Source organism: Anoplopoma fimbria, chromosome 2 (genome assembly GCF_027596085.1).
Source record: "Anoplopoma fimbria isolate UVic2021 breed Golden Eagle Sablefish chromosome 2, Afim_UVic_2022, whole genome shotgun sequence".
NCBI classification, from domain to species: Eukaryota; Metazoa; Chordata; class Actinopteri; order Perciformes; family Anoplopomatidae; genus Anoplopoma; species Anoplopoma fimbria.
In genome coordinates, this window is record NC_072450.1 from 4,900,797 (window position 1) to 5,040,235 (window position 139,439).

General features: G+C 38.9%; 1 protein-coding gene across 1 annotated transcript; it reads right to left on the reverse strand.

Annotated features, from left to right (window-relative positions):
• Positions 1 to 25,649: 25,649 nt before the first annotated feature.
• On the reverse strand, positions 25,650 to 108,185 carry luzp2 (leucine zipper protein 2). The gene is made up of 12 exons (XM_054616592.1): positions 108,169 to 108,185; positions 107,343 to 107,460; positions 101,148 to 101,218; positions 98,116 to 98,197; positions 92,343 to 92,405; positions 64,517 to 64,579; positions 52,701 to 52,763; positions 46,982 to 47,056; positions 46,077 to 46,244; positions 36,362 to 36,466; positions 32,093 to 32,167; positions 25,650 to 25,818 (listed from the first exon to the last, which is right to left on the reverse strand). The coding sequence occupies exons 1-12, from the start codon at positions 108,183 to 108,185 to the stop codon at positions 25,711 to 25,713; spliced, it is 1,008 nt and encodes a 335-aa protein (XP_054472567.1). The 3' UTR covers positions 25,650 to 25,710.
• Between the last annotated feature and the right edge of the window lie 31,254 nt (positions 108,186 to 139,439).

Here is a 139,439-nt window from a genome sequence, read left to right on the forward strand (position 1 = left end):
CATATCATTTGAAAAGTTGGAACCGTCAAATGTTTGCTGTTTTTGTTTGAAAGAAATACTTTAAAGAATGATTCGGTGAACTTCAGCTTTCCAAATATGTAAAAAAACTGGTATTACATGATTGCATGTTGCATACTCATGAGTTATGCTAGGTAAAGCTTGTCTAAAAAATGTTTTGGTATCCACTCAATGGGCAAGATGGAAAAGTTTTATTCTTTAACACATCATCACACAATTTCAAAGGCAGAGGTATAAGAATGTGTTTTATTAAACATCCTGTTGACCATCACTGTCTCACTTTGATTTCTCTGAATATTCACGTCTTCTCTGAAGGGCGGGTGCAAATCTGAGGTTTTTCTAGTAAGAAGGCATCCGTTTGCTATGACTTTAATCATTTTTGCAAAATGGAGACACGCTGTGCATCACACAGAGATGTGATGATGGAGCCGCCCGCTGAATCTCATCAACTGAAAAAAAACACATTGTCAGAGGATGTCTATTAAGAAGTCAAGAAGGGTTTGAAGACGATCTAGTTCCTCTCAATTGCCTTCTCATTCACACTTCGATATAGTTAAGCTCCCTGGTTGACACGGCATCCAATATCAGCTGGTTGTAGTGTTTGCACAGACGGAGGAAGAGATTGAGTCCCGGCCAAGAATCTCTCTTTCTTGAGATTTAATTATAGTTCAAAGAGTAGTCTGTTGGTCAGTTGATGATCGGTGGACTGTAGAGCTGAAGGTTTTAGCAAAAGGCTGAGGGCAGCAGGTGGGCTTGGGCAGGAGACTGGTGAATATTGGTGGTTGGTACCCTGTAGGGATGCACCAAACCACCTTTTCCTCTCTCTTTTTTTTACCTCAATTTAGGGAATCTGCCCATACTGAGTCCCCACCTGATACTAATGTTCTCTTTTTCCCAAATTTAGACCTTACTGCGTGGAAAAAATTGAATGTCTGTTAACCATAAAAGATTAGTGTACCGTTAAAAACTGAGCCACCATTACTAGGAAGGCCCCCGAACCTGTTCTAAAATACTAGACCTGGAGTATTGATAGGGTCCTGAGATAACGGTTCTGCTATCGGTACTTTAGAAGTTACTGTGTGAGATCTCTGTGGAAAACAGCGTCCCAAACCTCTGCTCTCTGCCTCTGTGTCGTGCTTTACTCTGACACACACATGGACTCCAGCTCAGTACAGCGTGAGACACACAACATGGATGAAAGAACAAAAAGATTGGAAAGTGTGGCTAGATTTTACCCGAGTAGCTGTTAGGAACTGTCGTTGTCACAAATGAAGTTAAACCCTCACAAGTAAGAGAGGTAATAAGCAGCAATTTATCAAACATTTGGCAAACAAGCAGAACAGAAATCTGCAGAAATGTACAGTTTTTCACTGTATGGAGAGCAGCAGTCCATCCTCGTCCAATGCAGGTAACATTAGCGATGCCATACAGAGTTTTCTAATAAGAATAGACCACTAAGTTAAAGCTAATCACTTAGCTAAATGTGTATTTTATACATTTTTGAACTTCTTGTATCTCTGCTCAAGAAAGAGTATTTGCTTACATACAAGAATAATAAAGCATGTTGATTATTTTCCTAATACTTTTTTTTCCTCACAAAAAAAAAGATAAGACGATCAATAAGGAGCCAAAAACAATAAGCAGCAACGATAAAAACCTAATGATGCCCATACCAAACTGTGATGGAATTAATGTAACACATAGCAATGAATTTCATCGTGGTATTGACAAAGCAACTGTTTTCTATTGTGAATCACATCATGGACCATAAAATTACAGTAGCTCACAAAATGGAAAGCAATTCGTGAAGCAATATCTGACCTTTTTGCACCATTTTCAAATCTGCAATCAACTATCTCCTGCCCCGTATGCCCTGCATTTACCAACAGCGCATTACTGATTCACCGATCCGATGTATGATTGTGAACTGTGCTGAAACTGACCTTATAAAGCAGACTCAAGTAATCACAACAACCTGCAGGTAATAATAGAGGAATCTGTTTGAATAGTTAAGAAAGACATAAGTATTTGCAGGGAACTGAATTTATGTTTGCTTTTTTTTTTTCGATTTTAAAAGTGCACTTCAACTCTGCAGTGAAGACATCACCATCAAGGATACAATACAATAAAGCCTAATGGCATAGACACACTTTCAAGAGTTTTTTAAGAGTTTCTTTGTACTGCAGCAGACTGAAGAAATGTATTTTGATTAAACTCAAAGCAACTACTACTTATTGTGGAATATTTGAATGTCTTTAATCACTGAGAAGTAGCTCCCTAAATATATGGGCACGTTTTTGTTGATGTGTTCTTTGATGGAGTTTTAAAATTAGCAATTTGTACTGTGTGTGAAAACATGATGTGACTGAAAACACCATTCTAAATAGACCGGGGCCATTAGAAGCAGTGGGGGACTAATCAGGGCAATTCTGAGCAGCTGGGACCAAACCGGATCAACAAGGTTCAGGTGGTTACATGTAATGAAGAAGAGCCAAAAATGTCAATTTCATAATGGAACATATCCGGTGCATCTTGTAGCTATACTGGTGCAGCTGGAGAGTAAATAGGCTTCAGTTGAGGAAAGAGATCTTGTTTTATTATTGTTGGTGACTGTTTTTTTGTTTGTTAGGGCTCATTAGTTTTTGGTCTTATATACTTGCAAAAGAAATCCAGGTTTATGTTGGTGTTCTGTATTTTACATGGATGAAAATTGGATGAGAGAACCTTATTTTTTCTTGCAGCAGGAAACATAAAAGTTGAAGACCTAGATGACAGAAAATGAGGGTGAAAATCATCTGAGCTTCTTTGTAAAATCCAGGTATTTTAAAGCTACTATGAAGAACCTTCATTGTGTTGCTTTGGATGACCCTGTGGACAAACGCGGTAGTGATTCCCTTTTGAAAATGTATCTTTTTACTGTAGCAGGGTCCCAGACTGACCCTGCTCCATGCAGTCTAAGTTCTGGTTCTCACTTCCACCAACCCTTTGGAGCTTCCAACTGCAATAAACTGTTCTTTTTTAAATGTATTTTTATTTAGTTTGAATATACAGATTGGAAAGTTTTTTTTGGGGGGGGGGGGGGGTATGACCTCCAACCAAGAGCCACAGTTGGACTCTCCCTCATTTAAATACATTTTAAAGCAATCTGCAGATACTTTTCTTTATTAAAGGTTTGGTTTAAAAAAAATGTGAAAAAAATATACATATGTATATATTCAGGGAGCCCTACTGCATGTGATGTCTTCAAATTACTTATTTTGTTAGCCAACCATTGTGAAACACTTAGATTTTCAATTAGCACTTATATTGAAAAGAAAAATATGACTTAAACGATTAAATAGTTGATACATGCATTTATTATCTGTTCAGTGGCTAATCCATCTTGCAGAAATGCATGATCATTTCAGAAGTGAGATGTTTAACTTAAGGTAGTGTGTATTTTCTTTGAACAATATAGAAACAATTTATTTTAACCAGACACCGATCAATCATAACAAATGCTACATTATCAGCAGACACCTTTGCCTAGTAAAGACTGTCTGTGTCCCATTGCTATCCAGTTATTGCCAAATAATTGTCTCACAGTGGGTGGCACAAATGAGGAGTGTGTATATCAGTGTGTGTGTGTGTGTATCAGTGTGTATGTGTGTGTATCAGTGTGTGTGTGTGTGTGTGTGGGAGTTGGTTCAGTCAGTAACAATACAGCTTTGATATTGTGAGACAAGCCAACAAAGGCTGTTCTAAACTTCTGCTGAAGCATAGAGATAACTCATGGATGGTTACTATGCAATATCTACTTTATTTTAAAGTTGGAATCATTTTGCTGTGTTCAAACCACAAGCGACAAAAGCAACAAAACCGACAAAACCTGGTTGGTTACACTTTCGCTGATTTGTCGTTAAAAGTGTTGCTCAAACGCGAGTTTACGTGGTTATATTGTTAAATAGTAATGGCAGGGTCAAACAAAGCATATGATTTGGTTAAAACTTAGTCTCATTATTGGAGGACTGAAAAAAGCTAAGACCAGCTCACCCCTATACTGTTGTCATGAAAAGAAAAATTTGCTACAAGGACCGAAACCATAATTTGCACCTGGCTGTAAACATGCTTAATCCTGCTGTGAAGTTGAGCATTTAACTATAATATCTACAGGGTTTGAGATGCTTTTGTAGCCAACAGTTTTTGGCACTTCAATGTTGACTTTATTTCTTAGCATTGGAGGTTTTCCATTTGGTGCATACAATGGAAAAAAAATCAACTATTATACCTATTTTTCTTTCTGGTAAAGTTGTGACAGTCACCCAGTTTGTGAAACTGCAAATTTATAACTTTCATCAGTGGGCCAAATCTTTTTGCCACTTTTACAGAAATTCAAATTTAGTTTATGCATGAGAATACCATATACCGCACCTGCAAAACATATACCTCATATGGTATTTTTATACTATCCACATGGGTTGTATTGTGTTTAACACAGATACAAAGAGACAGGTGATCTCTTGCCTCTCATTCACTCTGTTTCCTCTAGAAACAACATCATTTACATATTCAGCTCCAAATGGCCACAGTATTGGGAGTTACTGCCTGAGGCAATGCATTGGTTTTGCCACCAAAATCTCTTCCAAAGAGAAGTTCTCACATAACAAGGTTATAGAGACCCAGTTTTTACTGCAAACTGACTTTTTATTAGAAAGTAATGCATCTTTTTGATTTACAGCCTTTGTCATTGTTCTCAGCATCACCTGGAAGCAGGTGGATACAACAAATGTCATTCAGTCTGTTAATTCATGCAAACAAACAATTAATTCAGATGAACAAAGTCATTCTGAATAACAAATTAATGGATATATAATTACCATTCATGTGCAGACAAGTTAATTTAAATGGATTGAATTTGGTTGAAATTTGTAATTTATATGCAGGAACTTCCACAATGTTTACCACTCATAAGTGCTGGGCCTCATGGAGGCTGACTTTGAGTGAACATTTCAATAAAGACTGTAAGGCCTAGCTGGTGAGTTGGGAGCTCTGCTCTGTTACATAACCAGTATCATCAAGCCGCCTACTTACCTCCCGTCTGGCTCAACAAAACACCAGATATCTGTCAATTACTGCCTCAGCAGAAGACAGTAAGGACATTTTTAACTTTAGTTTCAAAAGAGTAAACCGTGATGTCTTAATCTGCTTAAAATGTTGTTTTTGCAGCTATTGATAAAACAAGTCATAGCTAGTGGCTAAATCAAACTGAATCCAATTGATTCTCACATTACCTATAAATAGTAACACTTCTGTAACTTTAGACTTTCATTTTCAGAAGTTGGTTGACATTCAGAAGTTCACCAAATATATACTTTAAATTATGGCTGTGTTTCCACCTAAACTTTATGGGAACACAAGGTGTAACAACAAACATTTACACAAAAATAAAAGGGATTAACACATCAAGAAGCACTTTAAGTATAACAATAAGTGACATATATTCACACAAAGATGATTAACAGAGAAACCAATAAATATTACAGAAAAAAAAAAAAAAATTAAGCGTCAGGGTCTCCTGACAAAAGAACAAAAGAACACACACTGTTAGAAAAAATTAAAACTTAATTATTCTACTGAAACAGACAAAAATATTAATGGAGAAAAAAAAGAGAAGCTGAAACAGACAAAAATATTAATCTCCCTAAGTGGAGAAAAAAGAGAAGCTAAATAAACAACAGAGAACCTACAGACTCCCTTTATAACATCACCTAGGGAACTCAACAACAGCTGAGTCAGCAACAGAAGAGAGGAGCACTGGTATATATAATCTATTTACTTGTTTCTGTTCAAACAGCTTCAGTGACAAAATGAAATGTTTGATGAATAAAGTTGTTTGATAAAGTCTCTGCCTGCATCCCTCTGCTTTCATGTGTTTTTATGTGCCATCTTTAATCCTAAATGTTGTGTACATGTAATATGCTAGTCTTTTTTTTTTTACCTTTTTTTCTTACTTCCACTTGTTACCCTGTGTTAAACGTCACATTGCTATGAATTGTGGGTAATTCCCTCAGGCAAAGTCTGCAGAAATACAAACTTACTGAGCGTGCTATAAGTAGGTGTATAAAATACATTTACAAAAGTCTGCAGAAATACAAACTTACTGAGATATTTAGTGGCCAAACATATATGTATATTTGGCGAAGAAACCTTACGTGCAAAGTTACACCAGCAAGAAATGATGTGCGTTCAAGTAACAAGATGCTGAATTTGTATCCGTCCAGTGGTTATCAACACGTTTATTTTTAGATTGCAGCCATGGACGCTGCCGTTGTTTCACTTTGACGCCCACCAACCGACCTGATAGTTTTGATCTCTGTACACATGAAGGACAGAAATCTTTTGAATATGTAACTGTGTTACTCACTCAGAGTTCAGGAATGAGCTCTATCTGGATTTCCACTGGAAGCATGAGATGATTTATATTCATGTTTGCCTCAAGCTGCTACTAAGAGTCACAATTACTGACTTTACCCAGGAGGTCTAGAAATGATCATGTCCTTGGTGAATAGCTCTCACTGCAGCTTTAAAAGCAGGTGTAAAGTACAGATGTTTTAATAAGGGCGCATAACTCTGTACAATATTTGTGCTGTTAACGCCTTATGTAAATGTCTAGTTGATGCAAAGAATATTAAAAGGATATTGGCTAAATATTGTGATATCGTAATTCTAAGTTTAGTCAGAATGGCTACTTTATGGTGTTCATTTTTTTTATTTCATTTCACAATGATGAAATATAAGATAAGATAAGATAAGATAATCCTTTATTAGTCCCGCAGCGGGGAAATTTGCAGGATTACAGCAGCAGAGAGGATAGTGCAAACGAGAGACATAGTAAAAAACAAGATAAAAAGATATTATAAATAAGTAAAGAAGTAATAACAAGGTAAAGAATATTAAATAAGTAAAGAATCCACAATAACTAAAATATTATATATACAAGAATAGACTAGAATAATTATTGTACTGCACAGTGGGTTGCACAGAATGCAATCCATATTGCACATATAATGGATAATGTAGCCTAACGATATCACCATCAATTTAAATTGGCCCTTGATGCTATTGTATAACTACACAACATGGATATGAACATTTCAAACAGAACAACACTTGAATCATTCGATCCACTCTCATCGTGTCCCCGATCGCTTTGCTGCGGTGAGATGTTTTTCAAATCCAAGCATTTCTTCTTTATTTCAGTGACAGTACGACCCTCAGGTGATAAACCATTAACTGCAATCCTTATTTCCCCCAGTCCTTGTTTTTAGCAGGTCCCTTAAATCCGCTGCAGAGGTTGTTAAAAATCTACTTTTCTTTATGGGTCTCTGAAAGCAGGACTTCAATAAAAGGAGATATGGATTTTTTTTAATTACGTTAACGCTTGTCATTTACACAGTTGTCTGTAAAGGCGTTTACTGGATCTGTCGTGCTACATTCAAATAATAAAAAGTAAAAGAAAGTTGACATAAGAATTAAGAAAATGTTTTGCATTCTGGTCAATCGTGCGTTAGATGGGTCTCCCAAAAAAAATAAATCAGTTTGAATGTATGTGATATTAAGCATATTTTCATGCTTGCCATCAGAAAGCCTTTTTTATTACAGTGAAGTTATCAATGTCTTCTTCAAAGCCACACGACCTTTAGGAGCACAAACAGCAGATTGTGACCTTCTATGCATCTAATTGTCAAATCTCATAAATGTCATCTTCCATTTAAGCTGCTTCAGTCTGTTTCTTTCAACCCCCCCCCCATGCTGCGTCTGCCTTACTGTAATCAATGCCATTTCTGTTGTCATTGATGTCGGCTCTGTGCTGTACCATCGGGGGGGCGGTATTTGCTGCTGCTCACGAAACAGAGCCATACTGTCAAATAGATTACCGCAAATGGAAATAAAGGTTTTCTTTGACTTAAGTGGTCCTGACTGAAATACGTTATGTCGCTGCCCCCCCCGTCCGCAGCAGGACATTGCTTGGCTTCCACGTCCGTATTGACTATGACCAAGTACGTCATACACCTCTACTTCAAGTAATTCAAACTTTCCCAAAGACATGATTATACCATTTAGACACCATGCTGTTGGTAACTAGCAGTGGTCCGGGGCTGGTTTGGATAATACTGATAATAATAATAATAATAATAATAATAATAATAATAATAATAATAATAATAATAACAATAATAATAATACTTTAGGTTGCACCGAAATGTGTCTTTAGCACAAATGTGAAACTCTCAAACAGCTTTTAAATCTTTAAACATTGCACTTATATGAGGTGATTTCCTGCGATAAAAACGACCTGTAAAAACAGCATTTGTTTTGTAAAAACAGCCTCAACAGAGGTACTGTGCATCTGAAGAAAACATGATGCACAATCCATGGGAGTAACTAAAAATCAGATAGAAAAAAAACATAGTTTTAATTCACAAAATCTCCTTATATGTAAATATCATAATAGCTGCTCACACGACTGGTTTTCCTTCATGACTAAATGATCAATGGATTAAAACAGACACTCTTGTATTTAGTATAAACATATTACCACACTGTTTATTTCAGAGAATATATATAAATAGATTCATTTCATGACATGCAACCACTCCAAGACTTGTCCTGTGCTCTCCTCCACTCCGTAATGTCATCCTCTAAAAGCTCAGCCATCAGCCCGCGGGGGTTTGAGGTGGAGCTAACAGACATCTGGATCCTCTCGGTTGTCTGCTTCGATATCAGATATGAAAGATTATGGAGGAGAGAAGTCCTCCACCTGCACTGACCCCTGGGTAGTAAAAGCATCCTGGGAGTCGGTGTCCCTCTCTAACGCAGAGGCTTAGCAGGCCAGAGTGAGCTGTGATGATAATATGAGGTGAACTGAGACAGGCTCTGTGTCTTTGTGGCTTTCCACCCCAATTATTCCAATATTTCAAATTGTCAAGTCAGCAGAGACACAAAGTCTCAAAAATATTTTATGAACTGAATCTCACTTCGGTGCCAAAAAGAGTCAGATGTTTACCCAGCGTGTGTGAAAAGGCGTTCTGACATATTGAGTGTGATACCATAGGAGGGTTGAGCTTCCTGATTTGCGGGCAGTTTTTAAGCGCTTGAGTTATCACAAGCTTATTGATTTCAAATGACAATGGCTTATAACCATGGAGGTTTTATGATCTGCTCCTGACCCAGTCTGGTGCCAGTGACCTTCTCTGTACTAATAAAAATGACCTTTTAAAATGGGGAAACACCCCAGGCAAAAACATAGTTTTTCATGCACTGGTCTATTTTACGATTTTGGGATATTTTGCTTCCATAACATGATTTCTTTTAGATTAATGGAAGAAACATTTAAATGTTTATTTAACTACAATTGGGTCTGTAGATTCATTCTGAATTTACCAAAAGTTACCATTAAATAATGCATCATTTGCATATGCCACTTCCGTAGCTTTTACATACACCAGACTTTCCAGTTTTTATTTCCTATCTGTATTCTGCGGGTTTTTACAGAGGGGCTTGACCATATATTATTCATAGCCTGATTTACACAACATTTTATTACTAAAAACATGGTGGAAATAGATTTTTCATGGTTGTATTATCTGATTTATGGAGTGAAAAAAAGAGAGATATAAAAAAATCCTCTCTGTAAAATCATTTGACTCTGGATCTTTGCAAATGTATGCAAATTAGTACATATTTAATTGGAGAATGCATAATTCCCATCTTTAAACATAAATATTGGTTGTTATGAAGCATTGGAACAAATTTAAGTGAATCTCATTCACATAACTTGTAATGAACCATGATCTTTTTTTTCAGTCAATGATAACACCTTTAATAAAGTCAAATCACATCTGCTGGTAATTACTTGTTTACATATTTAATATATTAAATAAATGTCTCATTAAAAATGGAAGCCTTTACAAATAAGGGCTGGAATGTATGTCAACAACAATATTCCTCCTGCAGACTGAGCGGGGATGCCAGATTTAATGGGCTGCCAGGTTTCTGTTTGTTTTGTAAATTGCCGAGTAACATAGATTAAATGAGGATTAATTTGGCACAATGAACACTAATCAGCACACATTCCGATGGGGCTTTCTTTTAAAATGTTGTGAATGCAGAGTAGTAAGAAATTCTCCACCGGGTGAGATGGTTCTTGTTGGATATATAACGCCATCGTGTTACCTAAATCTACTTATATTGATGTTTTCCTGAGGGTTAGGATCCTCTTGTCGCTGTGTGAATAATGATTTTTGTCTCTGAGAAGCAACAGTGTGACACATGTGATGCTGTTATAGAGCAGCAACACCTCAAAAAGAGGAGGTTTGGATGGAGGTTAGAGGGTCAGGAGTTCACATTGTGTGTTCAACCAACAGTCAACAATGGTTTCTTTAGAGTATGATGACCATGTTGTTCCCTGATCTTAACTGAGCAGTTTCTTTTGACCCCACCAATGTTCCCTAACTTGACTAAGGGTTTTTAGTGGCCTTAACTTACAGTAAGAGCAGAGACTACAGGCGAATACAGTAAAAAGGTAACAATAAATATCGAAATGCAACTTTCCCACCATTTCTAATATTAAGACAATTATTTTTGTAGAACAAGTTTTCTGAAAATGTATGTTTAAATATGCAAATAACACATTATATTATCAAATATATGCTAAATTGCATACATTTTCCAGAGCAGAAATCTTAACATTGGAGAACCCACCTCCAGCCCAGCTCCTCCTCACCAGAACCAGAACCAAGACTGTGGAGCAGACTGTCAGACCCCTACTGCAGTAAAATTAGGTTTTCTATAGGGACTCTAGTGCTTGGAAACACTACCGCTTTTGTCCACAGGGACCGCCAAAATCAACAAGTAATGAAAGTTCCTCATAGTAGCTTTAAGTTAGAGGACCTGTTACTGATTGTCACTGTAATTGAAAAAACAAAAACACTGGCAACCTCATTGTTATAGTTCCCATCAGAGTTTCAAAAGATTTCATCCATCATTGACATTAAATATGATTTTCCTTTACTGCACATTGTATGATTTGACAATAAAGCATAAACAACATTAGTGGTCATTATTTCTTTGCTGAGTTAAGCTGATGTTTCAGTGAAGTCGACTAACTTTTAGGTCAAGTTTACAAAAGCTAAAACTTTCTCTATTTCACCTTGTCATCTTTAGACAGGTGGCAGTTAGCCAGTCAGCATCAACTCATGCGTTGTGTCCCTTAGTGTCCTTCCTTTGACGGTTGTTTACTCCACTCCCTCCTCCTCTCTGCCTGTCACTCAGTGCAAACATTATCTTTACTGTTTGAATATCTAAAGTTATTGTAAAAACAAGTTGTCAGAAGTTGTTTCAAACGTGTTCATGCATATTCGTCATGGTCAGTTAGTCCAAAGTTTCCTGCCACAGCATAAGTGACCTCCACTCCCCTCTCCAAGAACCAGAGGTGGTAAAGGGAGAAAAAGCCTTCTAGGGACAATCGTGTGGACAGGTTAAAAGACATGTACTGAAATAGCTAAGATGACACTTAGAAATGAACTTACTGTACAAGAATGAAAGAACACGTTAAAAGCTATAACAAAGCTATTTGTTCTCAGAGTCAAAGATTAAATGGTCAAGATTGCTTTGCTCCTATCTTGACATCAGATTGAGAATAATTTATTTCAATTTATTGCTTGAGGTCTGTTTCAGCTTTTTAACTCTGAACAGCAAACATTTAGAAATATTGGCCTCGGATCGACACAATGAAACTCTGCTGAATTTAACGATTCTTCCCACAGGAGTCTGCAGAAAACTGTTAAATTAGTTCTGAAAGGGCATGGCTAAACTGATTAAATAGGATCTCTGAGTGTTATCATGTCTCCCACAAGTGTCTAAAACATGCAGTTGGTGCGTTATTTAGGAGGCGTGGCTAACATGTAGGGGGGCGACTCCTCTGGTTGCAAAAAGGAAGTCTGGTTGTATAGAAGTCTATGAGAAAATGACTCTACTTCTCTCTTGATTTATTCCCTCAGTAAACATTGTAAACATGAGTTTATGGTCTCAATCTCTAGTTTCAAGTCTTCTTCAATACAGCATGATGTTCATTTAGTAAATGATGCTCCATTTAGAGTCAAACAGACCATAAAGCAGGGTATGCTTTAGGGCGGGCTTACTGTGATTGACAGGTTGCTGTAGAGCTGTATACAGCGTCTCTACGTCTACTCCTCAGCAGTACAAATATGTCAATTCCGTTCACTGGTTGCAAAAAGCCCTAATCCAAGATGGCTACCCAAGGCTTCAAAATGTCAGTCCACAAACCAATGGGTGACAGCTCAGCGCAATCGTGCCTCCCACAATATTTGGGGCTAATTGGACACTGTACGCTGAAATTACATCAACTTCCTGTGGAGGAAGTCGCATGTTTGCTGCCATGGCAACAAATGCAGCATGAAAACCTCAAACGTTTGATAACTTTTGATAACTCGCTATGGTCTTTAGCTTGTCCTGACTAAATTCGGAGACTCCCTCATTAAATCTGTAGGAGGAGTTTGTTAAAGTACGCCTAACAATAGTTAGTCAAATATTGTCTCTAGAAAATGTGGACCGCCCAGCCCTGAGGATACATCTGTCTTGTGGGATTTCATAGCATTTTCCAAAGAATACCATTTAAACAGAGTGTCATCATATAATGCTGATCATCCATTTTTTAATTGAAACTTAAGACAGTTTCGTTGAGTTGCAAAATATACTGATCCCTACGGCAGCATTAATTCAGCCTTTTTTTAAGAAATAATTATTTTCTGTGCCACACACTCGTGTTTTGTCTACAGGCATTTTTTTTATTATTTTTTTAAACTAACAAATAGCTTTTTTATGATCCAGCAAAAAACATGCAAATGCTTGCTTGCAGCTGCACAGTGAAATCTGTGCAGCACACAGTAATCTTCGCTGGGCCGTACAAATGAAATATTAAAACGATATTTCATTCTTTCTGTGATCATAATGTAGTTATTTACTCATGGTATTGCTTAGAGTAGAAATTAAATCCTTGCTATATAATGTGGTGTTATTCTCTGCCACATATGAGATTACTTCAAAATCAGGGTGTATAATTTCCCGGAGGAGCTTGAACCCACCTTGACTTCATACACAGTAGAATTTGTGTGGAGTATCTTTTGCTTTGTAAAGTCTGATTGGCTTGAAAGAAGCATTTGACCATTACCTTGTTTTTCTGTGCATTAGGCCAGTCAAGGTTACACAGAGCCATGGATGCAGCAGGATGTATTTTTATGGCGTGGGCATTAACGAGAGAGTTGACAGCCGTTATAAGTTTGGGATGGCTGGAGGGCTTAATGAGCATCTTCTCAGCATCTAAGATAGAGGTGCACAATTTCCAGCTAAAGGTCTGTATATGTTATTTTGTAAATTATTAAAAAAGTGGTGTTTTGGCTGCGGCCTATTTTTAAATCCAGCCTTTAGAGAAGGTCTGCTGTCAGTGAAACATGGTGTTCATCCAAACTTTAATGGTGCCCGGTTGTTTACTAAAAATATCCAGACGGCTCTCAGCGAGCGCCTGATTGTAGAACATTTTTACTGAGCCGAGAGCTGAACCCTTTTCTGCAGCTTTTTGTTTGAACCCACTGAGGAGTTGGTTCTTTCCGCATATGAGGAATTGCGTCTGTATCTAATGGCGGACCGTACTCAGAGGATGTCAAAGTGATGTTTGGCTAATAATAGAGAAGAAGCATCACGTGCCGAGGTTCATGTTGTGGTTAAAATACTGTTGCACTGGTTGGTCTGGAGCTGAAAAGGCGATTCATTGATTAATAAATTGACAAAAAAAAGCATTTCTCAAGTTTGCTTGTTTAAGTAATTTAATAAAATTTTCAAATGTGATAATATGATTATTTTTATGCCTTCATCATGGCGACAACCATGGGTGGAGGCATTGCGTTTTCCATCTGTCAGTACGTCTTCAAATTTGGTAGAAACATCCACATGGACTCACAGATGAACACATTTGAATTTGGTGGTCAAAGGACACTGTGACCTAAAAAAAACACATTTTTTTGTCCATAATTCAAGAGTTCACATGCGTATTATGACAATTTGATTCAAATGTCTAATAGGATAAAATGATGATGATGAGGATGAAGTGATGACATTCTGGACCGACATGGATGTAAACTGCAACTTGACCATAAGACGGTTATTCTAGTCTTTATCTGATATGGAAGTAAATTTAATATCTTTGGATAATGGACTTTTGATTGGATTTAAGCACATTATAATCCAAATTTAAATGTCGAAGAGCGACATTTTATTATTTTGGACATTTTATTATTTTGGACATTTTATGGTCAAAACAATTAGTCAAGAAAAATCACTGGCAGATTAATTGATAATAAAAACTCATTAGGTGAAAGTCATCCTATTTGTTATGTTTCACTTGCCTTCAGCAACATCTTTTGTTTTGATGCTGTTGAAATGTGAGTCGATAGTGAATAATGGTGTCAAACTTCATAGGACAGAGAGTTTAGTTTAGGTTCCAACAGTGTAAAGACCGGAAAATGAGTTTTGTAAGCCAGAAATCCAGCTTGTCTTATTGGTATTGATCAACAACACCATCCACCCTGAGCAGATATACTAAGGTCATTTTGTGCTATGAGGCAGTAAAACCTTGAAAAAGCTCATTTGATATGAGCAGGAACATGCTGTCCTCTGAGAAAGTCACTGCATGCTCTGCTTAAATTAATGAATAACTGTGTTTGTATGAACGAATACAAAAACACCATCAAGGCTGAGCACTTGCCGGGCCGGCACATGCTGTGTATTAAATGTTTTTAAAACTGTGTGAAAATGGTAATTAACATTATTTTTATTCCTTTCATAGCTCATTTGAAAAAAGGATACTGCGGCAGCCATCTGCATTAACTGAGGAAAGTGTTCACCAATTGTTGCCTCAGATTTCTCAAAACTGGAGAATTTTGTTTTTGCAATACCAGGCCTTGCTTACTGGTCTGCTTCGAAATAAGAGCTCAAATTATTGGTTGTGTGATTATAAAGCAATTGGAATTAACAGGGCAAAGATGATGTGTGTTTTTCTTTTTTTTAGAATATAAAAGTAGTTTGTTTTTCACGAAAATGATTGTTATCTGTTATTCAGTCTAAGCCTTTTTCGTCTTTGGCTTGATACTCGTCATGAGTTTAGTTTAGCTTAAAGTTACTGTGAGAATCTTTAAACTGGTTATGAAACAGTCTCAATTTAATACTGATACCTCTATTTATGACTTTCATAAGAAAACAAGACTATCAGCATGAAAATTGCTGAGGTTCAGACTCCAGCCTCCGGCAAAGACCAGCCTGCCGCAGACAGACCCAGACCCAGACCCAGACCCAGACCCAGACCCAGCCTCGCTGCAGTCTTTGACCTGCAGTCAAAGCCAGTCTTTGCTGGGAGCCAAGACGGACACCACGCTGCTTGAGGCTTAGGCCGTATTATTGGGCCCGCTAGAGAGAAGGGAGGAACAGGAGAATCAGAACCAGGACTGAGCGGAGCAGACTGTCAGACCCCTGCTGCTGTAAAATCTGAAGTTTTCTAAAGGGACTCTGGTGCCCGGATATACAACCACTTTCGTCCACAGGGACCGCAAAAAAACAACACAAAATTTTAATTCCTTGTAGTAGTTTTACTTTTGTTCTTTTAGAATGTTTTGCAGGAATTTTTGCTCTAATTTCACAGAGGTCAGTGTAGAATAATAATAATAATCAATCCTTTATTAGTCCCACAATGGGGAAATTATTTCTCTGCATTTAACCCATCCCGGAGGAGCAGTGGGCTGCAATGAAGCGCCCGGGGAGCAACTTGGGGTTAGGTGTCTCGCTCAAGGACACCTCGGCATGTTGCCAGTAGAGGGGTTTGAACCACCAACCTTGTGGTTACGGGACAAGCGCTCTACCTCATGTGCCACAGCCGCCCGGAGACGGAGAGGGGGGTATGACATGCAACTAGGGTCCCAAAGCTGGAATCAAACAAGTTTAGTTGTGGTTATATGGCATGCACTGTAACCACTTGGCTTCCAGAGCAGTCCATGGCTTTTATATTTTAGCATTTGTGCTGATCAAAGGCTCTCGGGCGTCTCAGGTAGCCTACTGGTGTCTCATTAGGTTTACATTAGGTTACACATCTTTATTGAACAAAGGACTCACAAAAGGGCAGCGTTTGCAAAAGGACAATCTTCAGTGACTGACCTTGTAAATACCTTTACTGTATTCTGCTCTTGATATTACAGGATAGTGTTAAAAGACTTCTAAGCTCAGAGACGGAGTATAGGGAGTGGAAAACTGCTGATATTTGCAAAAAGAGGGTAGTAGAGAAGAATTGAAGTGACTCCAGACTTATTGGATTGGCTTTGTTAACTTTATTTTTTATTTTTTCAGGGACTATACAAGGAGCTCTGCTTTATTTCCCCTAAGAGTAAAAGTTGTGCTGCCCTTTGACTAAAAGTTTGGTTTCTTCTTCTAATTTACCTTCAGACATATTAAAATTAAAATGCAATCTACTGTGACTTGCATAGGAATGAGCAGAATGTAGCTGTCTTTTTTACGTGCCAAAATTGTAATCTCTCTACAACTGCATAGACGTTTAGCCTAAAAAAACTGTCTCTGTCTTGAGAATAAAACTACATTCCTGGGGAAACTATATGTTTTAGGCTCAGATGGTAGTAAGTGTGGTGCTGCTACCACATATAAAAGGGCAGAAGAGGTGGTTTGATAATGGAAAACTTTAAAAAGGGTGTTAGAGGAACCAGGTTCATAAGCAGCAGTAGCACAAAGGAAAGGTTTTTTGAAAGGGCAGGAAAGAACCAAACCCAGGATGTTCAATAAAACCAAATTTAAAAGAAAAATACCAACAAAAAAACCCCTGCAGCCTCTCTGCAAGCTGCCAGCTCTGTTGTTTCCAGTGAATCACATTTTACCTTCTCAGCTTCAACTGACTGGAACGTACCATCTGTCCAGGTAAGTATGGGGTGATTTAAACACGGCAAATGTCCAAATCTCCCTATATAATTACCATAACATTCATAGAAGGCCTTTATGTTACTCCCGAGGTCTCGATCCATCCACGGGCATCCATCCATATCAATGAGCCGCCAAAATATTATAGAATTTCTGTCACTGCAGAAAGATCTTACCTATCTTCCTACATCTTAACAGCACCCAGCTTCTCCCTGTTAGACGGAGACATTAGACAAACCTGTTTGCACTTTCCTTGATTGAGCTGCAGAACGACATCCCATGAACCCATAAAACAAACTAAATAAACATGCGAGTGTCATTTATACACCTTCATTTTAAAGTATTAAAAAAACTGACACACTGGACTGAAATCAATAAACAAGAAGACATTACAACACTTTTTTTTCATTTTGGGGGAACTGAGTTTGGGGAAAAGGGAGAAAGGCAACCTTATCACATTGAGAAATTATTGCACAATGGTTCAAATAATAATGGTAAAGTTTATATAAGAACAGACAATCTCCTTCTGTCAAAATGAACTGCGTCATCCAGGGAAAAAAATCCCCAACCATCTCAACGTTATATTCTATTTTGTTCTTATCTTGAAAGAAAAATGAAAATCAGACCTACAATCCATGTCCAACACCAGCAATGAGTTTCCCTAATTGGCTTTAGCGCTTGATAAATTGAAGAAAAGTGGGGAACTGAACACATTTTAAACCCTTTGGGCTACAAGGAGGTACAAGAAATTTGTATTTGTACATAGTTTCCCACTGCTGCAGTTTAATTAGGTGCCAAGTGGATGGTGTTTCTGCAAATGGGTGTTCTGGCACTAACGAGTGCTCGACAATCGTGCAGTCGGAGAATATTAAAAGTCAATGCTAATTTGTGACTGACATCTAATGTGCTGCTTATGAACTCCTTGTTCTCAACACAGGTTTCACAGAAGTGCTTAAAAAAAATGCGTATATGCACCAGCGTTTCGACCCGGGTTTTGCTTGCCACCGCCGCTCAGAATTGATGACAGTGCAAAGCAGCTCCTCCATCACAACCCTCCACCTCATTAAAATCATTTACTCTCTCAGCGCATTAGCAAGCTGAGCTTTAAGAGCTGTGGATAAAGGGGCCAATGAAGTGGGCAATCTCCAACACACTTGTGCGCACTCAATAAAGACATTTGTGTGTGTGTGTGTGTGTGTATGTAGCAATTCAGCGTCACCCCCAACAGCACTAGTTTAAATAGTGAAAGCTCTTCACTGACACAATACAGGTGACCTTTGCTGTCTTGTAATCCAATTCCCCATTTATAATTATAGAATAATGTTATATTCTCTCATGCATAACTAAGAAGAATGGGATCATATAAATACACTCATGCTCTTATATGCCCTCAATGGTGATTAAACTGATGCAGTAGAGCATTATAAATACTTAGAGACACTTAGGGCGTCACAATTGATTCAATGCAATTGAGAAAGTTTGTTTTAGAAAAATCATTACACAATCATCTGTATTATCTCCTCTGGATTACAGAGATCTTTACCGCTGTCGGTAAACATCTGTCGCTGTGGTCACGTTGTTGTTAGCGTGGACAAATTGTGAAACTTATCTCTGACAGGTGGTAATGATTTCTTGGAGGAAAAGCAAAGACTGGATCAAATGGTTGTGATATTCAATGAAAACACATGAGAAGTCACTGTCAAGCATTCAGACATTTTTTTCCAGGTGCAGTGTGTTGCATTGTGTCTCAGACATTTATTGCACAAAAGGAGCAGGTGTGAGATGCACAGATGGGATTTAAGTCATAAAGAAGGTTGTGGCAGTAGAACGAAATATAAGTGAACCTTTATTCTACAGGAATCTCAGTGACATTTGATGGAGTGAGAACGCCACTAAAGTATCTAGACAGCAACGTTGGTCGTGTTTCCATTCAATTGTGCCTCCATTCAAAATACTTGCCTTGAATTCTCCAAGAAAACTTGTTTTTTCTCTCACGCCTACACGGCGAATGAAGAATCCAAAATTGAAGTAAAAGATGCCGCTTTTAACAACAGCAAAACGTTACTTATTTTTTACTTGCTCTCACACAACTCGTGCAGATTCAAGTGTCAGTCGTTAGTTCACTTCTTCCAAAACATATTAATCTTCTTTTATATCTTACTATTTGACACATTTCCGAATAAACTGTGTCACGCTTGCGCATGTGTGCTATTAATCATCAGGTAAATGTTCGAAAAACGTATTCGATATCCATGTTCCATTCAGCACACATCAACTCTTTTTCAACAAAGGCAAAAACCACCTCAAGCGAGCGTCAAAACCATCAAAATAAAAAAGAAGTACAACATCATTCTATTCTTGAACGAGCAGGATTGTCAGAGTGGCGGCCATCTTTATGTGTCCAGTTGCAATTGCGGCTGTTGAAGCAGGCTAACTTCTGTATATACTGAACGGAGTTACGGCAAGTTGCGGACTCACTGAGTTGAGTTTATGCAGCCAGTTTAAACAACTTAATGCTTCATTCACACACTCTTGTCACACCGTAGGGAAGCACATTGCTATTGACAAGTGAGCAACAACTTTGTAGCGTAAAAGCATGGTGAAATGAACATGCTAGCTAGCTAACTAGTCAGCTATCCCAATCCACACACTTCATGGCCCCACTGACGTGTGTTGTCACCATAACAACTATTAACAATGAAAGTTTCCTTTTGCATTGGTCATATGACCACAGAAAACAGTTCAATGTCCATTTTACTCCTATTCTATTCTACAGTTTTATTAAATGTAGCTGTTTCTATACGGCTTTTCTAATGCTGAGTTTCTTCAGCTTTTTCAGATGAGTTTCAGGGTCCTGGTTTAGTGCATGCTCGGTACTGTCACGACTTCCTGGAGCAATTAAATGGAACGGAGCTATCGTTAATGTTATTAGTGACACCTGTGCTTTTCTTACTATGACAAGTGGAAATGTCTTCTTAAAAAAGACCCGTTCATTTGACTAGTGGAATACAATTTAATGCAACTTCAAGCTAGAAACATTCCCCCAGGGACTTTAAAGAAAGTTTTCTTTTCAGGTTTTTGTGATTGTATAATAAATGTGTGTATTTGTGTGTATGTGTATGGGATTCCATTTGAATAAATAAGAACTAATACTTCATTCACTGGAATTAATTTGAAGGAAATCCACTAATACTTCATTGAATTATGTTTCAGTAATAACATTCATTTCTTTTGACTCCTAGTTTTGCTGTAATGGTACCCTGAGCCAGTTTCATCAGACTAAGTTGGTAAAAAGGCCTACAACAATTATGTCATTTTTGTGGTAAAATTAAGAATGCCTAAATGTTGATTAAAACTTGAACTCTGACACAATAAAATAACAGCTGTAGTCTTTAAATACAGTTTGTTTTCACAAGCTGCTTGATGCAAATACTGGAAACCCCTGATTCAAAAGTACAAAGTTGTCCAATTTCATTTTTTTTTTTTCTGGACTACAATAACACTGCGACCACTCTCGGTTGTACAGTGGTGTTGATGTAGAAAGAGATTGAGAGTAGGTCGAGCATTGGGCTGTTTGCAGTGTGACTAGTCGGCTCTCTGCACTGTGTATTTAATAAATTACAAAGGCAACGGTACACATAAAAATGGCCGCTGCTCTGACCACCCTGCTATGTTGACTTGGATTGGAAGTCTGTTCTACTCTGGTTCTATTTCTATGTGTTACAGAGGGATGCTGCGTTTACCTGCTAAACATTCTTTGGCAGTGTTCAGACACCGGCTTGCAGAGAGCACAAGAACCCGCCAACAGCCAGGTTTTACTTTGGCACGCCGTCAAATTACTCACAGGGTCACAGTTGGTTAGCGACAGCTGACCTGAAGCCGCTGACGTTTGTCATTATAAGTTGCGGGAGGAAATACGAAGCTGCTTACTGAATGTTTTGTACACTGCTCTTTGCTAAGGAGAAATAGAGAGAAGAGATGTTTTTCGTCACTAAATTATTTTCCTCATCCACGCTGTAGGAGGACAAAATACACTGGAGTTCAGCAAAGAAGGGGTTGGGTTATGATCAGCTTTATTTTTAGCGTTTACTCATCCATTAAAATATGCCTGGATAGGGACCTTCAGCATCGACAAGGGAAATCTCTAGCCTCACACATTACTTCTCAGGTGGTTTGGTATTGTGATTATCTATTCTGCTCTGCTTCCATCCTTCATTTTGTGTTTTGGTTGAGAACAACAATAGGCTTTTGTTTTTTAACTGACAGGGCAAACGGACTTAGATCAGACTGACCCCTGCTGGAGTTTAAGTCATGACCTGTTGTGCACTTTGTGTAAATGTTGAGTTTTGAAAAATCATTTCAGTTCGAATGTTTGATTTTGAATTTTTTTTTGAAAAACAGCTTGAGTTTTCGAACAAATCATGAAAGTCCCAGTGAGTAAACGAAGATTGCTTCTGCGTCAGACTTACAGACATGTCATTTGTTCTCAGGTCTGTATGATGCTTCCTGAAGGAAAAAGAAAGCAGAGGACTTTTGCACACTGTCAGCGGCAATTTTCCCTTTGGCTGGGTGTGCAGCTCAGCTAGAAATTAAGTAATTGTCCTTGAAAAATACATACTTTCCACAAACTGAGAATGGGAGACAGTAAAATGAAGGGGGGCCTACAAAAACCACACTGTCACTTTGATTAAAATCCAAGCCGCTTCACTTCATGGCAACCTTGACCATCTTTCTCCTCCCCTACCGTTCCAGCCACTGGCAGCTCTGAGGTTTTAATGGCAGCATTTGCAAGGCCTGCCGTTGGTCTCCAAATCTTGGCGACAGGTCCTTTTGTTTGCTCTCAGCAAGACGTAGAGCCGACCTGGAGGAGGATCTCAAACTTAGGAAAAAAGATGGATTACGGGCCTTAAAATAGAGCGGTGCACCTGTCGCCTAACATTTTCCAGCACGGACGCTCTTGGACCAGCTGACTGCACCAAATGTCACATGAAGGGGATGCTGTGACCACAAAGCTGATTAAAACAGTTGGTAGCTTTCAAAGCACAAAGAGGAGACACAGAAGTTTGTCACAAACAAATATGGATGCCAAACATATGAGAGTGAAGTCTAGCAAAATGAAGATGACCTTTTGAAATGACAAGACATGCTTTACATACATTACTGCCATAATATCAATGAATGTTATTGATGGCAACCTTTTACAGTGCAGCTGGAGACTGATGGGTGTTGTAGGACGATAAAGAAACTGGAAGATAAGGGAGTTTATTTGGCTTTAAAAACACATTGTTTTATGCTTTAATCACAAACTCGTCTGGGTGTGACCCTGGACGACCAACTGTCGCTCTCAGCAAACATTGCATCGGTCACACGCTCCTGCAGATTCCTCCTCTACAACATCAGGAGGATTCGCCCCTTCCTCACTGAGGAGACGGCGCAGGTGCTCATCCAGGCTCTGGTCAACTACTGCAACTCACTACTTGCCGGAGCCCCGGCGTCGGCCATCAGACCTCTGGAGCTTGTCCAGAAAGCTGCAGCACGTCTGGTGTTCAATCGCCCCAAGTTCTCCCACACAACTTCCCTTCTCCGTTCTCTACACTGGCTCCCTGTAAGAGCTCACATCCAGTTTAAGACTCTGGTGCTAGCCTTCAGGGCAGTGAAAGGAACAGCTCCTTCCTATCTCCAGGCCTTGGTCAAGCCCTACACCCCCGCCCGACCACTTCGCTCTGCTGCCTCGGGGCGATTGGTTGCCCCGTCGCTCAGAGGTCCCTGCGGCCGATCCACCCGGTCACAGCTTTTTTCTGTCCTGGCCCCTCAGTGGTGGAATGAACTCCCCACTGACGTCAGGACAGCAGAGTCGCTGCCCATCTTTAGGCGCAGGCTGAAAACTCACCTCTTCAAGAAGTACTACCCTGAGCCTTCCTCGTAGCATTTATTGCATTCGTATTAGTTGTTGCACTTATCCTATTCGTAGTAGTTTGTAGCACTTGTTATATTCGTATTAGTCTGTTGCAATTATTGTTTTCGTAGTAATTTGCCTCTGCACTATACTTTTGCTCTGGTTTATGCCTTAAGATGCTTGTTTAAGAAAGGAGATGCACTTATGACTTCTGGAGACTAGTAGTTCTCTTGAATACCTATGTTGAATACACTTCCTGTAAGTCGCGATGCTTGTTTAAGAAAGGAGATTTGGATAAAAGCGTCTGCTAAATGACTGTAATGTAATGACGTAGTCCCTTTGACGTCACCCATTCGGCATTTTGGCTGTCATCATCTTGGATTGTGACTTTCGATATCTTTTTTCTTTTCAACCACGAGAAGGTTGAGCGAAGTGCAAATGAATGTTTATGTCACATTTTGAGGAGACCAAAATATTACAATAACCTTTTATGAAATGAAAACACACTCCGAAAGGGTTAAAGTTGTAAGATGACACGGATAACTCCCAGACCAGACAATGTGGTAACAAGTTGACAATCAAAAGGTTTACCCTGCTTTATTGTCCATTGTTTAATTCAATAAATGAACATCATGCTGTATTGAAGAAGACTTGAAACTAGAGATTGAGACCATAAACTCATGTTTACAATGTTTACTGAGGTCATAAATCAAGTGAGAAGTAGAGTCATTTTCTCATAGACTTCTATACAACCAGAGGAGTCGCCCCCTGCTCGCCATTAGAGGCCATGCAGGTTTAAGGCACTTCAACATTGGCTTCACATTTAAGACCAGGAGGTTGCCACTTGATGTTAATGCTGACTTCTTGTTTATTTAGATACTTTCTCTGTGTATATTTGACCCCTGTTTTAATTCCTTGTTCATTCCCCTTTGTTTGTTGTGTAACTGCTGTGTGACTGATAGATATTCATGAAGTGAAGTCATTCAGCCTCAGCACAAGCACAAATGTTTTGATAATCAGAGACCATTTCAACTTACCCTCTCACGTCTTTGCCTCAGCTTGCGCCTCACAGGGATAATTTGCATCCACTTTGCACTGACTTTAGAATGCAATCAGGCCACCTGTAAAACCTGCCGTATGTTCACTCTGAACACAATTTAGAACCGTATTTGTGATCATGATCCCATAATGCTCGAGCATGTCTCAGGTGGTGCGCTGATTCCTTTGTAAAATTGACCTGGAAGTCAATATGTGCTACATAAATGATGTTGAACACAAAGTAATATGACTTATTTGTTCACAAATCCAATCCACAAAGTTGATGAAGAGGAACACTATAGCTGCAATGATTAGTCAGTTAATTTATTAGTCGTTTGAAAATTGAAAAATAGTAAATAAACAATTTAGATCAAAACGTCATTTATGTAAATTTAAAATTTTAAGTCAAAATCCTGATGATTTATTGTTTCAAGCTTCTCAAAAGTGAGAACTTGTTGATTCACCTTGTCTTACAGAATAGTTAATTGGACTTTTCGAATTTTGGGAGGACAAAACATGACATTTGATGACATGACATTTGGCTCTTGGCATTCTTCATGTTTTTGTGATGTTATTTTTCGAATGATAAAATGAAAAGAATGATCAGCTAATAAGTGATAGTAAAAAATGAAAAGCCTGCTCAGTGCTGGATTTGCATTTTGGACTGCTAAGACAACAAAGGTCATGCTGATTATCCTCGTTTGTATCAGATAATTATTCCACAAAATGCATGATGAATAATTTCTATTTTGGAAAATACAAATTTGATTCTGACCTCAGACGTGTCAGTGCCTCCTCTTCTGGTATTGTTTGACAAGTAATTAATATTCACAAGGCATACATGTTGCTGATTGCTCTTTGCACCGTGCAACCATTTCCCTCTGTTGATCACAAACGTACTCACTCATTTCTTTCCCACGAATAACCATTTATTCTTCACACATTTACTGAAAATTACAGTTTATTGAAAGGACACAGAAAGGTCAGATAACACAGATACATGTAGCTAGGAGATACTACTCAGTGCATGGCACATTCTCAGGGAGACGACCCATTGTGAGTCTTTGGCTCTTTGCCTCTGGAGTGTTAAAGGCAGAAAGAGTGCTGAAATATTAAATGTTGAACAGTTGGCCAGCCAACTTGAGCCTCTATATTTCAAAATGTGGAGGAGTAAATTAACCTTGCTACAATGAGTGACAAACAATATTCTAAGTTGGGTAGTAGTAGTAGTAGTAATAATAGTAGTAGTATCTTTTATTTGTCAATCGATATACTTATATCACAGGATACAGTGTCAGACCTCACCAGTGCAAAGGGATTTTTCTAGAAAGATCACACATTTAGAAAGCAGTGTCCTCACTCAGAATAAAACTCGGATAAGTAAACAACAAATGAACGATCATGAAACAAGTTACCAGTGCCATTGCTACCTTTTTAAAAAGAATTTCTAGAATGCATGCCATTTTACTATGGAGGTTTGCAGATGACAGTCGGAAATTTGTTGACGATTCCAGTGTCTCAGCTTTCGCAAACAATGCTGATATGCGTGTGTAGCTGTTTGTGTGTGTGTGTGTCTGTGTGTGTGTGTGAGAGAGATAGTGAAAGTGGGTTTGTGTGTGTGTGTGTGTGGGCGCACATATGTTTTCTTGTGAGAGTGCGCAAGTGTGTGCTCTTAGAAAGATCCTTCAGGCAACGCAGGAGCTCTGCATTTTGGATGATATGCCGTCCGCTCAGTTGTCTTCATGTGGCTTTGTCTTTTTGCTGCTGCCTCCCTCTGCCTCCTCGTTGTCGTCTGAGAGCTTTGTGTCGGATTTTCCAGTCTGCGCTTGGCTCCTTTGCTGTTTAGGTTCAGAGGATAAAGATTCTTAATGAGACTGACACAATAATATTCTACAGTAGAATATGTGGTGGTCTGTAATCTGTGCAGAAAATGCTCCTAAATGTATCTGCGGGATGCAAAAGGAAGTTATTTAAAGATAACATTGATGGTTACTGCCGGGCATTGTAATCGCACAGTTTGAGTCCTCTCTCAGTACTGGCTTTATCCACACAGCGTCTTTTCATGTTAGAGGCTGCTTCTTCTAACATGTCTTCATTCTAACTCGTCACATGCTGACGGTTTGTCAGAGCACTTGGCGTTATTTTCTAATGCACTAAGTATCCCAGCGCACTGATGCAGTAAAAACATAGTTAACTCTGTGAATTAAAACAACAATGCTTGCTTAAGTTTAGGCAACGAAACCACTTTTTAGGAAAAACATTATGGTTGGCCTTGAAATAACTAAGTCAACTAAGTAAAACACAAACAACCTAACATAAGTACATAGCACTTCACAGAATTTCCAACTTGGTCAGACAGTTTCCCTAAAACAATCAATACTAGCAAACCAACCTAAAAGTGCCCTAAGCAGTTTTCGTATAAACAAAAGTTATGTGTACATCCATGGTTTCATACCAAAGCACACTGTGTGTATTTCTGAGGTCTAGCATATGTTCATGTACAGCACATTCTCACTCCAAACTCTCCTAGGTTTGATCAGTGGCCCTGAGCTTCAAACTATGGCACTATACGTACACTCACAGCTTGTACGCAGATGACACCCAACTATATATTGCTGTGTCACTAAATGATCTACGCCCCGTTGATAGGTTAGTGAAATGTTTATATGACATAAATGTATAGATGTCAAACAACTTCCTATAGCAGAATCTAGACAAGACTGAGATTATATTATTTGGGGCAAAAGCCAAGTGCAACTGTGTGTACACCGTAACTAATTAGCCCTTTACACTAGGACCAGGTCAAAATAATTTTGGATATCATGGATTCTGACCTAAACTTTGAAGCCAACATTAGAAATTTCAGCAAAGCTTCATTTTGTCATCTTAGAAACATTGCTAAGGATAGATCATTTCTCATTTCTCAAGCTGACACAGAAAAGCTTATGCATACTTGATGTGATGATTTGGTCTTGTAATTTGATGGTGGGGAGTACAGTGCAAACATTTTTCACAAATACTCAGCAATATTTTATACATCCTTGTCAATTTATTATGATACTAGGTTTTGAAATGCTGATTGGTTGTAGCACCCGTGGATTGGGACACAGCTACAGAGTCCTGCTGGTTTTCATTCCATCTATCAAGAAAATTTGTTATATATATATATACGCACTTGGGAATAAATGCAATTAACTACCTGGTGGGATGGAAAACCAGCAGCTCTCAGGGTTTTGAAGATTAACTCTGACAACAACAGCATCCTATTTACAGTTCAGTGGCACATTGAAACACAAAGCAGTTGAAGAGAGAGTGTGTGTTTGGGTGATGTGTGTTCCTCTTATCCTGCTATTTTCACAAATCCCCGCTAACATTAAAAAAAACACAATTATTGGGCTCCAATGTATCTCATTAATGGAATGCAATTTTCTTTGGTATTTTGAATAATTTAAGTCAGTTTTGGCAATGACATGTTTAAGCACTGCACACAGACTCTAGAAACCAATTCCCCAAGCAAAGCATCTGTTTTGTGTTTACCAATGTCACTTTGGAGAATGCCTTTAGGCTTGCTGGCTGCCTGCAAATTATTGAGTTACACATCACTCTGCATGGCAGTAGGTTATAACTCTACCACCTGGCTTGGAGCAAAACAAACCAAAAGAGGCAACAAACACTATCCAATCACTCTCAGGAGAGCTTGAAAGTAAACTTTAAATTGACCACGCTATATTTTGGCAGTTATGTAATAAGAAATCACTAAGTAGCACATTTTGAACTAATGTGTGTTTTGTGATTCAGCGACTGAGACTGAGTACTCCATGACTCTCACTTCCATCTGCAGGCAAACGATTTCTCACTAAATGCACTCTTGTGCCAACCTCTGTTGCCGCCCACTTTGATGTGGGATTTGGATTTTTTTTGTGTGTATCTTATTTATCACCAGCTAAAACTCACTTAAAGGTTATCTATATAACATTCAGAGCATTAATATACCAGCAAACAGCTTTTTGATATGTAAAGAGTGTGCTGTAATCCGAGCATCTTTTTAGTGCAACTAAGTTCATGTGAGCAATGCCCCTCTGGCTAGTTCATGACTTATACAGTAGTTACAGATGATAACACTGTCGACAGATGGTGCTACCGCGGCTGCTTAGTACCGGACTTCCGATTCCCCCTCAGGTTAACGTTGTTAGCTCTGTCATCACTGTTGCCATTTTTGCACTGTTTCTGCTGTTGGCACCGTTAGCTCCTAGCCGCCGGCTCAGCTGTCCCCATGATGAAGGCCGTGTAGAGGCAATAGATATGCTCTGAATTTTGCACCTTCAAGGACATCCAAAAGTTTTTATTCAGGCATTGATTTTGATTTTTGGAAAACCTTGCCATAGATTTGTTAGTAGCAGCACTACAAAAGTCACAGTCAAGATGATTTAAAAGAAATATCTGACAGAACAACACGTTTTATGTTTAACTACTGCTACATACCTACAATTTTGCCTTCATTTCGACTCAGATTGTCACTGTGCATGGATAGAATAAAAAACTTTAGAAATACTATTTATGTAAGACTATGTTGGCTCTGCGCTGTTACCCCAAGGAACTAAAAAATGGTCAAAGGAAAGATTGTGCCTTCCTTACGCTATTTTATTGTGGTCAGTGAAATGTAGGTGAAATGTAGGTGAAAACAAATCAACTAATAAACTAACTGACAGCAGGCTGATGGTATTCTTTATGTTTGCAACTAAAACAATTCCATCTATATGAAATCATCTTATAAAATCCAAAGAAACAAACATCGCTGGCAGAATTCAACTATTTATAAGAATCTAAAAATACATAAATTCAAGTGTGACATTCATTGCTTTTTAAATTATTTTTGAATAACAATAAATAATTGATGATTTTGAACAAGTGCATAGTTGGCTCAGTTGATCTTTTTTACTCATATTCACCCTTTGTAAGTTTCATTTTCGAGCTTCCACTTGCACCTATATTTTAATGAATTCAGGAATGTCAAAACAAACAATACGGATGCCACTGTGCTTTGGAGATGTGATCTATTGTTTTAAGGCTGCCAGGGTTTGCTGAAAAGTTATGGAGTTATACTTTAGAAACTTTATTACAAAATAATCTTAATGATTGACTCAAGGAAATACACCTTACATTTGTATAAATATTATACAGCTTAGATTGCATACTGTGGCTTTAAAGTCTACACAATATATCTACCAAGCCGGAACAATGTTATTTCCCTCTGTGTTCTTGACTTTATAGTTAATCTGTCTGAAAGTCCTCTGTGGGTATGTGGTGCTGGTCTGTCAGCTTGTCGATGTTCAGGCCACATCGATGAGCGCCTCTTTGTCTGCTCATTCTGCCGCGGGAGACTGCGTGAACATGTGAGGGCTTAATGCACAATATGTCTCGTCTAAAAAAGTGCAGGTGTTGCTCTGTTGCTATCTAATCCCGTCTTTGTGTTGTACGAAAACACAAAAGGTGCAAGAATACAAGAATTGCCTTTTCTTCCAAAAGCATTCGAACATTAGGCGAGATGCCACTCTGGCTCTCAGTCAAAGAAATCGAACATGAGAACACATAATGAAGGTAGACTAGTGGCAGGAATAGGTGGGCACTTTAATGCAGATTTATCCACGGAGACCAGAATGCAAATCATTACTAATCAAAATGTTTACTACACCATGAATGGCAAGTGCTGTGCATGGGGACTACCAACCGACAGCAGTGAAAGAGAGTCAATTGTTGATTCAGTGCTGCAACACAATGTGAAAATTCACCAATTAATGAGATAAAAAAAGATTCCACTTGAAAAAGTTTGATGTCTGAATAGTCAGTAGCCCAAGTGAGACGTTACGAGTCATCTCTCTTTGTTTGTCAACAAAGTTATGGCTTATAAAAAAAATTGTAATACTTAAAAAAAAAAGTGGAATACAAAGTTTTTCCGGGGCTCAAACTAAACATAGCATTATAATTACGGAAAACAGTTCGCTTCAAAATAACTCACAACACTTTGGGAATCAACCACCGGTCTTGAACCCTGGTCTTCTGGTAAGAATGCCTGAGTTTGTTTGACCCACTTCCCCTTGTCAGTCTCTATACAACATCAAAACTCAGAACTGCAACTTATAATGCAACACTGTCTCATGGCAGTTTGTGAAATAGTCACAAAAAGCCATCTATTGCTTTTGTGAACAGGAACCATGAATTGTCTATTATTTTGTGTCGCTCGGCATGACTTCTTCTTGGTGTTTGGGATGACATCACACCTCAACGAAAAACATTGTTTAGGCAACAAAGCCACTTGATCATTTTTTGGAAATCCATCCTGAACATTAGGTTGAGGCAACAAAAACACAACAACACTTTTTAGAAACATGTGGTTGAGAGTCCCGTGTTGGTTCGGCCCATCCAGCTCCGCTCCCTCACATCATAAGTCGTCTTTTACGATATCTAATACTACTAGTAGTCACAAGCTCTGACCATTGCATAGACACATGAGTGTGTTTACTTTGTGTGTCAAAGACCTTGTATTTAGGTTCACGTTCTGCTTGTTCAACTGCTGTTTGATGAATTGCTAATAATCCCATTCAGAGAGCATTTCAATTTCAATTCCTTTTCTCAATTCTTATTATTTTGGTCCTTGCTAAACCTCTTTGGGGGGCGGCCAAAAATCCCTCGAGCAGGAAAAACATCAAATAAGTCATCCTCTAGGTTTAAAACAAAAGACCTATTCTGTTTAAAATGTTCATTTGTTTTAGTCTGGCGTCTTTTGATGATACAGAGCAGCACAAATCCCTCAGCCAATAAACTGCTTTTGACTTCAACAACATGTATCTTAATATGTTCAACTATTTCACTACATTACATTAATCCTTGTACTGCTTCGTTTGTACCGGCAACACAGTCCACTTACATGAAAAAAGTAATCGTGTCAATATTCTCTCGCTGAATATCTCTCTGGCACAAAACAAACAAATCTGCCCATTTGTCGAGATTTCTTCTGAAATATTTCTCGTGTCTAAAAATGGATCGCTGACACTCGGAATGCAAGACAGTTGCTCAGTTACACAGTATTGCACAGCGTGGAAATGAGATGCATTGTTTTGTCGTGCCATCTGCCACTGCCAAACAGGTGTGACTCAATTCAATAATGTGATTCGGGAGGCAGCTATGCATAGGCTTTGGCAGGGCATTGAATATCACATACTATAGGCAACATTGGCACACTGAATATTAGGTTTTAGGAGATTGGTTGCCGTCTTTTAGGAATGTGTCGTGGGCGTTGTGTAACATCTGCTCTGCTTTGTTCCACTTGTCGCTCTTTGTTGCAGACTGAATTTAATCATTTCGTCACTGCAGTCTCACGCTGAGCTCTTACATGTACATCTTCTCAATTTTTCTTTCCATGAAGTCCAATAAAACATCCTTGTAATGCTACCTGAGCTCGTTGTAAAAAAATCCCCATAAAAAGTCGCGATTTAATTTAATAGATGAAAAACCAACAATGACTTGAATCACTAACAAGTATTTCCCTGTACTGTGTGGCCTATTTCTCTGTGCCATAGACCTCCATTGTTGTCAAAACCCATTATAAATAAAGTTGCACTGGCTGACATGTTCCTTCATTATCACAAACACTCACACTGGAGTTTATTTCAAATAAATACTCATTAAACCACGGCTGAAAATAGACACCAACAAATGCAATTATTAAACTTATGCACTGATCAATAGTCATGTTTGCTAAAAAACTACGTTTTGGGAAATTATTGAGCCTTTTTTAAGAATAAATACAATTGTGACCCATTTTTAATAATTTATGTCTTAAGTGGGAACAAATTAGCTTTTGGCTGAGACAGGGAAGGGTTGTCGTAAAGTATTTTTAAACCAAATTCAATGTTGATTTTGGTATTTTTGTTTGATTTCTTAACAATTAGAAAAATATAGAATAACATCATCCTCATACTGTACGACACTTATTCTGATTGATGAATTAATCATTTCCCGTTGGGCCAAAGAAGACCGAGTATTTACAACAACAACAGAAGTGAAATTTGACACGTCTGCATCTTTCATAATATAAATGTGAGTCTAGCTCACCTGCTGTGGCTCTGGTAGCTTTTTACTGTCTGGGGCTGATTCCTCCGTCTGATTCTGGAAGCAGCTGCCGTTGGTCTGTGGGAGTAGAGGGAAAATATCTCAGTACATGCTGTGTGTATTCAGTGAAAACACATGAGATGGATAGACAGTGTCGTTAATATGCCATTTAGATTTTTAACAAACAAAAGCTATTAACGGTTTCCCTGACTTTGTTTATACAATATTCTAATTACATTTCTAATTTGATTAATGACAGCTTTTTAGGTAGGCTGTTCACATGTGTACTGTACAAATATATCTGTAGTCTAGTGATTAAACTGTTAGTTTATCATTATTTTGATCATTATTTATTTTTTGTCAATTAACAGTAAATTAATCAACAACAAAATTGATGAATAAATGATGGATAACTTTAAAGTTATTAACTAAACAACCAATAGGGAACATTTGGTGGTTCAGGTAAAGAACTGCTTTCCCCAGCTTTTTTACAGAATCATGATAAAAGAGTTTGGAACAACATGGTCACATACTGACACTTGGTTAGGACCTTTGGCATCATTTTCTAACGCACTAGGTAGCTCGTCAAACTATGAAGCTCCACTACGGCGGCAGTAATCACGAGTTTGACATTGTGAATTCAAACAAAAACCCTTAGTTAGGTTTAGGAAAAAAAACGTAATGATGTATTCACAAAGACAAACAACACGTTGTCGGTTTCAAACAGGAAACAGTCTGCTGGTTAAAAATCCTGTGTTTGTTTGACCCAATAACCCTGTGTGGGTTGTCCCTGTTTTATAATAAGTCTTCACACTCCTGGAGCATTTTCTTAGAGCGTCTAATAATGAGGAGGATGCGTTTACGTTGTAGTTACTTTAAACCCTGGTGCCTCTCATAAAGACTCTAAATGGTGCCTTGTGTGTTGGTATCAGACACAGACGGGCAAGACAAAGTGTTGATATTCATCATCCCAGGAAGGAGCGACCAATGTGCTGAACCAATTTGAAGATGTCGCCTCCGGCTCTCAGAACTCGAGATGGGCATTTATCAGAATTTCCTGACATTTTATAGACTAAAAACAATCAATCATTAAATAATCAATACAGAAAATAATTATTAGCTGCGGCCCTACAGGATGTGTTTTTGATATTTTTTTAACAGAATTGCACACCTGGCTACAAGCAATGTCAATCGTTTCCTTGCTGTGATGCACTTGGAGCCATTTTGGCGGTACTTTTGCTTTCACGTAATATTGCTGCAAATTGTTATGGCCAAAACATAGCTTTATACCGAATGAACACAAAACAGTTACTAAAAAGTCCATGAATTACTCCACCCTAATCTAAGGGTAAATTGTGAAGTACTTGCTTGAAAAACCCGCTGCACACAAAACAATTTCTCAATGCATCAAACAACATGTAGGAAAAGTGAGGAATGAACGCCTTGCTGTTCCATACAACAATGAGACAATCTCCGGCCTAATGCATTTTGAAATATATATTTCAAACACTTAAGTGTGACGTCTGTCTATGGAAATAATTTGTTCGAGTGCAGCAAACCCATCATTTTCAAACTGAAAGCTATACACGCTCATACAAACTGTCTATCCTCATTTCCTCCCTTCCTACAGGGACTCAATATCTGAGTCTCTGTTTCAAATAAGTCTGCTCTTATCTGTATCAGAATGTTTCTCTCTCTCTCTTGCTGCATCATTTTTTACAACCCTGCCAAAAAAAATATACAATCAAGCGTTGGACACCGGTGAACATCGTTTTTGGCACAATTTCATTAAAGAATTATCACTTTGACACGAATGCCATGTAAGGTAATTTCCTCTCTGTGTGGCATCCCATCCGTACTCCCCTGTGTTCGGTGGTCTATCAACTTATATCTGTAATAGCTCTTGATAGCCACTTGTCAGAAGTCCTTATGGACCCTGTTCGCTTCCCCTGCTTTCTTCAAATCCTGTTAGTTTTGACAGGGTTGGAGAAACTCATTTTGGAGCCTTCCTGATAACTGATAACTGCTCACCATTTCCTAGATCTTATAGAAGCTCTAATAATAAGTTACCAAAGTATAGGAGAGGTCAGTGACTGCTTCTTTCTTTCCTCCACCAACAACTGCTTTCAAAGTGCAAGCAAGGCATTCATCTCCCTCAAATGTTCCATTGAAGATCCTCAGTGTGAGACTCACTGTATGTCTGCAATCGGTTAGTGCAGCCATGACTGAACACTTCTACTAACTACTAACTACAGTACACTCCCATGAAGTTGAAGTTAAAAAGCATTACTCGAATCATTGTCAAGGAGATTCTAGGCTCCAACAAACAATTAACCCTCTGCCCTCCCTCTAACGCAGATCGGCCAATCATAGTGTAGCTTCAGCTCCGTCGAGGGTCCGACAGCTATCCGGCTGGTTTTGGGGATTTGGAGTCATGGTTACATGTTGTGGAATAGTGACATTCATTACCTGGAGTGGTTGGAAGGAGCTATATGTTACCTTTCAACGTACAATCTACATTAGCAGAGTACGTTATCATGAGCTAGTGCTAACATTGAAGTGCTTACACATAATGAACAACACTATTCCTAACTTCATTGTCTTCTGTCTCCATCGCCAGGTGATGTGGTGGTTCACTTTTACACTGTGATCTGTTGCTTTTGCTTCTATCTTTATCTTTTAAACTTTTGACATGATGGATATATCCATCAAAGACATATTGTAGACCCTTCTGTCTGCTTCCCTCTCCAAAAGCTTTTTCCTTTTTCCCAAAATGTATTAATATATATTCAGGCAGTGCAGTTAGTGACAGTGTGGGCTCCATGGCAGGTCTGACTGTTTTTGGAGTAGCAGCGGGGGCTACGGCTCAGCTAGCGGGTCAATTATGTTCACTATTGATTCATCTGTCAAAATGGCATTTTGGAGACAAAATTAATTAATCTAAAAAAAACTAATGAAAACATTCCAAGTCCTCACAGCCCCAGGTGATGCCCAAAACCAAAAGATATTTAATTTACAATGACAAAACAAAGATAACGGCAGCAAACCATGACATTTGAGAAGCAGGAAATTGAGAGTTTGATAATTGAGATATTGGATAGTGCTAATTTCCTGTTGATTGACTGATCAATAATTTCATTTCAGCTCTAGAACACTTTAAAATTGTATAATTATTCCCTGAGGCACACTTCAGACTTCATGTGCTGTAGAGAACCATGCATATTCTTGCAAGTTATCTTTCATTAAGCAAAAATACGATCACATGACCGCAGTAACAATTGATACCTTGCAACCAGGGATGAAATTACACGTAGAATAATTGTTTAGTCCACAAAATATGGAAAAAATTGAAAAACAGCCATCACAATTTCCCAGTTTCCACGTTGAAAGGTTTTATGTTCCAATACAAAAAACATTTTTTTTCTTTTCTTTTGAGAGCAGGAAGGGGGTGATGTTTACCAGTCTTTCTTAAAAAAAATGGCTTAAACAAGCCATTATCAAAATGATTGCTAATATTTTTCTGTAGCATCCCGATGGACAGAAAACAATGTTGGCATTGTAGGTTTCTGAAAACCATGGGAGACATCGAACGTTTCTGAATGACAAATAAAAGGATCATAAATACAGTACATGCAGCCTAATATCATGCTTGCAGACATGGACAACGCCACATTTTTCTACTTGGTTTAGGTCAGAAAAAAGATCATGGTTTGTGCTGAAATAATAACTGAACAACCGTAACAACACTGTAGTTGAAGAACAACTGTTCTCAGCAGACTTTCTTATGTAACATTAAGTAACAATGTAACATAAAAAGCATAAAGTCAGCGTTTACTTGCTGCAAAAACGTCCACATTCCTTATATCCGAGGTTTGCAGAAACATACAATGCCAAAAGTCTTTTCTTGCGACTGAGCTGTCTGCAGATCGACTAATTAATTGATGAACTAATCGTTTCAATCTTCTTGATACCGTAGTCTGTTTATAGTCAGTGTTTCTTATACCACAAATGAGATTGTAATCCTTTGGTAATGTGCAATACAAACTGATTGAACAAAATATTAAGTGTAAAAGTTGAACTATAGAAATTAATGACTGTATCATCAAACTGAATCTAGTTGCAGTTATTCCGTTAAATGTTTCGATTAATACATCTAATGAAGATGGCCAGACTGATTTCTGATGAGGAACTTGAGCATGAACTCAGTGGACAGATTGGATGCAGGCCCTCAGGTCACATAGGCCATTATAGTTTATTACTCTAAAGGCTCACCTTTTCCATTTGGCAGGCTTTAACTCCATCACCCTCTCTCCTCATTACTCCGATGTTCATGGGTGATTTACTGGCTGTGACAATTCTCTGAACTTTAGAGATATCCTGTTGGGAAAGAAGAGAACATTTCAACTTGGGGTTAAAAATAAGAGGTGTAGATGGCTTGTTTCATGATTCAGCAGTGGCTCTGGGGTTCTTAAAAAGTAAACAGTTCTGACTCGAACGTTCATAACTGTTAGGAACTATTTCAGCTTGTTTACTTGGAGTAAATAAATCATGGCTGTTATAACTATTTTATAACAGGCAGCTGGAAGGGCAAAAGATACAGAGTGCTGACAAACTAAAAAGTGAATTATTAAAATAATAAGACTATCCAGTACTGAGATCAACAACATTTTAATTACTTATATTTCTTCACAAATAGCTTTTTTTTAATATCAACAAATTTGATTAGAAGCCAGACTGCACAACCACACCACCGCTGTTCATAAGCTTGGGTTTACAAAGCAGACATAAGATATGGAACACTTTTCATACAGAACAACAGCTTCTGTGATGATGGATTCATGTTTTGTCAGTTAAGCAAAAGTCTACAGCCATGCTAGTGGCTCTCTGAGCGTTCTGACATAGTGGTGCTTTGCGCTAAATACTGATGTCAGCATACTAACAGGCTCATAAAAGCAATGCTAACATGCTGATGTTTAGCAGGTATAATGTTCACAATGTTCACCATCTTATTGAAAAGATCAAATATTTTGCTTCAACACGGAGTACAGCTGAGGCTGATGGTATTGTCATTGTTTTTTGGGATCTTAAGAAATTGATGAGTACGTGAGCGCCTGGGTATTATGTTTCTTTTTTGTGATACTGTGTTGAATCTCAATATCAACATATGGTATAGTTTACATGCAAAGATTTGTGGCAGCAGTGGTTTAGTTGTTATCGTGTTAAATGGTTAATCGGTGGCAACTTCCAGGTCTGAAAAATGAAGCCAATGCAAAAGTCCCTTAAAGTTGCATTGTTTTTAATGGCCATCAGGGTTACTCCTATGGTTGTAAAAAGAAGCCGGATTGTACACAAGTCTATAAGAAAATGACCCTACTTCTCACTTGATTTACTATCGCAGTAAACATTGTGAACTTGAGTTTATTGTGTTTGTAAATTATGGGCCCAAATAGAGTAAAATTGAGGATAAAGCAGGGAATGCTTTGAGGCGGTGCAAGCTTGTGATGATAGGTCGCTACCGTTGACTGTTGTGCAATCCGGGAATTGTTTGTCTTACAAATTTAACCCTTTCACAGTCTGTTTTCAGTCCATAAAAGTTAATTGAAACTTTAGGTTTAGAAATGTCTTATACAGCGTTAAACCAAAATGGTGACGGCCAAAACTCCGAACTCAAAGTTTCAAAACAGAAGTCCATAAACCAATGGTTGGTTAAATCATAGAGTTGTTGACATATTTAACCCTGACTTAAAGTTGTAGACTGACCAACCAACAGACAGACCAGTATTGCTGTCCATAGAGCCTTGCTTCTAGCAGGGCTTAAAATGTGTTACCTTCAAGTAAACTGTTAACTCAATATCTCCAAAGTCAGATAATTAAGTAAAAATGTTTTTTCATCTGCTTTTTTCTATTGTATCAGAAAATAATAGTCTCCCTGTCAAGCTTTAAACTTTACACTATGGTGAAAAGTGGAAATATCAAGTTTCCCTTTTTGTTGACAGTTCTCATATTGTTATCAAATCAAATGTAAATGCACAGTTGACTTGTAGGTCCCAGATGCTCGAGCTTCATAACAGCATGCGATCGATGTCCGTACAAATATAAACAAAAGTTCAGCTCTGAGTGAAAAATAAGCATAATTCCAGGAGGGAGATTTGGGCTTCAACACTTTGAGAGCTACATATGATGGACAGTGATGTTTCAGTGAAGTGACCCACTTCAAAAACAGACAAAGCAATGTCAAGATAGTGGGAGGGAAACAAGATGAGCAGCCAGAGATGAAAAGGTTCTCTCTGGAGTATCTAGAGCAATCTATATCTCTACCACCTGAAATGATGTCTGTATAAAACAGTGTGACTCTCGCGAGGTACATGTGCTTTGAATCGAGGTGTAAGAAAAGCTCGCTGTTGGAGGCCAAACTATAGATTTCAGGAGGATTACATGGGAGGCTTCTTCGAACGTTTGTCTATTTAATACTAGACATCATTATTGATTATTGATACTGATCAGTGATGTTTTGCTACACTCAATCTAACTGTCTCAGGCAAGTGGTAATCTTTCTCATAGAGTATGTGTGTAAAATATAAACAGCGCATATATATATATATTCTTATTTCTCATTTTCTAGCTTTATTCTTAACATATACTCTTGAAATCAAATTCATTGCATGTTTTGCATAATTTTGTCACTCATGTGCACTTGCTGGCAGGAAGATAAAAACACTTATATTTATAAATAATATTTCAAACCGTGACCTCATCATGAATGTACATGGTAAATGCGATCATGGCTGTATATAGGGTGAGAATGACATAATTCCTCCATGGGGGGTCTATTAAGATACAAGGCATTCAGCATTTACTCTAAGGGGCCATGTCCACCAAAGCATTATTTTCTGAAGCCAGTATTTTATTAAAATTGTTTGCAATTGGAGCGAGTCAAATTTACTCTATTCTACAAACGACAGCAGCACGACGAGAGTTGACAAATGTTTCACTTTGGGTAAAACGGTAGGGATGTCACTGTGGAATAATAATAGCCTAAAAATAGTCATGTGTGTCAAATGTGTTTTATTATGAGTATGTTGTGGTCTTATTGTGTATGTTATGTTATTGTTTTTTTTGTGGACTTCATGTTGTCCTCATGTCTGGAGCACTGGACCAAATTAATCGTTTGGGATAATAAAGTTGATGTTTTACTCTACATTGTGTAGACATTTTTCCTTATGCCAATATTCCGTATCATAGCAACCAAATGCCACCAAAGCATCTGAGAGGAAAAATCACTTAAAAAAAATAAACACTATAGTGGATATGGCCCTAAACTTATGCAGCAGCAGAGGAACTCAGTGCAAAATGTTATGGGGTCATCAAACAGTAGCTGGGGCAATTTGAGCTCTTAGTTGTAATGTTAAAAGTGAAAGTGTGAACAGCATTGCTACAATGAATGTATCATAGAAATGTTTCAAAATTTGGTATAAAAAAAGTGAGTGGAAAGTCTTTGCCTGCAGGCATCCTGACAAATTAGTTTTGAGAAGATTGATGTCAATAACTGAGGGCACTTGAAAATGTTCTCTGCTAAAGGCCCTGAGTACAGCAAGTGCCTTCTGACCCTCTTGCATTGGTAACATTGACATTCTTTTATTACTTTACCACAGTGAGGTACAGACTTCTCACTACTCCGGCAAAAAGCCAGTCAAATAGTCCGCTCGGAACAATCCTTACAAACCGACTGCACTGCTGATCTATAGGCCAGTGGCTCACGTCGGCATTGAGACCAACATTCAACACAAGAAAGGCCAAGCTGTCAATTTACTTTGTATTCTGATATATGTCGACATTTACAAGCATTGCAGAAAATATACATCTTTGGCTTTTCCTACAATCTATTCTTTTTTTCTTTTGCCTTTTTTCAGAGTTTCCAAATTCATATTTGCAATAATGGAGCAATATAACACAAACGTATTATCAGAATTAATGCTTGGAAGAGATCGGCCTGCTGTCTACCACAAATTGTTCAGTTAGGATCGAATAGTAGAAGATAAACTGAGTACAGCAGACATCTCTCCAACAGTAACCATCTGTCTTCTGCAGCCAGTCTTCTACACCAGCCTGGAACATAGTACTTTTCTTAACTGGGTCAAAAGTGGCCTCTTGAGAGCCGAAAACAAGATGGTCGAAGGATGAATACTGGCAATCTTAACCTGTCACTGTCAAACTCCATTCTTACTTTGTCAGCTCAAACAACATCTTTTTAGGCTGGTTCAGTGGAATTGGCTCTGCTAGTGGAAGTGCCCTGCATTATTGTCTCACTTTTGACAGCATTCTTCAGAACCATAGATTGTATATAGGATAGATAGATAGATAGATAGATAGATAGATAGATAGATAGATAGATAGATAGATAGATAGATAGATAGATAGATAGATAGATAGATAGATAGATACTGTATTAATCCCAAAATGGGAAAATCCTTGTTTTACAGAAGCAGGATATCCACGACAACAGTAAATACACAGTATTCCACACAGTGAATCTATAGAGTGGACGTAGTCACCGCACTGTCACCAATTTGTTTGTGGACTTCGGCTTTTAACCCTAGAGTTGGGTGTTTTGGCGGCCGCCATCTTGTTTTTTGCAACCACCGATACAAGGGGGTGGAGCTAAGTAGAAGGCTGAATAGTTTGTGGCGACCAAAATGTTATGTCACGTCATGAAGTGGAAACCCACTCTGAAAGTGTTAAAGTTCTTAGAAGAAAACACATAAGAGAATGGTCACTTTCTCATAGACTTCTATACAATCTGACCTTTTTTTTGTTTGCAACCAGAGGAGTTGGCCCCCTTATGGCCAATTGAAACAATGCAAGTTCAAGGCACGTATTCATTGGCTCTAGAACCAGCAACATGTTACAGTACAAAAATGGAAGAAGGAGGGCATTCAACATGCTGTTCAGTCCCCATAACAACCAGTTATCCTTCATTAGAACCTACAGTAGAAAAATTGATATGATCAGTTGTTTTCCCTTCTTAATTATACAATGATGCTTCTTATCTGAAACTCAACATTGGGCCTTTAAATGACGGATTGAAAGTTTAATATCAAAGTGGAATTTAATAAGCAAGAGCTTTATTCATACAATTACTTAAAGGTGCAGTGCTTAGGATTTGGTGGCATTGAGCGGTGAGGTTTCAACCAAATGAGAAATCTTAAAAAGAGACGTTTTTATGTAGATCATAGATGTGTGTTTGTGTTTGTATGTGTTTGTGTGTGTGTGTGTGTGTGTGTGTGTGTGTGTGTGTGTGTGTGTGTGTGAGGTGCAAGCTCTGGGAGAGTCTTATCTGTGGCTTCTACCAGAGCTTAAGGCCCATTATGTTAACTCAAACTACGAGTGTGAAGCTCAAAGTGGTGTCAGCGAGTGCTTGAACAAACATCCCTCTCACCCACTTCGGGTTCTTAAAATCACATAGCGGATTTCAGGCCAAGTGTGCTCATGAAACTCAAATGTTTTATCATGCCGTTAGTGGATAAACGCTACACTTTGTTCCTCTAAGCGAACTTCTTAGTGAACGTTTCCATCTTTGTAGGATGATGCAAACGTTATTCAACCATCCAAACTCAGCGGATAAATATATTCAAGCTTTTGTTTTGCAGTGTCAAGCATCTACTATCGCCTTCCTGCGTGGCAGAAATGAATATCCCGCCCATTTATATCGACAAGAAAACAATCATAAAAGTAAATAGTAAGTGCTGAGAGCAGGGCAATGGAATGCCTGATTCCTCTTCCGGCACAGTGCCCCGAGCATCCAAGACATCATCTCCCATTACTTTGATGAAAATTGCATGCTATCGGACCACAAGACTTGGCTCCCTCCCCGAGCCTGTTAAATATGAAGCAACTTCCACTCAAATCTTGCTGATCTCTGCATCTTCACACTAATGAATCTTTCACCAGCAAGAACAGCTTTGTGTGTGTGTGTGTGTGTATGTATGTGTGTGTGTGTGTGTGTGTGTGTATGTATGTGTGTGAGGTACAAGGTCTGGGAGAGTCTTATCTGTGGCTTCTACCAGAGCTTAAGGCCCATTATGTTAACTCAAACTACGAGCGTGAAGCTCAAAGTGGTGTCAGCGAGTGCTTGAACAAACATCCCTCTCAGCCACTTTGGATTTCAAAAACACAAAGCGGATTTCAAGTGTGCTCGTGAAACGCAAATGTTTTATCATCCAGTTAGTAGACAAACGTTTCCTCCCCATCCTAACAGCTTTGCAGCATTGTTTTTTTTTTTTTTTTCTCGTTTTTTTCGCCGATGTTGGTGCCATCGTACCCCGCTGTGTTTTGATCACAAAAACAATAATTAGCATATGATTAGCCGTGTCTAACTGAATGAATTCAGCTGCAGTTCACTTGTACTAATATGTCAGGCTCAAACCGGCACAACAGAAGCCAGGATAAAGGATGCCATACCAACACTACTGGTTGCTCTCGTGCTGTTACAAAGCATAATGAGGAACACCATGTGGTCAGCGAAGAGCCAAGTTCTTCACATGTGCCTCTCTTGTCAGTGCACTGTTACCTTACTCTTCAGCTGGGGGCTGTTTGGCTCTTTCATGCACAGTGAGTGCTATTGTGTGCTGTTTTTTTAGTACTTAATTTGAGATAAATTTGGCAGTGATTTAAATCAAACCCCCCCCCAACACACACACATGCACAGGCAGAGTGGACAGATGGAGCACCCCAGTAATCTTTACAGTGAGGGCGTGCTCAGACTTATCAGACAGCCCGTCAAAGTGTACCGCGGCTACGGGAGATAATGGAGCTAGCGACGGCTCACAAGTGGAGTGCTGCTATTTGTATGCTAATGAAGTGGAAAGTATAAAATTCATTAGCATAAAAAAAAAAAAAAGAAAATCAACCCACACTATGATTTTTCCATTACTTGTCTTTTTTCTTTCCGAGCGATGCACATTTGCCCCTTGTGCTTACATATGTTGGACTCACAGTAATGAAGGGGAATATAATGGGGGAAATATACTTTCAGTTATAATGGAATCGTCCTGTTTTGGCTCCAAACACCAATCAGAGTTTAAATGTTGACGGGGAAGTGTCACTTAGAGAGTATTGATGTCGTATGATGCCACAAACGCGGAACACTGGTGAGGATTGGTGGAACTGACGCACGATAAGAAATAAAGAAAACAAACAAATCCTCTAAGGCATGTCAAAAATCTTGGGCACCCACGAAAGAGACGTGGAGTAAATTGCGACTTGCTACGAGGAGAGAAAAGCCTCTTAACGATGGAGTTGCTCACCAGGATCATGGCAGATAAGGCACGGGCGGACTCGATGATTTCAAAGTGACTGCAGCGACTGCTTTTCAGGAAATCAGAACGAACCCAATCTCTGATTTAGATTGACACAAGACTGCTTTGTGTAGAGGAAAAAAAAAATAACTGCAGGTACTTTAAAGAATATTTTCAGGAAATAAAAATGTCATGTTTTTTGTGCTGCATTTTCATTTCTAGCTCTTTCTTTAGAGTCACAGAAATACTTAGCATTAGATATACTGACCGGGTAATATCTTGACACTTGACATGAGCCCTAAAATGTCGAGCAAAACAAGAAGCAATATCTGCACTAACGACATAATCCTGTTTTTATAATGAATCCTCTTGCCAGTCACCTTTTTTTTTTTTTTTTTTTTTTTACTCTTAAAAGGGATTAAATCCTGAGCTCTTAGTTGAGTCTACTGTGACCTTGACTTTGAGAGGCTCCAAACAAAGCCTGTGTCAGATTGAGTTAATCATTTCACAGAGAACAGATTTTAAATCCAACACACCAAAACTCCCATAATGCCCTAAAGTAATTGGGCTTTACCTCTAAAAGCAGCACCAAGGAATACAAAAAGTGGTATAAATGACGAAGACCGCTGCTCGATTCAGACATGTTATTATTCTGAACAACCTCTGGAAATGTGTTTGCCCAACTGTTATATTTGTTAGTAATTATTTCCTGGGCTATATTTCTCTCTGGAGAGTGATACTCGGGGCATCAGATTGACAAATAGCCACTTGAAAAGGAGGTAATAATCGCCTAACACTTAAATTCTCATCGCAGACAGTGCATTACGTGCGCTCTGATGTGTGGCGAGTTGAATATTTTGGCACCGAGCTATATTCCATGATGTCACCGAGCTGGGAGTTACAGTGTGAAATGAATTTCAATTTGGAGGTGTTTACGCTGAGAGGAGTCGGAAAAAAACAGCAGCAGCCGGCTTTATCTTATCTGGAAAGTCAGAGGGAAAATTATACGCCACCATTACAGAGGCAAATCCCCAAATCCACCTTGCTTTCCGTGTTTTACTTCACAAAACAAACTTATTCAGACTGTGGAGCTGCTGGGTTTGAACTGGGGTCACTGACAATCAAATGGACCAGATATTGTGAGACGAAGTGCTCACCTTTTCAAAGAAACCACAGGTGTAATTAGTAAGATTAATGAGGGCTGGCCTCCATTTAGCTCCACCTGTTCCATGGCATTACTACTTTGCATGCTGGCTCTCTGACATGGCCTACTGATACACTTAAATTGGAATAGAGCCATCATTAATGGCAATAATTGCATCTGTGTTTTCCCTGCCCTGACAAGTCCAAATGTCTCCTGTGAAAAAGGCCCATTGATCCATCATTCAGGTAATATCAAGGGGATGTGGAAATTCATTTTGCTGTCAGCCTGCATTGTTTATTCAAGGCCTCGGTAAATGAAGCTGCCTTGGAAATAATTAAACGTTCCAACTCTGCAATCAACCATGATTACTACAATGACACGTATCCATGGCACAAAATGTGTGACTTTTCTGATTACAGCTGCAGTAAATTCTCGCCGCTAACATTATTACATAGTTGGATAACAGCGTCGTTAGTTCATCTATAATTGTAGCAGAGGCGTTTGAAATTTAGTTTGAGACACTTAAAACAAATTCTAGTGTTATACTGTGTGCAACATTAATACATCTCTTAGACTGAGCTAATATTTTGCACATGCAGTAATGTGTATTTTTTCAACTTCAACATTAAAGGTTTTATGGGATTCAGAGCATTGATATAACAGCAAAAACTATTTTTTTAACAAAGTGCTGACGGCACAACGTGTCTTTTAGTGCATGTGAGTCTCTCCGTTGTGTCCCTCTGGCTAGCTAACGGCCGCCGCTCTGAACTGCGCTCAATGGCTGTTACCGCTGATATTGCCCCCCCCCCACCTTAGGTAAAGACTGTTAGCTCGTCAACACTGTTGCTGTTGTTTGCGCTGTTTGCGCTGGTAGCACCGTTAGCTCCTAGCTGTCGTCTCCGCCTTCGCCATTTTGAGAGCTCTCCTGGAGGCAATAGATATGCCCTTAACTCGGTATTGAGAATCTTTAACAAAGTAACGAGAAAAACATAATTATCTAAATGAAATAAGCAGAAGTCATGACATGTTCCCACCAATGCATGTCATGGTAAAACGACCCAAAAGAATCAGAGCTGAAGTTGTTGGAAATGTTCGGCACAGTGGGTTTTTGATAAGAAAAAAATATCATATAGTAAAAAAAGAGAAATATGTGTGAGGTTATAAGAAATAGAAACGACACAAGTAGTTTTTTAAAAGTTGATGAATAAATGTGCTTTTTAAACCAATTTAAACAAAAGAAAAGCAGAAATGTAGAGACATTAGACTGTTGCTACCACAACAAATGATTATTATTATTATTATTTATTCTTATTATAAGTATTATATTCTTCATGATGATTGATATAAACATATTGTATAAATATAAATTTGTATCTCTGTGACATCATTGCAGGGCACATGCAGACGTCTCACAGTGACATGGCAGACTGAGCCTATCACTCAGTCGATTCGTTAAATATGAAAAATTTAAGCTGGATTTTTACAATAACCCAGGCCGTGTTTGGGATAAACATTAAATCACACGGAAGTGAGTGGAATACTGAGTTACCTTGGCGTGTGGCTGCTGAAAGGTGACTCTGGAGCTGTTGATGAGCGGTGAGTATCTGAACAAGTGGGTGGGGGAGGTGGGAAATCTGTGGCTGCTGCCGGGCTGGTTGTGCAGGACAGCTGAGAAGCAGATGTGAACGGTGTCCTTCAGCGCCTTCAGCTGCGACTCCTGTCCCCAAACAAAGTTACACACACACACACACACACACATAAGCAGATTTCTGAATCCCTTCCGAACCTTCTTGCCCACATCCATCCACATGAGAAATTAACTTAAGCCATTGGCCACGCTTTAAAGGGACTTTAGTGCAGCAGGCAGGCATCGTCAGGCGAGGACACGAGGCGGAACTCACCAGAGCAATAAAAAAGAAAGAATGCCCAAAAGATCATTTACTTTTAATCAATATAATAATGGACAGAATTATTGGTTCATTTTTTTTTACAGCAGCATCTGTTCTCCTGAGCTGAGCACTGGAACTACCTGTTTTCCTAAGCAGCACTTTTCTCCACATGCATTTTTTAACTCAATGTATCAATAAACACATATAAAAATAACATTATACCTCATGAATTAAAGCTGCTGTCAACCTGTCGAAGCTAAGCTCTTTGAAAATACATCCTCCGTATTGAGATCAGTTCCCATTCAGATATATTTTTTAACCTTTACATTTATTTTCAATCCTCCTCAAAACTCAGCTCTCTAAAAATGATGTATACAGATGAATATTACAACGGATGCTTTTACATTTTTCTGTTCAGTGGTGGGCATCGAATACTTTAAATGGGTCAGACGAGAGAGACAACATTAGTTCAAAAGTATACAACCTGAAAATACAGAAATGTTACATAAGCATCATAATAAACATCATTTATTGGGGTTTTTTTTTTCCCCTCTGGGTCATTTACCTTATCCAGTGCAGTCTTCTCCAGTTCTTCCTTGGCTATAGTTAACTTGTGCTCCAAGTCCATTAGCTGCTGCCCCTGTAGAAAGACAGGACTTCTGAAACATCTCAGTTTGTTATGTGCACACAAAGTATTTCTCCATCCACACCTCCTCTAAAACACAGACCTACAGCGCAAAGGATTGAGCACTCAACCCCATGTATATTGTACGCCTTAAGCACTCAATGAATCCCCTGTGTCTTTAAATGGGAGGGCAGCGGGATCTTGGCTGCATTGTATATATAAATTCTTAGTTTGAAATTACCACTAAAATGCTTTTATGGAACACAGAATATTGCAAAATACAGAGAGTATAAGTATATGATGAATAAAAGTTCTTTCAAAGCCACATTGAAAAAAAAAAATCAGTTATAAGAGCAGACGCCCTTGAACCATCGTGGCCCTTAATGAGCGGATCATTGTTAAGAGTTTAAACTGAGCTGAGCAACGATCATAAATAAGATTGTTCTAGTAAATCATTATGATAATGATGACCATGTCTGTCACTTCTACCACTCAACGGGGCAGCAGAAATCATATTTAAGTTTTCCTGCAGTGACAGTCAAGGACAGGGCAACGTACACCTCTGTGGGTTTTGAAAGAAGCCAAAGAATCAAATCTTTCTCTCAGAAGATGTTTTTTTTTTTTTTTTTCATTTACAGGGAGCTCAGGACAATCCCACGAAAGTCATTTGTAGCTGTCGGGCTTTGCTCGAGAGGGGATCCAAAGGTAATAAAAGTTTGAGGGACAGTCCTTTAATCATCAACACAAAGGATTGCATATGAGCTCATTGTTGCAAATGGCAAATGAAAGGCATAAGTATTCACTGATACACGTTTGGATTCTTTTAAGCATAATGGGATCCTGAAGGTTACTTCAAAAAACAGTCCAATTTCGATGGGACTTACAACATATTATTGGATATTTGCCATCACAGTACTGGCAGTGGACAGCTTGTACTAATTTCCAGGACATCAAGTACCAATTCAGTGTCACGCCCCTTAGCGTCTGTAAGTGCTTTCAAGTTACTAGTGTAAACCCGTTCGCCTCATTATAAGACACTCAGAGTAAATGCTCCTGTAATGACCTCGTATTAAGACTGAAAAATTCACCAAAGGGCAGGAGGGAGGGGAGATGAATGGGTGAAGCAAACATTAGACTTTCAACCAGGAGACCTGTGTTCTTGTCCCTAAATGTTGTTGAGTTATTTTGAAGTTACGTTAGTGATGTTTGTGACGTATTTTCCGTACCCATGTTACATTTTTTTCATAAGTTACTTAGTTAACATATTTATTTTAACCCAAACCGTGATGTTTTTCCTCAACTAACTAAGTGTTTTTTTGCCTATACCTAAGAAAGTGTTTTTATTTGAATTCACAACATTAACCACGTGTTTACTGCAACCTTAGTGAAGCTACCAAAGGCGCCTGAGAAGGTGAAGTCAAGGGGTCTTGACCAAGCGTAAGTATGTGATGAGCTGGAATGAGAGTGTGTTCGCGGTATGTTACAAACTGCCAAAACAATAAACATGTGTTTCCTTAAAGCTAAATGATTATTGCAGCTGCTTTAATAACATCTCTCCAAACTCACGCTGCCTACAATACGCAGCAAGAGTCAAGGACGAGCAAAGATTATAGATCAAACGCCCCAGACATTGCTGCCATTTAGCTGTCTGTTATTGGTTATGTGTTGTTCAAATGTGCAGTTGGTGAAAACAAAGGCACCGCTGCCGGTTTTGTTACCTACTTATTACCACAAAGTTCCTTATGGATGGAGAGATGATGATTAATATATCCTGAGGTAGCAAATATTGGATCATATTCATGGCTTTTTAATGAATGTAACGTTGGTCATATGCCTAGATGGTGTTCGTTTTTTTATACTAAACTACGTATTCTGTTATGATTTGATTAACTAAACTTAATTAGTTTGTAATGTGGCAACAGCTAACACTGTTTGCTGCTTAAGCAATAAACAAACACTAGGGACATCAACAATCACAAATGTTCTCCACATGTTCATCTCATGGAAATTTGAATACAGTCAATTTCAACTTTTGATTTGAATTTCATTGTTTCGCAAATGTTGACAGACCTACACAGAACACATTTATTGTTCGTAGATGTGTTCTCAGTAAATCTATGTACACTTAGCTTTTGAGTTGGGTAAACTGGTTGGTAAGGAGAAGAAAGACAGACGATGGTCTCGATGATGCTGTGGTTATTTGGATAAGGGAAGTCGGGTATTTTGCCTCTTGTATGTGAAATGTGAAAAAAACGCCTACTGATACAAAATGCTGCACTTTGCGCTGACCCATCCACCGCCCCTCCCGCTCGCCGTGGACTATCTGGCCCTTTGTACTACGCCAATCGCTCTGAGCGTGTAGTAAGCACACTGGTGTGTTTACGTTGGAGTTTGTTGCCGGTGCATTGCATGCAGACACTAAACAGTGCCTCCGGGCGCCAAGGAGCACTGACCAAGCTGCACTATTTGACACATTCGCAGTGAGAATGGATTGCTTTAAGGAAGTGTAGAGTAATGAATAATAATGAGTCCAGGATGGCTCACAAGCTCAAAGAAAACAAATGCAGCCTGCTCTTAGCTCATCCTCTAAAGCATCTACGGGCCGTGTGTTTGTAAGTGCACGCATGTGGTTGTGTAGCATTACAGCAGTGAGCCATTAACATCCATTACACAGAGCACCATCAGCGGATTGGTGCTCTGAGGACTGCGGGCGCATGGCCACTGACCCAGAAATGCTGACTTTCAGGGTTAGTGCCTCCAAGTCTAAAGCTCCGTATTTTTGTGCTGAATCCATTAAAGAGGTGTGGGGTCAGGAGGGTACGAGCCACTTTCCCACACGAGGCATGCAACTACATCAAGTTCTAAGTTCTAAGCTGAAGGAGAAAAAAGCTCTAGGGGTAAATCTGAAAGTGGACTGAAGGAGTGAGGAAGATGTGAGTGCTTGAATACGGCTGCCAAAAATTCTGTCTCATAGGGGAAAACGCGGCTGAAGGCACCGTCAGTTCCTCTGAAGTTTTTAATGTTTTGGCTGAGCAATTGAAGGGGAACCTGCCTGTGTGCAGTGTTTACAGTCATGTACTGGGACTGCATAGTTAGGACTCGCTGAGTTGAGTCTCTTCTTAAGCTGTCCTTCAAATCGGAGGACTATTCGTATGAAAATGATCCACTGAAGAAAACATTGACAACACTAGCGCTCCTTTTCTGGCACTGTAGGTGTTTGTCCTCAACTTGTGAATCCAACATGTTCCCATCCCAACTCGTTGCATACTGACACTTTGCCAGGAACCTCGACATCCCTTTATATTGCACTGAGTCTCCCAGCGCGTCAAACTATAATGCTCCAATACAGTCACAGTAAACATGTGTCGAATGTTGTCAATTCAACACTTGTAACACTTAATAACACTAATAAGTTAGTTTTAGGAAAAATATCATGGTTGGGCTTAAAATAAGAACGTAAACTAAGTTAAAAATAAACAACGCAACATAAGTATGGATAGCACGTAACTTAAAAAAACTCTTCTGGACATCTGTCTCAGACATCTGTCTCTGTGATAGTCCTGTGTTTGTTTGACCCTCCCGCCCTTTGTGGGTTTTTTCATCTTTAAACTATGTGATCACACCCCCACAGCATTTTCTCTGAGTGTCTAATATGCCTTGGATGGGTTTACAATGTATTCTGAAAGCCTGCCGCGTCAGACGCTAAAGAGTGCCTTGTGTGTCGGCATCAGACGCAGAGGAGTGTGACTAAGCGTTGGTATTTGACGCCCTGGTAATCAGAACAGGCTGGTGAACTTGCATTATTGCGTCTTATCAAAACAGTACCCTTTTCTGTATTTATAGTTTCACAATTCTTTGTCTTTTATGGCTGTACCTGTCTGTTCTAACAAAGACTGAATTGTTCCAAAGATAAAATAATTAGGTTTTTTGACGTTTGTACTGTCTTTGTGCACCGTGACACTGTGCTGGAAAATGCAGTTTGATGTGTTACAACATCCGTCACAACCAATTCCACTGCCTCCCAGTCAAGGTGCCTTGACTGACATCCCCCCTGTGAAGCTGATGACATTTCCGAATGTGGAGTGACTGTTCTCCACTTCCTCCCTCTTCCCCCCCCTCTGGGAGTCCGATCACAGCATATGTGGAATACATATGAGTTTTCAGGACTAGCAAGGGGGATCAGTGGGGTCAGAGATACATGATTCATGATTCATTTCCCTCCGACCTTTCCATCAGGAAAAAAAAAAAAAAAGCAGACTGTCATCTCCCAAAGACGGCTGGTTATAAAAGAGAGAGAGAGTATGATAAAAAATTAGCACTATCCATCTGCACCTGCAAATCACCTCAGAACATTATGTTCTGAAGGTCCACATGAAATGTTTGGTGACATTGAGCAATCAGGTTGCGTTGTGTGGGTGACGGATGCAATTTAGAGACAACGATTTACGAGCAGTGACACCAAGCAAACAAGTCAATGCATCCATCATTCACGGGCTAGAAATAGAATAAGAAACAGGACATCCAGGGACAATGTATTCAGGCGTTGGGCTAGAAGCATAAAATTCAGCCTGTGAGTACCGAGTCTCTTTTTTTATTCATTTATGTCTGACACAGCTTTAGGAAATGATGGGTCGAAAGGATCGAAACATACATTTAAGAAATGACATTGTTCGTGGCAGAAATGTCGACCGATATTTTAGCTCTGCAAACAAGGCCCGAAAGGTCAGTCCATGTTCCAGTAAATGCCAATAAATATTACCTTGTCGCAATTCAAGAGGCAGTGGAGTATGTGCGGTTGCTGGCACAGGAAGTGTGTGAGGGGGAGACACATTTCTGCTGCTCAAGAAATGTGTGGTAGTAATTTGAGACTTTTCAAATGTAAACTCCACAAGTTTAACAATCAATATTAACCCGGCCAAGATAGTGGACAAAGTTCAAGATCATGTTAACCACGCTCTTTTCCTAAACCTAAGTAAGGTTTTTTTGCCTCAAACTAACTTCCTGTGAAGACGTAGGTTTATTTTGAAAAGACTCTATGCATGCTATTAGTCATGATACATCTAAGACTGATGCCTAGAGCGCCATAGTTTGAAGTTTATGAGCGCTCACCAAGCATCGGGATTGGACGAGTTGTTAGTGAGAACATGTTACGATTGGACACAAATTCACAACAGGTATCAATTCCAAAATAAATTTACGATATATATAATTTTCCAGCCATCTGAGAAGATCTTTTCGAGGGGTGTTACCTCACTTCAGGTCATATTCTTACAGCCGTGATATATGGTGATCACTGAAAATAGCGATACATGATGTCATCTGTATTTCGCTCTTGAAGATTTCCTTGATCCAAGACATAATTCTGCATAAACTTCATCCAGCAGTGTCCCCACATCATGTATCCACGTACGTCTTATTTCGACTCTACATAGATCTTATAGCAAGGAAATCAGACGACAGTAATGCAGTACGTAGACTAATCGCCGGCCGAATGGCTTTTCACGCCGCTGCCTGGGAGGGACTTTGTGATTGTACACTGAATTAATTGGTGTACCTCCTGTGATGGGATCATCCTTTTCAAGGTGGTCTGAAGTGCCCGTTTACCCCTGGTCTGGAGCCTACTGTAAAGCCAGCCCCCCCCCCTTCAGTTTGAACTTACCTTAAAAATTAAATCCTTTTTCCCGTACCGCAGTTCCTTCAGTTGAGCCTGGATTTTTTTCGACTGCAAGGAGAAGATAAGGAAATAAGTGTTAGCTTATTCAAATAGCGAAATTGGTTTTAGATCACGTAGCAGGATTCTGCCAGCTGCAGCCTTTGTGAGTGTTCCCTGGGCAAAGCTCTGGCTTAAAGGAAGGCTGTACTGAGAGGAAGAAAATATCAAATCTCCCCTTCACTGAACTGTATAGTCCACACAATGATGCAGTCATGCACTGGCTTCTCGCCCACTGTCTAAACCTGTATTCCCACTCCCACTACACACATTACCGCCAACATCACCGCACCATCCTCGGCTACGGCGGGCCTCTCATCGCCCGTCACCGGTAAGCAGTGAGCGAACACACACACACACACACACACACACACACAGCGAACACACACACACACACACTCAAACAGAGCAGATCCTTACTGACGCCCCCCCCCAACACACACAATGACCAGCTCTGCCTGACATTCGCTCTGCCGCTCCGCATCGGTGGGCACACGGAACACACAGGCTGTCTCCTCGATGGCTTGATACACAGCCATCCTCAACGCGGCTCATGATGTGAGCATGAACACTGTAAGCCTCCACGCAGGACTCTGCAGCAGCTCAGAGGGGTTTCTCTGTGTCTTCAGTTATATATTATTATAGTTTTTAATGTGAAGCCTAACAGGACTGTCACTGTGATTAATTGGTATGCAAATAAAATTGCCTTGACCCAATTTGAACCGCAAAACATTGATTGTCTCGGAGATAATGAGGGTTTGTTGGAGATCATGTGTATAAATATGTATTTTTTTTTACAATGTCTATGCATCTCTCTTTCAACTTATCGATGTATATCTCCTCCTCTGTATCTAGGTTTAGGTGACTTTCCTATCCACCTGTTTTTATGTCCATTTTGTGCAGTTTTGAAGTTCAAAAATCACAAAAAAAAAAACGCTCCTGCTTGGTTCAGGTGAAAAAATTGGTGAATGGACCAAAAACAAAATGTGCAATGTTGTAATCCGAATCCGAATCTTTTATTGATCCAGGGGGCTTCCCCTCAGTGTTTGTTGTTATCTGAGCTTCTCTGTGCTTTGTTCACAGAGCTAAAGGCTAATGGTGACTACAGCTGATAACGTCGCCCTGACCCACGGCATCGTGGCAGAACATTTGGGTCCGTCCTCTGGTTTCTTCTCAGCTAAACACTGTTGGCTCTGTTGGAACTGTTGTTGTTGTTGTTGTTTTGCGCTGTTATCGAACCTCAGCCAATCGCCATGTTGAGAGCCACATGGAGACAATCCCTCAATCATAGATTTGCTCTGAAATCCGTATAGAAGACAAACTTCCGCTACACTAAAGAGACAACAAAGAAGGAATCACAAACAAAAAAAGGTCTTGAGAACTATAAGTTATGTAGTTATGTCTTTCCCTCTTCTGCTGCAATGGTTAAATGCCAACCGACAGGAAAAGAGGGGGCGTTTACCTGGAAATTCGGTTAAAATTTGCACTACATTGGGAAGGAAACATGAGTCCTATCTGCTTCTTTCTAGCCACCATATCTCTGTCTTATCCATCTCTCTTTGTATCAATCTGCCGTATATCTCTTTCTTTCCATCCGACTGTCTATCTCTATCAACCTCCCATGCTTCCTTCCTATCTCTCTCTCTATGCTTCCTCGACACAGGCAGTAAACATTTGACATGAGGTCTAATCTTTCACCAGAGCACACGGAGCACAACGCTGAGGGACAAATTCCCTTCAAAGGGTTTTGTGTACTTGACAAGCACCTGTGCCTTTTTCCCTCATTTTATGAGAGTCTTTATCTTGTTATCCCTCTTCGCAGGGTGCTGACATGTCCCAAGACACCCATCTCCCGTCATGTGGAACTGGATTCAAAAATTGCATCCCGGGGCTCCTCATAAAACAAACTGTGAGGTTAAATAAACGCAGAGCTAACTTTAAAAACTCATATATTGGATTTGCGATCGTTAAGGTAAATTTTCTGTGGTCTGGGTCGTAACACGAAATGCTAACAAATTAATTTTTATTTGTATCAGTTTTTAAGATACTCCCCTTAGAAGTGGAATGAATCATATTAAAGAGCCACAGAACCACATGCTGGGGAGTGTTGACTGCGAAATGCAAATATCTGAATCTCTAAATGTGCTGATCTGTCAGACTTTCCTAAGCATTGCTCTATTATTTACTCTGAATAAATCATGTGAGCCGTCTCCTCGGCCCAAGGGAACCACAGCAGCATCTCTGCCTGGTTGTTCCTGATGGTTTGAATCCTGCATGGGTGGGCCCCGCATCCCAAACAGTTACAAGCAGAACAAAACACGGCGACACAGTATTTTATGAGCCTGCTGTAGTTTAACAGCTCTCCCTAACTTTTTTTTTTTAAATATTCAAGCATTCATGCATCGCCGTGAGTCACCCTCCTTGTGAGAATGATGAAAAAAACTGTTGAATTCTTGCAGTCCATCTCAAGGACAGACGTGTTCATGTGTGTCCAAGCACAGTACGTCTTTGACACTTTGGTTATTTATTTATTTATTTATTTATTATTAGTGATGAGATCAGGCGAATATCAGAAGCCACATTCTGGAGGGATTTGGTCTTTTGAGATTATATTATATTAGGGATGATGTTTTGGGGATAAATTCACTCTTGTTTAGTGTCAGTTGTTCTGGATTTAAACTCAGCGAACTTAAAGTATTGTGTCACTCTCATTTAAAGTATCTTCTGTCCAGGGGCAAGTGGAAACACAATGATTATTTACACATCCTGCACAGACAGAGCAACAGTAGCATGTTTGTGTATACCTGACAAAAAAAGTCGAAGATGAATTCTTCTTTTAGCTCCTGAGGTTCAGAGACCGAGGCTTATTCATGAATGTTTTGAGTGTATCCCCGAATATAATTACAAATGTAAGCCGATCACAAAAAATGTGATGTTTTTGGATGAGGGATAGTTCTAGCAACAAAAGCTTTTTTAAATGAATGCAGGTATGTTATAACTTTGTTTTTGTGAAAAAAGAATGGCAGAGCGTGAGGCCAGATCCTTTTTCACAACAAAAGTCATAATTAATCTGGAAGGTAAACAACTTTTTCTTGAGATACAAATTTGAATTTTTCTATGATTACGACCTGCTTTGCCTACTTTGCATATAAATAAGGTGAATAAAAAAGCTGCTAAAAATATGGTTATCAAAAGAATGTTAATTCCAAATGTTTACTTTCATCACACTTTTTGAAACTGCGTCCACATCTGTACATCCCCCCAAAAACATAGCTGGGTTCCACTGAGCTGCTAAAAAAAGCTACATTAACTGTCAATGACTTCCCCTGTGTTGATTCGAGATCAGTGAAAATACAGACCCACATGCAAAGTATAGATAGGGGAGGATGTGTTTATAATGGTATAATCAGCCTGATCAATACATTGGGCTGCTTCATGGCTATCAAATGATGTCATGTCGACCGCCTGATTTAGAAAATACTCATTAGTGCATCTTTAAATAAATGTTTGATTGTTTTTTTTTACTGCCGAGGCATTTCAATCTTCCATGCAGGAAGAGAAGCACCAGGAAAACATGCTATTCTTTAGTCATTGTTAAATAATGGAAATCAGCAAAACTGGATTTTCTTAATGTATCTGAAAGTAGCAAAAATGTAACACAATATATACAGTACATCTTTACATTTCTTTCCTCTTATCTTGGCAAATTCTTCTTCTCCAAATAAGAGGCTTCATGCATTTTGAATATGTCCAATTAGCCTGTTTTTCCCCCAAAATAGATTTTTTATGCTTTCATTTTCAGACAGTGTCAATAACTTAAAGCTGAAGCCTCCCCATACAGCTCTGCATCTAAAGGCACATCTTCTAAAGTATAGCAGTACAGACTCAAAAGGTTCCTCATTATCCAAGTTCAGATAGCCTACAGTGTATATGACACAGTGTGTGAGAATTGGAAACATGGAGAAAAAAGTATAATCTAGCAGATACAAGCAGAGTTCAGTTTGGTCATGAAACGAATTACACAGGTAGATGAGAAACCGTCAAAACTCTAATATGAGTTTGTATCTCTAAGTCGTCAGTACGCTGATGCCTTTCTTATTTTCTATTCATCCTTTATCAAAGCTGTCAAAGCTTTACGTCAGGAGGGACAACTAACAGTTGACTTACATTGTTACTGACATTGTTTTGCTTTTTCGCAAATAATAGCTCTGTTTTGTTTTCCCAGTCTGTGCAGACGTGTTCATGTGTGTCCAAGCACAGTACGTCTTTGACACTTTGGTTATTTATTTATTTATTTATTATCAGTGATGAGATCAGGCGAATATCAGAAGCCACATTCTGGAGGGATTTTGGTCTTTTGAGATTATATTATATTAGGGATGATGTTTTGGGGATAAATTCACTCTTGTTTAGTGTCAGTTGTTCTGGATTTAAACTCAGCGAACTTAAAGTATTGCGTCACTATCATTTAAAGTACCTTCTGTCCAGGGGCAAGTGGGAACACAATGATTATTTACACATCCTGCACAGACAGAGCAACAGTAGCATGTTTGTGTATACCTGACAAACAAAGTGCCCGTAACTCAATGTTCCATAAATCCTCGCTGTGAGAGAACAGCACCATTGCTCCATGTTACATAAAAGCAGACACAAACGGGTGACATGACACCAGAGGGTGGTGGCAGGTGTGCAAAAGTGTCCACACACCCCTCGGCATACATCTTTATCAGCGGTTGTAGCAGGAGCGTAGACCTGTACGTCTCCTTCCCCCTTTAAACAGATATTTGTGAAGTGTGTCTGATTGGCTGAAAGCATGTGAGCTGCTGCAGACCAGTGACTGGCTTTCGGCCAAAAACTTACTGACTACGGTATGTATTTTTATTCAATCATTTCAGTCAGGGTAGTCTGACTTATTCGATATGGGTGGTGAGTGACGTGGAGCATAGTAATGCTCTTGTCCTATTTAAAGCATCTGCTCTTGTACTACTGTTCATCATTTGTTGTATTGTAGGGAGCATCACAGAATATGGGATCTACCTGAACAACACATCCTATTACGATGGTTTGTATGATATTTTGGGAAAAGTTATTCCTCATTGTTTTGTGCTTTTTCTGATGATTGTCCAGCATTTTTCAAATCTGCTCATTACATGAATCTATTTTTTTTTATACAAACATAAAACTGGGTTAGGTTTAGCCATCAATGTTACTTGGATCAGTTTAGGAAAAGAGTGGCGTTATTTTAGAAAACTGTAGTTATGTGATATAAAGTCAATATTCAAGTTAAAATGGAAGTTATCTGACAGAAAAGTCAATGGTTGGGTTAAATAACTACTGAATTACTAAAGCGTTACTTTAGTACAGAAGCCATGTGACAAATAAATCAGTGTTGACTTCTGGTTTCACACAGGACACTAACAGCTACTGGGTGAAAGTCCAGTGTCTTTGGACCCACCCATCCACCCCTACATGGAGTTTGTCGCTCTTTATACTTCCTGGATCAGGATTTCATGGATTACATACAAATTGGTTTTGTGTTATACAAACAAATGACTGCACAATGCACAATTTTGTAGCCTTCACCGAACAAAACATTATCAAGGCTGCCAAACAATCAACATTCATTTGTGTATTTTTGTATTACATTACGGATTACATGAATTGTATGTCATCTCTTTGCTGCTTTCTGATAGGAAAGATAATGAAAGAGATGTTAAAAAGACATGAATAAATGATGCACACTGGGAGAGACACCAAGGACAAGGACCGACACAGCTACCGGCGCAGGTGCTCATCCAGGCTCTGGTCATCTCCCGCCTGGACTACTGCCGGAGCCCCGGCGTCGGCCATCAGACCTCTGGAGCTTGTCCAGAAAGCTGCAGCTCGTCTGGTGTTCAATCGCCCCAAGTTCTCTCACACAACTTCCCTTCTCCGTTCTCTACACTGGCTCCCTGTAAGAGCTCGCATCCAGTTACAGACTCTGGTGCTAGCCTACAGGGCAGTGAAAGGAACAGCTCCTTCCTATCTCCAGGCCTTGGTCAAGCCCTACACCCCCGCCCGACCACTTGGCTCTGCTGCCTCGGGCGATTGGTTGCCCCGTCGCTCAGAGGTCCCTGCGGCCGATCCACCCGGTCACAGCTTTTTTCTGTCCCGGCCCCTCAGTGGTGGAATGAACTCCCCACTGACGTCAGGACAGCAGAGTCGCTGCCCATCTTTAGATTAAAACTCACCTCTTCATGAAGTACTACCCTGAGCCTTCCTCGTAGCACTTACTGTATTCGTATCAGTTCGCTGCACTTATTGAATTCGTATTCGTTTACTGCACTTATCCTATTCGTAGTAGTTTGTAGCACTTATTATATTCGTATTAGTCTGTTCCAATTATTGTTTTCGTAGTAATTTGCCTCTGCACTATACTTTTGCTCTGGTTTATGCTCTTAGGTGCTTGTTTAAGAAAGGAGATGCACTTATGACTTCTGGTGACTAGTAGTTCTCTTGAATACCTATGTTGAATACACTTATTGTAAGTCGCTTTGGATAAAAGCGTCTGCTAAATGACTGTAATGTAATGTAATGTAATGTAATGTAAAGCTACCCAAATCTACCCCACACCTAATTTTACCATCTCTTATCTGTTTACTGTCGATTAACCTGCCGATTATATTAATTAAGTCATTTTTTCATCTATACAATGTTAACATTTTTGTTATAAAATAGCCCCTCTTAGAAACACGATAACATCTGAGAAGGTATAAAGATTTCCGTCAAATCACTATGTAGAAATCACCTATATGAAATTTTAGACTCATTTAAGGTATTTATTAGTGCAAGAATAAAACCAGTTCACATGGTATTTGAGCACAGAACATACTGTAATCCCCCTCTTTCTCTCACAAAAAGACACAACCAATGTCTATTAATAAATACATGCTAGTAACATTTATCAAAATAACCGATGCTTGGTTGATAAAGACTATGTGATCTGCATGAATTATCGCCCCAAAAAATAAACACAATGATAATGGCATGCTGCTCCATTCAAAAGGCCCTGTAGAATTTATCACACGAGGCCATTCGACATTACATTTTATGTAATTATATTTTATCCGCAAAAGGTCCAGGTTACTCGATGTTTTTAATAAATCCTGTTGCAAGAATGAAACGTAATTCTAGTGATAACAGCTCATGGAATGGTGGCAGCGTAACAACATCCTTCATCCAAATTATGAGCAACAAAACCATAAATTTGACAGAGATGGAAACAGGTGATAAATTCATGCTCTCGGGGAAAAAGATGCGCAACAGATTAAATGACAATCCCTAATGCCACATGCTCTCCCTCACCCAAAGGTCTCAACCTTGAGTTTGACTCTAAGCTTTTTAATTTTTTCCCCTCGAGGACATCACCGTCTGTTCAGAAAGGTTGCATGCCATTTTTTTTTTTTTTTTAACAATGAATTTGATTTAGAGAAAGAATAGCCAGATATGTGTCGCAGGCAGCAGTGGCTTCGCCAGCAGCAGGAGCAAAGCTTGAACAGCACCAGAGACCTGGCGAGTTTCCTCTCCAATGTATATGGAGTGCTGGTTATGGGAAGCATTTGTGATTGGTGAAGTGAACAAACACACAGCTGACTCAGGCCAGTGGCCGCCTGCCAGCGAGTTCCCTGACTGGACTTCACCAAGCTTGTGCTACAATTGTCCTAGTGACCTGCTCCCATTCATGCGCTCATGTTTGAATGTGGACAATCCCACTATTGTCTTTCCAAACTGCTTGAGATTCAGAACAGAAATTGGCATGGATGAGTTCCTCCTGCCATCCATCCTACTATGACATATCTCTGGATTTACAAAAAGGGAGCATTCCTCATCATTTGAAATCATTTTAGTGCAAACAAACACACATCCCCGATGGTCTTCAATAAAGCTGTGGCACAGGGAATAACGAGGCCACGAGTCTCGCTGACCCTTTTGACCCTTATTGCAGCTAATAGAGTCCAAACTGCTCCTTATGCTCAAATAGATAAAATGAGTTTGAACCAACTGACCGGATGACTCAGCGACAGCACAGCATCGGTTTGACGGATCCTAAAGCCCCACATTCTCACTACGAAGGCTTCACACGCCAAATGATAATCATTATTAGTATTATAAACCAGCACAATACTAATTCAATACTTTAAAACTCAGACATGATGGCATTGTTATTTAATGTAATTGAACATTTAACACAATGTTATACGACAATGTTCTTTTACCAGAGTTGAAAAAATGAATTATACATTCCTCAGAAAATGTATCAAACTATTTCATTCAATGATTCTATTAAGTAAAAATGTCTTATTAATCACTAGCTTCTCAATTGTGAGGACTTCGTAGTGAACTGTAAACTGCTTTTACAACTTTGGGTTGTTGCTCAAAACAACCACTTTGAAGATGTCAGGGTTTGGGGAAATTGTAATTTGTACTATATTCAGACATTTTGTATCAAATAATTTTTTCATAAATTAGAAAAATGATTAGCAAAATTCAACCCAAACTGAGTAACCTAAAGGGTTGATGAGCAGTTACACCAACCCCGTCTGACATATCACTCATCCCTTACCCAGATCAGGAAGTTTGTCATTGAGGCCAATGACCATCACAATTCTAAAAGCATTAGCATTATTTATTTTAATGTAATTAGTATATTTTCATTCTCATGAAAATAGCCAGTTTGTTCTCACCAAGTTATACATATTACAGAATAAAACAGGAGCAGTCCAGGCATATAACTGTAACAGCGACCATACCACCTCCTGTACAGTGTTGTTAACATGTATTTTCATGTCTTTTTAGCTGAGGAGTTTTCACCACACAACACAGATTAAGAGCACAAAGCTTGATCCTCAACCTCACACAGCGAGCAGAGCACAAGTTAAAGCAGCTTTCAAAAGAACGATTACCACACCAAATTGAATGTATTCCAATATATAATGTGGGAATTCCCAAAGCCAATTTCCACTAAATGAGAACGCAAATCACAAGTAAAGGAAAGCGGCTGTTTACGCATACAAAGTCTTGAAATGTATTATATGTGTAATGAAAGGAGCTTATGCTTAGAAAGTTTATCCAAGGCCAGCTACAAATGATCTGGCCTAATCTCAGTTCTTGGACATGGCTTCAAAGGCCTGTTCTAAGATTCAAAGATTTTAAATCAAGCTTTTCTTTTTTTTATTGACACTGACTCACTCAATGCTCTGAGGAAAGTCATAATTGAAAAGATCCTTGAAGCATGAAAATATGATTTCTAGACAACAATTAAGAAAAGATTAATGGTAAACATGTTCTTAACGGTTAATCTTGGTTCAACGTTTAATTTTCTACTGCAGTGAAAAGTGCAATAGGTCAATAAAAAGCACTCACACGTAATGTTTCCATACAGACAGAGCAGATTGTGTGATTTAGACCCCATAAACAGAAGTTATGTTTGAGTAAGCATATCTTACTTCTTCACCATTAGACAAACTTGCAATAGAATAATGTTGTTTGCAATTAACTGCACCGGCGGCGATTGTTCTGCAGCTTTAGTATCCATCTCTTTCTGTAACTCCGCAGTCATTACGGTGTGATTACAGGTCTAGTCTTTAACCCTTCCCTTTTATTCATAAATAACTTTCCAGGATGGAAGCAGGGGCCATGTAAGAATGTTCCTCTCGCTGATTGACTTCGTTTTTAGAGCCTCCAAAAGGGAATTGAAGTCAGTGACCTCCAGTGATCTACTAATCCTGGTAGCTATTTGTTCCCTCAGGAACGAAAAGTTTACTTGCCTGTGTAACAGTTCTGCAGAAATATTCACTCACACAAAGAACCACTGGACAAGAACACATACTGAGCATAACACATTATTATCTACAAGCACAAAAGCAGCGGTTTTAACAGCGCTTAGATCATTCCCTTTGCTGTCGCCAGAAATATTCTGGCTCTACGTAGGCCGACCGACAGCTTCAATCAGGACCTCTTCATGGCCTTTCCAACTCTTTCCTGAAGCATTATAATCAGGCCTCGCTGCGTAGTCAAATGTGCCATCATCATCTCAGAGTTTGAATATGTGATGATGGCTTGGATAAGATTAGCTGTTGAAATATCAGGGATGTTCATCTGGAGGATTTGTAAGAGGAAAGAAGCCTGTAATTTTCAACACCAGTTTCCTGAGTCTCAATAGGAACTCAAGAATAACCTCAGTACTGGAGCAGACTTCACAGTCGATGAAAAGCTCTTCAACATCAAAAGCTTCCAAACACCGAATTCTCTTTGTGGACCTTTTGGCCTGCAGTGTGCATGTAATTTAGTCCATCGTTTCTGATGCTGACGATGTGAGACCAATAGCATTATGGGAAGGGATCGACTGATTGCCGGCCTGGATGATTATCTGCCAAGATATTCAACATTTTTCTGATATTCACAATTGCATGCAGAGTAACAGCCAATCGATACTGAAGGCCACTGTGCATCAGAGGAAATAAGACTCCCTAAAGCATACCCTGCTTTACGGTCTATTTTACACTAAATTAGACCATCATTTACCAAAAGAACATCATGCTGTATTGAAGAAGACGTGAAACTAGAGATTGAGACCATAAACTCATGTTGACAATGTTTACTGAGGTCATAAATCAAGTGAGAAGTAGGGTCATTTTCTCATAGAATTCTATACAATCCCCCTGCTGGCGATTAGAAAGAATTGACATTTAAGGCTTTAATAATTACTTCATTAATCCAAAGGAAAACATACGTTTCGATGATACAGATTGCTAATTTAATCCCTAATATCACCATATAATATAAAATACTGAAAATTGTTTTGTCGCTGAGAAACTTTTTTTCTGTAGCATTGACCGTGCCTCATCGGCCTCAGGCGAGGTCTAGCCTAGGGTCTTTGTAGAGAAAAACTCCATCTAAACAACAAGGTAGCATCGATCAACCTGTCTGCATCACCACACTGCTCCATGTTGGGAAATCTAAAGTTATTCCTCAAACTGTAGCCTGGTTTCAGGAAATGCATGGACTCACCAACTGACCAACTGCATAACTATTGAGCTCACCATTACTCAGCACCAGCTGCACTCAGTTGGGCATGTCATCACAACGCCCGCAGGACCCGCTGCCTTTTAAGATCCTGCATGGCTAAATCACAGCATGGGCATTGGTCAGCGAGAAGGCAAAAGCAGCAGTTCAAAGCTCGGCTTCAAGGCTTCAATAAGGATGTGAACCTGGTGGACGCTGGTGACCGTAACAACCGGCAGCAGAGCCAAAGTAGAAAAAGAGGAAAAGTAGGTGACTGAAAAAATGACACAGACGAAATGTACTCGAAGCTGCTCTCACTAGAACCTGAATTCCTGAGATTGCTCTGTACAGCCATCAAAGAGCTCGCTGTTAGAGACAGGTTGTTCTGAGATTCACTGGACAGCCAAAACCAAGCAAGTTTGTGTGTTGGTATGTGTGTGAGAGCGTGAGAGCGACAGGAATAGACTTTAGTGGATCTCTTTGTGAAATAGTTTCCTAATCACAGTTAAATTAATGATCCAAAAGGATGTGGGGGCCAAGACAACATTTGCTAAGTTAGAGTTGTTCATTTGAATTTTGTTAACATTGCTTGCTCACAAGAGAACAAAGGTAATCTTTTCATGAATTGCACCTATTCCATGAACAATGAACAATTAAGTAGCTGGAGCTGAGAATTAATTATGTATGTGATAAAACAGAATGAACTAATTGGAAATCCTTACCTCTTCAGCGTAGGCGTCACAAAGTTTGTGTCCCGAAAGTAGTTTCGTTTTCAAGCTCTTGTTCTGAAAGAGAGAATAGAAAGAGGTGATGCCATTGGTGTGTGCCCTGTGTTCTGCACTCCATGTTCCCTTAACATTTCTGCTGCTTTATAAAAAAGTCATATTCATTCAGAAGGCTTCAGTTCCTCCAGCAGGGCATTTGGCTGTTGAGGATCTCTGACAGCAAGTGCTTGGATGCCTCTCGATTTCAAACTAGACTCGAGAGCCGTCAGGAGTGCCCTGTCGGAGGATCTTAAAGTGCACTTGGGCTCATGGGCAACTAAAAGGTCAGCATTTTAACTCAGGGCAATACCCCCCACTGAACTTTAGACATGATCAGTAAGGCCTTAAAATCACTTGACTGGCAGCCAGTGGAAAGATCCCAAAGTAGGGGCCAAAGGGTATTGTTGTTTGGTGCCAATTATATCCTTTTGTGTATAATTATTTATATTTTTTTGACAGTTCAAGAGACACCATACGGTGCAGTGCAGTACAGTACATTACTACGCTCCCCTGGATATTCAAAAATGTTCTCTCTGACAGAGGTAGTGCTGGGTTGCAAAATCTCAAAATATCCCAGACCCCCCCCCCCCCCCCGCTTATTTTATGTATGTGGGAAACCCTCACACACAAACAGTGCAAGGCAGACAACACCAAATAAATAAACAACAACAAATACAATTCTATAGGGATGCAGCAACATATTAAAATAAATAACGCCTCTTGGTCGTATGCCCAGCCAACCAGTGATTTTGCGGTTGACATTGCCAAAGCATCAGATTGAAGAATGTGCCAATGTCTGTCCAAAATGTCATCACTTTATCGTTTTGTCCTATTAGACATTGATGAAATTGCCAAAATGTCAAATTTGGCATATGAATTCTTGAGTAATGGCCAAAAACATGTTTTGTGAGGTCACAGTGTACTTTGACCTCTACATTCTTATCAGTTGAGTCCAAGTTGACTTTTGTGCTGAATTTGAAGAAATTTGCTCAAGATGATCCTGAGACATCGCGTTCACAAGAATGGGATGGATGTGACTTCACAGTGACCTTGATCTATCATCGACATTTATTCAGTTCATTCTGGAGTGCAGGTTGACGTTTGAACCAAATTTAAAGAAATTCCCTCCAGGTTATACACGGTCACGAGAATGGACCGGACAGACGGATGGACACACAACGGACAACCCAAAAACATATTGCCTCATGGATGTCATCAGCATTGAGGCATAAAAATGCCAACTGTTGAAATCAGAACAGCACTACTCTGACTACCAGATGATGCCATATAAAGCTAAATACATTGATTAATAATACATCTCTGAATTCAAAATCGAGACTTAAAAAACACATTTCCTTCTCGTTTTGTAAATATAAATTTTCCTAATTTCAGATTCTACTTATAATCTATAGTGCAGTTTTGGTGTAAGAGGCAACGATACCAAGATCATTCTGTCTAAATTGAGTTTGAGTACAATGCAGTGCTATATGTTCAAAAGGAAGTCAGCAAATGACACCGCCAAGAGGGAGCATGTAAAGACTGAAGAGAATGGGACCTGAGGGTGATACTGCATTTGAAGGGAAGGACTTTCCCTTTTTAATTGACAATGATCTGTTAGTAAGAATGGTCCAAAAGCAACTTAATGCTTAACCCAAAGTACCCATCCAGATCTCGAGATGACCCAATAACGCAGCACGATCAACCATGACGCTTAGCTCTGAAAGAACTGAAATTGGACAGTCTCCAGCATCTGCAGTTAAGAGAAGGTTATTCCAGGCAGATAGTCTCTACAACTGTGATTTTAAATTAGATTGGCTGTACAGAAAAGTACTTGTACGGTGGACAGAACAAACAGCACCATACATCACAATGTAGTATTTAACAATTCCTATCATATGATATATAAGGGCCTACATATACATATGTACATGCTTTTATTGGTTGGTCAAGCTTGCACATTTTTAAACTCCTACTTAAAATATGCCATATTAAATTTGTAGCTCATGCAAAAAAGAATGGGTGATCACTTGACCAACAAAACAACAATTTCTATATCAATTTCTCACCCTGTGTTCCCATGAATTCTTAAAGATTTTTTTTTTCTTTTTCTTGCATGCCACCACGGTAAATGGAGAATCCAAAACAGAAAAAAAGTCTTGATGAATTCAAGTATATGGTAATATAACATATTCGTCTACAAACTTTGATGTTTTGGAGAAAAACTATTTTTCTTCCAGAATTCTAGGCTATGATTATGAAGGGTGATTAATTGATATACAAATAGTTGTTTTGTCGGTGGAGTATTCCTTTAACAAATCTTTGTCATTGCATCTTTGCTTATTAATATAAAAAAGATGTTCACAAATAATAGATTATTCACCATGTTTTTCAAAATGTGAGCATTAACTGAATTAAGAAAAGTCATCACAGAGCCTTACATGTGTTGTAAAATGACCCTGATGGCTGAGGAAACCGAAAGGTGATCGCACAGCAATGGACATTGACAGGAAATCACCACTAAGCTTAGATGCAACCTCATCATAGCAACCAGTGGGAATTTATTAACGCTTTTCATTGACTCAACAACACATTTAAAATTCTTAATGAGTTTATCAATGAGCCAATTACCTGTAGTCGAGGGTCTATTCTTTAAACCTATCCTGCAGAACTCAAGTGAGAGCAATGAATATTCATTCACCCGCTTTAATTCAAGGAAACTGAACTCGATGACCAAAAACAAAGCCCGGCCATGCAGAAGAGGTTGGTCCTCGCTCTTCTTATGTAGAACATACAGTATGCTACAATACAGCAACAATTTAATGCAACAGCGACTTCTTTTCCACACTTGTTCTGCATGTGAATGGATTACTTTGTATGGGGCTTATAGAGTGTGATCAAACAGACTCTGAAACAGCATGATGGTGGATGCCAGGAGGGTGGTCCTGAGCATCGCCAAGACTGTAGTGATGCCGGGCTTTACGAAGGCAGTAATCTCCTGACTGCACAACGAATGGACCAGAAAACCTCATCACAATGTTTGCCATGTGGGAGGCAGCCCTTGTCAGATCTACACGGGTGATGACTGGTGGTTAGGGCTCTAAACATGTTGCTGTGCCACAGTATGACACTGTAAACATCATCAAATGACTGTGGGGTACAACAATCAGTTTTGGAACAAACAATGCACTTCATTAGAATGAAAAAACTCATAAAACCAAGTGAATTTTTTTTTTAAAGAGAGATGTTTTTACTGGACCAAATTTAGGAAAATTGTAATTTAATATAAAACGACCACAACAAAGGATTAACAATATGAACAAAATGTATTTCTCGGTTGTAAAGTGTATTTTAAATCTAAATCTGCAACAAGCTGTTTCCCTGTTTTTAAGGTTACAACTGAAAGAAAACAAGATCTAACTACAAGGTGCACTCAGTGGAGTGCCGATCTACACCAGGTGTGTCTGCAGTGACCGCTGCTCTATTGAGAGATGAATGAATACAACTCACAATCTGCCATCTTCCTGTCTTGGCTGTAATGTAATGCGTCTTAGAACACACTTCATTTAACTCAAAACATGCAGCAATGTATGCAGGCATGTATACAGTCTTGCCAAAACCAAAATGAAACTCACCAAGCTGTCTGCCAGCATAGCGACGGCTACGGATGAGTGACGGCGATGGACTCAGTAGTGTGTGTAACGTTCTGTTAGCTTTTAGCCAAACAAACCGTCCAAAACAATAAAAGTCTGCAAACTGTTTTCCCCCACTGTGTCTCTGGCTGCAGAGCAATGACCGAGTGGTACTAAGCAGTGTGTGCACTGGTAGTTCCGTTAGCTGTTAGCCAAACACGCTGGCCAAAATACTAAAAAGTGAGCAAGCTGTTTGACCCCTAGAGTACCGGCTCTGGGTTGGAAATGTGTGCAGCTGTGTTATCACCAGTGGCCCCTATCCTCCAGGAGTCAGTGGGCAGTCAATGGCAGAATAAAGAAGTATGTGTCCCAGGAGGTCCTTGAGCATGCAGCCACCCAAAATATGATACATTTTGCTGCAGCCAAATGTGAGATTAGCTGTGGACAGACACAGAGTTGCACACTCACTCAAGGAGACACAAACGCACCTGACCATTCCCGTGAACAATGCAACCAATGCAGATTGGGGAATACTCATGAAGGCCAATTGGTTCCTTCCTTTATTTATTTTTTCTAGCAGATTATTTCTAATTCCACCACGTTTGGTAGGTCTGTGTTTCTGCTCTTCAGAGTCAGGCCCAGTCAGTACTTTTCCGGCTCCAGAGCAGGCGAGGCAAGTCTGTTCTCACCTCTAGCAAAAGGCATTGTTGAAAATCCGATATTATATTATAGCCAATTATGGATTATAGATGGCACGTTAATTTAATTTAGGTGGAGATAACACATTTGGCTATTATGTGGCTGTGCCCCGATGATAGATCTGCAGCTCGATGTCGGAGACAGCTCAATGTTATTAGGTGGCGGGTTGGCGGTGAACCACAGGGACATTTGGGATGAAGGGGGGGAGTGTGCATCCACCAGCTGGCCCTTGACATCTACTTATAAATGATGAGGCCACCTGGACAATTCTCACTCCGTGTCATGGTACATACTGACTGCTTTTGACAATCATGCAGAACACGGCTGCATTTGTATGGTTAAATGATCAATTTGGTGTCTTTTTAGTCCGCTAAAATATCTCTACTATTTCCAATGTTGCTGTAAAACATCTATGGTGCCCAGAGGATTTTTACTACTGACATTCGTGATCTTTTCAAATTTTTCCTTAAGCACATCCAGGCATTTTACATTTTTGTCAACTGCGTACATTACTATAATTTTGCAGGCAGCAAAAAGCTTCATTCAGTTCAAATGGTGTACATTATTTCCAATTCAATTTTCACTCCCACACACATGTACAGTGTACTGTGAGTACTCCAACACATACAGTACACTGAGCAGAGGTAATGAGCAGGAATGGCAGTTGTTTTGTGATTCAGTGAGGCAAAACTGGCAGTGTATGAATTCCTCACAGTTGCACCTACTCTCACCCCTACACAAGGACCACCAGACGAGGACATGTAGAACTGGCAGCTGTCATAAAATGTGACGTAGTTTAGCCCCGGGACAAACTCACAGTGAAAACGAGATCCTCTGGAGCTTATATGTCAGAGTACATTATGTAAATTTTGATACACTGAGCTCCATATGTCGGAACGTATTATTCCCACTGCGCTGTCATTCTGCTGACCTGAAAATAAAGGAACATTTTTACATCTACATCTTGCTCATATTTGCTATTTAGAAAAATGCACCAACTATCAAAATCTGTCTCTATCTCTAAGTCTGCCACAGGGCCTTTATTACTGATCCATGACTGTTGTGGAGTCCCACTTGGACTAAAAATCACGCAAAGGCATGGTGGAGCACTGGTATCTGTACTTCAGCCAAGGAGGTTATGTTTTCAGTTCAGTTTGTTTGTCTGTTTTTCAGCAGGAATTATGGAAAGGCCAGGTTTTCATGTAACTTGATGGAAGGATGGAGCATGGGCCAAGGAAGAACACAATACATTTTGGAGTGGCACCTAATCACAGGACAAACACATTCTTTTTTACTTATGGAAATGGTCTGCGCTCTACGAGTGCCCATTCAGTTTGGTTATGTGATTTTAAATGCATCACATTATGTTCTCATTTGCATGAAAATTGCAGGGGGTTGAATAATTGAGTTAAGTTACGTATACCAAATAAAACACCTACAAATATAAAGCAATACAGGCAATCATTAACCATCCAAAGGATTTCAGCACTCTGAAAAAAAATATATCAGACTATTTCCACACATTATAAAATGCTGATGTGACGACAGTCCCTGAGTGTTGATATTTATTATCCATCTAGGTCAACTTTCACACTACTCTACACACTCTTGGTTCCTTTAACAACCCTTTTGGTAGCATTTTCTTCATTATTTTTCACATTTTATTTCCATCAAGTTTTACCTACATTAACACCGTGTGAATGCAGTAACTCTGCCATACTGCATATTTTATGTCTTGAACAAATTCAATTTCCGCTGTTAAAAGGGGGAGATCAACCCACCCTCGCATGCCCCTTCTGCGACTGCAAATATTGAATAAATCATCAAAAGTGTGATGAAGGTCGAGTTGACATTTTTTATTTGCAACGATTGGAGTCACGCTAGCCGTTTGCGTGCACATCGCTTGACGCCACTCAGGGGTGGTACAAGCGAGGAGCTGTTGTCATAACATATTTCAGCTTGAAAAGGTCAGTAAGCTTCGTTGTGGTGACAAAGAAAGCAAAATGACAAGATGTTTTCTGTCGCATCACTGCTTTAATAGCTCGGGCATCTCAATTGTGAAAATACGACTTCATTATTGGTGTCAATTGGAGGCCAGAATGGACTGTGCCCTCTGACCCACTGTTTCGATGGAGGTCAATGAAAGCCACAGATAATAATATACTCCTACAATGTTTTAATGAACTTTTCAGAGATTAAACTTTAGCAATACACATAATATACAAGTGCTTGGTCATGGGAAGTGCATCATGTATAATTTGTGTCCTTCCTCAATCAAAAACAGCAAACACTGTTGCATCATTGGAACAAAAGCTGGTTGAATTGATGCTGAGGCTGCGAGGCTTCTATGGAATCTCACTGCACCTCATTTAAGAGGTTAGATTTCTCTTTGAATTTGTTTATTTCATCTGCTTATTCAGCTCTTACAATTCACCAAGCTCTCCTATGAACTCTTGCTCCCTGTTTGTTCAGCCTGCAGGCAGCAATCAGAATTTTGTGAGACCTTGAGAGTGGCACACTTTTTTTGGAGGGGGGCTTTGTAGAAATTGGTGTTAGAAACAGCTCGGAACCATATGTCTCTTTTACTTTGTTTCGGTCCCAGTGGTGGGAGTGATGTTTGATGTTTGCTATTAATCTGGCAAAGAAAAAGAGTCGTTCCTGGGTTCTAGTCTTCAATACAGATGGACCATTAACAACTCCAATGCTGACCCACTGGAATAAACGCTAGTTATGTGAATCCTTTGTAAACGTCAACAACGCTCTTTTCCCAAACCTAACAAAGTTGTTTTATTGCCTGAACCTAATTAACTCTAAAGACTGCAATTTGTTTTGAAAAAATCACTTTGCATACGAGTGAAAACTGACGCGCTTTCCTCGCAACGTTCAAAACTGACACTAGAGGGTTACCAAGAGTGTCATAGTTTGAATAAAAATGTATGAATTTGATGAGTTTGGAAGTGTGATGAAACAGTAGCCTTATGTTTGTTGTTATTTAGCCTTTCTGTCGCAACATGCTGCACATTTGGATAGTGCAACTTAGTCTACATGGTGATTTATCCACACACATTAATGAGATTGATTGAAAGACCTTGAGTAATGGTACCATTCCAAATAACAGTATTATTAATAACATTATGAATGATATTCACACCAAAATGGCCTATACATCATGATTTATTGTAAGAACCCAAGCAATTCCTTGTTTCATAACCACATTTCGAGATACTTTGACTGTGAAATTGGCAGCAGTGTCGGGGTCCTTAGATCGAAAGGTCAGCTATTCTGGCTCAGCCCTTAATAGTGTTTTAGACAATTTAGAATATTTTAAGTTAACACGAAACTCCTTAGTTGTGCATTCTTATTCATGTATGCTGTGGTTGGCTCCCTCTGCATCATTTATATTGTTATGAATAAGAAAATATTCTGTTACTATACATAATATTGGATTACTGGCCAAACACCAGTTTTTAAAAGCATTTTCCTTTTTTTTTCAATGACAGAGTTCTAAATTTAGTTTATTTGGATTAACAATCATGTAGACATCCATAGTAAAAGCCCCAATAACCTGTAGCATATCTCAAAAGAAACTGTTTGGAATAAGATATTTCCTCATTGCATCGATTATGGACCCAAGAAACTGTGACTGAAAAGATCTGAATAACTTAGACAATGTTTCCTGCTCAACTTTTCCACTTTGTAAGTTTTGACAGATCTACAGATTTTGAAGATCTATGTTAAAACAGGCTCCAAAAGAAAGTCTGCTAATAAAGCAGAACGGACTTAAACTTGTCGTTCAAAAATCCTAAAACTTAATGATGAATAATCAACATTAACTGATTCTCAAGAGACCGTCTTTTTCCCATGTCTCCATTTTTTCCTGACCAATAACATTTTTTTATAAATTGCAGCTTAAGCAGTTTAATGTCTTATTCAACTGATTTCTTCCCGGATCTTGGTTTTCCTTTTAAATTGAGAATGCATTTATAAAATAAAATAATAAGACATTCTAGGGTCCATCGATTTGACATCCTCTGTCATATATTAATGAGCAGATTCCTCACATAACAAACTCTATTACATTCTCTGTCCGTACCGTCCGACAGGCTTGTCTGCTTTTTCAAAGCAAGATAAAAATTGAACCTCACATTTCCACTCACATTTCCAGGAAAGTCTTTGACGGGTCTTCAGCACTTATGTAGCTGTTGAACGCATCTTATATATATATTACTGGCATTAGCAAAGCAAATGTTCACTGTGGATAAGCTATTAAATATGACATACCCCCAGACATCTTACAAGCACTTGGCAGCTTGAGCTGAACTCATCCTGTGTGAAGGACTCTTGAGGTCAAAGGGGGGATTATACATAAGTGAAAAGATTTCTTTATTGTCACTGTTTGATTGTTCTGACACACGTTATCATGTGCATACAGTGAGCCATCACTGTGGGTATGAAACATGGTGTTCTAGTGAATTCATCTTTGAGCAAGATGTCCCCGTATGTTCACAGCCAGCCCGTTCTCCCAAGGCGTCAAATACAAAAGCTTGGTCGGTGGCCTAAGCGTCAAACTACGACGCTGTAGGGGGCTGTAGTTACGGCGGCGTACAGGAGAATTAAGGTGACGTAGTATAAAGCGTGATAAGTTTCATGTAGAGAGGAGGTCAGGGTGGATGGATCAAACAGACACAGAACTTTTAATGTTGTTTGTGTCCCGTCTGAAACCAAAAGTCAACATTGACTTATTTTAAGTAATGTAGAGTTACATAATGGTAGCTAAACCGTATATAAGTAATTAAAGTCCTTCATTTGGTGTGTGCTCCTCTAAAGATTTAGTTAACTTTTAAGGATCAACCTTTTAAGATTTTAAAGTTGACATGAAATGCCAAAAGGTTTTTTAAAGTATGAAAGTTAATGGGTGTGATCCATACTGAATATAAGGCTGTGCCGACTATCAATTTTGTTTACTTTCAAAGCTCCCATTAAGTTTTTCGATTGAAACTTTGAATGTCTCACATAATTATAATGTCATCACCCTAAAAAAATAAAAAGGATAGCAAATATAGATGTCTCGTTATTGTGGTTACATAAACATAATTTATGGTCTTGTTATATGGTTGTCAGCCAGTGGGAAAGCAAATCATTACGTTGTTCTTGAAAGGCTTAACACCAACAATTATGACAAAAAGCAGACTATTTCATTGGATAAAATCATGAGTGGTGATTCTTTTTTAATATGGAAATGATAACTTCTATTATTTTTATCAAATTTTGACTTCTGGAGTTTACACCACTCTGGAGTTGTTGGAAATGTATGAATACACCAGTCGGATACAACGCAGCCATAACTGGAATCTTATTCTACAAATAGGACAAGACCATTAATATTGTTAATAGTGTTGCCAAATCTTTATCTGCAAAGTCTGTGCAGAAACACTTGGTTTAAACTGAATAACTAGACATGCAAGAAAAAGCTGCACTGTTTTCATAAGTTGATTTAAAATCTGAATGTGTGGTACAGCTCCAACTGAATGTAAAGCTTAATTCTTCATAGGGCACGGGTGGAATTGTACTTATTACAAATACTGTACTTTTGAGTAGGTACTTGTACTTTGCTTGAATAACTCCTTTTCATACTTCTTTATAATTCCACTTTGATTTTAGAGAAATGTCCTTTTCTACTGCATACATTTATTTGTCAGCGCAAGTTATTACTTCCTTTGCAGATCAAGATATTACATGAAAAACATATAAGCTCAATAATCAACTTATGATGCATTGTTATCAGAGATTCAACTACCAAAGCGGTAGCTAGTATCTAAGTGGCACTTCGATCAATTATTACAATAAAATGCTACTTACATATGCATGAATCAGTAAGAATAATCCAATGAAATACTAAGAAGTAGTATAACACTCACAAGGGGGAATTTCTCTGAATTGTGAGTACTTGTACTTTTAAAACTTTGGGTACACTTTGCCAAAACGAACATGTTGTTTTACTAATTGCAAGCCTTTTTTAATCTTTCATTTTGCATCATTAATGCTTTGACTTAAAAGAAGATGTGTAAACGTCCTCCACCTCTGACAAAGGGCCACCATGAGTATTACAGCTTGCACAGTTATCAGTCTTTCTCAGAGCTTTTTTAAGGCATTTATTTTCAGCCCAAATACAACACCACCATCATGCATTGGATGTAGTTTCTGCATCCTCATTTGACCTGACCACAAGCTTCTGCTCCGTGTTTCTTTGCCAGATATTCCTCATTGAATAGCTGTTGAGTAAGTAGTTGTGTAAGATGCTTGACAAGGCTTCAGGCTATTTGAAGAAAATAGATTAGATGAACTCCATTGATCGTCGCAGGGAAATGGGGGGAATGCCTGGCGTTTCAAAGTAGAGTTGAAATATTCCATGTGAAGTAGCCTCAGTTACTATCAGCATAATAATGGTGCGGCAGCTCATCCCTGCAGCCACACACCCACCTGAACACTAATCTTTTCCGATCATTTAATTCATTGTCATTTCTTGTATTTGCTCAAGCTGAATCCATAACGTCAGAACAATCTGATAAATCAGGTGGAAACGATGACAGTGAAGAGTCTAATTCGGGGAGTGAATTATCTGAGAGATTAATTGAAGCCGCTACAACAGTAAAATATGAAAAGTGCCAAGACTAATTGATATTACTTCAGATTGAGTAAATCAAATCTTGATATACACAATGGGACCCAAAGCGTTGCTATCCTTTCTCTGAATGAAGTGGTTGGAAGAACACGCACGTGATCAGAGCTCTTTGACTGTGATATTTCCTCTACAGCTCTAATAGTTTTGACTGATGATGATTAGTCTGTGCCCTCTGGACATTATGTGTTTAGTTGGTCTCAATCAGCCTCAATTACTAAATCTTTCCCGTAATTAAGTGCATCACAGTCCAGCCACTGGGCCATTTTGAAAGAATGATTAAAAGAAGTGGGCAGGGGGCTGGGGGATTAAACCACGCCCACTTCCATATGACCAATGTCCGACAAAGCAGCGACAAATATGACAGCTACAGTAGTTGAGGAAATAGCGATTTGGCAAGGAGCACTGAATTTTATTTTCATTTTTTTATTGATTTACTGTTCATCAGAACACAATGAGACAATAACTACACTCAGCGTTCCCTACGTTGCTAGCTAACTAGCCAACGTCTAAATTAAACAATGCAATGCTTCATCTACGCACTTTAGTCACAGTGTAGGGAAGCACAAACACGCCAGAAAATCACACATTAACACTGATTCCACAGATTTTCTAATATGCTGAGAGCTTCATTTTCCAGTATACAGAAAGGAGGGAACATGTGAATGTAATGCTACACAGTGGTTACGGAAATTAAAGAGCGATACGCTATGGTGAGACGTAAGCATTTTATGATGTAGATTAGTCCCAAAGGTACGACTCTGACTCAGAATTTACCTTGTAAGATTAAAGCTGATTTAAAACGGTAGATGCCGTTTGACTTGCCGGAGCCCCGGCGTCGGCCATCAGACCTCTGGAGCTTGTCCAGAAAGCTGCAGCACGTCTGGTGTTCAATCGCCCCAAGTTCTCTCACACAACTTCCCTTCTCCGTTCTCTACACTGGCTCCCTGTAAGAGCTCGCATCCAGTTACAGACTCTGGTGCTAGCCTACAGGGCAGTGAAAGGAACAGCTCCTTCCTATCTCCAGGCCTTGGTCAAGCCCTACACCCCCGCCCGACCACTTGGCTCTGCTGCCTCGGGGCGACTGGTTGCCCCGTCGCTCAGAGGTCCCTGCGGCCGATCCACCCGGTCACAGCTTTTTTCTGTCCTGACCCCTCAGTGGTGGAATGAACTCCCCACTGACGTCAGGACAGCAGAGTCGCTGCCCATCTTTAGACACAGGCTGAAAACTCACCTCTTCAAGAAGTACTACCCTGAGCCTTCCTCGTAGCACTTATTGCATTCGTATCAGTTCGCTGCACTTATTGAATTCGTATTCGTTTACTGCACTTATCCTATTCGTAGTAGTTTGTAGCACTTATTGTATTCGTATTAGTCTGTTGCAATTATTGTTTTCGTAGTAATTTGCTTCTGCACTATACTTTTGCTCTGGTTTATGCTTTAAGATGCTTGTTTAAGAAAGGAGATGCACTTATGACTTCTGGTGACTAGTAGTTCTCTTGAATACCTATGTTGAATACACTTCCTGTAAGTCGCTTTGGATAAAAGCGTCTGCTAAATGACTGTAATGTAATGTAATGTAATGTAATGTAATCCCTTTTCAAACATGAAATGCTGATATTTATAAATTTGGTAAGAAATGTCAATAATAACACCAGAATTTATGTTTTTTATCACAGTGCAGTCAAACTAATTTAGTTCACAACAGTTTCAATAAGGATCATTTAACAAAAATAGTTTTCTATAGGTCCATCAAAGACTCAATTGTAGCTCATGCAGGAGTATATGGTTGGGTAGATTAAATTATTGTTGAGCAAGACATTAAACCCTAAACGTCTCCCAACATGCATCTGTAGGAAAGATAAATGGTACCTATAACAATGACATGATGAATTGTGCCCACTGAATTGTCTAATATCAGGGGACCGACGCTGATGCCACAACTGCCCAATGGCGATCAGTATTTGGAGCTCGCCTGGCTGTTTGAAAGCGTCCTAAACAATCAATAAGCTGTGGATGTAAGGATCAATTATGCTTAATGGTGTTTTAAATAATCTTCTGCCATGACCCCACAAGGAGCTGTTCTGTTCTACTCTGCTAATTTGTTCCATTAAGATAAATGTTTATCAGTCCTCATGGGGTGTAGAACAGTAACATCCTGTGGTGTGAATGGACCGACACTGTGCAACGGCATTACTGCTGTTTATTAATGCAGCATTTCGTGAGTGAGAATATGCAATACTTTCTGAATTCTGAATAACAGTTGACGAACAAGGATGTCATGGTACATGGAAAGTAAACCAATTTAATATACTAAGATGCTGTTACCAAGAGTTGTCACAACAATTTCTGTAGCTGTTCTAATTATGAGTTATATTAAATGAGACTCCATCCCAATGAGAACTAAGGTGTTGGTTTATGAGTTATACTACAATATTTGCCATGAGGAAATAAAGAATACAAGTCAACACGATAGACTTTATGCTGTCAGTTATAATGGTATATCAGCAATTCAGTCTCACAAAGTCATCAGTTAGAGCCTAATATCGTCATCAGCTGGAGGTCTTAAGCTTGATTCATTTTGTTGTATGTGTGCTTCCACTATGTTGCAAGCACACAGTTTTAGTGAACAATATGTAGGAATTTTTCTATGAAAAAAATTGAGGGAGATAAAAAAACAACAACTACTACAACAAAATATAACTAACATAATGTTGTATCTGAAGGCTTACATCCTCCTACTTATGTGTTGTAGACATAAAAGCACATTTCATAATCATAACAAATCCTTCTGAGTAATACACATAACAGTGGAACAAGGTTTAAGAATGATCTTACACTGGCAATTAAAAAATGTGGGTGGCAGAAGCCGTGAACACAATATTGACTTCACACCACCTTTTAAAGATACAGCCACAGAGCAACATTATCATTATTTGGAGTTGTGGAATAATAAGAATAACGGAGCTAACAGCTAATGTATGGAGGTTCCTTTAACTAACATGATGATGCGTTCAAGCTCTATATATACTAGAGCAGTGGTTCTCAACCTCTTTTCAGTGATGTACCCCCTGTGAAATATTTTTTCAGCCAAGTACCCCCTAACCAGCACAAAGCATTTTAGGTTGAAAAAAAGATGTAATACACAGCGCTCTGCCATCAGTGTCTGATTTATTAAACACTGAAAATTGCATTGTTGCATTGAATTCAGTTGATGAACTTACACGTATATTTTATTGAATATTTATTAAATAACTATTTTTAAAGGATTTTTGAAAGGATGCTAATTTTAAATATATTTTTTAAAAATCTCACGTACCCCCTGGAGTGCCTTCACGTACCCCCAAGGGTACACGTACCCCCATTTGAGAACCACTGTACTAGAGAGTGCTAACGAAACACTGTGATAATAATCTACCAGTGTTATCAATTCAAAAGTTGTGAAAAAAAACCTTTAACTTAAGTAGGTAAAATAACATCCTTGCCATAAGCCTGCAGCCCTAAAAGAGAAGGACAAAGAGAAGGACCTTTTTACATTTGTCAATTCTTCTTTTTTTCAGCTTCTGAGTTTTTCTTCTCCTCCAATGGCGTTCCATGTTCTCTTACCCAAACATTCTCCATTCATAGATTGTATATAAAGATGGAACCTACGATATCTCCCCCAAGAGTGAAGCCAAAACATTTCCATCTCTCCCTAGTAGCTGGCTGCAGTATATATCATAAATCCTCCATCCGTCCATGTTGGCGGATGGGATGTGGGCCGAACTAAACAATCAAAACACATGTCAAAAACATTTCTCCTAATAATGGTGACAGCTGTGACTGAAGGCTGTGATTGGCAGCTGCTCTGATCGACGTAGATTAGGAATGCAGAATGTACGTAGAATAGAAATGTCAGATGACCCCTAAAGGAGACATCAGCATTTTATTGCTAATATTACTATCATATTTATATATATTTTTGGTTGTGATTTATTATTATTAAATGTTTCTTTTTTTTGCACTTTGCAATATCATCGTGTGTAATATCATGGTTTTATTGTGGAACAAGCACACACAGTAATGCCAACTTTCTCGCTGGACCTTCCAGACCCTTTTAGCGACTTGCCGCTCGGTGAGTTACTATGGTTACGGGCAAGGATGTTGCCAGGTCATTTTGTCGAGGATTAATCCTGAACGCTTTGAGAGTAGCCTTGAATGTAATTTCAAAATGAATGTAGGTCTCTGAACTAACTGTGTGTGTGTGTGTGTGTGCGAGTGTGTGGGCCTGGTGGTCAGCGCTGAGTGACCACTCAGACCATCAAGTTACAATAGAGAAGAAATTGAAGGGGATGTTTTTTACAAGACAATACATTATAAATCTGGAATCCAAACAGTTTTATTATTCAATTTTTTTTAATGATTTAGACTTGACAGTAGTTCAGTCCATTTGGACTTGGCTTGGGAACCAGAAGGTCAATGGTTAGGTCCCAGGATGGACAAAGTACGGAGCATGGACTAGTAGCGGTAGAGGTGCCAAATCACCTCCTCTGCACAACTGAAGTGCCCTTGAGCAAGACACCAGACCCCCAAACTGCTCCCTGGACACTGTAAAGTTGCTGCCCATGCAAATAAGGTTTAAATAATAATAACGATTATTTAACTCCCATCAACTGTGAGTCCATCAACTGTTTCCACCTCAGCATTACCATATAAGAGAATTATTTTCTGCAGCATGAGACATGGAAACAATGGCCAAGCCGACTTGTTAAGTTTACAGTTTACAACATTTACTTATTCATTTCTGTTTAGTGGTGGATTTCAGCGTCGCATAGCCTAATTCACTGTAAAACACTTTTTTTTTGTGACATATCTAAAGTTCGCTTAAAATCCATTTCACAATCGAATGAAAACACGGCTTTTGTCTCATCTAAAGCCTCTATAGTGAAGGAAAAGAGATTATCAACAATATGGTTTGAAAGATATATGTATTTATATGCTATTAGTGTATTTAGATGAATCTACGAGTATATTATCAGCCCAGCTACAGGACCACCTTAGTTAAAACTTCCCATCAGAATAATGACATAGGAACATTTTGCAAGATACTGCTTTCATATTATATTATATAAGGCTGTGTTTTTTTTCTGGTCTCAAACTTATCTGACATCTTGACATTGTCCAACGGGTCCAAGACATTTCGAAATTGAAAGTCCTGTTTTTGCCACAGTGTTTGTTATGAAAACCTCCAGCTACAGTAAAGTAAAGGAAATACAAAATGTAATTTTGTGAACATGTCAAAGAAATGTCGACAGTCACAGCAGTCATCTGTCTTGAAGCACTTGGATGTATTTCTGTCAAAGAAAAAAAAAATATTGGACCATCCACTTTATAGTGTCACAGCTGAATACCACAGAAAGCCGGTCACTTGTGTGGAAGCTGAGGACCAGAAATCAATACCCATGGCGGGCTGTGAGGAATAAAGCAACACTGCTAAGTGACAGCGTGACACCATGCCTCTGAACGCATGCAGCCTGTCTTTACCTCTCTCAAACAACTTTCTATGATTTGAGTTCAGCGCCAGTGCCCACGAAGCCACACCGAGTCAAAAAAAAGATTTATAAAGTGCAAAACAACGTGGAGAGTGACACAAATTTAATGCGAGTTCTGGAAGAAAATTCTAAGATTCAATGCATAAATGCAGGAGCTGCCAGCAGGTGGCCGAGTTACCCAGACAGACATCCCACACACTGCAAATGAGGAAGTACGATTTTTTTTTTTTTTTTTTAGTTCAAATTTACGCAAAGCTCAAAGAGAAGCATCTCCTTGATGGCAGGGATAACTTTGTGGCTGATTGTTACTTTTGCTTTCACTGCGGAGCGTAGGGTCGATATCATTCAGAGTTCTCTGATTTATATAACTCGAGATCATCAAAGCAGTAGGGCAGTGTATCGCTTCAATCTCAGAGTTCTTACTGTGCAAGTAAGAACTCTGACTATACATCTCAGCAGGAACTGAATTGATGATCTGGAGGTCAAAAGAGGTCTAGACGTTGAGGATTAAGCTCGAGTGATTATATTTCAACACATAGTTCAGGTCTGCTACATATAGACATGCAGTCATTTAAATGCTGTTGAATCAACTGTAATATGTAACGTAGACATCTGAAAAAAATAATTTTTAAAACTTAGTTTTAACTCTGACTAGCCGTCGTCTATTGCCCAGCTAATTACCTAATCTGGAAAGTTTCAAACCAGCTGTGATCAGGGTAAGTACAACTAGTTTTACTTTGTCTGTGAGTGAGTGTGCAACTCTGTGTCTGTCCACAGCCAATATCCTATTTTGCTGTAGCAAACTGTGTTATATTTAAGGAGGCCAGTTACGGAAGCATTCTCAAAGACCTCTCGTGGTTTTCAGTGACTCACCCTTTCTCAAAACACCTTTTATTTTTTTCTGACATTTATCGCCTGCTGACTCCTCATTGACAACCCCTAACCTGCTCCCGGCCACTAGGGGCCGCTAGTGAACATAAAGCTTAGTGCATCGTGAACCACAAACCGCTACTCTTAGTGCTTTGGACAGTTTTTGGGGGCTAACAGCTAATGGAACTATAAGTACACACACTTATTCGGCATCTTCGAGATGTTTGCCTGCATACATCGCCGCTTGTTTTTGAGTTTCATCACATCTTGAAACCGACTTCTCCGGTTAGCGGTTTTGAAAGAAAGCTGCTCATGTTCACAAATATTGATTGGACTTTCCTAGACCATGGAAATAACATATTGGAAATCTTAAATTCAGTGATGTTCCCCTTTAATATAAACTGTACAGCTGTTCAAAAAGCAAGAACTTTCATCTCAGAAATCTGTATCCGTGTGCTTCAGGCTACTTCAGGCTGTGATGGTTTATGTTGTATTGCTAGCTGCCATAGACAGAAACAAAAGAAGGAGTCAGTTGTCAAATATGAAACTGCACAGAAAATAAATTAGAAAAGATAGAAAATTTGACTGTGACAGAATCCCAATTGTTTCTGCTTGTATCAGGGAACACTTTTGAACAGGAAGTGCCGCTAGGATATTCTGGACGTAACAATTCATTATAAATAGAGCATCCCTCGGCAATGCAGCACGATTAGAGGCTTGTGCCTGTGCTTTCTAATATTGTCAGAAAATAGTTTATGGTTTCAAACTAATTGGACAATCCCAGGCGGTGACATTAATATATGGAAATTTTGCAAGTGAGAAATATTACCTGTAAATAAAAGAAGATTGCTTTATTGACTATTTCACAGACGGTAAATGCAATTTGTCTTTTTTGCATATCGCAGCACTTTGGCAGTGTTGGGAGGAAATGCAGATTTAACACAAGCCAGAAGGAAAACGCCCTCCTGTTAGTACAAGACACTGAACCAACACATTCTGCTTTCAGGTTTACCGACAAACTCCAGATTTCATTACAGACAAGCTCTGGCAGGATTGCTGTACTTCATGATTTGAATATTCTCGAAACAGCCTTTTTTTTTTTTTTTCTCTCATACAAACTGCTTGGATTTGCTTTCTGTGTTTATGTGCAAAGCCCTTATGTTAGTTCACACACAGGGATTTAATAAGGCCTAATTATGTTTACCAATCCCTTAGCTCTGGGTTATCAGTTCTAATAAAGAAAAAAAGGAACAAAAACACATTACAAAACTGAATGGGGAACAGTTCACAAAGTTACTCACCCTGAAATCAACTCTTGCATAAGCGGCCCTGCTGATAATGAATCAACAAACAATGCTGGAAAACATCTCCGGCACAGCAGCCTCTGCTATAAAAGACAGTTTTGGTTTTTTTTTGCATCCTAACCCAGATCACGAAAACACTCAAATCCACTGCAGGTATTATCCAAACCGCTCATGGCATCTAAATCCCATAGACTTTCACTTTGAACCCCTCCACTGCAAAACTACTCCTGCAACTTAATGCCTCTGTATTTATTGGCTGTGGGAATTTCTCGCATCCTGAAAGAAATGTAGAGAACAATTTCCCAAGTGTTTGCGTTTTATAGACACAGGCTTTTAATTAATTCTACAAACTAATAGCTCAGCAAAATGAAACTTTCTCCTTGTGCAGAGACAAACAAATCAAAACGACGCCTCTTCTGCACTAAGGAGCAAAGAAAGCACACTGATCACTAATAACTAATAACCAAAGACCACTATTCTCCATATTTACAGTTAGGCAATTAATAAACCAGGAGAAATAAACCCATGGTTTCGTTTCTTCCACAATTGATTTCAGCACTGCTGTTATGCAGCGGAGCAGGAGAAAGTTGCACTGCTTGTCAAGTTGGAACAAGCTTCCTGTCAATGTCAGGGAAGCAGACCATGACTCAGTATTTTAGCGTAAACTCCAGACTCATTATGCCGCACAAGATAAATAATGGCTCCATGATTCCAACAGAACTATTTTCCTCTCTTCTTTAAGGAGCAGCGAGACCAGCATTAGCGAAAGGAAGAAGCTGTCGGTTGGTTGATATGAATCAGCAAACAGTAACGTGCACTTCTTTACTCTGTAAGACACTGATGGAGAAGGAGAGACGTGTCCACAGTCTTTTAACCGACCGGCTCACCCCGAGCCACATCCGATTGAACGCAAAGCTGTCTGATGAAATGAAGTGTGTGTGTGTGTGTGTGTGTGTGTGTGTGTGTGTGTGTGTGTGTGTGTGTGTGTGTGTGTGTGTGTGTGTGTGTGTGTGTGTGTGTGTGTGTTTTGAAAGCCAAGATTCACTGAGAAGCTTTCCCCTGATCTCCGTGGAGTGAGAATCAATGCTCCATGTGGAGGATGCTGTGGAGACGGCAGCTGTTTTTGGTGCCGGAAATGAGAAATAAGCATGATGTCATGAAACTAAAGTACATGCTGTCTGCATGAGTATTGTACAATGGTGTATCGGGCCATTGGAGGTAAAAAAATTATAATAATTACGAAGGGGGTGAGGGAAAAATTAAAAAATTAATTGAATTGAATTGAATTTACAAGAAAATGACTCAGAAATTAAATTAAAATAACAAATTTATGATAAGAAAAGTTAAACTGCATAGCTGTTACGTGAGTCACAGAGAGAAAATGATGTTATACAATCTAGCAGACTCTAAGAATGTGAATCCATCCGTTCTCATCGGTTTATCCGGCCGGGGAAACTCTTAAGAAATAATGAACCTGTTATTTGTGACTATGGAAACACAGTGTGTTCATGGTAATTTTTCGTCCCAACAGTTGGGTTTGACTGTTAGCTGTTCTGAAATGAATTAAATTTGTAAATTTTGACTTTATAATCTCAGTTTTATTATATTCATCTTTTGTTTACACAAATTTGCATGTTTTTTTTCTAGAAAATTTCCACTTTCACCTGATAAAATATTCATGGTTGATCTTGTAAATTTACAACTATAATTTAGAAAATTCTGTGTATTTCTTCTCTGAATATTACCCCCTTTCCCCAGGCTCTGTAATTTAGTCATTTTTTTTAATTTACAATGGCCCTAATACACAGTCATAAAACCAAGACAATTATTAAAAGGATTGTGTAAAAGAGAAACGCCAACAGATTCACAAATCCACAAGGGTGGATGGGCATTTGGGCAAACAAGTTTAACCGTAATTATCCTGATGACAGCTGCATTCATAGTTATTTTACTAAGCAAAAAATGAATAGGGAGCTCTGAATTTTTAACAAGATAGGTGTTGATTGTGTTGGTAATCTTGCCATCAGCTCTTAGAACTGTAATTCAATGTGCAATTGAACAGCCAGTAGCTGCTCTCTTGTATTTTTTTTAGTTCAGGTGGCTGGGGACTCATCTGGCTCAATTGTGCTACTTTTACATTGTGTGCTGCGTTTGCATATCGCCATAGCAACCCAAGACACATGGATTTGTTGCTGAGATTTAATTTGCATCTAAATGAAATGCCCATGCATCTGGCCTTCTTTGAGATGAGTCGGAATAAACTGTTGTGATGTTTAGCTGTTATTTGATGTTTTGTGGAACGACTGTGTTTTTGCAATGTGTCATCATGGAGATAAATTCAATTTCCTGCACCTTTTAGCTTGACTGTTGGCTCACTAGCTCACATGCTTTCACATTATTAAACCCCCGGTGGAGGAATATAATGATCATCAAATTTGAATCCACATTTGAATTGTTTAAGACTTCATGCTCAGTGCACAATAATGACATCTGTCTTTTCTTATTGAGTACTGAGAGCACAAACACAAGTCTGCAGTTTGAGCCGTACAGATCACATTGACCTTTTGTGAATCTGAAGAAACGTAATATACTATAGACATGATGGAAAAAATCATATTTTGAAAAATACTGTGCTTTATTTAGCCATAGCTTTGATTCCTACCAGTGAGAGGTTCGTAACCTTCTTGGGGCCATGAGGATATAGACAGCATTGGTGGGCAGAAAAAGACATATTTTCTTTTCAATGTATCCTCATACAATGGTTTGTATGATGTCTGATGAAAATGTATTTCTCATTTTTCATGCGTTCTCAAGGACGTGTCAATTTCCGCTCGTTTTTTTCCACCCTGACCTCCTCCATACACTGACGATATCATTATTTATACACCCTAGATCAAAATTACGTGGATTACAAACAAAATTAATTTCGGAGGATTCATATGAATAGGTATACAACAAAGTGTATAAGAACAGCCCCTTCTGTTGCAAGAAGTTTAGTCTTTAGACTTTGCTTGAGTCTTTCTTCTTGGGAATTATTGGATGATTTTAAACCATCCTACCACTAAAACATATTCAAATCGGGGAATAGAATTTTTTTTTATGTGGTTAACCCTTCACAATTTGTAGACTAATGCAATCGTGGGTGGCAAATGGACTTTGTTAAGTTTTTAAGGGATCAAAAGCTGTAAAAAAAAAATGGGAACCACTCCTGAACACCATCCATTACTGGAATGATGGGGTTTGCTATAATGACTTTTGCCTTTTTCTTTTTAGCCTACCACGCCACCCACAAATGCAGATTATAAGTGATGCATGCATTACGTAAAAACCGGTGATGTTACTGCACTTCTAATCTATCATTGCCATCTAACTAGACCTGTTTGATTTTCAATAAACGCTGTCACTCTCGCTGGATGTCAAGTCCACCGTCGCTCTTGCGTATCAAGTCGGGCCTGCTGTCTCCGATATGTGAGTGCAATCGATCAGGCAGCACTTCGCCTGTCTGTTCAGTGTAAAGAAATGACATCCCATGCCATCATCGGACTCGCTCCATTTCACTTTACCCTCCAGTTTTGTCAGTACACTTTTCTGCTCTCAATGCATGTCAGCGATCATATGTGTGAAATTAGTCCTGACGGAGTCCTGATGGAGTCCTGATGGCGTTGAGTCTTGTGTTAATGCAGTGACTATTCAGATGTTGAGTAATATAGTGGTGCAGGCCATTTATTTCCCAATGGAGATATAACAAGGAAATGGCAAATTATTATCAAAGTTAGGTTTTGCAAAGACAGAAAATTCAGGCATTTACTGCCCAAACATTAGAACAATTTAAGACGGATTTGGTGTTTTATGCACACTTAAATCCTACAGCTTTGGCTTCTGTTGCACTTTAAATTACAATAAAATTGATCATTTTGAAATGAATCTTTTTAATGTTTACGTTTTAGCACTTTCTAAAGATCATGAATAAGTATCTTTATATGATCAATCAGTGGTAATTCTAATAAAAAAACTATCATATGAAGCCTTTCTTAACTTCTTTGGTTTCATCTGTTTTGTCTTTGTCCTGTTCAACACACACAATGAAGACTTTTCCTTTTTTTTCCTCCTTCAGTTTCTCGTCACTTTTGTTTTTTTACAGTAAGACCATCACTAAGAGTTCCAGTAAATGCCCCGGAGCATGATTTCTTTCCGCCGTTTAGCCTGCGGAATTACATCAGGAAGACATGAAAGGCTGAAGACAGTGACGGGAAGCCATTTTGGAGTGAAAAACATCAGCATCAGCAGCGAGGAGCTGAGTGTGTGGCAACGCTGTCTATTACAATTCTCTGTTAGAACCTGATGAATCCCAGCGGGATCCCAGTCGGCCTGTAGATCATTCTCCGTCAAAATACTCATAATAAGCCCTGAAAGCAAATCATTGATAATGACTTCACAGTGGATTGCAGCCATAAAGCATCCCCGCTGACACCACGGCTCAGTTCATAGTGATGTGTATAAATAAAGAACACATTCAGAATGCCGGTGTAAACATATGCTTAGCTTTACTGATGTTCATTTCAGCTCTATCAGGGATTTTTGAACACATTATATGGCCACAGAATCACAATACTGAGTAATAGTATCACATTGAGACAATACAGGATGTATACCCAAGTTTTAGCTTGGAGAACCAGTTTATTACATAAACTAATACAATGCAGTCTAATAAAGCAGGCCGACAATACATCCTGTCTTCATGAAGGTTATGATGTATAGTTTATATCATTTGCATTGTACTGAGAGAGGTTTCTAATATTTAGTCAACCTTTATTAATACCAATGGGGTTGACGAAGTATAACGCAGTTTAACAGCACCGTAAACTGCAGCCTTCAAAAATGATCACGAGGTTGAATCAACTCTCAATCATAATTTAATTTTACCTTTGTGAATTTAGGATTTATTTAAGGGCTCTGGTATCACAATTCTTTGGTTTTAAATAGTTATATCTAATAAGCTTGAAACTGGGTGTGAAATATTCCATGGCTAATGATTAACAAAACAAAATGGTGATGTACTGTAATCTATGCTTTCAGTCATGTTAATATTCAAGGAAATACTACTACTACAGATACAAATAAATGATCGGTATTACACTTCATTGAAAACTATGAATGTACAGTAAACTACCAACAGTAAACATGTTTTAGGAGACAGCGGCATCGATGGTGGTGGACAATTATGTCATTTTGCACGAATTTTGTCAGATGACTCCCTTTTTTGTTGCAGAGTTGAGAGCACATACCACAGAGTGTGGACTCTGCAGCGGCAAAATGATAATACTTAAACACTTCTGACCTTTGAGTTTCTGAACACAAGAAATGTTCCATTACTCAGGAGCGCAATAGATGCAGAGAAATGAATCTGGCGATTCCCTCCGTGTAGCCATGACTTAAATGTCAGAGCATCACAGATGTCAGAGAAGTTCCAACTTCTGTCGACCACGAATGACCCGTATGTGATTATTTTTTTGTAAAGGCCCTCAGACCTAGATAGTCCAAGATATGTAGATCTGGAATAGAAGATGGCGAACCTCAAAAATGTCAACATTGAAGCACTGGTATGAAAGGAGAGCATCGAGTCTGTACAGGCGCTTCTCTTTTTGTACTCCTGCTCTTTGCCTCGTCCTCGTGCCAGCAGAGTAGATACTGAGTAACTAACCTCAATGCTACTTCATGCAAAAACGTTTACGTGGCAATTCAACCACAACACTAATGTTTAGTTTTTCGATTTTCAGTTGAATCTAATTCTGTTAAAAAATGCCAGCTCTTTGTTTTGGCAAGAGAAGTGTGTACATCGATGGGCTGACTTATGGTAATGAGCTTTAGCAGAAAACTAAACTGTGTGTGTGACAAACAGCAGAGATCATTTCCATGCCTCCCTGTCAGCGTGACTGGTACTTGTTCTATTTCCAAATCAAGATGTTGCTTAACACTAAGGAAATCCCTAATTGTTCATTACAGAGTCAAATCACCGCCTCCTTTATGGGTCATTTAGTCACCTAAAGCGATCTGCCTCGCAGTGTTTCCAACATGTGCGAACCCCTACTGTGAAAACGACTTGATTGATTGTGGAAGTGTCTCCACATTTACCTCTGATTACCCCTTACAGAGTTAAGCATGCAAGAACAAATTCACAGACATTTATATAAGTGAAATTGCTACTTGAGATATTACTTTTTAAACGCAATGAAACATGTTTCAAGGCCTTTCTACTTTAGAGACTATTACTGCTTATTGGATCTATTTCTTTAGCGGATATCTACAAATGACATCCATTGCCAGCACAATGAGCTACTGGTAAATCAACATCATGATCTGAATGGTGACTTTTTTTAGACATAATGTTGGATAACAAAAGTTGGAATCTGCTCTGAGGAGTTCTTTCTTTTTTTAGCAAAACCCATAGTGTGTAACAGTGTAAGACAGGATGTACGGTAGGGGAAAGTCTTATTAACCATCTGTTGTACGCTGATGACTTGGTGGTCTTGTCTCCTTATAGCGCTGGTTTACAGCAACATTTTATGGTCTTAAGTATGACATTTTATTCAACTCCAAAAAGACCGTTATCATGATCGCTAAAACCAAGGAGGATCATAAGTTATGTTTTCCATCGTTTTTTTCTGGCAGGCCAAGAACTAAATGTGGTACATAAAGTTAGATATTTGGGTCACATCATCAGGGATAACCTAAGTGATGCAAATTGTATGCACAGGCCAATATGCTGGCACGTACATTTCACATGTGCACTGCTAATGCTAAAACAGCTCTCTTTAAAGCCTACTGTACTCTACTGTACTTTATACAGCCCACTTGTGGTGCAGTTACAGTCAGGCGAAAATGAAAAAGCTTCAGGTGGCTTATAATGATGCTTTTAGAATCTTGCTCAAGCTCCCAAGATGGACAAGTGCTAGTCACATGTTTGTGACGAGAAAGGTACCCACTTTTCATGCTGTTTTTTAGGAATTTGATTTACAAATTTATATGTCGACTGATTGACTCATAAAACTCAATCATAAATGTTTTAACTGAGCCAACACAAAGTGACACAAGGTGTTCCTCTTGTTTGTGGAAACATTGGAACAAATGTCGCTATGCCTTTTAACCATTGGTGACTTTTGTTCTGCAGTGACTATACCTGTCTTCATGTTCTCATATTTAATTGTATTTATTTGTGGTTGTTTTATTTTTTTTCCCCGTTCTGTATGGACCCATGTGTCTGGAATAAAAGTTGAATTAAATTGTGTGTCCTTGAGGTCTAATAAAAATATTGATTGATTTTTCCTAACTAAACAAACATTTGGAAAGACATTTTCCCTTCCTTTGGTGGATTTATGATCAAACCTCTCAAATTGTGAAATAAACCTTTTAATTATATCTCCAGGTATGAATTCATTTCATCATTGATTTTCATCAACTTTGCCCGAAACAAATTACAGTATCCCCCAGCAGGGCATGACACAAATGCCATTCATCTGATCCCTTCTCTCTTTTGTGATCTACTGTTATGCACCTATCAATCCACAGAACCCTGCATCAAGGCAGGTATCTCTCTAAAGAGTTTGATCACAGTAAATTAATGTCATTATGTCATCATTTAATGTTTCATTTGAGACATTTTATCACGTTACCAAAGCAGAGTTTAGTCAAATTTGGTCTCAATCTAATTTGAACATCTGGCGAAAATCAGTTTTCTCACTGCAGCAGAGAGCAACATGGTGTGGCAGAATCTAGTATCTCTTCATCATCATTTCTCATGATCTTGTGCTGTAATTAAATTGCCTGCATGCATCTCAAAACACAAGAAAAAAAAACCATCTTCAGTACTGTTCCCATAGTGTGGCATTATGGGCCTTTTTTTAATATTTTAATTATAATCAGAAAGGCTTAATAGCTAAGGATATTTGTATAATACCCAAAGCACCATGTGTTTATAAGTTCATACAGCTATTTATAAAATGAAAAAAAAATACTTTCCAGCTAATTACGAGTGTACTAGAAGTATTTTGATGTGTCATTAAGGTTCCAGGTGACAAGTTAATCACCTCAAAAGCTTATGTACTCAATGAATGCATTCAGAATGAGCTCAAATTTGCATTTGAGTTTATGCTGAGAGTGGAGTCATAAAAGGGTCTAAAAGCTTCTGTCATTCAGAAGCAGGCTGTCTCTACGTTTAGACCTTGAACTCAGTAAAGGGTCTTCCTTATCTCTAAAATGCAGTAAAATCAATTAAATGGCAGCCGCTGCATGATTTTGTTTCATTTATTTTTCATGTTACATAGCTGACAGACAAACCGAAGCCACCAAAGGAAACATCCAACTTAAAGCATCCTTAAATTCAGCTGTTGCCGATGTTGCATTTAATGGTCTTGTTTTGTTTTGAAAGTTTTATTTTTTAATGTTGTATTTTCTTTTCTTCTTTTTTTCTATTCCTACAGATAACAAGCCAAATGGAAGATAATGTGGTGTCACATATTTTCAGTATAGCTACAATAGTATTTGCCAGCAGAACTTTTTTCCCCTTTTCCTCCAGCTGTCTAAGGCATCAGCGGTAAATGTCAGACTTTGGTGTCAGCCCCCTCAGAATCAAAGAGAGTGAAAAAAAAAAACACGTCTTTTTAGACGAACTATTTTGCACTGATGTTCAACAATCATGCAGATAGACTTCCACCGCAGAAGAGGCAGAAGAAGAGCGACCAATTTCTCACCATAACAGTCACGACTGCTATCGTGATCAAAGACTGCCTGTAGTGTTTACAAAGTAGTGGGTAAAACAGATATATTTATGCCAGCGTATGTCCACCTTTGATTGAAAGAAACAAGCTCTCGGCCTGAGTCTCTGGAGACTGTCAGCAGGCATTTGGCAAACACACAAAATCATTAAATGAAATGGAAGTAGACAAAGCAGGAGGAGTGGGTTCTTGATCAGTAAATTACAGTAAATGCTTCCTTTATGACTACATATATACCTCATGAAGCCATAAACTGAATGCAGGATTGAAACCAGCCTGATATGAACATTTGATGACTCACCTCTTGCTGTAGATCCTTGATGATTTTGGTTTTTTTCTCCATCTCCACTTTCAGAAATTTGATCTGGAGACAGAAAGGACAAAAGAAAGATGATCATGGTTCATTGTTTGCTTGTTTACCGTAAAGTGAACATGTTTGATGAAGGTTATGGAACGCTGAATGTGCCTGTTTAAGGAGTATATGTGCAAATAAGGGCATTGAATGAAAGCAATTATAACGATAAACCAAAAGCAGCATCAGTATATGCATATACAGCCCTAAAATATCAAAGGAAAGGCAGTCAAAAGTCTGTCTTTTTCTGTTATTTTCAATGAATCCCATGAAAATACCAAAAACAACAATGCCTTATTCCGTCTCTCTCAGATGTCTGACATCCCCAGCGTTTCTATGGCGGCAATCACCCAAAGCCTATTTGTTAGTTAGCTTATTTGTTAGTAATCTTTAGAAATGGGAGATCACGGTAGTTTTGAGTAAACGTTACTCAAACAGTGGCAAATGGTGAACATTTTGAGAACTAATTTCAGCGGCGGATTAATACACATCTGGGAGATGGATGGGTCAAACGAACAAAAGACTCTCTTGATTAATATTTATTATTTAAATCGACAAAGACATTTTCATTTATCTAATGTACCTTCTTGTACAGAAGCAAAACAGCAGAGGGGTTAAATCAAAAGTCAACATTTTATTTAATCTTTTAGTAAGTCACCCTGAGGAACTATAAACTAGCAGAGGGCATGATGTCATCAAAGGTCATGTTCCGTCACTGTCACTTCTTCTGATGACAGTAGAAAAAAACGTATAGAAACATTAGAAATAGAAAGAAAGAACATCCTAGTGCACCATCTAGTTTGCTAATTAGCAATTGAATAAAGCGAGTAATTAAAGCAGCATCAATGCATTAGCTGAGTGTGCTCGGTGCTTGTGATTACACCAGTGCAGGTGTTAACATCTGATTTGTTCTCTTTAAGTTCACCAGTATGAGCAGTGCTGGTAAGTTTACACTGAGGCAATAAACTGAGGCTCCTTCCATAAATGAACACAGTTCCCAATAAACTAACAGCGCCACAATGGCACTTTTGACGTAGTGGAATTTTAAAACACAGTTTTCGAGATTTAGACTTTTCTAACTCTGATATAAAAACAAACGGTCACACATTATATTTCTCTCGTTTCACACAAAGTTAGTTCAGCATAACAAGTGTCCTGAAATGTTTCAACCGAGGCTCTTTGAACGCGGCAAAAATGATATGCTTAGGCATTCATTCCTGCAGTGAGCGCCTACCTACTTTCCACTGTGTGCCTGATTTAATAGCCCATATGCTTATCATGTCAGAGTGATATCTTTGTTTATCGCAGCCCTTTTATCATGAGCTCAGCATGTCTTGCTGGTGCAGGCCTGTGGCTTGTGTTCAGCAGACAGACAAAGATTCAAACAGCAACTGCAGATGGCAAACTGCTGCCATGGGCTACCGTATGTTGAAAAGCATAAATTGAGACGTGGGAGAGATAGATAGGCCAAGGTTTTGTCTTTTCTGTGCGTTTTTTTTTTTATTCTGAAAAGATGGTTTATAAGCATTCTGTGTCCTTGGGTGAGGTCATCAAGATAGACCGGAGGACAAAAAAGGAAACGATTCATGGGGCTGGTGACCTCATACCAGTGATGTACCCTGGGGAACAGTAAACTGAGCCTCACCAGTTGACTCACATCCCCAAGCACGGCATGATAACATCAAGGTTCATGTTTGCGCTTTTCAGTCACCGCCACATGCCCCGGGAATGGCTTGAAAAACAACTCGTCCTGGTGCAGCATTTAAGAGTAAAAGAGAGCTGCAACATAATAACAGCATGTTGGTTCAGTGTGCTCTATAAAACTATTGTTTTTTCATCATTACATTTATTTATTTTTAGCTACAAAAATCCTCTAGCTCTAGCCCGATTTGGATTTTTAAATGTTAAGTATAAGAGTGAGAAGAAAAATGAGGCATAGCATGAGCGAGGGGTGGGACTATTGAGCAGGGATAAATGAAACATTGATGCAAAAAAATGTTTGGGGTAAAAAAAGAAATCATGTAGTGATGAATTATTTATTTGCTATTTCATTCTACAGAAAAATATACACAGTTTTAATAACAATGAATAATCTGTCAAACAACAAAACAGGGAGCCTACAGCCATGCTAACATGCTTATGTTGGGCAGGTAATGTCCACCGTGGTCACCATCATTCATTTAACATGGTACTTTGCTAAACTCGATGTACTTGCTTAAGTACCCGCCAATGAAACATGTTGCATTCTGCAAACACTGCAAGAGTATATTTTTTGTTTGCATGGTGAAGATGCTGATATATACGATTATTTTAAGACAGCCAGATAGCAATTACAATATTGTGCCTATGATGCATGCAAAAGCATGTACATGTGCTTATGCATGAATGTGCGGTACACTTAAGGGCTCTGGTTTGGAAAGTTGAAGATATGGTCTCCCTAAGATAGATGAAAAAAACATGGGATAACCAAAGTTCCTGAGGACGCAATAACTGTCTGTATAAAAATTTTGTGGCAAGTCATCAAATTTCAAAAAGACATTTGGTGGCACTAGAGGAAAAGTCAGGGGATCACCAAAGTCATCAGGATGGATATTCTGGGCACCATTATGGATACCAATGGTGTAATACCAATACAATAGTCCAATCAATAGTTGAAGAGATATTTTGGTCTAAACTGAACAAATTTTAACACTGATATCACAGAAATACGTGCAAGGGCCACAACCTTTTAACAGCAAAACATTTGGTGGGGGCACGTAATGTGTAAAAATGATGTATCAGCAACACCCAAACACTGCCGATGGAAAGTCAATTGGCATTTTTTGTCTCTGCATGGGTTTGAGTTCAAGTAGACGGATGGGTCAAACACGGGAATATCACCGAGCAGACTGGTGTTCATGTCCTGTGTGTCAACATTGAGTTAACGCAATAAGTTACGGAACAAGTATAGTCCTTTTAAACCAAACCATGCTATTTTCTTTCCTAAACATTACCAAGTAGTGTTCTTGCCTAAACCTAACACTGACTTGTTCCTGTGCTGTTCATTTCTGTTATTTCTGTGTGATTACATTGTTTTTTGTCTGTTGATCTGATAAATCAAGTAATATGAAGATCACAGTCTCTAAACATTTTATTGGTATAATTATTGACATTGTTTATGCGGTATTTCTATTTTTTTTAAATCAGGATTATAAACCAAGAAGTAGGAAAGGCTCCTTGCTTGCATAAATGAAAATATTTACCACAGCATCTGCTATGCAGACACAGCGAAAATAATGATCTCCTCATGCAGAATGCTGTCTGAAATAGAGACTGGCTTGAACCTCATTGCCCATACCTAAAGGCTTATTCAACCACTTTTTTTGGTCTTCTGCTTTGTGTGTGCTTTTGGTGGTCAGAAGATGCAATAAATATTTTTAAAACTATTTTTGCAAGCACGATGCTTGTAACATTCATAATGTGGATTCACTCTGGGTTTTTGAAAGCTCTGTTTTCCTATTCAATTTTATGAGGACACGAGGACTCTAAACCAGAATTCCGTTGTACTATTGAAAGTGTAGTGCATTAGCATGCTGCAGAGGTGGTCTTTTTAATCTTCAATCTCAGCAGGGGTGATAAATACCATTTAACAGAACATAAATGTCAAACGCAAACCATAAAACCCTGCAACTGATTTGTCCCTGGTCTTAGGAAAATGGCAAGAATGTCACTTGAAATGTTACTGTAGTATTATTTATCTCGCACTGTGCGGATTGTTTGATTGTGGATCGTAATGTCACTGTGCTCATTTGACCTCGTGACTGTGCATAAGACGCCGGGACTACCACAGGGAAAAGCTTTTCATCAGTATATATATAATAAAAATCTCAGAAAAACCAACTGCAGTAGTTGAGTTGAGTTTGGTTGCAGAACTAGAGGTGGTCTCTCTGAATAATATGAGGATATGAAAGTGGGACAACACAGTAAGAACCACATGCATAAAAACAACTTCCAGTAACACAACATCGCCATAGACTAGCTACAATGCATTTTAAATGAGTTTCTGTTTATACATGCGAGAGTTTGGTGGAGCTCAGTTAATAAAGCAGACAAAATTACAAGTAATATCCAAGTTAATGTGAATGTTTGTCCACTCAAGGACTGATGTTTTCTTGCAAAAGTACATATCCCAGAGCAGTATCTTTAAAGTCATTTTATTTTTTTCTTGGGTTTATTTTTATTCCTTTACATTTTCATCCGCTTTTACCATAGCTGTTATTAGTCTGCAGTGCAAACAGTAAAATAATCTAATTCACAACATATTTATTCATTTGATATCAACATCTGTGGCAATTTAGTTATCTTACTATAGAACAATAAGATAATTGGTAAAATGATTAGAACAAAAAAAAAGAAAATTAGGGGACAAACTTATCATCACCTAAAGAGATTTTTAATTTGTTGTTTTTGTTGTCTGAGTCAGTGTCCATGGTTTTGCCAACAAAGGGCCAGTGAAGCAGTCTAACTTTGAAGGTTAAAGTGATTTTAATTTGCAGCAGACCGCGTAAATCCACCAATAGTCATTCATTAATTATTTTTGTCATAATTACTAGAGTGATCTAAGGTAACATTTTCTGCTGACAATGCCTCTTACCATTTTCTCTATAATACCATCAATAGCCTGTGACCATGAAAAATGCTGAGTCAATGAGATGAATTGGTCATTTAATTTGACTCATTTGTTACAGCTCAAAGCCTTGTAAAAAAGACACACAGCTTTCAACTCATCAATATACTCTAATTTGCCATTGAGTTGGATTTACACATTGTGTCTCTTGAACTATTTATACACATCATTGAACTTATCCACAAATGCCTTGGTTAAGTCTTTACAATCACTGTATTAGCAGAGTATCATCTGCATACATACTTATTTAACATCTAATTGTTTTCTGTTTTTGTGTCAAACAAAAGCTTTGTTTTGCCCCGTTTTTTTTTTCAAATTGAAATGACTGGAGCTGAAATGATTTATTGATGAATTCATCTGTTAATCAACACAAAACTAATCATCAGCTATCTCAACCGTCAAATGATCATAATAATAGTCAGCAAGTTTAAATGCAAAACATTCACTCGTTCCAGCTCCTTAAATGTTACCATTTGCTTTTTTTTATGTTATAGACCATTTCACAGTTGTAAATGTAAACATTACAAATATGTCAAGTTTTTTTCCTGATGCAGCTTATGCCAAGTAAACATGGATCCAAGCTGCAATTTCTTTGAAACGGTCAATATGTTGATGACCAAATACGCAATCTGAATACATCATCTTGGACTTTGAGAAATGGTGATGCGCATTTTAATTTATCACAGTTTTCTGTGATTGCATACACCAAGTGATTATATGAATTTCATTTGTCAGATAGTGTTCGGGATACCTGGGTTGACTTTAATTAAAAGCAGGGTGACAGTGATAGATTGGAAAGTAAATATTGTAGATGGGGAGATGGATAGATAAGTCCATGCTCTTAGGTATTTGTCTCTTCTTATTCATTTTAGAGTTGGGGTGCGGACACAAAGCCGTCTCTCGCAATTGCGGAGAGTTTCAATTAGCTATTGTGGCAAGGAGGCGAGAGAGCTGGCTGCTGGGTAATGAGCGTGGATCAGGGAGAGGCCTGTGTGACAGGTGACGGGGCTGGTTAGAGGAGACCGGATGTTGATGGTCAGGTCAGCTCTGTCTTACCGTGGCCTGCTGCTTCTCTGCTCTCTCATTTGCCTCGTCCAGCTGCTTCTGCAAGGCCGCCTGGAGGGACTTCATCTCCTCTCTGTCAAGTGTTAGAGAAGTGAGAAACAGTCGGTTAGCACATCCTCCCCCATGGCTTTCTTAGATATACCACTGTTGAGAGCCATTTGCACAGAAACCTATTTATGTAAAGCAATTTTCACTATAGTAAATTAGGTTAACCTCTGTTGAATGAAGAAAAAAATACAGCAATTTACATGTTGTCACCTGTTATATTGGTATAAATCATGTTCATGACGTTTGAGAGCAGTTCGACAAATGTTGACAAATGTTTTGAGTGTGTGCCGCATGGATATATTCAAATACCTTTACACGAGGGACATTTGCAATCCTACATGGCTGTTTGTCATCTAATATATTGATTAAAAACTGTGATTTCAAGTTTCACAAATTCAAGACTCAAGAAGCACAGCTTTTGTTTTTGCGACATAATTGTTTTTAGCATCAACTGTTGGCTTTACTAATTCACTTTAGGAACGAATGATGCAATATTGCAAACATCACCACCTTATTCACAATGCAATTAGAAGGTGAATATTTTTTGAATATTTGGAGCCTAACTGGCTAACAAGAGAGCTATAAATTGCTTTTGTTTAAACACATTCACACATTTTTTTTTTTTTTTTTTTAACTTTTGTCACATTTCTTCTCCTATGCTGTGACAACATGTGTTTCTTTTAAATTGTTTTTTTTCTTCTTTACAAAACATATTAATATTTCCCTGTTTGAATTTAACAGTTCAATTATTATAACCAATTATTCTTCAGATGTACGGCTTGTTGTTCCAAAGATAACGCACAGTTTAATAAACGCACACAAAGTCAAATACAAAGGGAAATGGTACGGCTATTAGGTCAATAAGGAGACGTGTTAAGAAAACATAGTGTGCATTGCAGTGGTATTATGTAGCAGTGCATGAGCATTTGGAACGCTCCATAATGATTTTATGCATGCTGTATGAAGACCGGTGCTGCATGCTCTATGTGTTTAACATAAATGTTAATGCATTGGTATGCAATGGGTATTTCAGTAGCGTTTGATGCCCCTGTGCACAGATAACAGCGATGCACAATGAATAATGAATCAAGTGGGCAAGTGATGTGGGTCAGTGGTTCCAAAAAATGCTTGTTGAAATCACATCACAAGGCAGCCCAGATAAATGAGAGGTAACATTCTATTTCCCGTTTCCATGCATGGCTGTGAGTTTAAAAGTATATGACATGGTCGTGGTCTGCCGGTGGTGGAGTCAGGCGGCCGATGTTTGCATGGAAAGCATCTCACTGCTCAACAGTCATACACTCTCATATTTGATATGCCGCTGGTATTGTCTCTTGGCATAAATTCAGCATAGCAAACATTTTTCTTCACAGCGACCAGCCATCCACCACTGCTTTGGCATTTCATTTATATTCTCATCTCCTGCATCCGAGGCTTGGAAATGTTTTGTACAAACAGGATCAAAACTGACCACACTGACAGAAAAGGGCAAAGGAAATATGATATTGACATATACCTTGAAAGCACAGAGGGGTAACATAGGCTCGGTGAGTGCAAATAGGTGGACAGCAGGTTATATCACACTTGAATTCATTGTTAATATTTTGAAAATATTACATTTTTACCCTCTGTATCTGGTCTGTTGGTAAACATTTGTGTTGCATTACAGTTTATGGCAAAACCGTTTTCAAAAAGCAATCAAATTGCTGTTAAGAGTTGTCAAAAATAAATGACTTGCAATGAATCACCTGTCTGCACCCACCGTGATGGAGACAGCTAGTAATCACACTTGGCAGGTATGAGACTCCAAAGTTGGATTAATAACACTTTGAGAAAATTGCAGCTCACAGATGCTAGGTAGGGTACATCGAGTCAAGCTGCTGCTTCATGGTTTTCAGCAGGATGGCATGTGAGAGCTGCCGTGGCGCTTGTGATAGGCTAGTGATTGGCTATCAAGATATTGCCCACAGAAGGCTGGACTTCAATCAGGCTGACATTTCAGAGAGCATGAAGGCCACGAATGACTCCTAATCATTAAAAGTCTCATTACACACAGCATTAATCAGACAACCCTAACTGGTAAAGCACTTTAGGTAAACACTTTTCCAGCCCTCTTGCAAAAAGATAAAGTACTAAATCACGGATGCTTTTTCGGCCAAAAGGAGACGTGGCGTTTTATTTTCGAGGGATTTATGATTGGGTTATGTACTATGCACCTGATCCTGTGTTTATGGCAATGTAAAAGCAAACAGGGCAACACATTGGAATAACCAGCACCAATAGTGAGCCATTATTTAAAGGCCTGTAGCCTCTTGCAACTGCACAAGAGCTGTGATCCAATATGGACACAGTCTTTTTAAGCATGGCGTATGTCTCAAAATACTACAACCCACATCAGCGTTGGCCCCTGTTGCTATGGAGAAGACACCAGTCAGAGGTAACAATAAAGGTATACAATAAAAACCTGACCAGTGTGAGTTTCATTTGGGTTTCATATAGTCAAAATGACCACCATGATGATTGGGTGGCCATAAGATACCTACATTTTTTGCAGGATGAATGGAGCTCATATATTTTTGACGCCGTTGGTATGAAAGGTTTGAAAGCGGAATGTCGTCAACGATTATCCCACATTTTCGTTCAGTTTTTTTTGGTTTAATCCCCTTCAGAGCAAGAATTGTTGCCATTATACTTAACAGGATTCAAAGCTTGGTAATTGGATAATTGGATTTATGTATATAGGCTTTTACTTTAGACTTTTTAGGAAAGAGATATTTTCTCAAACCGATACATAACACTTAATTGATGGTGATGATTGTGAACATCACATGCCTTAGATTTGATTTATTCATCAGCCATAATTGATTCTGGTTCTCACAAATTCCTAACCTACATTTTTTATGACATGCATGATATTTACATGCACAACACTGTTGGTAACTGAAGTGTTAGTCATCCACGATGCCTCACTTTACCTCTGTTTGTGGCTGAGCTCCAGAATCCTCTGCACATCCTTCTTGGCCACTGAGTCATCATTTTTCAGCGACTAAAAGAAAGCAGAAGACACTCAAAATGAGAATTATTTCAAAGCACCCACAACAGACAGGGGAGGACAAATCTACTGTGTACACTTTCCTGGAACCATATGTTTCAAAATGCCCCCAGGTTTTCAGGGCTTCCTTCAAACAACAGTCAAAAGCTTTAGTGTTAAACTTTGTGAGTTATAGATGTGGAATACTGAATAGCAATGTCAAAAGCAGCAGAATCATAATTTAATTCAAGTAAATATAATTGCATGATGCAGCAGATGGAAAATGGTGTTTATGCGCGCCCCCCAAAAAACGATATAGCCTGTAACAATCAGGTGATGAATGTCTTCTAGAAATCTTAACGAGGGTACAGATTGGGTTCTACTGGCTCCTAACCACCTGCCTGATGGGTAATTATGGATTAGTTAGGTCTCTGATTGCCTTACAAGCGCTCCAAGATATTTTTAATTTGTTATGAGCCGAACAGAAATTTTCAGACTTCTAAGAAAATGTGGACTCAAAGGGGGAGAAAAGTGTCTCTTTAAATTGCGCTTGAAGGTGATATCTGTGGTAATTAACACCGCATTTATGGAAATAAACTCTCAGAAGAGCCCTCAATTCACTTCATGGACATTTATGTTGAAGAGAAAGACTAGAGAAAGGGGACAAAAACAGCTCTCGACATATCAGAATGCATATTCACTTTACAACTGTAAAGTTAGATAAATAAAACAGCTTGGAATTGGATATTTTTAGCAGAATTACACCATTGTTGCCTTCTCTCTCTTTTGATATGCCCTTGAAATCAATCATTTGTATCATCTGTCATGGAACCATGAGTCGCATGACCACTGTTCTACTCCTCCATGTATAATTGTCCACAAAATATAGGATGATAAAAGTTACTTTTGTAATCTGAGAAAAGGATTACTGTTGCAGAAAAATAAGTTTACTGTTTGGGTGCACTTCCATTTTAATATTTGGAATCAAATACACATTCTGGACATTTTCCAAAGTGTGTGTGTGTATATATATATATATATATATATTGTGTATATGTATGTATACATTTCAGGTGGTAAATATTACAATTCTTTAAGATTTTTGTGTGACTTTATTCGCCACTTTACCTCAATTACTAGTCTCTGTAGTTATATACTATTAAAATGAATATGGTTAGTTATCCGGATCCGTCCGGATCCGTCCTTCCCATATATCAATGTCCTGTTGTTATACTACTTTTTTTCATTGTGTAAAGTATATAGTATAAAGATCTGCTGCATGAGATCCCTGAAGCGTTTGTGGCCATCAGGATAGGTCTACAACCCTTTAAGAAATGTAATAATTTAAACAACAAACTGTCGCATGTCGTTATCTTTCAAGCTACATTCCACATTGTTGCCAGAGTCCACAGTTAGGTGCACGGCAATAATAACTCTATTCTTGCAGTGAGTTCTTCACCGGATCTCACCCGGGAGCCGCTGCCAAGAATAAATTCCCCCGTCAGACAAAGCTTAATAACGAGCGCTGCTGACCTCCACCTGTTGGGTTCTCATTAAAACTATTAACACTTGCTCCATCAAATCTTTCCAGAAATACTAACTGCTTCTCCCTGTTGACTTGATCTTCTTTTTAAAAGTTGATTTATTTTCATGTAGATGATGTTTTTCCCCTGAAGAATATATTTGTTCCACAGCACACTTTTCAAAATCTAGCTCAACCTCTGCCCTGCCCAGCGTGCTGGCGCAAGGCCCAGGGCTAAGATAGATGCCAACCTAGCTAGCCTGGAGTGAATAGACATCAAAGCCTGCCCCGGGGAAGATGATAGTCGGCTTGAGCTTTTTCAGACACATGGGCCATATCTCTCACACACACACACACTCACATGCGGGTAAATAAATGTGCATATACCTTTTTTTATTTTTTTATTATTGATTTTCTGACAATTCTATTGGCCCACAAAAGTGGCCTGAAGCCTGACAACATCCAACAGCCTGCAAAGGAGAAACCATCACCCAGACTGCAGCTTTAGGAGGAAACGCAGGGCACCCAAGGTCTAAATGGTAGAGTTGCATTAATTTCTGGATCTAAGGCTACAGCCACACTACTACGTTTCCGTTTTGAAACATATATCTTGTACTACGCTTAAGCCTAGCGTCCAGAATACTCGTTAGTATTTTAAAACAAAGGAGTTTGAAAATGCAACCGACTGCGGGTAAGTTTGAAAACTCCGGGGTTGTTTGGTAGTGTGGACAGGCGCTATCAGGAGACCTTGTCTGGCGTAGGCACCCGTGTTCACAACTTGAATGGGTCTCATCAGGCATGTCGTGTCCTTCCCTGATTCGTCACGCCGTCAGAAGAAAACAAACAACAACAGACTTGATTACTGATCGACAACCAGTTTTTAATTCAACACAGATAACAGATTAGAGGAGTTGCTGAACTTGTTGTCTATACTAGCAGCTGTCGTGCAGTTCAATTCTGCATTTTAGAATTCTACTTCTGCTGACATGGATGAAGCAAGCTTTTATTGGAACGATTTGCGTGCGGCTTGTCCTGTGGCACTATCAGCCCTATGGAGCGGACGTTTGAAGGGTCACAATTTGCGGATTTGAGGAGGGCGATGGACACAAAACTTAGAACTTTCCTTTTTTTATTAATGCTTTTTCTGTTCTGCACAACTTTTGTGAAGTTCACAAAAGACTGTAAACGAACAAAAGCATAAATCCTCTCCAGAGCGACAGGGACTTCAGCGACCCGGCAAAGCTCTCACGAGTGTGAGAACAGACAACGAAACGGAGGAAACAAGTGAGAGACGTGTGATGATCAAATTTATTGAGCCATAATCTAGTAAAACTTTGATTTTTTTTAGTGTTCACTTTTAAAGGATATTTGATGTGTGTGTGTGTGTGTGTGTGTGTGTGTGTGTGTGTGTGTGTGAGAGAGAGAGATAGAGCAAGACCTGCAGCCACGAACTAAGTTTGAAAAATAAAACTTCAGGAGTATATGGAGGAAGATTATAGAGGAAGATCCTACCTATCAAGCCCAACCTTTTAATATTAAAATGTACAATGATAATCGTTGTATATTCTGTAACTAAGAAACCAATCTACTCCCTGTTTACACCGGCACCCTCATGCCCAGTGTACGTGAAGAATCTTGTGATATTCGTTTTGAGGTGTGTTGGTGTGAGGCGTATGAGAGATTGTTTTCAATTTAAAACCCTGTTTAAAAACAAAAACATATTATTGTGTTGACGCATCCTAAGATGCATCACGATTCGGACGTGAACGATTTTGCATCGACGCAGTGACGTTCTCTGCACTCAGCTTACTTGTTTCTCTCTATGCCAATATAAACTGCTTTTTTTCAACAATGTTAATGAAACAATATATATATATATATGCAGGCTGAAATTCAACCGGGGTGTTGTTCTGTCGAGAGATGCAATTACTCACACCACGTAGGAATCCAAGAGCTATGAGTAAGCAAAAGTCTGCTAATTCATGCAGTGTAAAATGCCATAAGCATTCAGGGCCCAAGTTACTATATTAAAAACCTTACTTTTGTAGATTACAGCACACTTATAATGCACTTTAGAAGGAAATATGTTTTGTTTCTGTAATGTTTATGTACTGAGGCGGGTCACGTAGATCCTGGTATTGAAAAGATGCAGCTCTTTATATAACAGACTGTTGTGGTCTAATATTTGAAAGCACTTTAAACAAAAAAGGGAGTGTAGCTTGTATTCATTAATGAAAAGGTAGCCACGTGCAGTAATATTGAAAACTGAGGATGCAATACATTGTAATGCATGGAGAATGGCTCTGCATCTGGTCCATTGACAGGTAAATCATAATCAAAAGAAATTGTGAGGCTGGTGAGGATTCACGCTGCTAAATGTCCTAGAGGGAGGCATATTTTGCAAGATCATTGTTGCATAAACTAATGCAACTGAAACTTACTAAATGATTAAAATATCTGAATGTATAATTGAGTTTATTTTTCATTTATTGCCATTGCCAAGAGCCATAATGAAGTTGACCTAAACTGACTGGTGGGAAGTAATGTGCGGTATGTATCCGGCACAGATAATTGTTTTGTGAAATGCTCATGGAATTAAAATATCTATAATTCAATATAGTACATTACTCGATAAAATGTCTAAGACCAGTGCTTTCCCAAACCAACAGATACCTCCCTTTGCAACAGGGATAATAATCCTAATTACCATCCACCTAAAGCTGTCTTATGTCTTATTTTTATTCTTACATTATGCAAAATCAGCCTTGATCTAGGAGTTGGGGTAAACATTTTGCATCTTTGGTTTCAGGCCAAATTTAATTAGGGCAAACTAAAGTAAAAAAAAAAAAAAAGTGCAGCACAAATTTGCATGCGAAGTAGGGGTTGGGTGTATACAAACAGATCTTTAGATGACAATATTTTTCATTTTTCATTCCTAAAAACTCATCTTATGGAAGCTGCACATTTGTTTGCATCCTGGTTTAAAACGGCTCCTACATTCTTTCAGAATAATTGTGCGCATTAATTAAAATGATTAATCATGTTATGCTAACATAGTTTTCAGGATGGACCTGCTTTGTATTTTTCACCCGCGACTAGCATACTTTTCCAACAACTCTAGCTAAAGCTTTATAGTTTCAAAAACTCGCAATTCACCATATGCTGTCAGAGCTACCATAAAGCCCACACTGTCAATAACTCCATTCCCTGAATACATATTATCAGTTTTGGGGGGAAAATGAAACCAATTTCAGAGAAACGGAGACAGAAGTGTCTACGATATGTGTTTGAAGGAAATATCCAGGATGTCAAACTGATTCGGCAGTGAAACAGGTTAAAAAGATAACGATAGAAGCTAAAGCTACAGATCACGGTGTTGAACTGAACCAACACATTAGTTTGGCTATCGAGACAGAAGACAATGAAATGAAGGAACAACACTGCTCCTGTAAAGCCGTGTAGGTCTTTTTTTTACTGTTACAATCATTAATTAGCTAAAGCATCATCTCTAGACATTGAGTACACCTTCAGTAGCCAGCGTAGCATAGAAGTGCTAATGTTTGTTAATGATGTGCTAACCTACTTTGCTAATGTTAGCTCCACAGGGTTTTATGTGGAAATGTAAGTTTTTAGAAAATTCCCGGGCTGGACAACCTTCTGTGTGGAGTTTGCATGTTCTCCCCGTGTCAGCGTGGGTTCTCTCCGGGTTCTCCGGCTTCCTCCCACAGTCCAAAGACATGCAGCTTAGGTGCATTGAAGACTCTAAAGTTGCCCGTAGGTGTGAATGTGAGTGTGAATGGTTGTTTGTCTCTATATGTCAGCCCTGCCACAGACTGGCGACCTGTCCAGGGTGAACCCTGCCTTCGCCCATTGACAGCTGAGATCGGCTCCAGCACCCCTGCGACCCTTAACTGGATAAGCAGGTTACGGAAAATGGATGGATGGATGATTACTTCCAACCTCTGCGGGTATCAAGTATCGCTATTACGCAACTTCAAACCATGCTTAGCTCCAAATCCAGCCAGTTCGCTGTCGCACCCTGGCCAGAGCTGGCTGATGCTACGCTATGATTAGCTGGTCAATATGCCAACAAAGGGGACGGCCTCCCCACTTATATTGCTTACTAATTGAGGATATAAAAAAAGAACTCCCAGCTTGTGATAAACTGCAGTTTTCCTTCAGGCAGAGTATTGATGCCTACAGTTAATGCTATGAAAATTGGATGGAGCAGTGTTTGCATTTTTGTGAATGGATGTCCTGTCAATCTTTCCTGCTCTTCTCTAAAGCTCTTTGTAGCTGCTGGTGTCATCAGTGAAATTCACTCACTAATTGATCTGCTTGCTTATTCCGTTGCTTATTCAGCAGATGCATTTTCCAGTAATGCATCGCATACATAACAATGGGCGGGCTCACCGAATTGAAAAACATCTCCACATTAACATTAAATAGCAGTGAGTTGCCATACAACACATTGATTGAAAAATAAGTGAGAGGAGTCGGGGGTTTCCCGTTCATCACATGGCTGACAATAGAGGATTACCTCCGACTCAAACCCCACGGCCAACTAAACCTTCTAACATTGCTGCATCTTTCAAAAAGAAACAATGCATTTCCAACCTGGAGGTTGCCTTTTATGCTGTCCAGCTCCTTTGATGTCTTGGAGAGCTGGTGGAGGATGCTGCTCCGTTCAGTGAAGACTTCCTTTAACCTCTTTTCCAGCCCATCGTAGCTTTGTCTGTTGAGAGAACAAGAGAGTGAGATTTCACTATTAAATGTCTGCCTACTGGCTGGGAGAATTCAGTCTTTAATGGCACCCTTGGGAAAAAAGAGGTGTTTTAAATTGGATTAAAAGCACTATTGTTAAAGGGTAGAGGGGAGAGGACTAATATCTACTCAGCACAGTCCCTAGGATGAATAAAAGAGAAAAAAAAGAACTTATATTCCTTTCAATCAACCAAGGCTTTTCGTTTTAAAGAGATAGCTCTTTTGACCAGAGGTATGCCCCTGAATCTTCAATTTAAATATTCATGTAGTCCATCCAATTATTAATGGGGAAATTCTACAGGGTCGGTTTGTCAAATCCTGTTTTTCTCTTGGCAAAACTCTATTGAATGGCACAGCGGAGGTTTTCTCGTCATTTATTACTGAGCTTTCAGAAAGGTAAATATCACTTGACGGAATGTTTGCATGAAATACAGCCATAAAAAAATGTTTTCTTTTTTTATTGGGAGTGACATGCTGTAGTAACCACTGTGCCCACTATCTGGGCACAAAGAAGATCAGGGTACAAAATGAAGACATTAAGGGACCTTCGGACACATTCAGACCGAATGAGAGCTCGGGAGTTAGCTAAGAGATAACCTAACAAATGTGGCATTTGGTGGCTCCGTAGCTGACAACTTAATTTACTCTCCGTCCCTTTAATCTTCATCATCAGAGTTACGAGTTACGAGTCACCATGTGTTCCGTTTCACTGCCTGACACAAATCTAAATAATCTTTCTTTCATTTAATCTAACATCCTTGTTTACTGACTCGAGGACAGCAACAACTCTTCTGAGAGGTATTTAAAATCTGAATGTGTTACCCTGCTTATAATATAAACTCAATGCCATACATTTCCCATCATGCCAATACATTAGATTACTTTCATGACCCCTTGACTTTCTTAATTGTTTATAAATGGATAATAAAGTCCCCCTAAAGCCTACTCTTCTGCAGATAGCTGGGAGCAGACAGGGAAAACAAAGAGATTAAGTGTCAACATGTAACCTTAATATTAGAACCAAGATCCACTTTTGTAAGGAGGAGAGTTTTATTCTTTTAATGCCAGGTAAAGGTGTGTTTTTCAGGATGTCAGCGAGTGAAATAGCTCTGCCTCACTTCAAACTCTGCTTTCTTGCAACTAAGTTAAACAACTGATTTACCAACAAAGTTGTACACTGGCACTGTCAAAACAACCACAAAGACTGATGCAAAGAATAAACCAATTTCACTCTTCAACAGACACTATTATAAGAGAGCTAATTTGAGATTGATGCATTGAGGTTAATAAGCTACACAAGGGGCCTGCAAAATACTTGAACAAGATGCAGTAAATTCAAGGTTACGTTTGAATTGGTAAGAAATAAGTCCATTAAAAGGTTTTTCAGAAACATTTTATGTTCACCAAATAATTTTAACATTGTGTTCAGAATACAGCTTTACAGCTATGATAAGGCTATTCTATGATGAAGACAACCCTTTATTCTTAAAAAATGATATTAAACACATTGGTGATGGTTAAAGAAATGTTTGTTTGATTTGGTTAATCCCTGAAAATGTTAACACCTGCTTGCTTATGCCTTAAGTCAATGTTGACTTCCTTAATATTCATCCAAAATTGGCATCTTAAATCAAGTGCTTTGAGTGGCTAAACATAACCATTAAAACCATAATCCTGCTTTAGTTGTCACAGGCGGAAATGATTGCAAGGGAAATGTGTGTCAGTGAATATGTTCTAAGTAGGTTGATTAAAAAATAAGGATGAATTACACTATTTCAAACCATTTTTTGCTCTTGGAGACAGGGTTGATTACAAAGTACATCTGATCCAAGTTTAAAATCTTAAACAATTCTCAACAAGAAATTCAAGACCAAAATGATTTGCTCTTTTTACACTCGTATGTAATCAGATACTCCAGATGACAGCGGCAGCTTAGAGCAAAGCATACACAGTTGATATAGCTGAATAATTCCGCGCTAAATACGTGCTGGTAGTCACAAAATCACTCACTTACACGAATCCCTTTTCATGGGAGAATCCGTGAGACACTTCCTCACTAGCTACTGTAGGTCGAAACCGATAAAAAAATGTAAATGCTCATTGATGGAGCGGAGAGCCGCCACATTATTCTGACACCACGGCTTCCTTTCAGCCTGGGCCGTCTTCCAAAAACCCAGCTCAACCTATGTCATAGATCCCAGCAGCATATCATACACAATAACACATAAGGCACTAATAGAAAAGCAACACCTGGGAAATAAATAAATAACACGGACTACTGAATCCCTCACATGACCATATGGCATTGGCAGGGGAGGATTTATGTCAGGTTCAGGCAACGGGGGAAGATGGGGTGAGAGATTTCTCCCTGTCTGCCATATTATTAAATACCCAATGGAACAGGCCCCTGGGTATCTGTGAAATGAATACGACCCATATTGTTAAACCCACTGACACAGAAACATGTATATCACAAGGTTCTTAGATAAAGTCTGGATTATTTTCCCCACCCGATCGCTGATAAACTGTTCATTACAACAAACAAAGGGTAACAGGCGCATGACTGCACCATGACCTCCTAAGAGTCCACTGTACTGGCAGCCTCCTCCCACACCCTTTTTTTCAATCCAGAGAAATGTGATAAAGAGGAGCAGAATGCCTGACAAAAAGGCTTATGATCAGAAATGGCACCACCAGGCACATGGCCATAAAGCAGCGGAGGAGAGATAATGGAATCCTTCATTTCAGACATCTGCAGTTTGAAATCAGTCCCTGGCTGTATTCTTGAAACTCATCAAACTCCCGAGACTGAGGGGGAGGCATCATTTATGGGATCCGATTATTGAGGACAAATATTTCCTTACCCTTGGAGTCACAGCGGGTCTCTGAGTTATATGACGCTGACCCTGCAGTGTGGATAGAACTGCTGAGGCTAAAGGAAACGCCACTGAGCACTACAGTCAACATCCAGAGCAATGGCTCAATAAAGGAAGCCTAAATAATGACATCCTGCCTCAGCGAGAGTGCTGCAGGAGCTCATAGTCCACTGTTGACAAAGGCTAGTCAGTACATACAGCGTATATACAGTAAAAGATAACTGTAGGCTTTCTGGACAGCCTACTGCAACTACTAAACCCATCCTATACTTCAAATTTAATGGGACAAAACTAGTAAAACGTTTCCTCCTTTGTTTTTGTGCCCACACAATGTTGTCACAGTCAACTACCGTTTTTCATCACATTACTAAAATGTGTTGCTGGTAATAAAACTTTAATATGTAACCTGGGGAACAACATGCAACAAAAACACTTGGTTGGGCTTGAAATAAGTAAAAATGAAGCAAAACGCTAACTAAGTATGAAAAACACGTTACTTAAAAATAACTCAACAACACTTTGGGATAAGCATTAGCCTGCTGAATGAAAGTCCTGTGTTTGTTTGACCCATCTATCTCATCTTCCTCTCTCCAAACTTTTGTGTTTTTTTTTTCACTTTATAATACACCATCATACTCCCAAAGCTTTTTCTCTGAGTGTCCGTGTTTGACTCCCTGGGAATGAGAACAGGCCGGATGTACTGTATAGTAAAGTTGTTGTCTTGCTACACCTATACCCTTCTCTCATCTTTATTTATTTGTTTCTCCATGTCTTTTGGGCTTTGTTATATTTCATATATACTGTTCGGGAGCATATGGAACTGGGGAATCATTCCTCTGTCCGTGCTGTTTGCTCTATTGATACTAAAAAAGGAATAATAAAATAAAAATATAGCTGCAAGTGGCCATTCTGGGTTCAAGCCCTTTTTCTCTGAACAGACGGAAGAAGCTCAATTGCCAAAATCAAAGCCACAGGCAGCAGTGAGCGGGATTTGGGCTCCACAAAGAAGTGCACATTCACTTCAGCTGTTTAATTCTGTTTAAAGAAGGAGTGAGACCAATAATGACATCATGACAATGTAGGCAGCCTGTCGGCAATTGCACACTGAGAGTCCCGACAGTCATATTTCTAGTTAAGGGAAATGTTACAAATGGTATAATAAAAAAATATCCATCAAATTCGGTGAAAAAACTGGACTCACTGTTCACCTTGATGCCCTCAAACTCCACCAACAACAATATAAAGATGCCCTCAACACCGCTCGCTCCTCTCACTACTCCTCCATCATCCAATCTGGCTCCAACAACCCCAAAACGCTTTTCTCCACCATCAACAAACTCCTCAAGCCCATGGACACCATCTCCACCTCCTTCACCACCAGCAAATGCAACTCAAACTCCTCAAGCCCATGGACACCATCTCCACCTCCTTCACCACCAGCAAATGCAACTCATTTCTATCCTTCTTCAATGACAAAATCACCCCAATACACAACCAGCTGGCTGCCCCCTCCCCCTCCACTACCAACAACCTGGTCTTGACCCCGACATCCCCAACAACTACCGGCCCATCTCCAACCTCCCCTACCTGTCCAAAGTCCTTGAGAGAGCTGTCGCATCACAAGTCTCAAGTCCCACCTCAATCTCCACAATCTCTACGAACCCTTCCAATCCGGCTTCCGTTCAAAACACAGCACAGAAACCGCCCTACTGAAAATCACAAATGACATACTTCTCTCTGCTGACTCTGGCTTCCTCACCATCCTCATCCTCCTTGACCTCAGCGACACCATCAACCACTCCATCCTCCTCTCACGTCTCCAGCACTCCCTTGGCATAACTGGCGCTGCCCTCTCCTGGTTCACCTCATATCTCTCAGACCGACATCAATTCATTGCCATAAACAACTGTAAATCCTCCACCTCCCCAGTCATCCACGGTGTCCCCCAAGGTTCCGTGCTTGGTCCCCTCCTCTTCATCATTTACATCCTTCCCCTTGGACAAATCATCCGTCGTCATGGTCTACATTTCCACTGCTACACTGACGACACCCAACTCTACTTCTCCTCCAAGACCATCACCTCAGTCACCCACTCCACTCTCACCACCTGTCTCACTGATATAAAATCATGGATGCAACAGAATTTTCTCAAACTCAACTGCAATAAATCTGAAATACTCATCATCGGCCCTAACTCCCTCACCCGCTCAGCCCAGACCTTCTCTCTCAACATTGATGGCTCCATCGTCACCCCCTCCACCCAGGTCCGCAACCTCGGAATCATCCTCGACCCCAATCTCTCTTTCCTACCCCACGCCAACCACATCACCAAAACTGCCTTCTTTCACCTCAGGAACATTGCACGCCTCCGGCCCTCCCTGTCCTCTGCCACCACCAAAATTCTCATCCATGCCCTCATAACCTCCAGACTCGACTACTGCAACAGCATCCTCTATGGCTCTCCCAACAAAATCCTCAATAAACTCCAATATGTTCAGAACTCTGCCGCTCGACTGCTCACCTCCACCCGCCGCTATGAACACATCACCCCGGTCCTACGCAACCTCCACTGGCTCCCGGTCAAATACAGGATAGACTTTAAAATATTACTCACCACCTACAAAGCCCTAAACAACCTGGCCCCTCCCTACCTTTCAGACCTCCTCCCCTCCACGCCCCAACCCGTTGCCTCAGGTCCGCCGGCGCAAACACTCTGAAGACCATCAGGACCAAGCGCCGGACCTGGGGTGACAGGGCCTTCTCAGTTGCTGCACCCTCCCTCTGGAACGCCCTCCCCATCCACATCCGTCAGGCTCCCACCCTATCATCATTCAAACAAGCCCTCAAAACCCACCTCTTCAAACTCGCCTTCACCTGCTAACCCCTGCTCCCTTTCCCTCCCTACCCTCCACTACGTGACTCATTCCGCACAGCTTCTCCAGTTTTCTTTTTTTTAAATGTTCTGTTTGTTTGTTTTGTTTGCTCCTTTGTGTTCTTTTTTGTTTTGTTTGTCTTCGCCCTATGTAAAGCGTCTTTGGGTATCTAGAAAAGCGCTATATAAAATTAAAGTATTATTATTGTTATTATTATTATTATTATTATTATTATTATATTTGGACAAACTGTAATGATTTACATGTTTTGAGCTATTGGAGCGATTTCAGGGATGTTATTTCCTGAAAGTTTTGTATTGATTGGGCAAACAGTTTCTAATTAGTCGTATGATTTATGTGGTTCCACACTTCATTTTTAGCATTTGCAGCATCCCCTAGCAAGTGATTTGAATGAAAGTTTCAGGGTATGTTTCAGGTGTTTCAGGTAGGTTTGGCAATGATCGGCCAACAGTTGTAGAATGTGCTGAGCCACGTCCTTTGGAAGTTCATTGGTCAATATCTTGTAACTAAATAAGATATAAGCATGCTTTTTAGTCCAATTACGATCCAAACAACTTATTAAGAGATGTCAGAAATATGTTTTTCTAAAAACTCAAAATGGTGAAAAATCTAGTCCGGAGGACTTATATGGTCAAAGACAATTTTTGTAGAGCACATTGAGCTGGACTTGTGTGTTCATTATTAAAATCAATCAGGTTTGCAGTGTGAGGTGTGTGGCCTTTCCAAAATTGCATTTTTGGGCGTTAATAACATTGCCACCATCTGGTCAATTGAAGTCACATTTCTGGGTAGGCACTGGCACATCATTTCCGGTTATTGGGCTGTTATTGGGCAGTCATGTTTTTAGTTTGTGTTTCATGTTTTCCAGCTCACAGGAATTTGAGCCGCTGTGGCAGAATACAAATAATAACAAACCAGAACTCAATGGGGTTCTGGCCCCTGTGAGCTTAATCCCTAAAAAATAAAGAGCTGATACCCATCACAACAACACAGCTCCACATTGGCAGAGAGAGATAAAACTTAACACAAGGACGTTGAGGATATCATCCACCATCTTCTTCTTAGCAATTAGCCACAGTAAAATAATCACAGAGCTCAGTGTGTTAGCAGGTTGAATAATATAATGTCTCACCCTCCCCAACATTAGCTCTCATTGCTATTTTTGGAAAATTCGCAGGAGACAGCCGGCGGTTCAGACAAGGACAAATTAAAGGATTCCCCTGGGCTCAGTGTCTTTGGAGGCTCCTCCACTACCAGACCTGTTATTTAAATACCCACCGTGAGCTGAAATCTGAGCACTATCAATCATTCACACCACGTGTCAACTATGCACATAATCCAATGAACATAACATACACACAGCCAAGAATCTGTCCTTTTTTTCACCATACTTGGAAATGAAACAACCAGAGTAAGACCTTTTTTTTTCAGTCTTATTTGGCTTACTACTGAGCCATCTATCATCCGTGACAACAAACAAATTAACAAAATCCAAAACTAAATTGGCCACCTAACATTATGTTATGGATTTGTCATTAATTTATGCACCTTACTTGAAAAATGTAAATCACATTTGATAACTTGTGAAATAACTTATTTAGTCCAAATAAATAAGTGCCACTTGACAGGGTGTTTTCAGGGCAAAAAGTCCCTTAAACTAACCCTGGTTCTCTTTATAAGTTTTCTCCCAAAGTACCACTGAAATGCCTTGCAGCCTATTTCTACCCCTGGGGTTATGTGTTGTGTCCTGCGTCCTGTCAATTTATGTGTATTAATCAGGAAATACAGAACACAGGGACGGAAAACATTACCAACCATCAGTTTCTGGACAAAACTTATGTACAAATCTTGGAATATTCACTGGAATTTCGCAACTGTATGAGCTGATTAAAGGTATGGTTGGTAATTCTACAAAAATCTTATGATATTTTTGTTGAAATTCTCATTACATCTTGACAGCAATCTATGAATCAAATGCTCTTACAAAAAGGGAATAAAAAAATGTTATCTGGTCATTCCATTTGACCCAATTGTAATAAATGGATGTGCCACCCGTCTGTCTACGCACCTGCCTGTCTGCCTTCACGTATTCTGCCCGTGGATTCATTGACACCAACAGATATTAGCCATATTTGTGGTACAGTTCATGCTGATTTATTTTGGGTAGTGGCTTTGGAGGGAGAGACAAGCTGTCCGTGTTGCCGACTTGGCGAATTTCTTGCTAGATTTAGCTACTTTTTTGGAGCAAGTCCTGCTAACTGCTTTCATTGGTAAAGAGTTGGCAACACTTGGCTGGGTTTTTCGGTTGGATGATTTTTAAAATCTAACATTCTCTTGCTAGTTTCTCAAGATTACCAACCCTGCCTATAATACGAGTGTTTTTTACATTTTTTTTCTTTAATATTTCTGGTACATTTCCACCATATATTACACATTACAATGGTTATTTTTGCATATAAATCAGCAAAATTTGTCTATGACTTATGTTGTACGTGATGGCCCAACACACTACATGATGTCACAGCAATTTCACACGCCATCGCTAAGAATCCCACCTACACTGAAGGGGTACCATTTGCAGTGTATTAACAGGCATAGATAACCAGACCTGGTACCAGAACTGAGTTGGGGTCGAGTTGAGTTGAGCAGAGACGTACCATGCAGTGGAAACACGATTTAAGGAAATCCTCACACATTGTGTACTTATTACATAATCAGCTGATGAAAGTAGATGTACAGATTGTGTCAGTATTTGTCAGAGGGCCCAAATGAGCGCTGCCTCCGAGTCTTGGACCAGAAAATTAAAACACATTCCAAACAGCGAGTGCAGTGCCAGTGTTACGCATGCTAACAAACCATGCCATGTCCCTGATTGCAGGATCAAAGTTAAATATTTATTATTTTACAAGGCGGCAGTCACAGAAACCAACAGCTCCTAAGCATAAAAGGCGGTTTATTTGCCGTCATGCAGATTATAGTCAGACAGCGGTTTATGTGCTAGTTCCAATTTCAGGCTGGATTAATTATGCCATTAGGAAGGGGCAAATAAATAGTTTTAATAAGGGGGACTGCCCCAAGGCCTGTCAGCGAATTAATATATTCCTCCAGCCGAGCATGACCACTATCCAACATCTGCAACTAAAGTCATTCATGTTTACCAACTGTTGTAAAAACATGGCAGACAGCAGGGAATATTAATTGCATGGATGTCAGGGTATGTCTGGCACTAAAGCTTCTTTAATTGTTTAGTGGGGGGGGACATGGTTTAAACAATTGGTGGCGACGAGGCTAATTTAGCTTTGTCAACAAAAGGTCAAAGTATCGCACAATACATCCAGGATATCTAACAAAAATGAACTCTTGAGATTTCAGTAAAATATCACCAATCCTAAGAAAATTTAATATAATAAATAATGTATAATAGTGACGTTATTGTAGGTTAAATTGAATGTTTTGTTGGTGTTCATTTGTGCTGTAGGTGATATTACTATGTGAGGGATTTGAAATTTAACCAATGCCTTTTTTGTCTTATTCGTAGTGCCAGTGTTGCCGGAAACATTCAATGATTAGCCCTGTTTTATCTCGTATGTTACATCAAAGATAATTTATTACTGCCCAAAGCGCCCCTGAACTTTAAAAACTATTTCCCAGCTCGCTAGTTTTTCTGAGAAAGTTATTTTTCACTTTGGGCAATAGGGCGTGAATTTGTAAGTAGGTGTGTATTTTTATTTTGTTTTATCTGCATGTGTTACTGACTGCCTTCTCTGCCTTCTTTGTTTCTGACAAGCACAACACTACAATATGCCCTCCTGGGTATTACTGCAGTATTGTTGTGGCATACACAACGTTTTCAGCATGTCACTGACACTGCAGTTGTTGAGGAATAGTTTCTCTTCCCAGCAATACTAATAAATGTTTTTCAATCTTTTCACATTTGAGTTCACTGAACAAATTAAAAAAAAAGTTAAAAAAAAAGAAAAGATAGCTAATGGAATAATTGTATATATCTTGATGAAGCTGAGAAGCAAAATAATAAGTAAGTGTTCCAAATTAGTTAAATTAAAATGCCAATCTGATCATATAACTGAAAAAGAATGATTTGGAAACAAGAACCCTCCAACAATGAGAGCCTGAATGCATCTGCAAAAATGATTAAATGGAAAGCAATTTCCATTTAAGTACTTCATCATTTAGATGGATGAAATTAAAGTAGTGTAAACCCATTTTACACATGAGCAATAAATGCAGATATTCTGCATATCTCACTCTTTCTTGAATCATGCGATTGAAATGGAGAGCATGAGTAAAGTAATGGCCTTCAGATGGTTTCTTTTGTTTGAATTTTGACCTTTAGTTAATCACGTAGACTGTCCAGAAAACACTTTAAATGGTTTTTGTTTCATTATTTTTTATTCCTTTCAGGCTGTGTTTGAGCAGTTGATATAAAATGACAGTGGCAGTGATGAAAAAGATATAAGATCTCTCCATTTCCACATCTTCGAAAAGAGAGTCCTTCTAATCGCTTAAGTTACGTAATTTTCCACCGAGGGAGGTTTAAGGCATTGAAATAGAAATACTTAACATATTAAGATGAATAATTCAAAGATTACTCGCAGGCATTTTCATGCATAAGTAGATGCCAATTACTTTTCCTCGACATTTAACACTATATCATTCTCTGGATGTACTTGGAAAACAATACTGTTTCTTGACAGATATGTGCAGTTCTCACAAAAGAAACTCAAATGAGACAAATTGCGTAACAGTGCTGTGAAACTTAAGCTGGAAAATGAATGTATTGAAAAAAGACCTTCCTTGTGATTCTAATTCTTAACTGGAACACCACCGCATTTCAGTGAAAATAACATATATAGTTTCTCACTTTGTCTCTGGATCAGTTTTAACTTGAGCCATATGTAAAGAGAAAAGTGAGTCTTGAGTGTATTTCTCTATTTCCTGCTTTGGTTCAGCTCATCAGACTCTTCTCACTCTGTTGTCAGGCACAATCTAAATCATATTCACAGTGACACAAATCCCAGCATGCCTAGAAAAGCTTCATTTCATTCAAAATGAACCAGGTCAAAGCCAAGCCCATTTTGTTGTATATCCGCACAGTGTATTTAACATAATACATACATTTGGCATCCCAGAGATGCTGACGTTCAGTTTCTACTGTACTGTCTTTTCTTCAGCTCGAGGTATGATATCGATGTGACTCATTCCGCCTTCCGACGGCAGAATCTCTCATCTGAAGACACATACAGTACATCACACAAAATTACGGCTTTTAAAAGCATCCCAAGAAGCTCTTACGGCTGCCAGCTTCAATTAAATCTGGGATTTGAGTGTATCTAATGCAATTCCGCCCATCCTCGCTTTTCAAAGCTGTGCAACACTGTGTTTCCAGCTTCAGTAATTGTTGCGCTATAATCAAGCTGGATTGAGCTTGGACTTTTTTTGTTTGCTCTGAAAGGCGGACTCTGCCAGACATCCGTGCTCACTGCTACAGCGAACGATAAAGCGATCCCTCTTTACGTGGGAGAGCCTCACCTTTTTCTCCCTCAGAGACATTCTATGACAACATCTAATCCAGCATTGTCGACAGTGTTCTCAGAGAATGCTACAAGATGTAATCTGTTTTACACCAGAGGCAACATCCTCAGGATATGAGCTCCACGAGTTCAGTGCTGAATGTTTATTTCTTCATTTGCTGGAACAACAGCACACTTAAAAAAAAAAGTGCCAAAACAAAAAACCCCACTAACAAATACATAATTCCATTTTTCATTGGACATAAGAACGATCAGCAACAAATTTCCTCTTATTTTCGTTCATATCCACAATTTGTTCTTATTCTATTAGTGCCCATTGTTTTCTCTGATTCATTAATGCTTGGTTATTTCTGCTCATTTAATGAGTGGTCACGAACACTCTTGCAAAAATAAGTAAAAACCCATCTTCCTTTCACCGCCCACAGATTGTTTGTCCAACTGAAGGACACATTATTTTTTTTAATTTGCGGAACATTAAAAGAAACATGAATATCATACAAATCAAATTTAAATTGTTATACGTTTCAGAGTAATTCTAATGATTGGGTTCTTAATTGCATGGGCCAAATAAAGAACCTGCACATTGCTCCCATTCACATGTTTACTTTGTTAGGTTTATGTAACAGTAGCAAAAATACTACTTCTTCTTACAGCTTTTGTTAATCTTCTTTTCAATTATTTGGCATGTTGGTAGTTAAGAACACATTGTGCATCTGGAGTTAACTTATCCTATATGTTTTCTTTATTTAAGGACATTTAGAATTTTGGAATTAAAGTTGCTGCATAAGGCCCATTGATGGAGTTCCTATATAATGCACTGCTCTGGTAAAAAAGTATAAATCCAGTTATAAGACGAATGAAGCACTTCAAGGCGAGTATTGCAAAATAAAGCACTTCTCACTCAAGCAGAATATTGTTTAAGGGACACAACTCAGACTCTTTCAGCTGATGTTAAACACAGATTTGCAGGATTTCCCCCAGGTGATTGGTTAGCAGAGGTGGTGAGTGCTTAATGGAGGATTTCAGCCAGATGATGACACAAAGCACTTGTTAAAATACCTCCCCGCTTCATGCAAACAAAACAAAAGCGACTCTGTCCAGGTGGTCAATATGAACTTTAAGCCAACTTCAACACCATGCACACACAAAAAAAAGATGTGTCCAGATGTTAATTATCAAACTAACTGTTGCTGTGTGTTCGATCTCACACATCCCCACCACACTGTGGATGACTGAGCTGTTTGTTTGCACTTTTCCCAAATCGACTGGTTTATTATGTTGGTATTACAGTAGATGAAGGTTTAACAGTTGCCTCACATAGGCTACGTTCACATTACAGGCAAATGTGGCCACAAATCCAGTTTTTTTTTGCTCTCAAGTTGACCAAAAACACATTCTCATCCCAATTTGACACATGTATGCTGACGCTTGGTCAGGACCCCTTCGAACCCTATGGGTAGCCAAGTGCTTTAAACTATGACACTCAACTGCGGGCGCAATAAACATCTGGATAACAGTGTTAATTCAAACGAAAACACCTGCTTCGGTTTAGATTTAGGAAAAACATCTTGTTTGGGCTTAAAATAACGACGAAAACTACGTAAACTGTAACTTACTTGGCATCAAAAACAACATTTTATCAAAATAACTCAAAAATTGCTCACAGAAATTCAAATTTGGTCCAAGATCTGGGCCACTTGATATGTGGACCTGAATCCGATACAGGTCCCATCGCTGGCCTCATTTTCTATGGAAGAGATTCATGGACTACTACTGTCAGCTTTAGCTCTAGTAATACATTATTCTGGCTTATGCAAATGTGATCTTTATTTAAGCCGAGGCGATACACCTCCAGTAAAATACAATGAGACCCTAGTATGTGTTGTTGCGCACAAACATATAAATATATGGCTTTTTGCTCATCTTTTACGGCACAGGTCTGAAAGCATGAAGGTGTAATATAACTAAAAGAACTGTGATGTCGGACCAAAAGCACTCATCTACCTGCAGCCTTTTTTGGCTCTGTCTTGTTTGGACCAATGGCTGAGAAGTTGGGAACTGGCAGATGCATCTGATTCACACATCAAGGGCAATCAGTGGAGCCTCTCCCCAACTTCCAAGTGCCACTCAGGGAAAACACATGAGGACGAGTTAAGCCAGGCAGAGGGGAGGTAGGAGGGAGGAAGGAGGTGTGTGTGTGTGTGTGTGTGTGTGTGTGTGTGTGTGTGTGTGTGTGTGTGTGTGTGTGTGTGTGTGTGGTGGGTGGAGAATCCTGAATTGGAAGACGGATATGACTTGATTACTGGTTAACTACCCTGCTGGTGCACCACTCCGCTCTGGATGAGAAACCCGCTGGCGGCTGGATTATCAATTTGGACTCGGCAAGACTCTATTTGAATCTATTGTTTCATTCCAGGCAGGCTGACAGTTACAGCGCCTTTGTCTTTTCTGACTGAGCTCAGGAGTCGGCTTTCTGGCTCTGACTTGCCTCGGTGATTTGCCACCTCACCAACTCTTTAATAAAACCTCCTATCAAGCCTTTCATCAGATTTATTAGTGCTGTGTTGGTTTATTGGAGCACCTGCACCTGCCACAACGTCCCGGTTCTCAGACAAACCAGCTGGCCTAGGTTAGGACTGACGTGATGAAACTCGAAAGCAAAGTCTCACCCCGGCCTAACATCGGACGATAGCTGAAAGGAATACGATGTCTGACAAGAGGAGATTTGGATCGGCTTGAAATTCACAAATTCAGACATTGAAACTAAATGTCGAAGAGGTGTGAGCTCCATTTTGGTTTATTCTGTGGAGCATGACACACATGTCTGCCATATGAAAACCTGATATAATTTGTCATACAGCTGGTCCAACTAGAATAATCATGAAAGGCATAACTACATATACAAGTGTTTGGAGGGAGGAGAATAACTATCTATTTCATAGATAAGCTTTATGCTGAGAATATAGTTTATTAACTTTGATTGATTGCAAGAATTTGAAGAGTCTTTTCAGTGTCATACAGCCATTTAGCCGAAACCAATGTCTATACATTTTAAAAATAGACCCGTTTTTTTCAGCCAGTACCCCTTAACAACATATGTTTAAGTTCAATTGACAAAGACATCTATCGGTTGAAGTAATTAGTGAAGTCGAGACTGCAGAAATTTGGTTAAAAACCATACCAGTGAAATTTCCAGATACTTGTTACCCGACTTCAGGTTTCAGCTGTGACATACCTAGACCATTTTATGGGCTCTGCAGCTTCAGTAGTAATTAACAATAAGCTTTTTAAGCGCCAGCCGGGAGGGAAAATGTGTCATGATGAGTCCAAAACTTGCCCTTTTCACGCCTCGTGTGGACACTGTTTTAATTTGTTATTAAATAATAAGCATTTTCCAAAAGGTTTGGTATGTTTAATGCATGCTCACAATCCTGAGCGGTTTGTAATACCTAAAACACTCATAACCCAATAGTCAAATAGTCTCACATTTGGTCGAGCCCTACCTGGTGGTAAATATGACGGTGGCAAATTAGGAAGTCTGGTAAAGTTGTTATAGAGGCTAAAGATCTGCGTATGGAGGAGGTCGGGGTGGATGGACATATCAACTAAACATAATTCCCTGACCTCAGTGGTTTTAACACCGTAACCACGACAACGGATGTCTCATATCTTTAGCCATGATGTCTTCGTGCCCCAAGCCAAACTAAAGTGATGTAAACTGATGTATAATGAAACGTTGATTTATTACCGTATGGAAGGTACGGAAGAACGATATCATCCTGCCAATAAGGGGAGCGGATCAGAAAAAACGCTTCTATCTGTCGCCATGGAGAACCGTTACAAATTTGGACGACTTGTTTTTTAAACTATACTGAATTTAAACTTGCCTTTTAATTTAAATTTGCAGATTATTTAAAAACCCTAAACAATGACACAAGAGGATTTGTGCCAATATAAAGGCATGTACTGAAAATAATCTTCAGCAACTTTGAAAATCTTTTTTCTTTTTCTGTTTCTTTTCTTTGTAATTGCCAGTATGACTCAGCCTTTGAAAATGATGTGGTGGCTCCGGAGCGGCTTTGACACTGGCTGTGTCCAAATTCACCCCCTCATTCACTCGGTGACTATTCATTGTATAATAGCACATTCAGGCTCCCATTATCTGCAGATTAACTAACAATCTGTGACTGTAAAAGTCATAGAAACTCTACTGCCTTGATTTTGACCATTTAGTTTTTAAGCAGTAGTCTGTCTTTGTAGCGATATTTCAGATAATACATGTGTAAAGTATTTACATATCTTGACATATCTCCCCATACATATGACTGAGCCATGATCTTAAACACCCACTGGATGGTTTTTGTGTATTCTGTGTAAAACATCTTGTTAGAATATGATGTTATAGCCTACCTACTGAACTGTACCACTGCATGTTGTGCATTTTCCATTCCTCCTCTCTTACAAATTGAGTTAAATGTTGTTTTTTTCCTTTTTTTTATGCTCTGGAAAGCATCACTGTCTCTGGTGGATATTTGTTTGGGTATGTTGTCTCTGATGTTGGAGCTGGTTTCCACAAATCATCCTTGGGCAAAGAAACCAACCTACATACACAAGTGGCAGGACTCAGCACACTTACAAGCTGCGAGCAGCTTTTTGTCTGACCTCAACAGCGGATTTGACATTGCTGTAGCAGGTAATTGCGCTCTCTGAGTCTACAGGCAAACCATAGAGGACACTCGCTTATTGATTTGTTTTCATAATCTATCACATCTTTGGATGTAGAATAGGTAACACATTATATTACATTATACTGATCAACAGGAAGTATAAGATCCTGCCAGTTTCATCATATGAGCAGTAAGCCGTTACAATAAAAAAGATAATACAAGATTAGGATTTGCACAAATTGCAACTCAAGGCTTGTGTTATATTACAAATGCTTCAAAATACAGTGCATGGGACCAAGTATGAGAAGCAATAAAGAGAATAAAATGAATAGAACCGCTCCAGGATCAGTGCATTAAACAAAGAAAAAAATGGTAACAGAGATTGGGACGTTGATCACACATTTCCCTCCCGGAAATAATCCATTTCTCAACGGGGAGTCATAAGGGCTGTCTGAGTCACCATAAATAGCATTTTCCCATTGCTCACAGTAAAACAGATGCAATAGAGAAACTTAATCTAGCAACTGGGTTTTCAAGTGGGACAAATCATAGCATATATCATTTATAAGTAGCCTAAAATGGCTCTCAGCGTTCATGCCTAACCATCTCTTGTATACAATTAGTGTACTATTAACTGTGTCATGGGATAGAGCAGATCTCAGGTGATGGCGAGGGTGATGACAGGGTCTCTGAGCGTTTGAAGTGTATCTTTAAAGCACAGCTGTGTGCTTGTGCTAAGCAGGGAATCAGACGGGGGAGCACACGCACACGTGTCAACACCAAAGGGTCGCATATCAAAGTGTCATTGCAAATAGGAGAAACTTTGGTCTCGTTAATGCATTGATTGAGCCACTGCGGTCACACAAGCTATTACTAGCGGCTGAGCGCTAATGTCCTCAACCTCTGAGGTGACGGAGAGGAGTGTAGCGGAATAAACCGGAATAAAACACGGTTTAAGCCAATTATTAAACATTATCATGGGAAAAACGTCAATAGTGTGATTTTAATATAAACTAATTTGTATTGAAGGAACGACATGCTCACAAAAAGATGGCTCCCTCAAATATCTGTTATCACTCGCGAATCGTCAAACTCTGTAGCTTGGCCAGTAGGGTGGTGAAAAAATATCAATACAATACTATAATCACAATATTATCATTTATTAAAGTATATCGATTATCAAACACATTTCATTGGAGACGTGGGACTTTCAACCAGGAGGCAGGTAGTCATGTCCCAAATTGTTGAGCTGTTTTGAAGTTGTGATTTCAGTACTTATGTCATGTTTTTTATGTGTTGCCTAATGTATGTCCTTATTTTTAGCCCAACCATGATGTTTTTCCTAAGCGTTTTGTTCTCTAAACCTAACCAAGGGTTGTGGAGCGTCATAGTTTGAAGTGTCGGGCTACCCAGGGCGTTAGAAAGAGACACCAAGGGTCCAGACTAAACCCCAGTATGTGACAATTTGGGTTGAGAACCTATTGATGTACTGAGCGAAACCAGTACGTTTCCTGTGACCGCTCAAGATTAATAAAAATAGAAAAAACACTGCATGTGATAAGCGGAAACACACATGCCTTCCCCGAAAAGTCCAAAACAGCTGCATAGTTTGAAGCATAACTATGAGTCCGACTGCCCTTCTTGGCAAGAACCAAGATTGGTTAAGGTTTAACATTGAACCTAGTAGTTAGGGTCAGGTTAGCACATTAGTTAGGGCATAGGTCAAAACAGGTTACCAGTACTTTGGCGAGCATGGACGCCTGGCCATTCCTAGTGCTTAAATTCAGCGCAGGGCGGGTCTTGCCAAGAAGAGCAGTGGGATTAATTATAAAGCTAGTTTGAAGAGTAGTTCCAGTAGCCAAGCTGCAGTAGTATTTGATGAGTTCAGAGTGAGAGCGTTGCCCTAAAATGTGTGTGTCTGTTATTCTGCATGGTGGTGATATTGTGAGCTCAGTCAAAACCGCACGGCCTCATCAATGTGCTGACCAGGACCAGATCCTGTCTGATGAGGGTGAGGACAGACCGCAGCGCGCTGATAGAGGTGTACGAGGTCAGAGGGACAACCTTGATTTCGGCACGTAAACACACAGCACACAGATCACATCCACCCTCCAACAAATACAATCCTCTCGAGACCAGACACATCAGCCGTGTGGGTGACCACGAGGTAACCGTGATACGTTGCTCAATCGGCCTTTCTAATCGCAACATTCTCTGCGTCATTCTACATAAACTGACAGCATAATGGGACCATTAATGAGAAGATGCATTACACGGACGAGGCAAAGATCCTCCGCTTAATCTGCATGGATTTCATAGTGAATTTCTAATTACACTTATTAGCATATTAAGTATTAAATTCAACTCTAATCTGCAGGGTCATTTAGATTGCTTTTCATGAACTATGCCACATTGTGCTACATTGAGAACTGAAATAATATCTCGTGCCAACCTATACCACCAATCTGAAAAAACAAAAGACTGAAGGTTAATAGAGGTCTTCACCCTCAGTCGAAAACAAAGTGGCCATCAGTGGCTTTGGTTAAGAGTGACAGGAAAACCGTTGAAAATATGATTTTTATTCCAGCCCTACTGAAGATAATTATGCAGCCATCTGAGACGTTTCCTCATAAGACGGTGCCATCGTTGCCTTCTCTGACAGCCACTTGCAGTGAGTCCTGGAACAGAACGGAACTATTTACAATAACATGAGGGCAGAACAGAGAATAAGGCCTCTCTGAATCGAATATTTAATGAGCAGAGAGAGCAGGAATAAGAAGAACGTACCACCATATGGCTGATCATCCCGTTTGGTTTAAAAAATGAATAAATAAATAGAAAATAAACAGATGAGGACAAGCTTCAAACAGCATATTATAGAGCTACTTATTTTCTTTTTTTTTTTAACAGAAAAATTGAATATAGAGAATGAAATGGAGCCAAATATTTTTACTGAATAAATTAAGGGGATTTTGGTCGTATACAAATTTGGTAAAATAGGAAATACAAATCCAGTGTTAAGTTTCTTTTTATGTGAATTTCTAAGTTCCTGCTCTTCATATTTTAGTTTTTTATCATTTCAAACATTAACCAACATTTTCCAAAATGTAATGACACGCAACTGAAGTGCACCTGCTTGTGTTCACATGTGCTTTATTTCCAGTCGGAAACAGTATTGAAGTCTACTTTGAAACACAAATCCAATGGTAGCTTTCAGGCGGGAACCTTTTCAGGTGCTTTCTGAAAGCACATAGAACATTTCCTTTGTATTGGCACGGCTCAGCTCCTGTTTTATTGTGCTATTTCAGTGAAACAGTCAATCAAACGGTTTGTTGCTATGCTCCCGGGTACCTGACCTCTCAAGCTCTGCCATCTGTTAACATGCTTAATGTGCTGGATTCTCTTTCAGCTTGACCCGGTCTCAAAACACCTTCCTGCATTGAAAAAGCTTCCATCTCATTGTGCTGTACTCTGCTGGCTCAGTAGTCTGAAGAATAAACTACTACCGGTACTTGATTATTTTTGTTGCGGGGGGGTGAATCCACTTTGCCCTGAAGCAAACATGGGAAATGGGTTCATCATTCACTTTCCAAATCTCCTGTAATAGCCCCACTTGTCCATAAATATTATTAGCATTAAAAAATAGTCATATCTTGCAGCAAAGCGCTGATGAAAATCCAGTTTTAGTGGCCATTTGCATAACAGTGAGGTAAGATATGGGCATCATATTTAACTGGGCATGAAACAGGATTATACAGACTTATTTCTAAATGGAAAGATTATGGTCACACTTATTTGCTGGATTAGATTCAACATTGTAAACCCTGTAATATACATACTGTATATTCTACTCTATATTAAGATCTTCCTTTCAGAATTTTACTCGATCAAACCACAGAAGGCTTAGCTGCATACTGTATTTTACACTTCTTGTCAACAAAGGTAAAAGTTGTGTATCATTGATGCCTAAGAAACATGTTGGGCACTTTTCCACATCAAGTATTTGCTAGCTGTAAATGTCTTCTTCCTTCAGTGGATTAGCATGTATGAGTATGTCTGGAATCACACGAATGGCATACAAAGTAAACTTGATTTAAGCAACGTGTAAGGCAGCTGTTTTCAGTGGAAAAAGTCTAAAAACTCCACTGTGTGTCACCCGCTCAGCAGCAGAGAGACACAGGTGGACACTAGCCGGTGAACACAGTCTGGCATTTAGTGGCTAAAGAGACAGGTATGTCCTTTGGGAATAGGTAGAGACCACAGTAGACACCGAAAAACAGAGAGAGACAGAGTCTTGAAGGGTTATTTGTTACTATTCAACAATAAAGAACAATTTGTCTGTTTTTGTAGATCCAGATCTTCCCACTTGAGTGGGTGGGGAAGAAAGAGAGCACTCTGGACAGCTCTCTGGCTCTAGCCAATGATGTAAATATTAGCTGCACAGGGGGCCATGTATGGACGACAACATTTGGCAGCTTCATCATTGTAGCTGGACCTCCTTGTGCATCAACCATTTCAGTCCAGGACAGGCTGTGAGATTAGCCTTGGTAAATTTGAAGCTGCTGTCTGTGGTGCTGATCAAAGGCCGGTTTCCAGAATGGAAATAGCATGGTGACATAGCAATTGTCTGCTTTACAATTGTCTGGAGTGGTTATGTGTGTGCACGAGAGCATGTGCTTCATTTTGGGGGTCAGGGTTACAGAAAAAAAAAAAAAAAACATCCATCAGGACGAATCACAACCATGTGACACTGCTGCTTGTGTGCTACAGGCCTACTCTCAGTTGTCAGTCTGGACAATTGAGCTACTTTTTGCATAAAGTTGGCAGTTTAAGAGTTGCGTTCAGGCTGATTAACTCATATTTTTGCATCTGCAAACAGGTCAGGTGGGTGGTGGTATTAAAAAACTCTGACCCGCAAAATACTTTGTAAATCTTAGGAATATGGTGAGATGCATGCTGGTCGGTTTTAATTCTGTTGTTATGATGTAAGTATAAGGTAAAAAAAATAACGTAATATACTGCAAAATGCTTTTTTACGTCCATTTTTTATTAATTTAGGCAACCACGTAGAGTGCACTGTAGCTGATTTAGTTTAACTAGTGTTTTTTTTCCCTTCGACCAATCAGTTGGTAGAAGGGTATAGGCGGAATTTCAGTCGACCAAGATTTTCTTAGGTTGACCGGACCCCTGGATGACACACAAACAGACCCTCAAGGTGAAAGCACAGCCTGCAACACGCTGTTGAATATGTAACTATCTGCATAAACATGGCACTTTAGGGTTGTGCATGAATTCTGGAGGAGGCCCGGGTGAAGTCAGGTTAAGAGGTCCCTCCTCGAATGCCTCAGCAGATCAGTATCCCAGAGTGCCGGCCATGAACATGCTATAAAATCCTGGATTTAAACCTCGTCTGGGACCTTTGCGGCATGTCACGCCCTCTGTCTCCAATCTTTTTGTTTCTCTTCACTGAGAAGGTAGAAAAGAGCAGAAATGCCATAAAAAAAAAAGGTCTTTAAAATTATCGAAAAATGCTAGAGGAGTCTATGAATCTCCCCAACAAGACCTTTTTTAAGCATTCTGCTTTTCAGATGTCTTTTGCACGGCAGCATGCAGATGTCCTTGAAATGTATCAAAATGTAATGAAAATGTTCAGGAATTGAATGAATTATAGCATTGCATTCAACCTTTAAACATCAAATAGGGCCCTACATCTTCTTTGATTCCTTCATTTTGTTCAATCAACTAAGACATCCGATCAGTGAATAGGTGTCTTCTTTGGCCTAATTGGTCCCAATAGTTGCGTCAGCACACACCGGATGAAAAGGGAAAGCAAGTGTCCTTTCACTTAATGGAGAGGATGAAAACATTCCTGTGCCCTTTAAATGCTCACTACTAATGTAAGCTCTTAAAGTAGAATGCAATGAGCTTAAACGGCCTCTATAGTGGAACGGTTTAAAAGGTTCCTTGGGCTTCTTGTGTGGATCTCTTGCCTTACAGCTCTTCAAGCAATCAATGTCAGCGATGCCCCTCAGAGAAAGGTCTCTATACACAATCCGACACAGGCACGGAAGACTAACCTGTAGATGTGGAGCTCGGGGAGGTTGTGAAGGCGACATGGAATGTCACTAAAGCTGAATGAAATGTCATCAAAAGCCGTAACATTTCTCCTAAGGGTTAACAAACAACATTAAAGAAGACCAAACGAGAAGACCAGTGGCATTCACTGACAAATACTGGGTTGTAACAAAAAAGGAATGCACCAATCATATGAATTAGAAGTTTCTTAACCCTGAATTACAGAATAAGCAGTCGTCGGCGCAATGTATGAGACGTTTCTGAATTTAGACCACGTTGAAAGTAGAGGACTTGCACCCCCTAAAACAACAGCATGTGTATAATGTTCCCTTTTCCCCCCTCTGCAGTCCAGAGTAGATTACTGTATATTCATGGACAAAATGAAAATACACTGAAAATAATGACGAAAGTCTTATTTTGATGCAAAGATTTCTTAATTAGCAGGAATGTGACGATGAAATGCGATGCTATGTTGAATTTTTGGGGGTTAAAAGTTTTAGTACAATTTCATTTTGCTTCTTGCTCTAGCACTGTGAATAAGGACTAATAACATATTGATGTAAAGATGAACATCAGCAGGAATGTAGCACCACATGGAAGTGAAATCAGGGATCTGTTTTTTTTTGTTTTTTTTTTAAATCACCCTAAAATATGAATAATTGTGATGGATAATTGTGATCTCAATATTGATCAAAAATAATCCTGATTATCATTTCTGGACGTAATCCTTCAACCATACTGTTAAGAGCGTTATGACTTGGTTTATTATTTGCTAATTACAACCTTTAAATTACAGTTGACTTACTATAAACAGTGAACTTTGACCTTTCGGTAAAGGTCTAGATCATTACCGTCATATGTTTACCTCGCTGTGACCGAGCACACAGTAAATTTCAAGCGATTGCAACGATCTTTCAAATATACTTTTTCTTCATCTGTGGAAAAAAAAACCCAGAGTTGATACAAGAATTAACACCAAGTATAAACAAGTGAAGCCTGTTTCAACACTGACTCGTTCAAAGCTTATCCATCCTCTTCAGTGACATTAATTAACTGAGCATGGACTGGCAGCAGCTAATCCTTTGCACTTTGAGTGTGAACAAGTTCAAAGAAGAGGATGAGAGGCACATGAGAGGCTGCGTGATACAAAAAAAAAAAAAAACTGGGGGTCGGGGTGCATCTAACAAACAGAAGACAATGTCTAATAAACAGATTCACTTGTTTTTGCTAAGAAATGTGATGAGAGAACATCTATTCTGACATTGAAGCGTTTGTTGAGCATTTTATGAACGCTGGTGTGAGACTTCTTTTGATTTCAGTTCAGCATTTGTGAATAGAAATGTGCTTATTACATTTGACTTGAATCGTGACATCCTTGAACTCCATGTTCCGTGGGATGCTGAGAGGAGATTTCAAGGAATGGAAAGTTTTGTTTATTTTGAATGGCTGAATCATTTTTCATCTTGAATGTGTGATTGTGAGACATTTATTTTAAAGTCTTTTAGAAGTCGTGCTAAGCTAACTTAAATGCTGCCTGTTTCAACCGTCACATGTTGGGATATCTGATCTTTTTAAGCTTTAAGGTTTTCATTTTGAAGGTTTTTTGAGCCCCTGTCAGTGTTAACCCTCATCCTACCTACACACTTAACAGACTTTAGGATTACGGACTGGAATAAACTACTTTAAGAAACATCATAGATTTAGATCATAGTTTAATCTATTTCTTCTCAAAACATTATAAGTTATGTAATTAATGCTTTCTTAATAAAAAAAGAACAGATCATTATTATTTTGGGAAAGTTAAAGTTAGTTTGCATATTGTGAAAAATTTTAATTAAATAAACAAAAACAGAGCACAGAAGGAAATCTGTGTCTGCAGCATCTGTTTTTGTCTCCTTAAGAATGACTGACTTAATGCCCAAAACCCACTGATAGTGTGGATGATAGAAAACAGCACCTGTGGGATGTGACAGAAAGTATAACTCTGGGGACCCCAGTTGGTAGGATGGGAGTTAAGGAGTCAGTTCACACAGAAACAGATGGAGTCTATTTACTTTCCCCTCTTGGTATATAATCATGCACTTGTTTTTTATGTAAACTGTTGAACCTGGGACTATTTACTCAGAGGAAAATAGTTTGCCAACACCTAGTTCAATAAATGTCATGCGGTAGACATCATATCTGGCTTTTTTGCAAATGATGAACAGAAGTTACCATATTTTGATTGCGGAGGAGTAACGTATTGGACTCCAAATGGATCATAATTTACTAAATGAACATCATGCTGTATTGAAGAAGACTTGAAACTAGAGATTGAGACCATAAACTCATGTTTACAATGTTTACTGAGGGAATAAATCAAGAGAGAAGTAGAGTCATTTTCTCATAGACTTCTATACAACCAGAGGAGTCGCCCCCTGATGGCCATTAGAGAGAATGCAACGCCTGACGTAAATATGATGAATGCCACAAAAATCGTAAATTTAGCATACATTCCGCCCCGATCATACCATATAATGCTACGCATCCTGCCCCATATGTCCTTTATCGAAGTCCATTTGCGTTTTTGTGTTTTTCATGTTTGCCATCATAGCATACGGGAGAAGTTTCAGTTGGTTGCAATCTCACCACTAAATGCTGCCAAATTCGACTCACTCTTACAGCTTCGCCAACAGTATTTAAGCGACCTGCTTAAGACAAAGAATGGTGGAAAATAAATGGGGGAAAAGAATGCTGGAAATGCCGTGTAACATGAGAGTCGTACTGTCACTGAAAAAAAAGAAGAAATGGTTCCATGTGAAAAATGTCTCGCCACGGCAGTTTGAGATGTACATATTGATAATGTAGTGTTATTCAAAAACATCAATAGCCAATTTATGTTATTGGTTATATCGTTAGGCTATATGCATACATGCATTTCAGAGTCGGACAGGATGATGTCGACATAATTATAATTAATTCCAACTCAAAATTGCTTCAAAGTACCATTCGAAAATTGTGTTTGCGCCTAAAAGAAAATTCAAAATACGAGAAAATTGGTTAGTGTGACAAGTTCTGCTTAATCACTCGAACAAGCCAATAGAAAGAATCTGTTGGTACAAGTGGTTCTTACATGAGAACCATTGAGCACATACAGTATTCTGTCCGTCACTGTGAATCAGTGACAGTGGCTTTCTTCACCATGGAATTGATTCAAACAGTCATCTTACTTTTGAGACCCAAACAATGTGCTTCTACAGTGAACAGTGACAGATGTGACGTATGCTTTATTATGAGTCCCATATCTCCTCCCAAATTGGACAAATGGAGGAAGAATTACACGCTGGGCATGGGAGACAATTTCATCGAAAGACAAGTCTTTAATGATGTCTCATCTGCATTTTTCAATTTGAGCGGGGACAAAAATAGATCAGTGGCCAGGCTTTGATGAAATGAGTCATGTTTAATGGATGGCAGTGAGACAATCACTCATCTGAGGCCTACGTGTCTGTTTTACCAATGTCTCATTTATATGTTTATCAAAACCCATAGTTGTAATTAAATGATAATTTCCTGTTGAACAAACGTGAATACTATCGGAGGGGATTTGTCCATTTATTTTATTCTGAGTTATCTTTTTATGGCAACATATTCGGTTGTTTATTTTGGATTTGGGTTTTGTTTAGGTGGGAGTTAATGATGACAACATAATTTTACTACAAATGGATAATTACAATTTAACTAATAATGATAGAGCTGAGAGAATAAATGAAGTAGCTGATCTACAAAAACAAAGACAGATGAGTAATATTTTAAGTCTTTTATCAAAATTGCAAATGTTTGCTGTTTAAAGCTTCTAACATATAAGGAGTTGTTATTTTTCTTAGTTTATATAATTGATAATTTAATATTTTGGGGATGTGGACTGTTGGTCAGACATTTTTTTTTATAATTGTCTTGCATTTTTAAACTTAATAATGAATCAATTAATAAAGTAATAATCAGTAATGAAAATGAAAATAAATGGGAGTCCTAATTAGTAATAATTTAATAATGTAATTTTCACTGTAAAACTGCATAAACCATATCGCATTTAAGTCATTATGTGGAACTAAAACTAATGTCATAATCATTTTAACTGCAGATATTATTATTTTAATACAGTCAAATTATACAAATGAATGCTATCTAAAATTAAAAAAATAAAGTTCCAAGGACTCTGCCTGTTCTTCTGCTGCCGCATCTCATTTGCATAAAACAGACATGCGATTTGAATATGTCATGTGCGTTATTAGGCACTATGTGCACAGCTAGTGTTACTTCCCCCCGAGGAGCCACATGCCCTGCTAAAAGCTGGGGCAGAGACTCAGGCCTTCCACTTCAGATTGTTGGCTGAGCCAGTGACAACACTGAGGCTCTTTTGCCACCGCTACTCAGCCAGCCCCATTAACATTTGGGTAAATTCTACTGGGAGACTAAATAGAGCACAGGATCATGAGCTGACGCCCGTGATGAAGTGAGACAGCTAGTGGCTAAAGCTCACACTACGTTAGCGGTCAGAAGGCCTCGTTTGTCGCTTTGGATTTTGCATTCTTCTCTCAGCGTGGCTCACACGCTGTAAGCTCCTCACAGTGTCTCCTCTTCCCCACAAAGGCGGAGAAGGGAGTGATGGCTTAGGCGCAGGCGTCCCACCCACCCTCCCCGTTGGCTCTTATGTCTCTTCATGTGAGCGTCAAAGCCAGGAGAATATCTTATCCTTGTTGCTCTGGGTCCTCTGTTCATTCATGACCTTTACGATTAAAGATAAGCCACAAAGAGTTAGCTTCAGTTCAACAGTCCTTTTTCCTGAGTTTTTTTTTTTTTTTTTTTTTTTTTTGCTGGTTGGTCTTTGATGAAATATTTAGAATAGCATTTAAAGGAGCTTCAAAGTGTGCTGATGTGCAAATGAAGCATTATGGGCCGGTAAATCAATCCTGAGAAATAGATGTGAGGATGAAAGGGAGATTTGCAAAGGCAGAAAGCTGAGATGGAAGGATGAAGAAAAATACCAAGTGCACTGTTTGTTAATCTATAAAATAACAGAAAATGTCCTGGCAGCTCATTGCATAGACCCTTAGATAAAAAAAAAATAAGAAAAAAGAAAAAAATTCTGTTAATTAACAGTGTTCCCACAGGACATTATCTGTTATTTAATGTCGTGTCTATAGTAAAAAACAGAATTTATAATGGTATACCTATAGTGAAAAAAAATTACTGTTGTATTACCCAGTGGCAAGACAAAAACATAAATTCCTTTAGATTTGTTGGGTAATTAAGCATAAATGTGTCATTCTGACCAGAATAAACAAAGCAATCATCAATTTAACCAGCTTATTTCCAAAGTCCAATTTCTTATTAACCTAGTGTTCATAAAAGTAACCATGTTGAAATAGTAATATTCTTCAGCTAGCAATGAAATATTGATTTAAATTTTACTCCAGAGACTTTGAAACAGTCAAAGGCTTCTCTAAGTTTGCAGTAAAAAATGAATCATTGTGTGCAAATATTTTATAAACTGTACCTGTACCTAGCTGCTGCTGCTGCAAAAAGCTACACCCAAGGACATATTTGGGAAATGTCAGGTACCTTTACTTTATTTTGCAGTACGGATAAGAAATGAAATGAAATCTGCCTTAAACATAAATTAAGGCACATATTGACTTTCAGTTGAGGTGAGACTTGGCTGCCAAGAAAGCACATGCACATTAAGATATCACTTAACTGATATGGTTAATGGCACTTAAAGGTTTATTTCATAAAACAGTTAGTTCTGACTCTGAGTTTTTCATATTTTGTTTAGAAATGAGGATCAACATCCATCATAGAAAGCAGAGTGAAGACGCAAACACCAGGCACCACAACAGTTCGGAATGTCTCTGTTAATTGTATTCGTTAAGCTTGTCGTCTCCATTAAGATTCTGTTTCTATTAAACTGATGACCAGGCTTTAAGAGTTGTCAATAAGCCCCCCCCCACTCACTGTCTCCATCCTGCCAAGATTGGATTCTCATATGCCTACAGGCTTGGTTTGTACACAGTGATGCCTTGACAGACTAAAAAAGGCCTGAGACTGAGATGACACATTAAATATCATTCAATATCACAGAGCAGAGTTATGAAGAGATTGACAATGATAACAGATAACGCTGTCAGAATACATGAAAACCGATTTGGAAATATTGAGTTTGTCGTCTTAGTAACTGTGAGCCCTTGATGAGAACTTTTATACACAACATGCTGTAACTGCTCAAGTACGGCACCAAATAGAACACAAAACCGATTCATGATTATCCCCATTATGAAAAATCACCAAGATCAATTTACTGTGTTTTGAGTGCTTCTTTTTTATCACAATAAAGTCCTACATTGTCACATCCTGACTAAAGAATTCAGAGTACAATGATGGTATATATATATATATATATATATATATATATATATACATACATACATGTTTAAATGTACCTATTTGAAGGACACAATTCGAATAAAACATGATGTAAGTTCTTAAATCTACTTCAGACATAATAACTAATCATATAATAAGAACAGCAGGACAATAATGGTTATCTTGAGATAGATGGTAAATGGACTGTACTTGTATAGCGTTGTATATCAGAGATCACTTCTGTTATGATTAAATGATACATAAATACAATTGACTTGACCATTTAAAGTTCACTGCAGAAGTGTTTTAGAATGGCGCACTTCTGCTGTTTATTCCATTTCATTAATTTCTAACAAAAAAGATAAATGAAGTTAATCCGACATTATCACGTCCCATTGTGACTAATTGAAGAGCACATCAGGGTTGTGTGAGCTCACCTCTTCTCTTCACACTTATTGTAAAACTGACATTGCACATAATACATTTATGAAGTAGTTTTTTCTAGTTTTATTTCCTAGACAAAGAAGATGATTCTATTCATCAGCATACATTAGTGGAGTGGTTCTATTCATCAGAGCTGTAATGATACATTTCAGATGTGTGAGAATATTCCTATTTGATTAATCCAAAAATGAGATAATACTTTTGTTATTCGTGGTCTCCCAGTGAACTCTTATCCTCGAACATTTACCTCTGATGAATATTAAAGGATCTGCTGCATGTGGACGCAGCTCTTGGAGATTCTATCTGTTGCAAGATAGTCTGTAAACAACATCTCAGCTGCACACACACGTACATCTCATGTTATGGCATTGAATGATTTGGTATATTATAAAATAATGCAAACAATGTTCAGAGCTAAAACAAAGGTTTTTTTGTGTAAATATGATTTGAGAGATGTTTGTAAGTTTACTGTTCAAAAAGCTAAAAATGGGATTAAAAGAAGATTCATTTATATTGTTGGGGTTAAAGTACGGAACAGTTTTAATACAAATGTAAGAATGTGTCACTCTTTTTTGGTTTTCAAAAGGACTGTTTATAAAACTATTTTTGAGGGTTACAAGTCTGAATTAAATATGTTTTTTCTTTTCTTTTTTTATATATTTTGTTGTCTTGAGGGTGGCTTTATTGTTGGGAAAGTAGGATAGGCATATATATATATATATATATATATATATATATATATATATATATATATATATATATATACGCTTAATGCTTCTGCCTATGCCTTTTCAGTTATATTGTATAGTATATTATATATGGGCTGTATACATTGTATTGTGTGTGATGACTGAATAAAAACACTAACTAACTAACTAACTAACTAACTAACTAACTAACTAACTAACTAACTAACTAACTAACTAACTAACTAACTAACTAACCAACATCCAGCAGAAACAAGTCTGATGATAAAATGGTTTAAATTGCTGCAACGTACAGACAACTGAGAAGAACAACATGGCAACCAATAGGCTGAACATGTCGAGTCTTTTTTCATGTGCTCCTCAGTTCAAAGAGCTTGAAATAGCACAGCCAACACTATCAGTGATGAAGGTAACAGGCAGACAAGTTGATGACATATTAAAAAAAAAAAGAAGAAAATCCCACTGTCTTCTGGAGGCATCACTGAGAAACGTGAAGTCGAGACATTTTCTAACGGAGGACTGTGAGCCTATCGAATTCCCTCCACAGAGCGATAGCAGCATGTTGCTCTCCCACCAGCGCCGCAATTTGTAAAGAAGTCTCAACGGAGAGCGGCAAATAGAAAGACAGAGAACAAAACAACATCCGTGATTAAGCCTTATTTAAAATTACATTGTCGGGTTCAGCTGGAGGTAGTGTTTACCACAGGGGGAGAAGAAAGAAAAAACGAAAAAAACACAGAACAAGGAAAATACTTATTACATTGATAAGTGTCCAAGCCAATATAAAGCCTTCAGATGCTGCAGTCTTGTAGTAATCCGGCAGTATATCCACTGAGTGCTAGCAGAATGTGTGCTTCTACACACTACACCCACTATTTCTCAATGTTAAAGGCTGATTTTGGATGAGGATGACTCACACACAGAATGTGACGACACAGATTGGAAGAAACTGATGATACATGAGTAAGTACAATTGACGGAGTCCAGTCTCCAGTTCAACAACGGCCAGTGATGTGATTATTGAGATCAAAGTTTATCCAAATATCTGTTTATTCCCAAAAATATAGCATATAGAGAGTAAATCGCTGCATATACACACATTCCCAGTATCTACTATGTACATACATGTGCATTGTTTGCTAAAGTTGCTACAGCCGAGGGGTGTGTGCAGTGATCAAGGACTAGTGACAAAGATATATGCAGCACAATACTTGCTCTATTAAGTGGTGGTGACTATATGTGACTCTTTCCACAGCCTCTGCAGCAGAAATGTAGAGTTGCACTGCAGACAAAGCTACATCATAGCTGGGTGTGGGCACAAGTATATCAGACCTCACCTGAGGTTCAATGGAGTTTTTATCTTGCAAAGGAGAGAGTATGAATGCACTCCTCCAACGTATTTTGTCCAGATACGATTCCAAAAGAACCTCTCAGCGGTGCTGTTTATACAGAGTACATAACTAAGACTTCCTTTACCCAAGATTTAAAGTATGTATGCCCAGACAGCAACCTGGAAATGAAGCCAATGTGGGAATACCATAAACTTGCATTCTTTCTAATAGACAATGACTACACAACTCTTGCCCTGGGACTGACTTTTATATTGACCCATTGCAAAAGTTCTACTGTGGTGTGTACTACGGTCGTGACAAGAAATGTATGTTTAATCTTGAGCAAGGGGCAACTCCCCTGATTGCGAAAAGAAGTCTGATTGTACAGAGGTTAACGAGAAAATGACCCTACTTATTGCTTGATTTATTTCCTCAGTAAACATTGTAAAAATGAGTTTATGGTCTCAATCTTTAGTTTCAAGTCTTCTGCAATACAGCATGATGTGTATTTCGTAAATGATGCTACCATTTAGATTAAATTAGAAGTTAAAGTGGGGTATGGTTTAAGGCGAGGCTAACTTGTGATGGACAGGTATTGTCCACATGACAATAATAACATGACAATAAAAACCTGTGCAATACATTACACTGTGCAATAATAGTTAAAAAAGTTAAAATAGTTAAAATAGTTTTTTTCTGTCTGTAAATATAATATTTCAGTTATTGTTGTTTTTCTACTGTTTTTTTTATTGCTTATTTATAATCCTTTTTTATCTTGTCTTCTTCTACTATGTCTCTTGTGTGCACTTTACTCTACGCTGTTGTAAGCCTGCAAATTTCCCCGCTGCGGGACTAATAAAGGATTATCTTATCTTATCTTATCTTAGCTACCACGGCGTTTTCATCTTACAAGTTCAAACCATTCACAGTGCGTCTTCGGTTCATGAAAGGTAATTGTATGTAATTGTAGCATTGAATGCAACCGCCAAAACCCAAGAT

Coding starts and splice junctions, on each gene's coding strand:
- luzp2 (XM_054616592.1), bottom strand. Junction 36,467..46,076: donor TTCAGCAGCCACACGCCAAG/GTAACTCAGTAT, acceptor CTTTCCCAACAG/GATATCTCTAAAGTTCAGAG. Junction 25,819..32,092: donor AGCTACCAGAGCCACAGCAG/GTGAGCTAGACT, acceptor GAACCTAAACAG/CAAAGGAGCCAAGCGCAGAC.